At 34.8% G+C, this 144,179-nt stretch overlaps 7 protein-coding genes across 13 annotated transcripts in view; 2 read left to right on the forward strand and 5 right to left on the reverse strand.

The window, feature by feature from the left end:
* Positions 1–3,041: 3,041 nt before the first annotated feature.
* Positions 3,042–15,835, reverse strand: LOC125649978 (protein asteroid homolog 1-like). Of its 2 annotated transcripts, none has more exons than XM_056166774.1 (2): positions 15,751–15,835; positions 3,042–7,575 (listed from the first exon to the last, which is right to left on the reverse strand). In XM_056166774.1, exon 2 carries the CDS (start codon positions 7,554–7,556, stop codon positions 5,703–5,705), a length of 1,854 nt encoding a protein of 617 aa, XP_056022749.1. In that variant the 5' UTR covers positions 7,557–7,575; positions 15,751–15,835; the 3' UTR covers positions 3,042–5,702. The 2 variants fall into 2 exon arrangements, with proteins under 2 accessions (XP_056022749.1, XP_048733849.2); XM_048877892.2 differs by lacking the exon at positions 15,751–15,835 and adding an exon at positions 12,614–12,795.
* Positions 15,836–17,485: 1,650 nt separating this feature from the next.
* LOC125649663 (tyrosine-protein phosphatase non-receptor type 9-like) lies at positions 17,486–78,714 on the forward strand. 2 transcript variants are annotated; one of them, XM_048877352.2, is made up of 13 exons: positions 17,486–17,607; positions 42,252–45,763; positions 49,952–50,098; positions 56,746–56,835; positions 60,652–60,776; positions 62,770–62,875; positions 63,585–63,695; positions 63,981–64,657; positions 66,087–66,247; positions 67,653–67,731; positions 68,729–68,879; positions 74,190–74,397; positions 74,803–78,714. In XM_048877352.2, the coding sequence occupies exons 2-13, from the start codon at positions 45,728–45,730 to the stop codon at positions 75,030–75,032; spliced, it is 2,121 nt and encodes a 706-aa protein (XP_048733309.2). In that variant the 5' UTR covers positions 17,486–17,607; positions 42,252–45,727; the 3' UTR covers positions 75,033–78,714. The 2 variants fall into 2 exon arrangements, with proteins under 2 accessions (XP_048733309.2, XP_048733310.1); XM_048877353.2 differs by lacking the exons at positions 17,486–17,607; positions 42,252–45,763; positions 49,952–50,098 and adding an exon at positions 52,989–53,408.
* Positions 20,266–36,917, reverse strand: LOC125649979 (ubiquitin-conjugating enzyme E2 R2-like). The gene is made up of 5 exons (XM_048877893.2): positions 35,476–36,917; positions 30,983–31,069; positions 25,827–25,924; positions 25,249–25,383; positions 20,266–22,908 (listed from the first exon to the last, which is right to left on the reverse strand). The coding sequence occupies exons 1-5, from the start codon at positions 35,650–35,652 to the stop codon at positions 22,680–22,682; spliced, it is 726 nt and encodes a 241-aa protein (XP_048733850.1). The 5' UTR covers positions 35,653–36,917; the 3' UTR covers positions 20,266–22,679.
* A 2,574-nt stretch (positions 78,715–81,288) lies between the features above and the next one.
* Positions 81,289–93,643, reverse strand: LOC125650443 (DNA polymerase iota-like). Of its 3 annotated transcripts, XM_056166775.1 has the most exons (9): positions 93,312–93,643; positions 90,895–91,011; positions 87,812–87,976; positions 87,095–87,238; positions 86,347–86,586; positions 85,955–86,133; positions 85,633–85,724; positions 82,970–83,103; positions 81,289–82,529 (listed from the first exon to the last, which is right to left on the reverse strand). In XM_056166775.1, the coding sequence occupies exons 1-9, from the start codon at positions 93,433–93,435 to the stop codon at positions 81,520–81,522; spliced, it is 2,205 nt and encodes a 734-aa protein (XP_056022750.1). In that variant the 5' UTR covers positions 93,436–93,643; the 3' UTR covers positions 81,289–81,519. The 3 variants fall into 3 exon arrangements, with proteins under 3 accessions (XP_056022750.1, XP_048734722.2, XP_056022751.1); XM_048878765.2 differs by lacking the exons at positions 87,812–87,976; positions 90,895–91,011; positions 93,312–93,643 and adding an exon at positions 87,622–87,669; XM_056166776.1 differs by lacking the exons at positions 87,812–87,976; positions 90,895–91,011; positions 93,312–93,643 and adding an exon at positions 87,560–87,612.
* Positions 93,644–93,816: 173 nt separating this feature from the next.
* Positions 93,817–116,963, forward strand: LOC125650440 (phosphatidylinositol 3-kinase catalytic subunit type 3-like). The gene is made up of 23 exons (XM_048878751.2): positions 93,817–93,971; positions 95,459–95,647; positions 98,008–98,151; positions 98,328–98,451; positions 98,662–98,844; positions 99,763–99,834; positions 101,285–101,389; positions 101,480–101,572; positions 102,539–102,724; positions 104,836–104,969; positions 105,860–105,968; positions 106,813–106,880; positions 108,195–108,303; positions 108,622–108,738; positions 109,531–109,668; positions 109,903–110,031; positions 111,212–111,281; positions 112,063–112,212; positions 112,331–112,405; positions 112,725–112,893; positions 113,470–113,560; positions 116,474–116,599; positions 116,772–116,963. Exons 1-23 carry the CDS (start codon positions 93,898–93,900, stop codon positions 116,784–116,786), a joined length of 2,670 nt encoding a protein of 889 aa, XP_048734708.2. The 5' UTR covers positions 93,817–93,897; the 3' UTR covers positions 116,787–116,963.
* A 5,992-nt stretch (positions 116,964–122,955) lies between these two features.
* Positions 122,956–124,974, reverse strand: LOC125650447 (E3 ubiquitin-protein ligase TRIM71-like). The gene is made up of 2 exons (XM_048878775.2): positions 124,899–124,974; positions 122,956–124,781 (listed from the first exon to the last, which is right to left on the reverse strand). Exons 1-2 carry the CDS (start codon positions 124,910–124,912, stop codon positions 123,179–123,181), a joined length of 1,617 nt encoding a protein of 538 aa, XP_048734732.1. The 5' UTR covers positions 124,913–124,974; the 3' UTR covers positions 122,956–123,178.
* A 10,263-nt stretch (positions 124,975–135,237) lies between these two features.
* The window catches only part of LOC125649681 (calmodulin-like), a 33,475-nt gene continuing 24,533 nt past the window's right edge, over positions 135,238–144,179 (reverse strand). For all 3 annotated transcript variants that reach the window (XM_056166781.1, XM_048877388.2, XM_048877389.2), the window contains exons 5-6: positions 135,609–135,851; positions 135,238–135,523 (exon numbers count right to left, since the gene is read on the reverse strand). In XM_056166781.1, the coding sequence (XP_056022756.1) occupies positions 135,495–135,523; positions 135,609–135,851 (272 nt within the window). In that variant the 3' untranslated portion in view covers positions 135,238–135,494. The remainder of the gene's footprint in view (positions 135,524–135,608; positions 135,852–144,179) is intronic.

Consider the following 144,179-nt stretch of genomic DNA (forward strand, 5'->3'; position numbering starts at 1 on the left):
CAGGGGTTTCAACAGTCTCGATTGAAGTCAGCATTTCGCAAATTCTATGGTCGTTATAACGATCTAGTCCGTCAATACAACCTATCATTGGGTCAAGTACTGTCTGACGTGTTTCATGACGATTGTTAGGCCGTTCTTTATACACTGATTATGACTACGGATTACTCCATTTACCTGATTAAAACATAGGGCTCACGACGGGTGTGACCGGTAAACAAGGGATACTTACTTCTCTTAGACACCTGATCCCACCTCTGGTACAAATGTCCAAGGGTCCGTGTTTGTCCAACTCTTTATTTTGTATTCCTTGTTGGAGTTAGGAGATTGATCACTGTTATCTTCGCCGTTGATATTGGAAGGAATTGACAACCTTGAGAAAAATTCAAATGTGACGAGACCTGAGGAACATATTGTGCTACATAATGAGTGAATTTGAATACACGGCTGAAATCCAGGGTGCAACATCACTCTAAATGAAATTCTTCTTTGTCCAAATCTATTTTTGCAGTTGTACCAAACACACAAGACAGAAATTGAGAACATTGTCTATACCACCTTCAGCAGTGTAAAAAAAAAAACCAACCAATTTTCACAAGCAGACTTTAGACAGTTTTATCTCGTTCAGCTTTGACTTATGCAGAGTTTGTGATTGATTGTACGGTATATTGTTTAACATGCCTCTCGAGAATCTTTCACTCTAACGGAGACGTCACCATTGCTGGTGAAGGGCTGCAAAGCTTAGGCCTATGCTCGGCGGTCAGTGCCTCTGAGCAGGGACGGCTCTTTAACGTGTCACACCTGTTTTGACACGGGGCCTCGGTTGTTGCGGTCTCATCTGAAGGACCACCCCATTTAGTCGCCTCTTACGACAAGCAGGGGGTACTGAAGTCCTACATGTATTCTAACCCGGATCCTCATGGGATCGAACAGCTTGTGAATACCAAGTCAGAATTCTATGAATTTGTGAAAAAAATAAGTCCTTAATGATGGTCAGTTAAAGTAGTTGTTTATAGATCTTTAAAGATACAATCATCTGACCCAGAAAATGGATGTTGTCAGTAGGAGTCCCAAAATTTGGCATTCAAATAGGGAATATATAAGTAAGACTCTAAAGTGCGATGGTCGCTCCAAAAAGCGATGGTCTGCGCCAAAGTACGATGGTTTGTTAACGTTGCGGACGCCAAAGTGCGATGACCACGTCAAACTCCGATGGTGCGGAGTTCAGTAACGTTTGTGACGTCACGTCATTGTGAAGTCATTCTTAACGTATTTCAAAATGAAACCGAAGAAATGCAACACGGACCGGTAAAGTACATTTGTTGTCGAACTATCTACTTCGCCTAAACATTCTTTAATTTATGATCATTTATTACTTGTGACGTACACGTAATAAAATCCTGGAGATATGCTATAATGCAAAACATTCTATACGATTTCGCGTTGGAAAATGTTGTGTTTAATAACACAACAACTAAATGGTAATGATATAAGTTGAACTTCTTATTTTTTATGCATGTGTTTTGCACTGATATTTTAGTGAAACAATACACGGTTGGTACAGTCTGTACCAAAACACAGTGTCGTTTACAAACCAATGGATTTCGGCGTGTCAGACCATCGCAATTTGGCGCATGAGTATGTACCATCGGACTTTGTCGTGTCACAACATCACATTATGGTGCATTTGTCTCACACCATCGGACTTTGGCGCATGAGTGTGGACCATCGCACTTTGGTGTGTCACACCATCGGAGATTGGCGCAGACCATCGGGGTTTGGCGTGACCATCGCACTTTGGAGTCCCATCGCACTTTGGAGTCTTACATATAAGCCATCCCAAACTACATCTAATTTGATCCAAAATTGCTTTGTGTTGTATGTCAGGAACCTGAAATTGGTATTAAAAAATGGTCGTCCATTTCTACTTCATAATTAGATATTTTATTGAAAGTAGATATTAACGGCAAACTAACAACTCAACTTTACGACAAATTGGATGATTTCAGCTTCTCCATCGTCAACATTCCGTATTTGTGTAGCAATATTCCATTGTCACTTGCATATGGTGTTTATATCTCTCAACTGATTCGATACGCAAGAGCTTGTTCTGCTTATGGTCAGTTTTTAAATCGAGGCAAGCTACTGACAAACAAATTGATGGTCCATGGGGTTTCAACAGTCTCGTTTAAAGTCAGAATTTCACAAATGTTATGATCGTTATAACGATCTAGTATGCCAATACAACCTAGCATTTGGTCAAATGCTACCTGACGTGTTTTATACCGATTATTAGACCGTTCTTGGCACATTGATTTTGACTACGGATAACTCCGTTTACTTGATAAAGATATAGGGCTCACTGTGGGTGTGACCGGTCGACAGTTATAACTTACTCCTCCTAGGCACCTGATCCTACCTCTGGTGTGTCCAGGGGTCCGTGTTTGCCCAGCTATCTATTTAGTATTTCTTTTAGGAGTTATGAGATTGATCACTGTTCGTTCCATTCTTCACCTTTCATTTTAATTTCATTTTGTTCGATAGAAGGGCACACCCTTTCCCAATCTAATTAAAATTAGATCTTCCATCCGCTCCCCGGTTTTCGATACGCGACATATCGAAAACCGGGGAGCGGATGGAAGATCTAATTTTTATTTGATTGTTTAATCCTTTGGAAAAGACTTCCTTGTAGCACTTTGAGTGGAAAAGACAAAGTTACTAAGAAAGAAGCAACTTGACATAAATGCTGTTTTCAATGACAAATCTGAAAACAAACTGGCATTTTATTTTAGACTGAAAAGTGAAGGGATGAATTGTTCAGATGTTTTGAAGAACAACTGCACAAAATCACAACTTTTGCAACTCTGTGTTGCTTAAGGCATCAAAATTGCTAATAAGTATAGCTGGGGTTTCAACCCAAACGAAATGGGTCGTAGACTCCAAAATGACCATGTTTGTTGTAATCCCCGTAACCCCTCCAGACACGTCACTGCTTAAGTTGTGAAACTTCTGCTCCTTCCCAAGAATTATCACAACTCGTGAGAGATCGCATACTGTTTTATTAGGTAGAAAATTAAATACAAGTCTAATGAAATAAAAATACAATAGTTCAAACACCCAAGTTCGAGGAAGTCAGATAGTTACAAACAGATTTTTGTCAGATTTTATCGGAAGTGATGCTTTCCCGGGTTCCCCAGGTAGATATGCATTTGGGAGAGAAAAATATCAAAAGTAAAACTAATGTTCATTAGTGGTGAAAATGTATCGTACATGACTCCAAACACTCGTCTCCATTGATGCTACAAGATGGCAGGTTGACAGATGGATAAGTATCCTAGTCTGTCCAGCCCATCTCCCAGTACTGTATCATAAAAGTCCAATTATTGTCCGATCCTTAGTGGTCAATAATAATGAAGAGATTAATGTAGGGATACCAACAATCTCCGCGAAGTTAATTTTACTACCAAAATTTAAAGTACATTGTAGAATGATCATTTCGATGGACCTTTTTAATTTCAATAAAATGTCAATGAAGTACCGGTATACCGCAGTGACGGCGACATTTTTCCAGAGGCATTATGGGTAATACTCATCTTTTTTCAGCTGATGAAGAGCAAATCACGTGACTCATATGTGTAATCATCGGAGCGAGCTCGTCGCGACGCGAGCTTCGCTCGCTATTAATCATTTTATACATTCTCACACTCTTCCACACTACTAATTCAGCATTATTGGTTGAATACTTCTTATTCTAGGTTACAGATCAAAAATAATTTTCCAGTTTTCCCAAAGTCTTTTAAATTTCAAAACTTCACATGATTTAGTTGCTACAAATTTTTCAACTTTGTATTTGAAAGAAAGATAATGCATCAGCCCAGTAATATCAGGAATTTTGTTTTGTACAATTGAAAATATATTGTTTGGTATACAGAATTATGAAATTAACAACTCTATTACACAAACTGAGAGGCGTTTCACCAAAAATAACATTAGTAACATTAAAACCAATTCTTTTTATGCTAAGATTATTCCAAAGTGATAGAGTATCAGAACAAGATATAAACATATGTTGTATTGTTTCTACATTTTCTTTACTAAATGAACAACAGTCATCTGAAATTATACTGATTTTCTTGATGTAATATTTCGTAGGAAGTAGCGTGTAAAGAATTCGGTACTGCAACCACTGAACTTGGGTATCAATACTTGTTTCAAAACAAACTTTAAACAACTCTTTGACAGAAATATTGCCTTCTAAATGTATAGAGAGAATATCAGTTAGAACATGTCCCCATACCACTGTCTTCACTAATCTAATATTTTGTATCTACATCTTTTACATGCTGTGGATAACGTTTATGGGGATGTAATTGTGAGGACAGAATTCTGTCCTCATAGTGTACTTTCTGTCCTTAAAACTTCTTTTCCTCACTTTACACGTTCTCTCTCTCACGGTCAGTCGACCTGATTATAACAACCAGGTAAAATAAACCATAATACACAATATTCACTTTTAAAACTTCACTCTTTAGAGTCAATAAGGTTTTTAAAGATAAGAAAATCTTCACAATCAAAGATCCATTTAGAATAAATTCTTTGTCACTAATTATATAATAATCAAGTGTCTATAGGCTATTTTGTTACAAAGCACCGAAGAAGGGGAATTCCAATCCACAGGCACCTCCCTCTGGACACGCTAATTTAGTATAAGATAGTGACGTCTCAAAGAAGTATTCTGGAAGGGACGTAAAAGAAATAAAAAGAAGTACATATGAAACATTGGTGGTTTCAATAAGTAATTGAAATTCTGTACCTGTATCTAAAAATATTTTATGTGAGAGTAATATACAGCATCAATGTTAAGTCTGTAAATATTTAATACAAGGTACATGTATAATATATTTATCATTTTTACAAGACATTGCCAAAAACCAACCATTCTGGAATCTTTGAAAACAGACGAAAGCGCTCTACCAAGTTCAACTAGACAATACAACTTGGTTTAAACTTCTGAGATTTTATGTACATCTATCAATGAAATAGTTTTAGATAAAATATTGCATTGAATGATCTTCTTAACTCAAAATCTCAGAACCTAAACCAATCAGTTTTTAAATTGAGCTTTGTGTGTATGAAAGGTATGCTTTCTGAAAAATACCATACCAAAAATGTACAGCATGTGAATTCATTTTATCGTGCATATATGCATTAAGAATTTGGCATAATTGGAGCTGAAACAATCGCACGTTTTGGCATAATCAGGATCTATCACTTCATCTGTGCGTGATAATGGATAAATAGGGATGATCATATTTAAGCGGAACCATAAATTGGTGTTTTTGCTTAACCAAAAATTAAAGGCGCTAAAACATGAATGCCGCGAAAATAAGAACAAATACACAACTGATTATGTCGATTTATGATTTCCAAATCCGTATGGCATAATATAAGGTTTTGAAGATGGTTATACCAATTGTGGGAGAATTGTATCATCGATATATTAATGTTGGATATGCATGTATTTGTGCCATCACCACCAAATAATTGAATATACATGTACATACAAAATGTCTGGAGAATTCATGCCATATAATAACAGAACTGCTCAATTCCTCTTTTACCTTTGAATTGTAAAATCTTTAAGTTGCGATCCAATTTACGATATGAGATTACCTTTTTGGTTTTATTTCAAAGAAGAGTGTGTCCTAAAAATTTTGTATGATGCGTTCATACAAATTAGACAGTGCACTGTCTGCTTCCAGGAGTTCGGAAACATCTATATGGGGTTCCTTTTCAAGGGTTATGCAAAAGTAATGCAGAAATTTGCCAAAGAATAAGTTCTGCATATCAAAACTTGGGAATGGAAATCGCAAAATTGAATTTAAATCATGCGCAGAAATGAGGCATGTCTGAAATTGTGCAAATGCGTGAACTATGTCAAATCTGATTTCACATGGCGAAGGGTTGCAGAATGGATTCAAATTCTTCAAAATTCTTTTCAATATCCCATGAGGTGATTCATACACAGTTTTGTCAATGATGCTTTCTTTTGGTGGTAGATGTGGATTCTGATGTTTGTATTCGATCTTCAGCATTATCCAGCAAACTATCAGCGATGATAAATGGTTCGAGGAGACGTTGGGCGTAGAGTGCTTGTACCAAAACGACGTCATCCCGAGCAAAATTCTCATCTCTGGATCGAAGTCATCAAAAGCATTTTCCATTTGCAAAGCACACTGTAGTACTTTTTGCCTGTCCTCAACACGCATAGTCCCAATCTCATCTAATCCAGGGACAGGTAAATACCCAACTTCCCTACATACGGTTACTGTTTTGCATGCGATATTATCACCGCTGTGTTCAGAAGACGGTATTGCGTGTCTATCATACTCCTCTACTGTGGTTTTTCCACAATCCTTCAGCAAAATGCCATACAGAAGTTGTCTTAGAGGCTCTGAGCATTCATAAGAAGAAGGACTTTCGAAGTGTTCAGGCTGACAAGAGAGAAATATTCTTTGTGATGTTACGATGGTCATAAAAATGCTTGCAATCAGGCATTCTCTGTGATCTTCTAAAAACCATCCTGGTACACGAACCAAACATGGTGGACTTGGTTTATTAAGAGAATATGCATCGACTACGATTTGAAATGCTCTTAGGCTTTCCTGTTGGACTGCTCCAGCCATTTGATCATTTGCTAAAGAGGGTGACTGAATGTGAACTAGCCAGTGTATTATTTTCTTCTGTTCACAATTCGCTGTACGTAAATCGCAATGAACCCTTTGGCCTGTCAAAGAATCCGAAATAGAATTCAAAAATGGTTGAAAATCCTCCTTGTTTGTATAATCATTGCCAAATAAAACAGCAAGGAGTGGGAAAACAGCCATGCCTAATCCAGGAAAGAAGGAAGCGAACTTGTCCACGTGATATAATTTTGACGGTATGAAGCTGGTAACGGGCACGTTTCCTTTGTTTTTTATCTTCAGGTGGTCTATAGGAAGAAATCCCCTGTCGATGCGTACAGCATAAAAGTCGGAGTCTTGGGAAAGTACTGGACAATTTTGTTTATTGGCAATGTTGGCTATCTCTTTGTCCGCCTCAAATTGGCATGTAATGACTTCAATGTCCATGTCTCTCACCACATCCAGAAAAAGGTTATACCCTAGAATGGGGAGATTTTTATAGACAAAGTGAGACATCCCTCTCTCTGAGAAATTTCCAGTTGACATTCTTTGACAATGACTATACAGTCGTTGGAAACGTTCCTCTGCTCTGCGTTTCCTTGTTATCAACTTTCTATCATCTACAGAATGCCCACCATCCATTACAACTATTGGTCGAACTCCACATCTTTTAAGAACCCTGAAAAACTCACGAATATCGTACGCAAATTTGTTGTAGTCGCCACCGTGTAAAAAATCTGAGTCCTTGCTCTTTTGAAACAGGTAGTGTAAAATATTTGGTCCATCTATGACAAGCTCAGTTTGCTGCAACTCGTATCTTGTCAGGAAAAAATCTTCATTTTTCTCAATTAAAGTCTTCAGTCCCTTGATTCCCATGACTCACTAAACTTTAATTCTAAAAATAAAAGTAAAAAAAATAACAAAAGGTGAACAAAAACTGTAACCCCCAAATGATGAATAAAAGAAAAAGAACAATAACATCAATCTTATGAAAAATTAATTCTTTGATCCATCCGCCTTCCTTGATATGATACTGTTTAGATTTGATCCTAAAATCAACAAGTGCTAATTTTAGTATACGTCCAAATATGAAATTTCTTTTAGAACCAACCTGTTTTGTGATGTATACCTTTCAAAGTATTGATGTAAATTTCTCCCACAGATCCTTTATAAACATGTATATATCTATATTGTACATAATTACGCGTCGATCAATGTTCAAATAAGATAAACAAAATTTATCTAATATAGATTAGGATTCTGTACAATATGATTCATCGTCGCTAGCCACGCTTACCGAGTCCGGGAGTACCTAGCCTTGGCTGTATGATCAGCGAAACTAGTCTGGTCCCCCCCCCCCAATTGGTATAGAGTCTTAATAACTACCATTCCAATTCTTTTCAAATTTGGTAAGAAGCATCATTGGGACAAGGGGAACATAAATTTCATGAACCCCGGGGTAGAGGTTCAGACCCCAGGGCGGGGCCAAACTTGTTATATAGTGTTCATGTGTAAAACACTTAAATAACATTTTCTCTAATGCTACTGATACTAAATTGAAAGTAAATAGATATTTAGAAAGGACGCATTGGCTGTTCCGTTTAGCGTAACGAATGAGATTGCAGAAAAAATTCATAACCCGCTTCCGGAAGAAAGCATTTCATTGTTTAGATATGCATGCTATTAGATAGTAGTTTGTTAACACAATGAATGTTTCATATTAAACATATGTTGAATTGAATTCATCAAAATATAAAAGGTGTGACACGATAAAGATCCCTCCCTGCTCAAAGGCCGAAAGCGCTGAGCATAGGCCTAAATTTTGAAGCCCTTCACCGGCAATTGTGACGTCTCAATATTTATTCAGTGAAAAATTCTCGAGCGCAACGTTAAACAATATACAACCAACCAACCTAAGGAATATAATTGAACATTCAAAAACACAATAAGGGGAATACCGGAAGTCCTGTCACAAGCACATGTGCTCTGAGTTGTGAAAACATTCAAATTTCTAAGATTCTTGTTCTAAATTACAATATAAAGATAGATAAATTTTGAAGCATTTAAATCAGCCCTTAATCAATCCCCCATCTCACACACACAGGATGAATTATAACCCCCCCCCTACCTCACACACACACAGGATGAATTATACCCACCCCCACCTCACACACACAGGATGAATTATACCCCCCACCTCACACACACAGGATGAATTATACCCCCCCACCTCACACACACAGGATGAATTATACCCCCCCCCCACCTCACACACACACACAGGATGAATTATAACCCACTCACCCACCCCCACCTCACACACACAGGATGAATTTTACCCCCACCTCACACACACACAGGATGAATTATACCCCACTCACCCACCCCCACCTCACACACACAGGATGAATTATACCCCCCCCCCCACCTCACACACACACAGGATGAATTATACCCCACTCACCCACCCCCACCTCACACACACAGGATGAATTATACCCCACTCACCCACCCCCACCTCACACACACAGGATGAATTATACCCCCCCCACCTCACACACACACACAGGATGAATTATAACCCACTCACCCACCCCCACCTCACACACACAGGATGAATTTTACCCCCACCTCACACACACAGGATGAATTATACCCCACTCACCCACCCCCACCTCACACACACAGGATGAATTATACCCCCCCCCCCACCTCACACACACACAGGATGAATTATACCCCACTCACCCACCCCCACCTCACACACACACAGGATGAATTATACCCACCCCCACCTCACACACACAGGATGAATTATATCCCCCCCCACCTCACACACACAGGATGAATTATACCCCACTCACCCACCCCCACCTCACACACACAGGATGAATTATACCCCACTCACCCACCCCCACCTCACACACACACAGGATGAATTATACCCCAACCTCACACACACACAGGATGAATTATATCCCAACCTCACACACACACAGGATGAATTATATCCCAACCTCACACACACACAGGATGAATTATACCCCCCACCTCACACACACACAGGATGAATTATACCCCAACCTCACACACACACAGGATGAATTATATCCCAACCTCACACACACACAGGATGAATTATATCCCCACCTCACACACACACAGGATGAATTATACCCCCCACCTCACACACACACAGGATGAATTATATCTCAACCTCACACACACACAGGATGAATTATACCCCCCCCCACCTCACACACACACAGGATGAGTTATACCCCCCCTCCCACCTCACACACACACAGGATGAGTTATATCCCCCCCACCTCACACACACAGGATGAATTATACCCCCACCTCACACACACACAGGATGAATTATATCCCCCCACCTCACACACACAGGATGAATTATACCCCCACCTCACACACACACAGGATGAATTATATCCCCCCCACCTCACACACACAGGATGAATTATAACCACCCCCCACCTCACACACACACACAGGATGAATTATACCCCCCCCCCACCTCACACACACAGGATGAATTATACCCCCCCCCCCACCTCACACACACAGGATGAATTATACCCCCCCCCCCCCCCACCTCACACACACAGGATGAATTATATCCCCCCCCACCTCACACACACAGGATGAATTATTACCCCCCCCCCACCTCACACACACACAGGATGAATTATTACCCCCCCCCCACCTCACACACACACAGGATGAATTATTACCCCCCCCCCACCTCACACACACAGGATGAATTATACCCCCCCCCCCTACCTCACACACACACAGGATGAATCCCCCCCACCTCACACACACAGGATGAATTATTACCCCCCCCCCACCTCACACACACACACAGGATGAATTATTACCCCCCCCCCCACCTCACACACACAGGATGAATTATACCCCCCCCTACCTCACACACACACAGGATGAATCCCCCCCACCTCACACACACAGGATGAATTATACCCCCACCTCACACACACAGGATGAATTATACCCCCCCCTACCTCACACACACACAGGATGAATCCCCCCCCCCACCTCACACACACAGGATGAATTATACCCCCACCTCACACACACAGGATGAATTATTACCCCCCCCCCCCACCTCACACACACAGGATGAATTATTACCCCCCCCACCTCACACACACAGGATGAATTATACCCCAACCTCACACACACACAGGATGAATTATACCCCCCCCCCCCCCTACCTCACACACACACACAGGATGAATTATAACCCACTCACCCACCCCCTAACTTCACACACACAGGATGAATTATAACCCCCCCCCTCCCACCTCACACACACACAGGATGAATTATTGAATTATACCCCCCCCCCCCACCTCACACACACAGGATGAATTATAACTGTACTTTTGGTAGACAGGAGTATCCTCTCCTTTAATTTATGTATATTCATCTTTCATTGAATATCAAAAGATGATTTCTTAAGCAATTAGTATTATGATCACTTTAGCTTCCCCTTTCCCCTAGAATTAGTACCCCCGCCCCATGGGTCTTGAATTTCCTATTTACGTAGACAGCTTTATCTTCTTTCTAAATATGTCGTCAACAGAAGTAAAGATTTCTAAACATAATAAGTAAATCGTGTGTGAAAAGAAAGACAAAGGGGGAAAATAGATTCAACAAGTTTTAGATAAGATACTTCCAGTATAAAAATGTGTAAACCTTCATTCTCTTGTTCATAGTTTCATTTATAATCATGTTTACAGTTTATTGCTACAGACCTACAATGCACATTAAATTAAAGATTTTCTAAAATAGAACACATATTTACTATAATATGGCAAAGTTAAATCCCCCACCAAGTTTCAACTGACCTGACCATTAAGGCCATGGATATCATCATAATCAGTATGAACAAAAATAATTGTCACAATACATAAGATTAAAGGAGATTTCTGCTGCGAAAGTAGAGAAGAAGATTTTCTAAGATTTAATATATTTTCACTATACAGCCATATTGGCCTTGCCATAAGTCTAAACCCCTGACTCGGCCAGGGGCAATGCATTTCAAGTGCATGTAGATTTAGGTGCATGTAGCTTAAGGCTTCATGGATATCATAACCATGCTTTCATTTTATGTTCCACTAAAAGATCTAATGCATTTTAACTGTACATGACTATATTGGTCCCATTCTTGGGTCTTAACCTTTGACCTTAGAGCCATGATTTTCACAACTTAGGTAGAGGGCCTCATAACTAGGCATTTAGATTTTCTCATACATACAATGAATGTATGTGGGAAGCAAAAATCTTTTAAAAGCTTTTAAGACATCTCACAATATGACCATATTGGCTCCACCCTAGGGCGTGAATCCCTAACCCACAGGTCAGAAATTTCACAATTTAGGTAGACATGTAGATACCTTCATGGACGTCATAACCATGCATTTAGTTTTTCTCAAATAAGTCCGGAAGTAGAGAAGATTTTGTAGCATTTAACACATCTTTACTATACTTGTATTTGGCTATATTGGTCCCACTCTAGGGACTAAACTCCTGACCAAGGGGCCATGATTTCCTCAATTTTGATAGAGGGCTCAATGAACACCATAACCATGCATTTGGTTTTTCTCCCACATAGAGAAGATGTTTAAGATTTTTTTCAGTTTTGGCCTGGCCCCACCCATGAGACCCTGTGGGAGCTAAGATCATAAATTACACTACAGTATTTACATTCCTCTTAAACTAAAAAAAAAAGCTTCACGCCAAAAATGGTAACAATTGGACTTACAACTTTGAAGAAGTTAAAAATGTTAAATAGTTAATGGTCAACACAGGATGACGGACGAAGACCAACGACGCACATATAGGTCACCTGAGTGACTCGGGTGATCTAAAAACCGTAATGTTACCGTTCTTTACTCAGCAAAAGTCATTCAACCTCCTTTTCCGAGTCAAAGTCAAAAAGCTAATGGTTTTTAGGAAAACTAGATAGTTCAGTTCCCGGTATTTAAAGAGAAAGACTTCCTTCTTCTCGAATAAGACATATTTAAAGACCCACATCATGCACAGGCGATTGTTTCATAAACTTGGCAAGCTATACTATGTAATAACTATAGCTTGTCAAGTTATTGAAACAAGCGCATATGATTTCATGACCGAGCAACCAAGTGTAGCAGGGCCCCTACAGGGCAGTCTGCACTCTATATCAAGGAGAACTCGTTCCCGGGTACGAGTTCTCCAAGAGAAGTCGTACTTATCAATATCTGGGTACGAGTTCGGGAGAAAAACTTTGTCATTTTACCAAATAAAAGTGTGGGAACGAGTTCTCCTGGAGAAAAACTTTGTCATTTTACCAAATAAAAGTGTGGGAAGGAGTTCTCCTGGAGGAACACTTTGTCATTTTATCAATTAAAATTCTGGGTACGAGTTCTCCTAAGGAAAAACTGTAATTTTATCAAATAGATTCTCCTGGAAAAGAACTGTCAGTATATATAGTAATTGAAATTTTGATACGAGTTCATCTAATTAAAAATTGCATCATTTTAGGTATTGAAATCTAATTACAATTTCTCCTTGAAAAAAAAATCTAGTAATTTCATTCATTAGACATAATTTACTATGAACAAACCGTTCAATTGATTAAAAGATATACAATGCTTTACATTTTGCTCGCGAAGCTCAGTGGTCGTAGTTTACATTGTAGACCTTTACATACAACCGCTGACTCCTGGTCAATTCGACCGATAAGCTCTCCAGATGATTCTGTACTAGCAGAAGTTTTACGTTTCTTACACCTCCTCCTCTCGTTAACCATTCTCTATCATTGACGCTTGTCATGGTAAATCTTTTGTTCAGCGCGTCATTTTAATTCCCGGATCTGACACAAACTCCGTATAGTGTCAATTCTCCGGGACTACTTTCTCCTACGTATAATTGAATATACATGTCAAGATGCATTGAATATTCTGTTGGGCAAGTGCTCTGGGGTCTTCCAAAACCTTATTTCATTATACATTTAAAACAGTTGAGGTCCCGTTTTACAAAACAACTTACGACAAAATCCCAATTCTTAAATTGTATTACACAGTTATTATTTTGAATGAAGGAATTAAAACGTTTCTGAAACTTAATTTTCAACATTATTTCTTCACTATTTTACATTGGAGTGAATCATCCTACAATAAACTGGAGAATTCCAAAATGTAAAGTTGGTCGTAAGTCGTAAGTTCTTTTGTAAAATGCACCCCAGACCCCTAAAACATATAATTCTTGCTACGCATATCAAGATGCATTGAGTATTCTGATGGGAAAGTGCCGGGGTCATTCCAACCCCATCATTTTGTTTGATTGTTCAAATATCTTTAAACTGGTTGAGATTCCAACCCTTAAAGCAAATACACATATTCTTGTTGCACAGACACAACGCACCTGCACCTGTATTTGTTTGTCGTTTTCCCGCCCCATTTGCCCCTCAAAGACACAATGCGTCAATCGTCTTCCGGACGATGAATTGATTAATGCATGAAATGTAAGAGGAGTTCTTCTACAGTCTTTTTTTTTTCTTTTCTTTTCAACCCCAAATGGTCCCCAGGGGGGAAAAAAAAATGAAAATTCCGAAACCTTATTGCACGTCTACAGGACACTACCAATCATATTCCACAAGATACTTTGGCTATTGTGTGATAGTTGTACTTAGTTTAATGTTTGGTACTGTCATTCACTTTCAAACATACTGGGCTGTGAGCAGACCTTGCTAACTTTATTTGTGTGGTGTGTTAAAGAAACCGAAGCATCCCTTTCTAATATAATGATTTAATCTGTACAGGTCCAGTGAAAACGGAACTTGGATTAGTTCATGTATACTCTTAGGGGGTCATACTTGTTCTGTTATTCGATTACAATTTGATGTTACAGGGGTCTCAACGTCTCGTTTAAATTAAGCATTTCACAAATTCTATGGTCGTTGTAATGATCTAGTTTGCCAATGTAACCTATCATTTGGTCAAATGCTATCTGACGTGTTTCATACCGATTGTTAGACCGTTTTTTGACACACTGATTCTGACTACGGATTGCTCCGTTTGCCTGGTTGGGCTTACGGCGGGTGTGGTCGGTCGACAGAGAATGATTTAGTTCCTCCTAGGCACCTGGTCCCCCTCTGGTATAGCCATAGGTCCGTGTTTGTCCAACTCCTTATAGGAGTTACGAGATTGATCTCTACCTTTCTTTTTATAAAATGGTACAGGAAAAGTAGTTTGTAAGAGATTCCAAAGGGTGCAACACCAGCATAACTAACTTGAAGGGACATAGACACGGTTGAGCTGAAAATTTTATTTTTCTATTTTTATTGTTTACAATGCTTAACTAACGTATTTTTAATGATCAACCAACATTTGAATATCAGTTGTTGAGTTACAAGTGCGATACAGCACTCACAATTATCTGTTATGTAAACAAAGTTCGTGCCATGTTTTTGTTTACACATAGAAAATAATAGAAAATAACATGTTTAAAACAAAATGAGATGTACCAAACACTAGAAACTATTTAATTGTGTTCAGAATTAACTAGTAAATTGAAAAATCCGCTTTAAATAAACGTTTACTAGTATGGTTAACATATGTAAACAAAAACATGGCACGAGCCTTGTTTACATAACAAAGAATTGTGAAATCTGTATCTCCCATATACCTCGACAACTGACATTCAAATTTTTGCTGACCATTAGAAATGCCTTAGTTAAGTATTGTAAACATTAAAAATGAAAAAATGGAATTCGAAAATTTTCAGCTCAAATCGTATGCCCCTTTAAAAAGTATACGAGTTTGAAAATACATTTCATTTTATAGGAGATGTGCTGACACTAATAGCTTTAAGTAGTATATTATCGAATTCAAATAATCAATTAAACTTTGCTTTATTCACAAGTCATGTGTGCAAGTCATGAGAGGAAGATTTACTAAAAGTAGAATAGTGGAAAAACATAATTTTTATAAGTGTGTAGAGTGATTAATTATTCATCATAAAAGGGTTTTAGCAGCCTCACCTTTATTTCGGAAGCTGCATCCAGTTCCATAAACTAGTATGTACAACTGTAGTTTACTCCAGTTATATTCATTTTTCGTAACATTTCGTTATCAGAGTTATTTACTTTGTCGATAAAATAATGATTAAATATATTTGTATCGTTGCATATGTTCGGGAATGTCTTTTGTATTTGTATTGATTTTCCTTGTGTGTTTTTATTGTTGTTTTAGGGTTGTGTCATTGTTTCCCACTATTAAACGAATCTACAACCTTATCCTTCTTGTGGGTTATCTTTACACTCAAGACCGGTTACAATTGCGTAAAATGTATGAAGTTTCTGGGAAACATTTTTTACATTTGAAAAACACCATTTTTGACCCGCAGGATCGATGATAAAATTCCAAAACCTTCTTGTACATCTACTGGACACCACCTATAATATAGAGTTTGAGGAAGAAGAAAGTGTGGCAGCCAAATTTCGCTGAAATATTCTTTGATCATAGCTCACTTGTACGATATTACCCCGTAGATTTCAAACGATCCATAGTTTGTGAAAGCAGTGCTAGGCGAAGTGCACATGTTTTATTTTTCAAATTTGGATACAAAGAAGGAAACACGCGTAATAAAATTCAACTTCACCTCTCCCGTAGTCTGGGCGACCGTAGGGGCACCAACGAAGACTTCCTAACCAGCTCTCTCCACTCCCGTCTGTCGTCTGCTATTCTGAGGGTGTTGCTCAGCTTCAGGCCTGTCCACTCCCGTCTGTCGTCTGCTATTCTGAGGGTGTTGCTCAGCTTCAGGCCTGTCCACTCCCGTCTGTCGTCTGCTATTCTGAAGGTGTTGCTCAGCTTCAGGCCTGTCCACTCCCGTCTGTCGTCTACTATTCTGAGGGTGTTGCTCAGCTTCAGGCCTGTCCACTCTGGGATGTTGTCCTCCCAGCTCTTCCTCTACCTTCCGTGCCTGCTCTCTCCATGTACCGTGCCTTCCAGGATCATCTTGGCAAGCCCAGATCATCGTGAAACGTGCCCGTACCACTTCAGTTTGCGGGGTTTTTTCCCTGTGGTCAAGAGGTCTTCATAGGGTCCGATAGCTTGCTTGATCTTGTTCCTGACGTTTTTATAAATGTTTCAGGTCAAATTTCTGTTTATTACAATGTGCCGAGTTTGAAATAAGCTTCCAACCTGGACACTGTTTAGTTTGTGAATGGGATTCGCTGTAAATACGACGAATACACGTGCAATACCTGTATTTTAAAAGTCAAGGTTGCTTACGAGAACTTGTATGTTTTTCTGGGTGAAAAGTGTTGACAAAGGCATAATATGGTGTCTTTCACGAAAAACCGTTGTGAACTATATAACCGTTAAACAGTTTGAGTTGATAAGATGTTATGTATTCTAGTAGAATATTGCTATGGTGAATTAATGTTTTCAAGTGCATGTACATATAATTTTGTTGAACTTTATTAATTTTGTTTGTGGTCATAGTCATGTACTGTTGGTTGTAGAAAATAATACCTAGAGTATAAGGGCTTTTAGACTGTAGTAGTTTAGAATATTAAATATTTGATACACTTGTAACATGTAACCGTATATATTTTTCTGATACCCAGAAGAAGGAAAAAAAACACAATTCAATTTTTACGATTTCAAAACTTACGTTTAAACTACATAATAATGTATTGACACTTAAATGTATTAGGTTTGCCCTTAGTATTGGGGAATCCTAGAGGTATTTAAATGGCAAATACGCAATAAGAGTATACATATGGATGGAGGTCAGTTCTACGTCTCGTGTGCTGGCAACGAGCTCCGATTAGGGAAAATTCCCGTTTCGGTGCAAAACCTCTTAATGAGATTCTACAACATATGAGAAATAGGTAAGTGTCTCGCACATGCAAACTTGAGATTTCAAAGCGCAAACTCTACCCAAAATTTCTAGATCCTTTATGGATACTGTTCCTTGGTTCAAAATCATTTTCCAGTTCACTGTTTTATAACGTATTACTGCTGCATATCGAGTTGGATTTAAAAAATTTTAGTAATTACTATGGAATTTACAGTAAATTTAAGTAAAAGTCACAGGAACAAGTTTACAAGGTGTTTGCTTCAAAACTGTTATACTGAATTAAGGAATTCAAGCAATGAAAAGGTAGAAAACTTTGCTATTATTCACCTCGACTTTGCAGTGTAGAATGTCACCATAAAAGCCTGGCTTTCAGTACTTTGATTTAACCGGCCGCCATGACGCCATCAAATGTATATCAAAACATATATAAATACATATCTTTTATAATAAGTATTTTTATTAGTATTAATGTTTCTTAACAAAATGCATTTTGTTTGTTTTTGTCAATGAAAACACCGTTTAAAGTATTGCTTCATCCAATCTGATCTAACAGTCGTTTCGATCAATCTCTACCCAGAGTTGTCGTTCCTTGCACTCACCAGAGCAAGGAACGACAACTCTGGGTAGAGATTGGCAATTTATGTGCCCAAGATATTCGGCATCATCTAAAACAAGGATATATTCAAATATATCCTTGTATACTTTGTTTTTTCACAGATATTTATATAATTTTTTCATGAAATTATGTATGTTTCCCCTTTCTTACATGTAGGTATATGTTTATTAGAAAACTTAAAAGCTCCATCCTCATGTGACTTATCAATACTAATGGTTGAGAGTGGAAAAAACTGTATTATTTTCCACTCAATGTAGTTAATTTAATCAATAACCAAAGAAAATGTGTATGTGGCCACCTTTTTAAAAACTGATTAAGGTGGCTCACTACAATCTTTATGACTCTTTATGACACTTCACGTAACAAGATGGCGATTTAAATGTTTTCTGAAATTATTGTATCAATCTATTGTTTGTCTAACATCGTAGCTCAGTGGTTAAAGCATTGGGCTGGTGAACCATAGATATCGAGTTCAAATCCGCCAGTCTTTTGTTCATAAGTGAATGTGTTGAAATAATTTTTTTGAAAATCATGTTTTTATCCAAATTTGCATATTTTCTGCCTTTTTTGCATATATACTTATTATATATCATCATATCTTTTATGATTAAATCAATTCATACTAATTTGAGAAACTATTTCAGGGAGTAGTGAGCCACCTTAGGCAGATTCCAATTTAGGCCTATTGAACTCATAATCTGATTAGAATCAGATCTTAGATCCACCCCGTTATTGTTATGTCGCTACACAAAGCGACATAAAAACAATGAAGCGGATCAAAGATCTTATTTTAATCAGATTGATTCAACTCATGGCCCTGGAGGGTAAGATGAGGCGACGATAGGGGGATAAAAATTTTACATGGCAATATATCATTCTCTACCCAGAGTTCCGTGCGCTCCTCGCACTACACCTGTCAACGGCTTTTTACAGAAATCTTGTAAAAGTTTCTATTATCCAACATTTATGTTTTGGACTAAATATTTAGTCATGTTATGATATCTTTTTGGTGCAATTAAATTGATGATTACTGTAAATTGTTTAAAATCAGTTTTCTGATCATAAATTAGGAACTACTTCGTAATATGCGTATGAATGTAGGACATACACGTGGTGGAGATTTAAATGTTAACATGGAATCAAAAATAAGAAAGGCTGTAAAAATACGATAAAACTTGTAAAATAAGAGACAAACAGCTAAATGGTAAATATGTACTTATTAAAGTGCCAGTGGCATATGAAAACTTTTAAAGGGAAAGGAAACCGAGAATGATTGTTTATATCATGTGATTATATTGTCATGTGATTCCAAGCGTTGACAGGTGTATGTGAAGCTTCAATCGGAACTCCTCGAATGTCTCGCGCACTCGATTGTGTGAAGCTTGTGTAACGCGCCCTCTGGTGAGAGAATGGGCAATATATATGCTGAAATTCATCTGCATTATTGATACTTATTCTCATTCAAAATTAACATTTTATACAATTGGCGAAATGAAACAGATCATTTGCTGACATTCTTTGATGCTTGCATCAATGTTCCTTGTTGTCGTTGATATACATGTACCAGAAATACTTCATGTATTCATGTGCACTATATACAGTTCTTTTAATGTAATGAGGCGACTCATATACATGCAAATTACATTGTTATAAAAATATCACTGTATGCTACATTTTCAAAAAGCAAGGATCATCTCCCTTTGCGAGCTGACCCAAAATTTAGAAATGTAGAAAAGTGATAACACTTATTGAATCGATGATACAGGTATCACTAAATGGTAATGAATACCAAACGGCACCTCATAATATTAACTTATCAATAATAGAGTTTATAAGTAAAACATCTCTTAATTAAATATTGACTTATTAACATTAAGCTCTACAACAGACTTGAGAAGGGGGAAAAATCATATTGAATGCATACATTTCACACACACCCACCCTTCTTTTTCTTAGGGCTATCATGTTTCAAGAGAAAGAAAATATTAAAGCACATGTGAAATGGCATCTTGCAATCTTAACTTACAAAATATAGGGCATTTTTTTCCATTACCAAATTTAAATAACAATTCAAATGTCTTTAAAATTTATTATCTGAAGATAAAATTGATTTGACAATCACATCAACACAGTAACTTCTTCATTTACACATTTAAATTGCACAGATTTCATTTCGCTTACATTTCCCAAATCTGACAGCGGAATGTGTAAATACAATGTAATGCATAAATATTCACGACATCTTTCATAACTTTTTTAAGTGTATGACAGCATATGAACAACAATTAAGCCAAAAATGGGATGAGGAATTTTGATTTTTATACATTTTGTAATATTTTCCTTACTATTGTCATCCTGAAAACTAAGACTCCATATTATATCATTTTATCCTGTACAGAATGTGACACGAATAACCACAGACGTAACAGGAGTGGAATGCGGCATAATAAAAGTTGGAAAGCTGATGATTAAATGCCAAATATTGATAGAAAAAATGCAGTTTTGTATGTACCTCAATCTAAAAAAAAAGATAAGGTCTAACATCTTGATTTATCAGACAGATGCCAAGTCTTGCACACACTTGTCAACTAAAAACACATTTGAAATCAAACTAGAGCATCTATACAAATAATAGAATTACTATATTCAAACATAAATAAGAACATTTTGCACAATTATGATCATAAAATCCACTTGTATATGAAGAACAACATTTAAATAACACACTTGCAAATCAACATGCACACATGAAATGTATTTGGTTAAGATGAAAAGCTCGAATGACCTCACACTACCTAAACTCAATTACAATACAAAGTATCTGGTTTGTGGAAAAGAAAATTATCTTGTACATTAACTGGTCACAACGAAGGTGACAATTTCCATACCATGGTTGGCTCTGAAAGTAAACTTTTGTTAATTTAATTTCCAATAATTAATACAGAGTTGATATAAATGGGTGATTAAAAACATTAAAATCCATTGTACATGTAATACTATGTTGATGTTTTTATTTGTATTTCTTTCAATTGCTATTGTATTGTAATTACTTGTTCCCAAATGCGCATACTAAAATACTAAAAATGCTCGGAGTATACATGTAGATATCAACAATAAACAAAACTGCAAGATATTGTAAAGGGGGAAATAAACACTGATTGTTACCTGCCACATAAAACATCTTATCGCCGGCATGCTAACAATTGTAATGCTCAAAAGAAAAACACCGACAGAATCTTACATTTGTATACCAAAACTTACTGACCAAATACCTAATGTCAAACAGAACTAAAAACAGTTTGTAGATGGTGCGCATCAGTCTCTATCAAGAAAATAAAACAAGAAACCTTATCAACTGGCAAAAATTACAATTTTTCATTTGTATTTAAGAACTTACTGGTCATACAGTTCATTGACTCCCAGAGGCACAGTGTAAGTTTCTATGATAACCGTATAACACATAGCACTCAACTTATGGTTGGCAAAGAAAAAGTTGCTGAAATATCTCAATAGTTGAAAAGACACATTAATGGAAATTCCTTTCTTTAAGAAAATATAGAAATTCATCCCAAGTTTAATTGCCTGATCTGTTACTTCCTAGGAGCAAACATTTCTTTGCATAGGTATAGAAGAATATGTTTAATGTGTACACCACAGAGCAAGCTGATACATCTTTTGAGAAAGTTGATAATTTACAGAAAAACATACTTTTATAATGACACCATTTCTATTACTATATACATGTACATATACATTTATTTAAGTTGTATTAAAAAAAATGTCTTTATCTTTAACATTAATAACTCCATAGGTGAGATTAAGAATAAATTCAACATTAATCTTGTACATGTAACGTCACTATAATAAATAGAATATAACATTCTTATCAATATAATCTACCACGATAAACAGTGTAGCACCCAGCAACAGTTATGACAAGGTCTAGACGCACCACACCTTATGTAATCTTTAATCATAATAATTGTACTTTTGTATATGTTGCAACTATTTCATTTTCTCATCAGATTGAGTCTAAATGATTTAGAGCTTTTTATTGGCTATTCATCTTGAAAATTCAATAAACAAGTAGTTGAGAGTCTATGGAGATAAACCGTTTAGCACCCTGTAATAGTACAAATCATAAAAATGCACGAACATGTGTATTTAAATACTCATTTTAAATTATTAGCATTACCCATCTGTGTAAGTCACAAGTTAAGATTTTATTTATAACTAAAGAGAGTAAAGTTGAATTATAATGTTTTAGTTAATGCATCTTGAAACCGAACCATGAAGAACAACATTGGAAAGTTCAAATTCTACAAAAACAGAAGGATCACCTCAGTCTTTCAATCACTTTGTCAACCCTTAAATGAATCACAAATTCAATGGGTAATTGCTGTGTTAAACACATAGTCATACTCTCAAAATTTCTGACCAATTACAGTATTTTGCACTATCAAAAATAAAAGATGCATCAACAGGCATCATGATTCTTCACCACCATTTCCAGAATCATCATCATCATCATCATCATCATAATAGTTATCTTCCTCTTCATCATCATCCAAGTCGTAGTCCTCATCATAAAAGTCTGTATCATCTACACTGTTTTGGGAGGTCTGTGGTTTGATTGAAACACAGTACTCCTGTAATGTAGTGGGAACTTTTACTCCATCACGCTCAGCGTCTTCCTTTGTGGCCTGAACTTGTTTTCTGTAAATATGATTTAAAGATTTCAGCCCAACTTATAGGACGGTAAAGTAGAAATGTCAACATTTGGTTTTTAAAATATAAATACATAAAGAGGTAAGATCAAAACAATTTTTTAAAAATCAAAATTTTTGTATTCCTTGAGTATGACTTTACAAATTGATGAAAAAGCTTTTTAATCAAAAAACAAATACATATAGCATTGACATCAATGACATTTGCACACTTTGAATATCATCATAATATTACATGGTCAAGTGTTCTTTTTCTTGAGAAACAAGAGGCGAACAGGCCTTCACGGTCACCCGAGTATCATGGCCCATACAGGGAGTCTTTTGAGCACATGTTTATGACCTTTCAAAATACATATAATTCCTATCCAATGTACAGAAGACGGAAAATGAAAGTTTGAAGCAGATAAACCATTTTAACATTCCCCAATTTTTTTTATACATTTTCATTATGTGGTCATATTGGCCTTGCCTAAGGGCCTGAATCCCTGATCCAGGAGTCATGAATTTTGCAATTTTGGTAGAGACCTTCACAGACATCATAATCATGCATTTAGTTTTTCTCAGATATATACATGATATATGGGAGTAGCGAAGAAGATTTCTAAGATATAATCCATTTTCACTTTATAGTCATATTGGCCCTGCCTTAGGGCCTGAACCCTTGACCCAGGAGCCACAAATTTCACAATTTAGGTAGTGAGCTTCATGAACATCATAAACATGCATTTAGTTTTCAAAAATATATATTGGAGTGGAAAAGATATTCTATGTTTTAATACATTTTCACTTTAATGCTGTATTTTCCCCACCATAGGACCCAAATCTCTGACCCAGGAGCCACAAATTTCACAATTTAGGTAGAAAGCTTCATGGACATCATAATCATGCATTTAGTTTTTCTCAAATATATATATATCATTTTCTCTGATTTAATACATATTCACTATATGGCCATATTGGCCCCTCCCTTGGGCCTGAACCCGACCCAGGGGCAAAAAATGTCACAATTTTAATTGAGGGCTTCATGACATCATAACCATGCATTTAGTTTTTCTCCCACATTTGTGGAAGTAGAGAAGATTTTTGAAAACATGGCCTTTTTAAAAGCATATTTGGTCCCATCCATGAAGCCCCAGGGGTAGTAAGGTAATAAATTTCACTATTCATATTGCTCTTATCCTAGAGATGCTTCACACCAAAAATGGCCTTGTAATTTTTAAGAAGATAAAAAAGTAAAATTGTTAATGGATGAGGCACAACAACTGATGAAGACCAATGGCAACAGATCACTTGAGTGACTCAGGTGACCTAAAAAATCAAACGAAAGTATTATATCATACATTTCAATACGTGAAACATTATCTTGATGATTTAAACACACACTTTTATTTTCATTATAAGAAACTATGGACATTTATTTTAGAAAAAAGTTAAAATTAAATACAGAAAACTTTTTGTATGGGAACTCACTTACTCCTCAGAACAAACTAAAATCATTTTATATATGCGTTTTTAGTACTGCAAATTGAGATAAAAATCTTCATAGATATCATAGCTAAATCAAGTGAATTTGAATTGTCATCTCGGACCCATGCTCCAGAATTTTTGTTTTGATTATCTGTATGTTTTCAAGGATGGAGTAGCAAGGTTTTTGGCAGTAACAAATTTCAATCAAATTCAACTTGTATGCCATTAATTTTGATGGCATGTCACACGTTGCAATATTTGATCTTTTCCATTTGTACTGTATATCTTCTAAATTGTATTGTATAACTTTTCATTAAATTTTGTATTATATATTTTTTGAAAATTGGACAATTCATAGTAGTTTCTGCCGTGCCCCTATGACCCTGGGGATGCAGGAGTCCTGACACTTTCAATTAATATATCCCCTTTATCCGAAAGATGCTTGAAACCAAATTTGAAAAGAATTGGAAATGTAGTTATCAAGAAGACGTTAAAAATGTTCATTTGTTAACACACAACGCATATCACACGGTGGACACACACCTATTGCAATAGGTCAGGTTTACTCATGTGACCTAAGAATTATAGAATGTAAATGGAAAATATACAATACAAATGAAAAATTATACAATACAGGTAGAAAAGATTAAATATTGCAATGTATGACACTCTAGAAATCTATAAGGTCTCTGATTTGGTGATTATCATTTTGAAGATTTAGAATTAATGTCTGAAATAGCTCAAACCTAGCACCCTGTAAACATCTGGTAACTTGTGTAAGTTGTGTTTGTTTTTGAAGAGGGATTTACCCTCCTCAGAGTATAACACAGGAACGTGTGATGTAAAATGAAATCCTCTTTACCTGATTATGTTTTCATACTCTTTGTCTTTTCCTTTGGAATCTTTCCACTTCCTATACATCACTGAAGCATCCACATTGGCAGGGGAAAATGTGTTGGGCTCATTCAACAGAGATATAATACTTAGCAGGATTGTCCTTTAAAAAGTAAGTATGAAATGCTACATGCATGTAATTTCAAATCAACCACAAATTGATCAATTGACCACTCTGATTTTTAATTGGAGCAGTCACAGCTGGAATAAACAGAGAGGGAAGAATCATAAAAAATCATTAAAGAATTTACAATTGATTTCTTAGATATATTAAAGACTCTAAATGGAACCATAAAAACTAAGCAAATAGTCACACAAGAGAGACAATTCAACATATGGTGTCAGTTGGATGGAGAGATAAATTCTACCCAGAGTTGCAATTCTTTGATCTCATTTGTCCTCAGATTTTACAAACTCTTCTAACAGTCCCACATCTAATGAATAGTTTTAAAATGTCACACTTAGTTTTGACCATTACATGTATCTATTGAATTACACAACATCATTTCATAAATCATGCAAGTTCACAGAATATTTTTTCAGTACCTGACATTCTGGGTGGGGTTCCATCTCTCTGAAGGAAGTTCACCACTCTGAGGGTCATCTACAGGGGGGTGCAATATAGATATACATACATCCCCATTCTACAAAAATAGTAATATACTGTCAATTAAAAATAACAAGATGTGTTTGCAAAACACTGATGTCCCTATAAGGCAGCAAAGTTATAGCCAAGATTAAAGTTCTTCTGGTCAAGATGACAAGATTAAAAAAAACTTTCATACCCATGAAAAGGTCTTGTGACAAGGGATACATATGTGAAATATGAAAGCCCTAGCGCAAACTGTTCAAATCAAAAGTTATGGCCAAGGTTAAAAGTTTTGCAAAAGCATGTCAAACACTAAGAAGAAAGATCTTGTCAAAAGGAATATAAATGTGAAGAAATGAATGCCAACTATCATAAACCATTTGAAGTTATGGCCAAAGTTAAAGTTTTTCAAAAGTACGTCAAACCCTAAGATTAAGGTCACATGGTCAAAAATGTTGGTACCCAAAGAAAGGTCTTGTTACATGGAATACACATGTGAAATATGAATGCCCCATTGCCATCCATTCAAAAGTTACGGCCAAGGTTAAAGTTTTTGCAGACAAGTTACAGACCAAATACTGTATGCCCCTGAACCTCCGATTACAGAGGTATTAAAATGCTTGTCATTTCATTCAAACTATCATTCAATTTTCCATTTTACATCCATTTCTTCTGATAGTGTTGATTGAAATGTTTGTCAAACATATGTTCTTTCTCTGGGGAAAATTCAGTTACCATAGTTAGGGTCAATTTTGAAATATAACAAATATTTTTTCTGGCAAAATGTTTTTCCCTATGGATGTCCCAGATGAAATTTCTTAGATAAATGATGTGTCATTCAGAGTGTATAGATAATACTCTGCCTGTTCCGTACAAACACACAAGGACATCCATGTAGTATTTTGCATTTGCAAAAAAAAATCCATAAAAAAAAAATGTAATGTAATAGTCTAAACTTAAAATGTTAAAAAAAACCAAGAAAATAACAAAGGGCCCCCGAGTGTACTTAATGGCCATCTAATCACACCGCAGAAATCTAATATTAGATGAGTTACTGCAGTGCAATAAGAATGTGTGTATTTGCATCTTTCTTAACCTTGAGCACTGTGAGCAAGACTTCAGCTTGTGATCATAAATGACATTCATTTCTTCTTATGTTTCTTCATTACAGAGTATGGCCAGGAAAATAGTTTAAAACTGTCTTTATCAGGGACTAGGGCTGGGTATTGTCTGGAAATTTTGTATAGTGACATACTGCAATAATCTTAAATGTATTGTGATATGTATTGTGATATTTTCATTAAGAATTAAAATGATCTTTTCTTATTAATTAAGTAAGAAAATAATATGACCCCCATCAACCTCAACAATCACTTGACTCTACATTAATTAATTATCAAATTGCATGATAATTGTAAAGTGCAAATAGACTCCCAATGAGGTGGATTTGCATATGCAGCTAAAATTCTATTTATCATTCATTTCAATATTATAACCTCATATCATACTGCCAAAACACTTAATCAATTTACCTGGACCATGGCTAATTGACATTCACATAATGATTATACACTGGTCTTAATCAACCTCTGTACCTAGTATGTACAAAGTCCCACAGAAATGTATTGAACTTTTAATAACAGTGACCTTCACCTTGACCTTGTGGTAAACCATTTAATTCAAAGTCCCACAGAAATGTTCTTAACTTCTTTTTTTCTAACAGTGACCTTCACCTTGTGGTAAACATTTAATTCACTTCTCATTTCAATCGATACTAAATCTATAAAAACCATGGGAAAAGTTTGACTTGCTAGGTTATCACATATGTTTGCAATTGTCCTGGATATTGTCTGAAATTATTTTGACAATTTAGGGTTATAAACAAGTTCAAAAACCTTTTCAGTTAAGTCTATCTCTTTTATTACAAAGAATAGCAAAAAGAAGCAGTTTAAAAAACTGCTTGTCACACCGGAGTCCTAAGCTAATTGTAACTAATTATACCTATGCAGCCAGTCTACCTATGCAGCCAGTCTATAAGCAATGCTCAAAACAATAAAGAGGAATTACTGGTTGATTCTGCATGGTTTCCAATTAAGTCAGTTAAAATCCAAACAAAAAATACATTGCACCTGAATGATATTTTCATTGATTGAAATACTTTTAGTCCCCGATGAGAAGAAACTCCAACAAAAAGAAGCACATGGGCCACATCACTCACCTGAATCACCTTGGCAAATATATAAAGATTTTCCATATATATTCGCATTTAAAACGTTGGTCCCTATTGTGGCCCCAGGGGACTATGATTTTTACAAACTTGAATGTGCACTATGTCAGGATGCTTTCATTAAATGTAAACTTCTTTGGTCCAATGGTTCCTGAGAAGAAGATTTTTCTCTATATAGTAGTATGTAAAACTTTGATCCCCTATTGCAGCCCATGGCACCCTATCCCTGGGGGCCATGGGTTTTACAAATTTGAATCAGTACTATGTCAGGAAGCTACAATGTAAATTTCTCTGGACCAGTGGTTCTCGAGAAAAAAGATTTTAAAAACTTTTCCCTATACATTCGCATGTAAAACTTTTGATTCCCTATTGCAGCCCCACCCTACCCAAGGGGCCATGATTTTAATAAAATTGAATTTGTACTATGTCAGGAAACTTACACACAAATTTGAACTTTTTTGGCTCATTAGTTCCTGAGAAGAGTATTTTAAAAAGATTTTCCCTACATATTCACATGTAAAAATTTGATCCCCTATTGTGGCCCCCACCCTACCCCTGGGTGTCATGGTTTTAACAAACTTGAATCTGCACTATGTCAAATAGCTGCTATGTATATTTGAACTTGTCTGGCCCAGTGCTTCTTGAGAGGAAGATTTAAAGAAAAAAAATTCAAATATATTCGCCTATAAAACTTTGATTCCCTATTGTGGCCTGACCCTACCCCCTATGATTTTAACAAACTTGAATTTGCACTATGTCAAGAATCTGCTGTGTAAATTTGGACTTCTCTGGACCAGTGGTTCTTGAGAAAAAGATTTTTTTAAAATTTCGCTATACATATTCACATGTAAAAATTTGATTACCTATTGTGACCCCATCCTACACCTGGGGCCATAATTTTAACAAACTTGAATCTGCAGTATGTCAGAAAACTTCCATGTAAAGAGGTATAGCGCATTTGCTGACGATACGGCCGACTCAGACATCTAAATGGAAAACACTGGTTTCCAATAATAGACTGGCGTGTTATATTTAAATATAAGGCCAACGTTTTCGATTTTTTGTTAACCAAGATAAATAACTGCTGCAGTTTAGCATTACTGACATTTATATGAGTCATTCTTTACTTAATAAACCATTTCCCTATTTGGAATGATGAACAGTACAATATTTTCATAGACCTGTGCATTCATATTACACAACAACCCTTTTACGTATGGCATTACTTAACTCACTGTTCTGACATGACTGTAGCGCCTTTAATAGATGTCATCAGTTCATTTGCCTTTGGTTGATAATTCGAGTGTTTATCTTTGCTTAAATATCATATGACAGGTAAACAAGCGGAACTACAATGATCTCGGAATAAATTCCCTTTCTTTAAGTCATAACTTGCAAATATTAGAAGTTATGATGAAAACGACTAATATTTGTTATAATATATGTATCACATTTAACCCCCCCCCCCTCTCAAGAAAACGACCCCAAAAAATGAAAAGCAAAATAAAAAAAAAATAGATTGGAAAAATATTGGACTTGAACTCGGGGAATGTATGGTTTAAGTGTAAGATTACCGAGCACCTAAACCACTTTGGCCACCCAGGCTTGTAAGTTTAAAGGTTTAACTTTTGACAGGCTGTTAAATCTCAAGGTAAATTTTGAAAACGATTTTTTCATATTTTATCCATTTTCAACAAGAGGGCCACCTTAAACCAAATTTCCTCAAACGGACTCATATACAGTCATAAGCAGGTAAAACAACTTCAGTGTTTTATTTCTGGTTTAAGGTGGCCTTTTGCAACAGTTTACAATTTTTTATGCCCATTACGTTACATCTACAGTGTACTATATACTCTATATAATCACGGTGATGTTTATGCTTGTCAAATAAATATACTATCAACATATCGATATCTTTATTAAGTAATTTGGGTAAACACAAGTATAAACTGACATTGTATAGCAGAATATTTGTAAAAAATGATATTCAAGAAAAAGGTATTTATGTAGGCGAAATTGCATACCAAGTGCCCTATACCTCTTTGGAACTTTTGTAGCTCAGTGGTTAAGAAGAAGAGTTTTAAATGACCTGACTATTTTTGCATTTTTGTGATTACCTCCCCTTTGAAGGGGCTACACCCTCCACCCAAGGATGATTTGTACCATGTTTGATTGAAAATGGCCTGCTGGTTCTGGAGAAAGATTTCAATATCTTCGCTATTTCACTAATTTATTCCCCTCGGAGTTTGGCCTTGCCCCTCATTTGAACAAACTTGAGTCCCCTTCACCCAAAGATGATTTGTGCCAAGTTTGGTTGAAATTAGCCAAGTGGTTCTGAAGATGAAAATTTGAAAAGTTTACGACAACGACAGTTAGAGGAAAGTTTTAATCTGAAAGCTCAACTCACTTGAGCCTTTGGCTCAGGCGAGCTAAACACCGATCAAACAGTTGCAAATGTCATTATGATATTGCAATAATAAAAGAAAGACGAGGCTATTTTGACAATTCTGTCAGAAGCTAGATAAGGTTCCATAACAGGTCAGTAGCAAAACATATATACTGGTTCCAATAACACAGACAACAGTTATTATCCATATCTAACTATATCTATAAATGACAAAGTGCACATGCATTGCATCTACAGTTGTGACAATATATGAATAGCTAATATCGATCTGCTTTTGTCATTATGCATACTACAGTAAAACACACTTACAGTGTGAAGTACTAGGGACAAACATTAATAGCTTCGCTGTAAGCATGAATTCAAAGTAAGCATGTTTGCTGTTTCATGTTTTACTGTATAGCATGGTTACAGAAATCTTACCTCATACACATTAGGATGCCACATTTTAGATATGAACAGCATGGTTATAGAAATCTTACCTCATACACATTAGGATGCCACATTTTAGATATGAACTTCACACTAGGAGGGTTGTATGGGTAATCTTGAGGAAACTTCATGTGAGCCTGAAAGTACAAATACACACTTAAATAAAACAAAACATCACTAATTTGCATAGACATTTGTAAACATCAATAACATATAAACAACACATATTAGCTGGTCTAGGTAGACATTGTACACAACAATAACATAAGTGTCACAGGCCTGGGTAGATATGGTACACACTAATAATACAAGAGGCTCATGGGCTACAACATTCAACAAAGTCACCTTGGTCCTGTTCTTCTGAAAATAATTTTTAAAAGATTTTTTGATCACTTAAATTTGTTGTCTTGATGAAATTATGGCAAATTTGCTTGGCTGAAAAATTTATTTGATTTCTGCATCAAAAACCTGATTCTGACTTCATGTTGTGTAGCAATACAATTGTATGAATTTGAAAACAAAATTGTGCTTTTTTATCTAGACTCACTGTTTTAAAATATTCAAATGATAATTAAATAAGAAATTAATCTTATAATTCTTTTCTTAATGGCGGTATCGTAGGGAATACTGGACGGAGAATTTTTCATCAATGCGCTATTAATGAAGTTTTCCGTTCCATTTCCCCTATGATATCTCCATCAAGAAAAGAAATATAAGATTCATTTCTAAATAACTCTCTTTACTACCATAAAAAATTTGAACCCCTGTTTTATGACCCCACCCTGCCCCCATGGGGTCATGCCTCAATTAAACTTGAATCATTTAATCACAGGGAGTATTGAGGACCTACTCTAACCCGATCCCCATAGGATTGCAAGCAGAATTACTTTCTACTATAACAAAAATAAAATCTCTCATTATTTGGTCTTAACTGGTACCGGTAATTAATTTAAAATGTGGGCCCGTTGATCAAGTTGTAGGCTCATAAATTTCAAAAGGCAGGGGCCCACATGGCCCCTAAGGTTTCAACTGTTAACTACAACCCTGGAATCCCTATTTAGTCCCATCCCAGCCCCTAGAGCCATGAGTTAATCAAACACGATTCTACACTATAGCAATGCTTGCATATCAATACGACTGATCATGGCCAGTGAATCTTGAGAGGAAGACTTTTAAACATTTTTTTAAAATATTAGAATGTAAAATTCATATCCCCTTTTGTAGACCTACCTTACCTCCCATGACCATGTTTCAAACAAAGAATCTGCACTTCCTGAGGATGATTGCACAGTACTAGTTAATCATGACCCAATTGTTCTTGAAAAGATTTTTTTCAATTTTTTCCCCTTATACAGTAAAACTCGTTAAGTACAAACACTGATAATTAATGAAACTGAGTGAGAGTCTACTTGGTCTTCATGCACCTTTTAAAAAGAAAAAAATTAACTCTTTCATTGTCACAATTAAGAACCTGGGTGATTCAATGTATGTAAATTTAACAAAAGACTCTCAAGCCTGCAGTCACCTGAGTACTAGTTAAAAGTATCACTAGTCCCAAGGGCTAAAAATCTAAAAAAAAAAAAAAAAAATTCCTGTTCTGAATACCGTATGATGGGTTATTTTTGCATGTCACAAATTTTGTGAAAATACCCCAAAACACTATCATTTTCTATTTGCATAGTTCTTTGTTTGCGATTCTCCAAGTTACAAATTAATTGACATTTGACAGCTAGTTTACATAGTGATAACGCCTGACCACTGTTTAAGATAGTTAGTGGTGAGTTTCTACTCACTGATTATTCTTATCTTGTATGAAATGGCACACAATTGTTGTAAATTTTATGCGAATTTAATTGTTTGCGATTAAAAAATAGTCACATAGAAAGCGAAAATTGGATTATCGCAAAAAAAAAAAAACCCCTGTTATATGGTATCTAACCTAAATTCTAATCATCAACAGCATAAAACAAGATGTGTTCTTAAAACTGCAATGCCCTCAAAAGTGCTAATATACTGATGAAAAGCTTTACATAGTATGATATATATATAAACAATGTCACTAATGTATATTATTAAACAATGTCACTAATTTGATCGACCCACCCTACAGTCAAAACCATGGGGGGGGGGGGGGGGGGGGGGGGTTGTATCAGTAGTTTATTATATCTTTCACATTTCAAGCATTCTGTGGGTAAAATATGTCACCTAAATGATAAAATTTGTGACTATGCAAAATTAAGATGCTTTATATTACAAAATGGTTTGTTTGTTTACTAAATAAAGACTTGAGTCTTTGTTTACATAACACAGATTTAAGGCTAACATATTGTTTTTATTCTTGCATTCAGAAGGTCAAAGTCTAGGCTGTCAACATTGAATGAGTTAAATTTTCAATGTTTAACATCAAAAATGAAAAATATTTTTTTCAAAAATTGTGAACCAGTCCCTTTAAAGAAGTCCTACAAATGATAAAGACAATAATCACTATTATTAATTTGGCTCCACCCTGAAACCAAACCCTTACCCCCTAGGATCATGAAATTTACAATTTTGGTAAAGAACTATCTACCCCTAGCTTCTAAATATCCATTTTAGATTTAGTTTCAATAGCATTAAAGCAAATATCATTTACATGTTTTGCATATATACACTTTATATACCAAGTTTGACCCCGCACTGGAGTCAGAACCTCTAACCTGTTGATCATGAAATTTACAATTTTGATAGAGGCCTTTCTGCTCTACATCACTATGTATTTAGTTTTTCCTTAAGATATGCAGTTTTTTTTAAAAAGAGAAAACTTAAAAATTGGTCAATTTTTGGCAGTCTTTGCCCTGCCTCTAAGGCCCCAAGAGTTCTGAAATTTACAATTTATGTCCTCCTTATCCCAAAGATGCTTAATTCATACCAAATTTGAAAAGAATTGGAATCGTAGTTATCAAGAAGTTAAAAACGTTAGATTGTTAACACATAACAGACGCAGACCAATTGAAATAGGTCACCTGAGTGACTCAGGTGACCTAAAAAATTCCCAATCTGAACAAAAAATATGATAAATTTCCCAATCAAAAGGGACTGGGACCCTGTCCCAAAAACTGTAGTGATGAGTCTCTTATAAATATCATTTTCTCCTTCTGCAGTCATCATGAAAAGTCTGACAACCAAGTCTACTAAATTTTACATCAGGCTAAAAATATTGTAATCTAGGTAGTCCACCAGGCTAGTGAATTCGAGTACACTATGTATGTCTTGCTTTAAAGTAAAAATAGTCTGGACAAGCCAATATACAGACATGTTGAACAGATTTCACAATGAACATGAAATAGGAAAAGATTTAGAATATACATGAATATCAAAATGTGTGAATAAAGAGTTTTCTTTTAATTAGTTTTATTGAAACTATATCAAATTTTTTATGGGCTCGTAATTTTTTTTTTTATGGGCTAGTAAAATTTGTTTTATAGGTAGTAGCTCCACGGAATTTGTGGAAACACTGAAAACACCGGGTAATGACCAAAAAGATACTATCATTAAAAAAACCCACCAGGTTGTTAGTTCATATATTCATATATGTACTGTATACATTCCCCAAGTTTCATTTAATTGAATGGTTTAAGGATACTTTAATTTCTATATCTTTATTTTGGTTGTGGTTAACTTAAAGGTGATCAAATAGATTCTACAAGTGTATATCATTTCAGGAAATATATATTCACATTGTAACCTGAAATTAAAGACGATTGCATGAAGTAGCATTCTGTAATCATTTTTCAATAACAATGGTGTTTTTGGTAGTTACCAGGTTTTTCGACATTTCTGCTAGTTTCATGGACCCGCTCGCCGGGCTATAGTAGATAGAAAAACTTTTTCTTAAGACGGCTTCTGCATCACCATTTCATCTTAAATATGAACTTTGAAATTTCGAAAAGTGTACATAACTGAGAAATTTACGAAATATTGAGTTATCTAGCTCCATTCAATCTTCATTGGTTCCCTTAGATCTTCATTTGCATATAGCTCAATGCACCCAGCCTGTGTAAGACAGGGTTTTTGGAGTCATACAGTAGTTTGGTAAGTAGTAACTTGGTATATCCATTAGAAGTTAAAACTGTGCAGAACAAGTTTTGTTTTCCATTAAGAAAGTTTTCTTCAGATTAGCCTTTTTAACTTAATGACGTTAATGTACAAGTACATTATTCATATAAAGTATGACAACACGTCATTTTTAGATTTTGATTTATATAACATTTTTGTAACATGCATTTACACTATTCTTGTGTAATTTAGATTTCATGAAATAAGTCAGTTGTTGTGAATCAAAAAGCAACGCACATATCTTATAGAAACACTTTTGTATACGTAATAAGGATAAAAACAAAAATTACCATACACTTCCTCTGATTCACACTGTACTTATCACTATTTTTAGAAACATCATGATCGTGGTTGCCAACCTTCATTGTTTTCTTTTAACCTAGTATAATCAGCCATGATTCCATGAAAATCATAAAATTTCTACCTAAGCTATCAATGTTTCACCTACCTTGAAGTACCCACCCTCGTACATAGTGCCAGGGGGTCCAAAAATTGCCACTTCCCACTCGAAAAGACTGTCATCATTTATCAAGTTCACACGAAATCCTTCGACTGGTTCTTCACGAATTTTTTTCAGTTCCAGCTGTAGAGCTTTCACTGCCCCACCTATGGGACTCTGTGCCATATCTTTGAGATCAGATCGATGTACTTTATTGATACTCTACTCAATAGGTGACAAAGAAAAGCCAACTTTCCGTTTGTGTTTTCTTTGTGTTTTGGCTGCAGCGCAATATGGCGAACTGTGACGTCACAATATTATTGTCAAGACATAACTTGGAGTGTTGGTAAAATGAGTAAATTTGGTAGCGAGACCGGTGCGGAGCTAATAGGACCGATCGAAATTATCTCCCTTCACATGTATCTAATTGTTATAAAATTTTCAAAATATGCTTTTAGATATAAAATAAATTATCACTGAGAAATTAACTTAAATATTTCCCCAAAACCTGAGATATTGTCGATTGTTGCTTTCGTAGCCACCACATCTATAACGGACATTGGGAAAATCTCCTTAAATAAGCATATAACATTGGGAAATTTCCTTAAATAAGCAACCCCTTCGGCGGTTCTTGTACCGCTTGAAATATGTTATGTGAACGTCACACTTAATTTTTATTCATTGATTTCATAAATTGATGTTAACACGTAGCAGAGACTAGCATAACAAGGACAGTAACTCTGGTGACCGATCCCCCCCCCCCCTCCAAAAAAAATCTGTACACTGTGATAAAAGTTCAACCCAGGCAAGGGAATTCCTGATCTATAATCAACACATCGGAATGAAAACACCAGCATACAGTTTATAATTCATTTATGATAAAGGGCTGATTTATATTGTCATTGATAACAATGACAAAGTGCTATACGGGTAGTATCAAAATTGAAATAAACCGACAAATTTGGAATACCTTGAATTTGAGTATGAACTAACTGAGTAAATTGACAAAAAGGACTCAATAGTATGTGAATAATCAACAAAGAATATGTGACCGAGTCAGAAATGAAAAATATCTAAATATGCCCCTACTGGGCCTCCATAATACCTTTTTAAAAATGATTGGGCCTGATTGAAAATATATAATATATTGAAAATACTAAATAAGTATAACAAATCTCTTAAGTACGGTCTGTGATACTTGGTAAGGGGAACCTAATAAACTGAAAATTACATTATAAAATCTACTAATACCCTATCGAAATATACTGTACATGCATGAATACTTGCTGTTAACCTTGAGGGTTTAAGAACTCCCTAACTACTATCATAACAAAAATCATGCTTATTTCATGCTAGAAACTAATCAGAGCTTCAAAACACCGAGATTTATTCGCTCAGAATAGAGACGAGAAAACTAACCATGCATGAGGTTAGTGTCCATAATGCTAACCGAGTGAGTAACACTCATCAAACACAACCTTATATCCCGGGGCGCGTTTTACAAAAGAACTTAGACTTACGACCAACTTTATATACTGGAATTTTCCAGTTTATTGTACATCATTCACTCCAAATGCAAACATTTTTTTTCTTTAATGTTGAAAATTAAGCCTCAGAAAGGTTTACTTCATTCACTAAAAGAAATAACTGTGTAATACAATTTAAGACTTGCGACTTTGCCGTAAGTTGTTTTGTAAAACGGGCCCCTGAATTCTATTCACTAATTTAAGCCAATCAAAACCAAAGAAACTATCCTGATCAAATCGGGAAACAAACGTTGTTAGAAATGCGTGACAAAAGGATATGATATTATATTTCCTGTTTAATACAAAACAATAAGAAATATAGGCTTATCAACAATATCTAAACATGAAAATACATAAGATAAATGACTGACAGTAAGTAAATGAACTTCAAATGTAAATTAGAAACTGATTTAACAATAAGGGCTTTATTTATGCAATAAACACTCCGATCCTATTAGTGCCGTGTTAAATCAAAGTACTAAAAGTACTGATGGGAGTTTTTGCACCAAATGCTTCTGGGATTAAGAATTATATTCCAAAAATAGGGAAATGCCTTCAAAAGCCATAAAATTATGCATAAACGTATGTTGTCTCTCTATAACAATCAAAGAGCAATTATCTATGTCTGCATACGTATATACACTGGTAAGTTAAACACCTTGTCTGGGTTGTATTTTACTATTCCAACATATTATGTACTTTTAAAATTCCTCATTTTTTGTCAAAATATGTCACTACATTAATATTCTAGCATGAGAACATTCTTGAAAAACTCCACACATAACTTAATTATTGGGTTTATGCCAATTTGTTTTATAGAAATCCTCTTTGAAAAAAATGGGGGGAGGGGGGCGACATGACTTACAACTAAATAATTCACCGTTGCTTAAAGTGCAAGAACTTGTACATAAACCTTAGACATTTACTTTAAATATCTTTCTCTTTAAAATTGTCTATGCTCTTACTTGAAATTTGAAATTCATTAAATTTTACTAGAGCTCTGTGCAAAGGATCTAGGAAAATTTCCACGCACGTATTTTCGTCATCATCGGAACCCACGAGTTTTCTCTCCGTTAAACTCGAATGCAGTTTAACGGAGAGAAAATCCGTGGGTTCCGACGATGGTAACTTCGTAAGCATCAACAACTGACAGTGAAATATTTAGAATTTACTCCATCTATAGTCATATGGCCTTAATTTTGCAAAAGTGAAAAGGTGAAGATAACGAACAGTGATTAATCTCATAACTCCCATAGGGAATACAAATTAGAGAGCTGGGCAAACACAAACCCTGGATATAACAGACGTGGGACCAGGTGCCTAGGAGGAGTAACCATCCCCTGTCTACCGGTCACACCCGACGTGAGCCCTATATCCCGACCAATCAAACGCAGCAATCCGTAGTCAAAACCAGTGTGCCAAGAACGGCCTAACAATCGGTATGAAACACGTCAGACAATATTTGACTCAATGAAGGGTTGTATTGGCAAACTAGAACTCCATAACGACCAAAGAATTTGCCTGCACATATGCTATATGTATGATGACCATTAAATATATTCATATTACAACTTGTTTGGTGGTTGTACATATTTTTGGATCTACAACTGCTATATTTTAGCCTTTTGTGCTTTTTCAACATTGTTAGGTTCAGGGGTTGTTTCCATGGAAACAAACTCATTAACATATATAAAAATTATCATTTTTCAAACAGGCCATACCTTCTTTCTATGATAAAGTGATTTTTAAAAGAATCTAATTAATTTTATGTCAGCATCATATCCCCTTAAACAAGACTGTTGAAACTCTTGTAATATCAATTTGTCAGTAACCTGCCTCGATTTAAAAACTGATCAAACGCAGAACAACTTCTTGCGTATCGAATTGATTGAAATATATGAAGACCACATGCAGGTGATAATGGAATATTGCTACATGAAAGGCGAATATAACGAAAGCACCCCCTGTCGACCGGTCACACCCGCCGTGAGCCATATGCCTTCATCAGATAGACTGAGTTATTCGTAGTAAAAATCAGTGTGCTAAGAACGGCCTAACAATCGGTATGAAACACGTCAAACGGCATTTGACCCAATGAGATGTTGAAAACTCTAGATCATTATATAACGACCATGGAATTTGCGAAATGCTGACTTTGAACGACTGTTGAAACTCTTGCACCATCAACTTGCTTGTCAATAGCCTGTCTCGATTTAAAAACCAATCATACACAGAACAGCCTTTTGCGTATCGAATCAGGTGATAGATATAAACACCATATGAAAATGATAATTGAATATCGCTACATAAATATGGAAAGTTAACAAATTATCCCGTTTGTTACACGGACAATTGCATCGCTTGGGGTCGAATTTACTACTCTTTAATAGTCAATTCGACCCCAAGCGGTGTAATTGCCTGTGGTTTGTCACAAAGTTGAGTTGAATGAAAATGATTATTGTTGATAAATAAAACGCCGATATATCTAAATTTCGAGTTGAAGGTCCAAGCAAGATATTTTTTCTTTTCACGTAGAAGCGTTTGAATAAATTCTGCTTCATGAAAATAAAAAAAAAAACCAGGTCAGCTAAAAAAAAGAGTACGGTATGTTTCATGTAATTAAAGTATGAAGGAAGAAAACAGTCATTTATTATTGTAAGATTCTGCACCAAAAAGTCATTTTAAATCAAAACAAGTTTCACGATAATCAGGCGCGGATCCAGCTTTTTTCGCCAAGGAGATGGTTCCAAAAGGCCTCCAAAAGTCTGGAAACTCATGGATTTCTACCTTTTAACCTCTACTGTAGACAATACGAAATCACTACCTAAATTGCTGAACGTACGCTTCGTAAATAAAAGATACTAAAAAGAACGTTCGATTCGTAACCGGGAGGTTATGAGTTCGAGCCCTGCTCGTGCCATGGGATTGCATTGATATCGACCATATTAATGCACTTTGCAAAAAAGAAATTTTAGCACGGCTTTTTTTTTTTTTGGACTGAGGATAACTCTGTTTACCTGATCAAGATATAGGACTCACGGCGGGTGTGACCGGTCGTCAGGGGAGTCTTACTCCTCCTAGGCACCTGATCTCACCTCTGGTATATCCAGGGGTCCGTGTTTGTTAAACTCTCTCTTTTGCATTGCTTATAAGAGTTATGAGATTGATCACTGTTCGTTATCTCCACCTTTCATAGAGCAGAGACAGAGCTAGCTGGCTGCTTAAGTATTCTCTAATGTCTAATGTTTACTGCCAACTGCTTTTATTCTGTCAGTTTTATGATGAGTTCTGCGCATGTGCAAAGATATAGGTAGTCAATAATGGACATCACAATAAAGAAATATAGCACCGCCTTCAAATTTACCTGATCTGTGAACCCTTGTCAATCAGGAGAAATTAATCTTCAGATTGGATGTTAGAAATTGATGGACATTTAGTTACTAGTCTTTGTGCATACCTTACCTATCTTATCTGGTGATCGAGGCGTCTGTGCAATCTTTTGATGCTTACCGCGTAAACCTTCTTGATATGGAAACGGCTTATGTTTTTTCATATGGAGATAGTCACACAATAATGGTAGTAACTTTTGTATACAATTACATAAATTATAATAATAATAATACCATATTTATATAGCACCCTTTTCATACACTATGTACGCTCAAAGGTGCTTAATATTATAATAGAATATAGTAGGTTATGCTTAGGGATAGGTACGGTTGATAATAATTATTATGGATTGTTGAATGTAATTTTATGCTAAACAGATTGATTATGAGTAAATACATCGTACGTCAATGAAATATTGTTTACACTCCGTCGAAAATTATATTATGGCGTCTACTTACCAGGTACGAAGTCCGTGTACATGCGTTCAGACAAATCGGTGTCAAAAGATTTAAGATGTCTATGAAACGATGTCCAAACTTTTCTGCTGCTGAGACCTCAGCATTGTCTGACGATGTGGAGGAAAGAAAAGATATTTGTTTCAAAACAAAACTATTGTTCCAATACTATGAAGGAAACGTGGGGAAAATGTCACTTCTAAAGTCAACAGATAATGTCCGGTCGGGGGAAGAAACGAAGAAAAGGAGGACACGTCTAAACAGCGAAAGTTGGGAAAAGTTGGCTGTGGGATATTCTAAACGAATATTGAGTTCATCATAAAGATCACATGTCACGGTATACGAAGCTTATCAATGATGTCCACATCCTCCATATAGTCTAATAGATTGCTTTTGTTCATGAAACAACGTTCCCTTCGGAGAAGCTACCTAGCTCTTAGCAAAGCATAGTTCAGTATAGACTTTTAAGACAAGCACCTGGATCTAACAATCTCAAGATTATCTTAAGATATGACAGTTTTGTGAAACAGCTATGATGGATCTTATTACAAATTTTAGTCTTAAGACAGATCTTGGTTGTAAGATAGTTTTGTGAAACTGGCCCCAGGCCTGTGGGTAGCTGCAGAACTGTAGCTCTTCCAAAAAATTATGTCAACAGATTTTTCGGAGAGCTTCAGTTCTGCAGCTAGTCCGTGGGCCTTTGTGTGATGACCGTTATAGCGTTTCCCAAACTTGCCGAAATATCTGAGTTTCATGTAAAGGACCGGTCAACATTTATTGGGGAGTTGGGACCTGTGCAAAATGCGATAGGACAGACATTTTTTGGTTTACATACTGATAGGACTTGACTCCAACTTTTTAAAATAAATGTTCAACACTGATAGGACAGCAATATGTTTTGATACAATGAAGCAAAAATCAAAGTACTGAAAGCACTGAAAATTAGGCGCTATTCTGACTTCATGAATTCTGTCTGTAATGTTAATGAGCAGGAACAACAGGAGAAGAAGTTCATGCATTATTCTTTATCTTCGCACAGCTAAATGATATATTTTCTGAAAGGAGATAATAAATATGGTTAGGAAACAATGCCTTAAAACTTTTCACCATGTTGAAATATAAACTTTATATGACGTAAAACTTGATAAACACAATGGAACCAAAACCTGAAGTTCAGTGATGAAATTTACAATTCTGGTAAAGGACACCTGCTCCTTTTCTAAATCTATTTAATCAGAATTTAGTATCAATAGCATTAAAGACGATGTTATTGAAATGTTTTACACATAAACACTATATACTCAGTTTGGTCCCACCCTGGAGTTAGAACTTCTATCCTCAAAGATCATGAAATTTACAATTTTGGTAATGGTCTCCCTGCTCTACATGACTATGTAATGATTTTTTCTTACAGATGTGATGTTGTAGAGAAGAAGAATATTTTGGGAAATCGGTCAAGTTTTGGTTATGCCTGAAAATTTGAAAACAATTTTAACGGTAGGTTTCGGTTGAAAGTGTTCAATTGTTATCACACGACGGACGCTGATCAATTACAATAGAAATAAATGGAAACTTTCAAGCCTATCATTATTCACAACAACTAATATATAATAAATGACTTACTACTGTGTTCTAGTTTGATAGTGTATGAAACACGTTTTAGAATACAACTAAAATGAAACAAATCAATAGTTTGATACATACATGTCAAACAAGAAAGAGAGAAAAGAACACACAACTGGACAAAAAAGAAAAATACTACACCAAGTAACAAGTGCCACAGATATTCATGTCAAAACATACCAATACCGTGGGGACCCGGGTTAGAATAGGTCCTCAGTATCCCCCCCGGGAGATCCGGGTTAGAATAGGTCCTCAGTACCCCTTGCTTGTCGTAAGAGGCGACTAAATGGGGCGGTCCTTCGGATGAGACCGAAAAAACCGAGGTCCCGTGTCACAGCAGGTGTGGCACGATAAAGATCCCTCCCTGCTCAATAGCCATAAGCGCCGAGCATAGGCCTAAATTTTGCAGCCCTTCACCGGCAATGGTGACGTCTCCATATGAGTGAAATATTCTCTCGAGGGACGTTATACAATATTCAATCAATCAATCAATCAAAACACACCAACGTAATATTGAAGGCCTATATATGAAACACTTTACATCCATTCCATCACCTTACCAGAAATCGACAGGGGATGCTTACTCCTCCTAAGCACGTGATTGTTATATACAGGTAATTACAGTGTATGTACTGGACTCTGTAGTGCAAGTCATACAGATGTATGGAAAGTGAAGATAACGAACAGTGATCAATCTCATAACTCCTATAATGAATACAAAATGGATAGTTGGGCAAACACGGACCCCTGGGATATATAACAATCAAAACATGGAAGTGGAATTATTATTATTAGTTCTTTTTGTAATCAATAATGAAGTTGATTTCAATCCAAAATCGGGTTGGAGAGAAAGTGAATCCATATAAACCAGATAAATACATGTACAATTGAAAGCAAAATTTAGGAAGTTATTTAAAAAAGATGTTAATCATACATGTGGAATATTGATAACTTTAAAGCTGAAAGCTGCTTCATCAACAAGAGTGGAAAGAACTCATTTTGAAATGAAAGTTAGTGCAAGAGAATATATCAAATATAATATAATAAATTAGACTAGCATATAATAATGTGCATGGATTTATATTCAGGTATTTTAGTGATTGTTTCTTGATACGTAAATCTAAAATTAAAACAAAAATCCCCCCCCCCCCCCCCTTAAAAAAAACCTAATAGTTTGTACACACGTACATTAAACTCTGAACTCATCAACAAGTGTGTATTACACGCCTTGTGTAAAAGCTCATATTCATTGCAAAGAAAACTGTCTTGGGTCTGAATGAGACATAATACACATTGCTATTGCTATTGTCTGAATTTTATAAAAAAGATTTTTATAACTTTGGCAAAAAGCACAAGATTCAATGCAAGTGTAGGAGTTCTAATATAAAAAAGAAGTGACTCGATCGCAATAAATATAATATATTTACAACATGTAAATATTATATAAGCTCAATATGAGAATACCAAGCTAGGCACTCAAAAGTTTTCAAACGGTAATGTTCAAACCGTTCTGTTATACGCAACTAAGCTTGATTGGTCCCTTAACACAGAGATTGCGGAATAGGCAGAACCAGTCTAATATTGATAAGTTTGGCTTTTGAAAAAACCTTAGGGAGTCAGCCAGTGAAATTTCCATAATCAAATCAGCTACATTTTAAATGCTGTAAACTCGTATACGGACTATATTTTTATTTGGTATCATTATATTCCAAACGCGGAGAGGGTATCGGTCTCCATAAACTTTAATAAAAATATTCACTACTAATATTGCTCCTGTTAGAAATAATGCTGAGTTACGTGACATTGCCCCTTTGTGACACCGATTCCTGTCCCTCGTTGTCAAAACATAATCGGACACAAGGTCTTTCTCCTTCACGATCGACGCGGATCTTACTGTGTAGTTGTTTTGTTTTTCTATGCCGCACACATTTTTGCTGTGTTGGGCGAAGTTTTTATTGTCTTGGAAGCACAGTCAAAATACAGATGGAAAACTCTGATGACTCTCGTGCATAGCTTAATGACGTGGCTTCTAATTATAGATTGCACCATGCATCTTGACCTCTAACCGCTATGAGAAGGTTACAGTGCAAAAGGCATCTTAGTCCAAACCGGTTTCGTGTACATATTCTTATTATTTTTAAAGGTTTGCAGGAATGAATTTCTTAATAATCACTTTAATTATTACAGACGTAGATTCAAACGGGAATTTTAAAGAAATACCTGCTTCTTGTGCCCCACTTTTCCCCAGAATTCAAAGTTCATTAATTGACTAATAATATGTCTGAACCAGATGACGATAAAAAGGTTTCCGGTTTCTGTCGCTTGTGTTTAGCGCTTAAAATCAATGGTAAATACTTTATCATACATTACAAATGATATTTGCAATGTTTTACCTTCGGTATGTTTACCTATTGAAATAATTAATGTCAACGATGTGCATATATATCACAAAATGTTCGTCTCCTTTAATTTCTCCTGTCAGAGACGAGTAAATGAGTGTCTTTAAATTTAAATCAACTCGTAACCAGATTCTTGGATATGAGTTGACTTTTTTACTCTTTGGGTACGAGTTGACCTATTTGATACGAGTTGACCTGGGTACGAGTCGGTCAGGGTACGAGTTGACTTGACTCCGCATGGATACATGCACATACTATATACTATATATTTAAATTAACTATACATGCACATACTATATATTTACATTAACTATACATGCACATACTATATATTTACATTAACTTCCAGTGCCCATGGTAAATATCAAAATCATAAAAAAACCAGGAAAACGTCTGATATTTCGGACTAGATTCAGTTATGACCATTTTTGCAAATAAAGAAACAATAATCGACAATATCACCAGTGTTTGGGGTCGTATTTTATTACTTTTTACTCAATCTAATTAGAATTATATCCTTTGATTCGCTCACGAATATCGCAACACAACCTTGTTTTCGGATCTAATTTTTTCACTGAAAATTCTTGGCTCGGCAACAATCTCGCGACCCATTTTACCTACACTATATAAACTGGTTTTCGTGTAATAGGGGACTAGTTTAAGGAACCCTTAATGAGTCGTTATAAACTCATTTTATAATAAAGTTAAGCAACTTTGTTTATTTAGGTTTATTTTTTTTTTCTTTCTGTCGAATTTCCTTTGCATTATTTTCGTATTATTAACTGCTGTTAACGTAATCTGATTTTACGACAAGACGGACAAAATCAGATGTGCCACTTCCGGTAGGCACACAGATGAGGAACACAGGATGGATGTTTCTGTTTTGACTGAAGAAGAAAGAAGGGTAAGGTGGAAAATAAATGAAAACAAATTATTGATATTCATTGCTTTAAAACTGTACAAGACATTGTTTAGCTAGACCTAGCAGACGGGCACGATTTGTTGAAGGAATCATAAATTAGCATCATTGATTAGGATTATTTGATTAATACATATTTGTTGTATCTTTGACATAAAGAGAAAATATGAATACAGAATATTTATTGAGAATAACCCTACAAGCGACTGCATACCAGAAAATGATATTTCTGTGATGCTTGAATTATGGGTTATTTGAATATTGTTTTTTGTTCCAGAATGTTGGACTGAACTCGTAAATTCTTAAACATATGCTTGTAAAATAGATAAGAATATCAATGACGTTTGTAGTCTCAAGAGTGACCAAGAAGGCATCGTATATGTAATTCTGGCTACTTTTACTTAGAATGTTAAGCTAACATTTAATTTTGAAAAATTCACCAACTATGAAAGCTAGGTTAATTTCATGGAAGCTGTCCCTCCCTACTTTCACTTTTGATATTCTTCAAGTTCTAAGCATTTCATTTTTGATATCATTCCTAGCCTTTATTTGAATATCAAAATTATTGATTACATATTCTGTGCTCCATACATTTGTATTCTACTGTTGGTGTTTATATACACTGCATTAGTTAGACCGTTGATGGTTTTACATATGCAGTCCGTGAAATGTTCTACTATTGCACTTGAACAGTGAATGAACACAGAGCAAACAGTGTGTGAGTGCTGAATGGTGAGTGAAAAACACGATTGGAGTGCTAACACTGGTGCAAAGTGAATGGTGAATGCAAGATGAACGATTTATTTTGAATATCTCTGATGTTTTCTTAATACATCATAGTTATTTCATACTTGGATAAGGAAAAAGATATTTGTATTGAAGCTATTCATAAATTTTGTGGCGCTGATATCATCTGACAACATTAATAGCTATATATAGCTTTTTTTAATGTTTCCACTTTCATTAAACATTTTTTCAATAGTATTTTGTATTTCCTACATCTACATATTTAAAGAGAAGCCGCTTTTGATACATTTTATTGTCTTCCTCACTGACTATATGTCCACTCTGTCCCTCTTCGACATTCAAAGTTCCACTAAATGCACCTCCTATACAGAAGAGCTCTTATCTCGAAACTGGTGTATTCAATAAGTTTTCTAAGATCTTAAACAACGAATCTTATTAATAATTTATCGCATGAAATATCAAAATCTGGTGTTAAGTCATTTCATGTTGACTTACTGTATTACACCATTTATACATGTATATTCAGATGAACTGTAAAGGATAATATTATTTCAGTCTTTTTTTATCAATTGAATTACCTTAATACCTTTATGTAATAATTTTTTTCTTTTTTAATCAAGAATGCAGCTTGATTATGAGTATCATTTTGTTTCTATCATTATATTGCTGTAGAAAGAAATTTATTTCAATATTGACTTGCTCCTGACTATGTGTCTTGAATTCTGGGTCCAAGCTTTTGAAAAATTCCTTGGCTGTTGACTCAGTAATGATATAAACTGAAATCAGAAACTGTGTTATCTACAGTTTTGAATGTATTTAGTCTAAATGAAACAGTATAAGTATTGAATGTGAGTTTCTTATGAAATACTGGTAATGTATGCACAGAGCTGAGGCACCGCTTTTCAAAGTTCTGAACACTGTTGAAAAAAGAGTTCCCCATAAAAGAATACAACCAAACATGCAAACAAACTTAACATAAAGTGTAAAAAAAAATATATAAAAAAAATACAGTCTGAGCACATATGTTTATATATTATCTATTTTCTAAGGATATTTCATTGAGGGAAATACAAATCATTATTAATGATCACCTGGCAGTTAAATAGAAAAAATATTTCCATATATGAAAAAACAAGTTATCTGATCAACCACGGAACCAGTCTTCTGATATCGATGCTGAGTGGACTTGAGTTTTTCAATTTTCACAGTTGATAATCCACTTTTTAGTTCATAATCATATTTCTGATGTAATATGAATGTTTCCTTTTGCACTTGCAATCCTTTTCATTTTGTCCTCGTCATAAAGATCAACCCTTTCACTTTTGAGTTCCAAAGACTGAATGAATGAGGAACACAGTGAGTAAACGATGAATGCTTTGTGAGTGCGAAGGTTTGGTTAACAGTAAATGCAAAACTGTGAATGGAGAATGCACTGTGAGTGAACGGAAAAATGGTAAGGTAGAACATTTCAGGGACTGTACATATGTAGTTCACTTTGTGAGGGACCCTTTCAGGTTTTAGGGTTGTAATGAAATAAAAACCACCTTTTGTGTCCTATAAGTAGGAGTTCGATTTGACGTACTAATTTTAACATAGGGAATTGATTATAGGGGATGTTCATTCATTTGAACAATATTTTCACCAGGACAGAATTTTCACCTTTATGATAGATGCAGAAGAATTGAGTCGTGTGTTTAGGCTTATAAAAGAGGAAAATTGCTTTATGTGATTTTAATGTAGGGAATGGATACATCCAATGCCATTTTTAGAATTATCATTTCATGAGTATATTGTAATATGGAAAACATGGCAAAAATTTACATTAATTATGCATTAAGATATATATGAAACATTTATTGTCCCCAAATGTACAGTTTTCAAAAATGCATGTATGTACAATATAAGTCAGAGATCATAGTTGTCATTTCCCCCCAAATTGCTTAACTATTGTTAGTCTTATGTGCATATATATGATATACATGTAACTACTATTGTACATGTGCTTGCCCTTTGGTATCAGGCTGTTTCAGTGTGTAAGTCAAGTGTCCTGACATCATACCACAGAAAAATAATGCATGTTAAAGGATATTCTTCATGCAGTTTTTTTCCTAAAACATTTTCAGTGGTTGGTAATAATATGAACTATTCATGACAATATGTACTGATAAGTGCATATTTTTATTCCTACTGGGTATGCATATATATATATATATATATATATATATATATATATATATATATAGGTAAATATCAAATAAAATATGACAATTACAATTACAACGTGTTGTAAAACGTAAGCGCTTTAATTTTTAAAAATAAAAATAAAAATGAAAGCGCTTACGTTTTACAACGTGTTGTCATATTTTAATCTCCCAGTGTAAATATAAAGTTCTACCCTTTACAATTTCAGATAGCTGACAAACATACACCTATTTGTTAATTGAAACCACATACGAAATACAAGGGGATTAAATGTCTATTCATAGTTGATGAATGTAAATTATAATTATTGAATTAATTTATCATTCATTTCTTTGAATATTTTTTGGATTAATCTGAAATAAGTACCAATAATGAATTAAATGAAATGTAAAAATGTGTATTTATCAAGTTTGTCACAGTATTTTCCAACTGATTATAGTGGTTTTTTTTTAATGCTTTAAGGGTATTCCATACATGTTAATATATACGTGTATCAACATAGATATAAACATTGTATGAGTCAACACCATAGCTTGACTTAACAGCTAGGTCTAATTGTGTAATGTAAGCCCAAGGCTGTGACAAAGTATTTTCATTTTCCTAGAAATACAAATTCAGAGAATTTAAAGCCATATGAAAATAGATTATAATTTTTTTGCCATTATCAGCATTATTTCATCATTGATATGTTTAAACTTTCTTGAATTTCAGAAAGCAGGGTTTTATCCAGCATTTAGATGTTACTACCCATTTTATATATATGGGGAATTTTTGAGAATGTAGTCATGAGCTTCCAGGGGATGGGGGACATCCATGGAATATAATATCCACAGATTATAACAGCCATATAAAGTGATTGATTACTCATTTTATCTACATGTATATTGTAAGTCTGACAATTGTAGAAAATGACTTAGAATATTAAAAAAAAAAAGATTTTTGTTGAAAATTCTTATACAATTTGGTGAAGTTTCTACAAATGAAGGGGATTTTTTATCTGTGGAAGGGGAACTATCTGTATGTTGCTAAAGGGGAAAGGTACCTTTTACAGGTAGTAAAAGCAACCTAGATAAATCCCTGGAAAGATCAAATTTCTTTGATCTGTATTTTCTCATTTAAGGTTGCTTTAAATTTTTTGCATCCTAGAGGAAAAGAAGATAAGAAATTCTGTGTTAAAATTTAAAAAATGTTAGTTGATGTCAATATTGATTGATATTTGAACAGAGAGTCGGTGCCTTTCAAGAAAAAGTAAACAGTGTGAGAAGAGATGGCCATGGCAAGGAGCCACTACCATGGAATGTGGCAGTCAAGTTTCTCATGGCCAGAAAGTTTGATTGTCAAAGGGCATTGGAATTGTACATTAATCATGAGGTAAGTACCTTTGAAATATTATGATAAAGGTTTACAAATCATGATCTTTAGATGTTAAAAGTACGGAAAAAATTGAAAGCAGGAAAATTTCATGTAATTCAAGGATCAGGGAAGTAATTCTGTAATTTCTTTTTGGTACAGGGTTAAGAATGAAGAGTGATTAATGAAAGGAAAGATTTCCTGTATGGGAAATTCATGTTGACATGTACAGTGTATATTACTTTGATTTATCACAGTCTCTCCTCCATCATATGAATTATTATATGGCAATTAATTTTTTTATGTCACATTATTCATCTACCCTCAGTCACTCTATATTAGCTCCTCTGTCTGCGATCAGTTAGGCGCTAGGGCTAGCTGGCATAAGAGTCTGCTCTGGTGCTGACACCGTGCTGTATAAATGTGGCATCATATTGTGATGTTTACACCAGTTGCATACAAATTACAATGTTCCATCTAGGGGTGAATCGATATATCGAAATGTACTGGTATACGCCTGTCCAGCGATATACGATATGGTGTTTCGACGATACGATACGATATAATGTCGGGTTTAAAAATAGCCCTTTTAATAGTCGGGATCGAAGTTCATAATTTAAAAATGGCTTCTAACAGGAACACGATTCCTCAGACTTTAATACCCGCTTTTACGTTGTGACATCAGTGATTCCTCAGACTTTAATTCCCGCTTTTACATTGTGACATCAGAGATTCCGCAGACTTTAATACCCGCTTTAATATTGTGACACATCGGAGATTTCTCAGACTTTAATCCCCGCTTTTAGATTGTGACATTGGAGTTTCCTCAGACTTTAATTGTCATTGTATGTTTTGTTCTGAAATAAAAGATATTAAAAACCACTTCATTTTTTTAAATTTTGATATTTTACTTCAGAAAATGCTTAACTACATTGTATATCCAATATATCGGATATCGCATCAGAAAATATTGTATCGTATCGGAAAATCTTGAGCAATACACACCCCTTGTTCCATCACCGAATCAGTGATTGTGACATCATAAGGACATGACATATTCTAAGAAGATTTACTCAGTTGCAATTTCTGCAATAACAGAACTGCTTACAACTTGCAGAAATTTGATTGCCATGCAGAAAGAAATGCATGATAAAGCTGAAGATTGTTATAGAATGGTGTATAATAATTTCATTTATAAACAGGTCTTGTACTCTTTCAATAATTTGAAACATTGAGAAGGATACAAAACAGTATATCCTCTTTAAGTCTATCATATAACAAATTTGTGCATTCTTTAATCCTGTTCTTTGGATACAGTCGGGATATATCTGCTTTATAGTTAGTGTAGATTTGAACTATGATTAGAAATGGAGACTAGGTACAGATACTGAACAATATATTGCTGATCATTTACTATTGGGTGTGAGGTGGAGGATAATAATTATGAAGTTTTACAGTGTGGTACAAGAAAACATTGCTAAATTTTATAATGAAGAAACATTTCATGTTCATTGAGTGGGTTTTAAAACCAACTCTAATATGTTCATGACATGGTCACTGATTATTTTTATTTGAAAATGATTTAATTTTACATGTAACATGTCATTTCTGTGGTTCATTTGACTTTATCAACATTCTTTATATCATATTAACGAAGTTGCCATTTATAGTCCTGCTATATGCCGTCCTAGGAATGACATCACAATATGTTTGGCTGTTCTTTTTCCATTTTGTTGCTGCGGCAATATTGGTCCTCATCATATAAAATTAGATATTTTCTTTAGAATTATTTATCAGATAATATCAATTGTGATTTACTAAATTCAATTATTTGTAATAAAATAGCATAAACTGTCCCAGCTTACTTATTATTTATAATATTATATATCCTATAAAATGATCAATATTTGATTTTATCTCTGAATTCAATAGGGAAAATGGTAATTGATTGGATGTGGTCCCGACTGCTGCATATTCTTTAAACATAAAATCTTGTCACAATAAATCATCTAAGGAATTTATCAGTATCAGTATGGACACTTTCAGAGAAATCTGTTTTTTAGAATTTTCAGGCAATAAGCGGGGTTGGCATTATAATGGGGGCAATATATCAAGGGAGCACTGTATGTGACATTACCTTCAACATCATATAAATTCAATTTTATGTTTATGCATTTAATGTATTATAATAAGCTATTGAAAATTGCATAATCTCGAATTTGGAAATTAATTGGCTTTTAAAAACTAAATCATGAGTATTGAAATGATTTTTTAAAGTAGTAACATTATTGTGAATCTCTTTCTACAGAAATCAAGTATAAATTCATAAGATATATTGAATTATTTATGTGATAAAATGTGTGAGTACTACACTTTATAGTCAACAAACACACATGTACACGTGCACACTTAATGTAATTCACTCAACTTTGTTGCAAGGGAAGTAAACAATCCAAGTACCATGGAATGCGTACATTATTCAATGTGATAAGTCATGATTTCTAAATGCTTCAAAGTACTGTTTTCTAGGAGACACCATCATGTGTTTGGTAGATCTCTGGTGATTGCTACATCTGTCTCTATATTGTACTCATCCCAGTATCGACAATTGTGTCACAGATCAATGTATATTTTTACAGGCTTTTTAATCTTTTCAGGCTGTTTAAGTATAGAATCATTTGGTTTTTATGACATTGGACTGTGGTGTATATGGATTTCATACCATCAAGGAAACTTATTACAGTTTTGTTAATTTCAGTTCTTAAAGCATTATTTGCATAACATCCTGTAGGGATGTTAGAAAAAGTCTTAACTGTATAAAAGTTTTCACAAACAAAAATTGTGTCACTGTTAATGAGTGATACAAATATCAAGTGCTTGAATGTAGTTTTTCCTTCCTTGTAGACAAAGAGTCTTTTCACTTCCTCTCATAGGATTTATGTTAACCAGCGTAGTGCAATTTTCCCCTTTCCATTGAGTTTTATCAAATTCAACAATTATTTAGATATATCGAGACACGGAAAATATATAGGATATAGAGTATACTATGTGCTGATGCGGTTGTGATTGTTATACAAGTGTAAAATGTGCTCTGTGGCTTTCATCATCATTCAAACTGTAGTTAGTGGATTCTTATCATTTTCTGATGAATTAAGCTCATAAAATTAAAAGATTGGGAATCAAACTAATTTCATGTGACATGGCCAAAAACTCTGCTGCACTCGTTCCTCGACATTTGGATTATTTCATCCAGAAAAGTATAGGCGATCTGGATGTATTTGGACTGCGGAATGTGATTGTGTGGTGTGTTAGTTATGAACAAAAACAGGAGGTGGGTATTGCTGAACTGTACATACATTTATGTACAATATACTACTTGTTCATTTCCTTCATTATACACAATTTATAATACAATGTACACCTCAATAAGTGAAGACGGATGATTCTCTTGACTTTTGTTTTTATTTACAAAGATTTGTTTTTATTGTTTACGGAGAATACAAATTATCTAATACTTTTTAGAGCAATTCACTACAAACTAGATCCTTAAAAGTACAAGTTAAATCCCCTCTCCAAAACCCTTCACTGCAGAGGTGAATCCAGAAAAATTCTAAGGAAGCTAGGTGTTAATTACTTAAATTCTGTCCCCAAAAGGAAGATGTTTCACGGTATGGCAAAAAGTCATCTTTTTTAATGGAGATTTTCCAGTCGAAAGACCTTCTAAACTTGTTGAGAAAATGGACACATATAATTCAAAGTTTGAATGAAGGAAAGGACTTGGGTCCTTATCACACTGGTTCTTCTGAAACGAAATTATTAACATCTGTCTCGTCCTGATCACTTGTCATGTAACTGCAGGATACCAGGTTAGAGAAATTCTGAAAATTGTGTTTGTAATCTCCATACCATACTACAGATGGGTAATATCCAGGTAAAGTTGATTATTGTTAATACATGTACTTGATTAGAGAGCAACTAAAATTGTTAAATTCTAATGAATAATACAATTACACAAATGAAAAATCCATATGTCTCCAGCTAATTGTGATAATTAACCAAAAAAATTTAGTCTATGTTTTTAGTGTAGATATTATTGACAATGTATATAAAAGGACAATATATCCGTATTGCAAAAACTTTTTAAAAAATCACTGTCTCACAATTTATTTCTTGGAAAAAAATTCCCCTCAGATACTGATTTTGTTTATACATATACAAGTCCTTCTTTATAACATGTAGTGTTGATAATTAAGTGCCACTAGATTGGGGTAGGATTGTCTACATCAGCCTGTATTTTATTCCTTCCTGAGAATTTTGATTATAAAGATTAAACATGACACAGGAAGTAGTGCTAATAGGTGATTTGAGATTTTACACCACGTTAGTTCATTGCTTTTGTATATACAAGGATGCACAACTTATAATGGGTTGCTCTGTATTCATTATGTTCTTCATATTATAGACTTTTGTTATGTAGTATCGACAAAAAGTTGTTTCAATTTCATTCAGCATGTTGTGCATTTAGTGCTGTTTGATTTATATAAGACTCAATATGAAGGTCCATCCTTATTTACAATGAATGTTTGGACTTAGTCATAAATAATCCCTGATTACAGAGTTTATTTGAGTTCATCCTGTGTAAATTAATATCAGGAAATTAAGCCCATATTGTGTACTTATGTATTTATATTATAAACATTCTAGCTGTGTACCATCTCCAGCTGAACTATATATACTGTAGTTAAAGTACATACTTGCAACATCAGACAATATACAAAACTGATGGACTGTGACTAATAGATATTGTATCTATGATTTGAACTGTTACAATTAGTGAGAAAAAACAGAAACAACTGGAGAGAAAATTATCAACTTAGTAATAAATACTTGCATGTGAAATGATATGATATTATTATAATCATAACATGTTTACTCATAGTTAACTTAATGTTACATATATACACATGTTCTATCATGGCATATGTAAAATAGATAGTTAATGTAATACACCATGCAATGTATTATTCTAGAAACTTTATATAATTATATTGATGGAACCTAAATAAATCCACAAATTATTCAGATTTTTATTTTGTCGTTTAATATATTGAATGACTATGGTTTTGTGATATTCTGAAATGTTAAACAATCATAAATGAAACAGTACCCCTTTATGAAGCATTGCAGTCATGGTTTACAATTTCAACTAAATTAAATGATGAGATGATGACATTCAATAGGTAGTATCATTAGGCAAAGATTGCCATGTGGCATAAAACGCAACTGTAACTTTTAATATATCATTAACAGTTGTAAACACTGTTGTCGATAATTTGAAATAAATTTCATTATATTTGTCAAGATTCATACAGACTAGCATTGTTCATAACCGCATCACATTCATGAGGAAATTGCAATCATCACAATTTGTAAAGATATCATTTGAGGCAAAAACATTGAAAATATAAATATTTGTACATGAACATATTTTGATATATGATTATTCGGAGAACCGTTCCTTAGTCCCCAGTTCATGTATTGACTGACCGGTCCATGTTGCTGACTCGCATGCGTTAATTTGAACCTTATAATGGGGAACATTTTCTTATCATGTATTGACTGACCGGTCCACGTTGCTGACTCACATGTGTTAATTTGAACCTTATAATGGGGAACATTTTCTTATCAAGTTTAAAGCAATACAAACTGTAGGTAATGGTAAATTCTAAAACTGAAAAATATAAGAACAGATAGAATAACATATTTGTGATTGAATATATATAATCTCACTGAATCAGAGTGAATCTGAAGCAATAAACTCGTCAAATCAGCAGAAAATGTCAATTCCTTAATTATATTGTTTTCCTGACAGTGATTCTCCAATGTGCATTAATTGACCTCGGAGGTCATCAATCCGGAAAAATGTGGAAGAGAGGCACTGTGCAATATGTCAGATTTGTAATTTTTAAAATGTATCACATTGGATATTTTTTTACAATCTGGAAAACTATAAATTAATTCTTGTTGATATTTATAATGTACAAATTCTTGTATGCAGATCTGTCAGATTATCATATTATGTACATATGTATATCAATTCCTATCTGTTAGAAGTTCTTACTACAAATTCAAAATGAAAATTTTCTTGAAAAGTAATGATGTAAAAAGAGAAGATTTTTATGCCCCCCTTTGAAAAAGAGGGGGCGTATTGTTTTGCACCTGTCGATCTTGTCCACTCAACATCTTGAGAACCCTTTGCTTGACAGACAACAAACTTGGTACATTGTTACATCTTGAGGAGTGGATGACCCATATTGATTTTTAGGTCACATTGGTCAATCCACTCTGGATATACGAAGATACTGTCCACACAATATCTTGAGAACCCTTTTCTTAATTAACAGACAGCAAACTTGGTACATCATAAGGAGAAGAGGAACCCTATTGATTTTGGGTTCACATAGTGAAAGGTCAAGGATCAAACTGGACATAGGAAGATACTGTCTGTAGTATTTTTGTATTCTTTTCAGGAGTTATGAGATTGATCACTGTTTGTTACCTTCATCTTTGCATCTATTATGCTATAGTTATCTATTTTCCTAACCTTGTAGTCATTAGATGTTATCACAGATTTGTTTTACTAACTTCTGATTGTTGTTGTTGATTAGGAAACAAGAAATCGAGAAGATTTGACCATCATCCAGGCAGCTGATGAACGACTGAAGAGGGAACTCTCCACAGAAAAATTTACTGTTTTGGTAAATTAATGTTTCCTTATTAACACTGTATACAGTAATTGCAAATTTAAAAGAGATTTATTATCTATAGATCAAGGATATACAAAATGTGAGAATTATTGGTGTACATGATATGTGTACATTTATATGTATTGTAAATGTCATTGTGAATTGTTATTTACTGTAAAAGTGGAAAAGTTGACGAGAAGGAAACCCTGACAAAATTGAGACAGATTTTTTTAATAATTCGTCAAAGTTTTATCTCGCAAATTTTCTTATTGCAAACCCTTTAAAATGGCTTACGTTCTTTGAAATTGAAGCTCCATAACACAATTATTGCATTTTAATCTCCATTAATTAAAATGAGGATCATTGGTGTAGATGTATTAATTCTTTAATTTTTCATTGCAAATACCGTATATACTCACTTATGAATCAATTCGCCTATAAGTCGGGTGTATAGTTTTTAGTTTATTTTGGAGGGAATTGCCATTGACCCATTTATAAGCCGGTCTAACTTTTTTCAAGTTCAAATCAATGCTCTAATGTTTTTACCTGTGTTTCAAATAATATTTTGAGAAATGCGCCGATATTTGATATTTTTTCCCAACAAATCAATTTCATATCAATACTCTTATGTATTTATCTGTGTTCCAATAATATTTTGGGATATGACATCGATATTTCACTTTTTATTCTCAACAAATTAACCAGTAACTATTTTGTTTATTTCGTCCATGTTTTTGTTGTTTAAAAAATACTAGGCTACATATTACGCCGTCCAGAAAAATACTAATCTTCTTAGGACACTACTATAAGTCGGACATAGAGTTTTGGACCAAAATTTAACTCCAAAAAATCCGACTTATAGGCGAGTATATACGGTAGATATGTTTAATTGAAACTACCAAGTACATATTCGGTTGTCCTTTTATCCTATTAAATGTAATTACTACCAAGCCAGTTTGATTAGCGGGTTCCCACATCATGCAATTTAATCATATCAACTCATAAGATAATTATTGCCAAACAATCAACACCTTTTTTCTGCATTATTTTGAAGGGGTCACTGTACATCAAACTGTCCTTGACAGCCATTTTGTTCACCTTGTCTATCAAATCTATTTTTCTGGTGGTGAGGTCGATAGGTCTGGTAACCCTGCTTTGGGCCCATCTGATTTCAACCAACACATTACGACTAAAGTAAACTTGAATTACCTACAGTGTGACTATGATTATTTGACATAAGTTAATCAATAACCCATCAGAAAATTGTCAAACTTTTATCTCGTCAATGTTACTGCTTTTACAGTGAAGTAAAATCATTGTGATTGGTGAATTTGTTAGAGAGCCTGCTCAACATCAAAGTTAAGTAGTAGATGTGTAAAAGATTTCCTGCTTCATGTAACAATAAAGTTTCCTGTCTGAGGTGTAAAGTATTAATAGAAATGTCAATATACAGACAACCATGGGGCAGATATGACTGTCTTGCTCATATATATAGAGTTAGAACTTTTTTCCATGTCACATATAGCTTATTTACCTAAGACATTATTTTATACGTGGAGACAGAAATGTCATATTGTAATGCTTTACTTTATAGAGACAGAAATGACATATTGTAATGCTTTACTTTATAGAGACAGAAATGACATATTGTAATGCTTTACTTTATAGAGACAGAAATGTCATATTGTATTGTATTACTTTATAGAGACAGAAATGTCATATTGTAATGCTTTACTTTATTGAGACAGAAATGACATATTGTAATTATGCTTTACTTTATAGAGACAGAAATATCATATTGTAATGCTTTACTTTATAGAGACAGAAATGACATATTGTACTTCTTTACTTTATAGAGACAGAAATGTCATATTGTGTTGTATTACTTTATAGAGACAGAAATGTCATATTGTAATGCTTTACTTTATTGAGACAGAAATGACATATTGTAATTATGCTTTACTTTATAGAGACAGAAATATCATATTGTAATGCTTTACTTTATAGAGACAGAAATGACATATTGTACTTCTTTACTTTATAGAGACAGAAATGTCATATTGTAATGCTTTACTTTATAGAGACAGAAATGTCATATTGCAATGCTTTACTTTATTGAGACAGAAATGTCATATTGTAATGCTTTACTTTATAGAGATAGAAATGTCATATTGTACTTCTTTAGATAAGTTTATTCTAATTTTGAGCCCAGAGGGCATAACAGCAAGACAGCTTAAAAAGAAGGAAATTTCAAAAAAGAAAGTTTACAACATTAACTACAGGTTACATGGACTGCAAACTACATGTGGATGTAGCACGTTGGGGAAACGAGAACATAAATATATTAATTGCAAATCAGGTGTATACACAAGTAAATGGACAATATCAGTATTATACCAACATATGAATAATAAACTATAATGATTTTTGCAGTTTTAAAGCATCACTTCTTTTTCTGAAAGTTTTAACTAAATATTCACTCAATTTGACAATTACTGGTTTGTCTTCATTAATCATCAACCAAGTAAATTTGTCCTTATTTGTTAAATAGATAAAATTTTTGTTGAGCTTGTATATACCATTAAAAAACATATTTCTCTCTTTAACATAGAATGAACAATCAGTGAGGAAATGAAATTCATCTTCTACACCATTAAGGTTACATAATTCACATATTCTTTTTTTCCTTTTTAAAGAAATTTTCTGGTCAGAATTGGTTTTTATAAATTCATATCTTCCTCTTTCAATTCGAAGGTCATGTGCACTAATTCGAAATCTACATAGTTTTTCTTAATTCTAGGGATTCTAAAAATATATAACTTTCCATATTAAAGTTTTCTTTATACGAAAAATATGTTGTGAGTTTTCCTGATTTCTGACCCTCTTCACGTCTTTTTGACCAGTAATGTAAAAATTGTTTCCGTACCTGATTCTTCATTTGTTTTTTGAAAAATGAGAATTTGAGATTCTTACAATTGGGTATTGAAATGCCCATTTTTTTTCTAAAATAACTAATGTTTTTGTACCAACAATTTATATTATATGAATTCAGATTGATATTCTCTGTATAAGCACTGTATAACAAGGATGATTCTGGGCAATTCTCAAGTCTATGCCAATATAGTAAAATACTTTGGATTATAGAGCAGAACATAGGATACATGTATCTACCCAATTCAGAGATTATTGCAATATTAGTACTTCTTTTTATACCGGCACCCAGTAGATGTTTACAAAACTTAATATTCAAGTTTTCTTCCTCCCAATTTTTAAAGATATCATATAAATCTCTGTCTTTTTCCAGCATGCGTGCTGAAAGTGTTCCCCATATCTCGCAGCCATACAAGGCAATGGGTTTTACCATATGGTCAAAAAGATGTAAAAATGTTTTAATTGGTGGATCTATAGATTTGATGTCTTTATGAAGTTTGAATGAGGCCTTAAGAGCTTTATTGTATAGATCAGATTTTGCTTCCTTGAATGAACCACAGGAGGATAATATTACTCCCAGATATTTATATTTGTTAGTACATTCAATACATATGTTACCGAACACAAAGTGTTCTTTAGTAATTAGGTGCCTGCTTTTATTAAAAAATGACTACTTTTGTCTTATTGGTATTAATTTCTAAGCACCAATCGTTGCAATATTTTTCAAGTAAGTTTAGTTTGTTTTATAGTCCATTCTGGTTTTCTGAAAGCAATACAAGATCATCCACATATAGAAGAGAGGTGATTTTCTTTCCAGAAAGATTGACAGAGCCTATGGTTTCTTCATCCAGTAATTTAGAAAAATCGTTCAAAAATATTTAAAAAATTACTTCACAGAGAGGCAGAGACAGAAATGGTGCTGCCATTGCCTTGTTCACTGCTAGAATCCATCAACCTAGTCTCACAAGTCATCAGCTGGTTCTCAAGGCCCTGGTGTATCAGCTAGATGCTGCTTTAGAAAGGTAAAACATGTATAATTATAAAGGTCTGTGAAACATGTGGTTTTCTACAAGGCATGTCATCTAGTAACAGTTTACAGTAATGTCTGATCAGGCAATAGGCCAGAATATTTTCCCTCAGCCCAAAATTATCACCCCACGTGAACCCCCACCCCCCTGCTCTATGGTTTTTTTGTGGAGCCCATGATTAGATCGTGACTTAAGTAATGAGGGGATATTCTATTTTCTGGAGCCCATGGTTATCGCAATTCACCTTTGAATTAGAACGCTTTACCCGATATAGTATTGCGTTGTGTGACGACACAATTGAATGAGACGATTGAACAATTTGAATGACATGTTTGATGTAATACAACAAGAGTTTTCATTGGCCGATTACAGCCCGCCCACTTTCTCGAGCGGATTCAGTGTACATAGCTCTCTGAAAAGATCCACCTCTTATAAAAACCTTCGATTTACGGGTCACAAAAAGCTGCGGACGGTTGAGGCCTGAAATCGGTGTATTCTTGTGTTGCTGTCTCATAAACTCAATATAAAAAAATCTTAACATATTTTCCTACTATATACTTGCGTCCAAACATACCTTCAAATATTCATTAAAGCCACACACCACCCGAAAACTCGCAGTTTCAAATGATTTCGTTTGTTGAGTAGCCATTTTAGGTAGCCGGTCAATTCGAACTCTTGCTATTGGTATCTATTCATAAAATCGGTTGTAAGTTATGTATTCGCTCTTCATTTATTATCAACACGAATAATTAATAGAAATTAAAACATTTTTGTACCAGTTTTTGTAAAGGTAAAATAAGCTCTAGATGAACAAAAATGTTACATAAGGACATTAGATGGAGACCGGCCGGCGCAGCCGCTCATGACAAATGAAAGCCGCATTGCCGTGAGTTTAGCTATCTGAATAATTATCATTTAATAGGACTGGGGTGGTATATTATTTAAACAATTTAGATAAAATATTTGTGGGGTATTAGTACACATCTAGACGCTATTGTGCCAATATGGAAATGAACCGGGATTCGAATTGACTGGCTACCTAACATGGCTACGTCTACGAACGAAATCATCAAAAGCTGTGATCGAGTTTTTGGGTCGTATGGGGCTTTAATAAATATTTGAAGGTATGTTTGGACACAAGTATAGTAGGAAAATATGTTAGGAATTTTTTTTATATTAAATTTATGAGACAACAACACAAGAATACAACTTTTTCTCTTTCTTCCTTTGAAGTTTTTTTTCCATCTAGCATCTGCTGACTACTCCCGTATAAGGGAATTTGGGTGCACTTATACATATGGACCAATGAGAGTTTCTGTTGCATTTCGCAATTGTATTACAAACAGATTCAATTGTGTCATCACACAACGCAATACTATATCGACCAAAGCGTTCTAATTCAAAGGTGAATTGCGATAAATCATGGCTTCAGTAATGGGAGGATTTTCTATTTTGTGAAGCCCATGATTAGATGATGGATTATGAAATGAGGTGATATTTGTGGAGCAAATATTTGAGTGTAACACTCATTTTACTATGACCTTAGTAACTCGTGTTAAATATCTTGACCAATGGATCTGCTGCTAAGTACATTGCACATCAGCTTATAATATATTTTGCTCTTTAGGACAAACTGGTCTAATATTTTTCATTTGTTTAAGTCATATATACACAACTTTCAATTCTGAAGGCATGCTATTTACAGCTATCTAAGGCCACTTGGGATGGATTTGTCTTCAGTCATGACGTATGTCATCTCGGGTTATAATTCCAAGTTTTAAGTGGCAAGACAATTCTTAAATGTAAGTGAAGACTCTTCATGAAGAAAGTAAATCTCTTGCCACCATTAGGACTCATTGGAACCTCGTAAACCTTTTCATCTTAGTCCTGAGACTCCTTGGATAGCATGCCTACGGATGTGTAATGTAAACAGAAGATGACTAGATGAAATACTTTGCACATAACCTGCATGTTCTTCATTTTTCAGTATTGAAACCCAGAGAAATGGTTTGGTATTTATATATGACATGACAGAATCCAAGTATTCCAACTTTGATTATGAGCTGAGTAAAAAAATCCTTAACATGTTAAAGGTGAGTGTCATACATGTATTGCCAAAAATTGACTCTCTGGTAATAAATTCTTCTCATGGGTACCCCATGAGAAATGTAAGAACCAGTACATAAAAAGTGTATTTATGATTTGGCAAAATATAGAAGTATTTTTGTGCCTCTAAGATCTAAGATCGATAGCATATTGTTTTTGTCTGTTTATAACTTCAATTTTCATCATAACTCTTGAAGTAAAAAAGATAGAGATTTCACATTTGAAGAAATGAAAGGTAAAGGTTTAAACTAAATATTAAATTAAACTTCAAGGTCGTGTGTCAAGTTAAAGGTCAAATTTGCCGCAATTGGATTTGACAATGGTTGGGGATATAATGTTTTACAAACATATCTTGTTGTATATTTGGACTACTTGATGTAAATTTGTGATGTGTTAAAAAAAACCCAATGTATGATAATGAATTTAATGAAGAATTGAACACCATTATTATAGAACAAGGACATCCAGTTCTCAGAGCTTAAAGATGTGATTCTCAGGTGACTGTCAAGGCCCGTGGGCCTCTTGTTTAAGTTTCCATATCAGATTGTTTTATATACATGTATATTAAATTGAGTACCTTTCATAATGTTGTGATGTATGAAACATACAGTAACTGCATGATATTGTACTTTCAGACGTTATAAAATATAAGTTGTATAACATGTCTATTAGTAAAGTTAAATCTTAAACTTTCAGGGCGGTTACCCAGCTCGACTTAAGAAAGTTCTCATTGTGACAGCCCCACTGTGGTTTAAGGCACCTTTTAAAATCCTCCGACTTTTTGTGCGAGAAAAATTAAGAGACAGGGTAAGAAAATTGGATTGTCTTGAACTGATCGCCCACATTTCTGAACAATTTATCAAATGAACAGGAAGTTGATATTCACAGTAAACATGTTTGTCAATTTGCAGATAGAATGAAAAACACAAATACAAGAATGTGTATGGACATGAAAATGTCAATTTTAAATGGCAGATGTGTAACTCAGAATATATAGAAATCAAATACTGAATGTACTCCTGGTAGCTGAAACTTTTCTAATATTTAAAGAAAAGCATTGATTTTGATTTATTCAATTTATTTTATTTTTAGGTGTATACAATAAACTTGTCCCAACTTATACAACATATACCTCACGATGCACTTCCTCGACAGTTAGGTGGTGCATCAACCACCAACCACAAGGCATGGTTACAGCTCTGTTCCCAAGTAGCCCTCAAGGAGGAGGCAGACATGAATGCTTACTTTATATCATATAAACGACACACGACAGAAGACGGACAGGAATCTTCTTGTCGCAGTGTATCAACTGACATGTCAGATAATTTACTGAATAGTGACATTGATTCAGAAGAATCTAAAGAAACGGTCAATGAGAAGCAGAACAATGAGGACTTAGAAAAAGAGGATTCAAGTGATGAAAAGGAGGTGACCGAAGAGAAGGACGATTTGTCAAATTCTGCCCCATCCAAACGAAGGCTAGATTCTGTGGGTAATAATGACTCTGTCAAAAGAGCTGCTCAGGAGACAAATAATGAAAACAATTTTGAGGAGGATTCTATTGACAGTCCTCGCAAAAAACGCCCCTCCTCATCCACGTCTTCAATGTCAAACAACACAGTGGAGGAAAGTATACATCTGCCTGAGGAAGAGGGCATGGACTTGGACCAGTTGGTGGAGTATACTCGCAGCATGAGACGGCGTGGGCTGATGGAGGAGTATGCCAGCATAAAAATGGAACCCCCAGCAGGAACTTTCACAATATCTAGGTAAAAAAAATTGTTTTTGATGTTTTTAACTTTATATTTATACCCCCCGAACGAAGTTCCGGGGGGTTAATAGGAATCACTCTGTCTGTCTGTCTGTCTGTCTGTGCAGATTCGTGTCCGGGCCATAACTTCTTTGTTCTTTGACTTAGGCATACCATATTTGGCACACAGGTGGATCACCATGAGACGATGCGTCGAGTACCTTCATGACCTCTATATGACCTTGACCTCAAGGTCAAAATTCAAGGTTTTTTACAATGGATTTGTGTCCGGGCCATAACTTCTTTGTTCTTTGACATAGGCATACCATATTTGACACATGAGTGTATCACCATGAGACGATGTGTCGGGTACCTTCATGACCTCCATATGACCTTGACCTCAAGGTCAAAATTAAAGGTTTTTACAATGGATTCTTGTCAGGGCCATGACTTCTTTGTTCTTTAACATTGGCATACCATATTTGACACATAAGTGTATTACCATAATACGATGTGTCGGGTACCTTCATGACCTCTATATGACCTTGAACTTTGACCTCAAGGTCAAAATTGATTACAGGGGTTTGATATAGTCATACCATAAGACATGGGTGTATCAACATGAAACTATGTGTCATGTACATTCATGACCTCTTTATGGTCAAAATTATAGGTTTATGCCATGGATTTGTGTTCGGACTATATCTTCCATTTTCTTCTACAAAGGCATACCATATTTTTACATTCAGGAAATAGGTAATTTATACCTATTAACAACACCCTTTTGGAGATTGGGGTAAGCGGGGGGTATTCTTAGTGAGCATTGCTCACAGTACCTCTTGTTCATTCTACCCTATGCATGTATTTTTAGGTACATGTACTTTGTTGAATGAGGTCATATAGTGTAGAAAAATGGGCAATTTAGACTTTATTGATTTAATTAAAATAATTTGTATTCCAGGAAATAGATATCATTTTCTCTCATATCTATGTTTGTAATATACAAATATCCTACAATAGAAACGTATGAGAGATATTTCTATCTTTCATATCATGTGACATAATTCACAGGAACCAGTGATTTTGTATGTAATAATTATAATAGTTCTTTCTGATCAAGTAATTTCAATATTTATTCCATTGATTCTCTACAAAAATATTCCTCATCAACGCATATGACTAGGAATATTTGACAGTTTTTTGTGGATCAGTGGAATAAATATTGAAATTACTTGATCAGAAAGAACTTTTTGGTAGGTGATGATAAAAGCAGAATTTAAGAGTTATTTTGAATCGTCGTTATATTAGATGTAAGGGGTTACAATTGTCAATTTTTTAAAAGATTTAATAGGGTATTCTGAATATTTGTCATTTTAAAAGAAAGAAGACATGTAATTCTTCTGTGAATAGTCATCTGTTGCTTGTCATATGTTGGTGTTTATTTTCAGGGCAAAATACAATCTTCCAAAAAACCGCTATTCTGATGTTCTATGTTTGGACCACTCCAGAGTGAGATTAGCCATACAGAACAATGACCCCAATTCAGATTACATTAATGCTAACTTTGTTGATGGTTACATGCACAAAAATGCTTACATATCAACTCAAGGTAAGAATTATAATTAACTCTCTCTCTCTCTCTCTCTCTCTCTCTCTCTCTCTCTCTCTCTCTCTCAGTGGACGTGTATAAAATACCACTCTATATTTCCTGTTGAAATACATTACAAGCTTTGTGGTTAAATTCAACAACAAAAACACCCCCCCCCCCAAAAAAAAAACAACAAAAAACCAGGGACTTAGCATGGTACAGACAGAGTTCTGTGTAATATAGAACTATGGCTCTATGTAATTATACTTACAGGTGACTCTCGATGGCTCGAACCTTGATCTCTCGAAGTTCTCGGTCTCTCGAAGTGAAATTATGGTCCCGATTTTTCTCTCTATATAACAAAGCAAATTTACTATCGATCTCTCGAAGTGAAGTTGGGTCCCATAAAACACATTTCATCGTTTTCCACTCTCGATCTCTCGAAGTGCCCACCGTTACCCAAGCGTGTAATAATTTCCGCTTGGGCCTTACCTAGATTTTGTTGAATGCCGGAGGGGTAATTGGGTGTTTATATAGTTGAAACATCGCTGGTGCTTCTTTGTGGAGGTGACACACTTTAGTATGTAATTGGCTAATTGGTCAGTTTACACCTTGCGCTGGGGTTTTGAGTCGTGATGATTAAAATTATATATAATCCGACTGTGAATAAAATCTATAATTTGTTTTGACGTGACGATGAGAGAGCAAGTTTTATACATGATTTAGAGATCTACAGACCGTTAAATCTCTCGAGTTTGATGTTTATGTGTAAAGTTACTCTAAAACATTGTTTTACTCATTCGTTAGAATTTTCGTTTTGGGTAAAGCGTTTAGTTTGCGATAGTAAAGCGTCATCGGAACTTGGTTTTATATGCCTATCTAAGCATGATTAAAGAACAAATAAATACATAAACTTTGAAATGTTTTTATCAATGCAAAATATTTTTTTTATTTTGATATCAAAGTACCTGACGAATATGATGGAGATATCATATGATCTTGTTGGTATACATTTCCAGTTACTGTAAAATCTGAACCATACCAGTGGACCTTCAATTTCCAAATTTCGAACTCTCGATTTCTCGAAGTTTTATCCCTTGAAATCGAGAGTCACCTGTATATAGAACTGGTCAAATCCAGGCTAAGACTACTGCATGGGCTCCATCGCTTTCATACACATAATTGCATGTACGGATTAAGCAGTAAATTTCAAAGTATATTTTTTTTGAAAGCTGTGTATTGAGAAAATTTAAAATGCCGGATAAATATTTAAGCAGTTATTTTTTGACATCCATTGTACAGTTTTTAGCACAATAAATGCCAAAATATTATCATTCAATGTCTAAGTAAAGTTAAGTATTTACCGAACTACTTGGATATTTCAAGAATTTTATAGGATTTCAAATTTACAATTTTTTAATGACAGGTCCATTACCAAAAACCTTTGGAGATTTCTGGAGAATGATGTGGGAAAACCAGGTGATGGTCATTGTTATGACTACAAGGTAAGTGGCTACAAAGATTTTTCTCAGGCACTTGAAAATGTGGCATTCTTTGATTTGCAAGTTTCAAATTGATTACAAGGCTTAATTGTTATACATGTAATGCATACTGTAAACATTCTAGGTCACCTGATTCAAACAGTTTACCCATTGCTATTGGTCTGCACCCGTAGTCATGCATTAACAATTTAACATTTTTAACTTCTTGATAACTTCCTTTCCAATTCTTTTTAAATTTGATATGAAGCATCTTTGGGACAAGGGGACATAATTTGTAAATTTCAGGACTCTTGCACCCCCAGGGCTTTAGGGGCAGGGCAAAATGGACAATAATTGACCAATATTAAAAATATTCTTCTCTACAATTGCAAATCTGTAAGAAAAATTAAATGCAAATCATGGAGAGCAGAGATGCCTCCACTGAAATTGTAAATTTCATGATCCAGATAGTAAATTGGCATATGGTGTTTATGTGTAAAACATTTAGATAGCATATTCTTTATAGCTTTAAAATAGTGATACTAATTTGAAAATGAATGGATAGTCAGAAGCAGCATGTAGCCATAATGATTATAGTGATTTTAAAATGTCTATATCATTTGAAAATCTTCAATTTTGTTGATCATTGTACTATATAAAATCTAAATGCATGAGGAAAAGCAGAAAGAGATGTACCATTTTTCTTAGATTTCTTGTATATGCATATCCCATGAATTTCAAACCACAATGAAATGTACATGAAGTGAAGTGAAATTTTTGTGCCCTCTTCCCCCCCACCCCCTTAACTAACACTCAGGTGACCAATAAAGCCTATGGGCTTCTTATTTGCATAATATGGTCTTAAACTTTGAAAAGAAAGAAAAAGAAAGATGCAACTTATTTTAGCTGCAAAACTGTAGCTCTCTTGAGAAAAATAGGATAAGATTTAGTTTTGCAGCTTAATCATGCTTATTCCAAATTGATAAAAATACTTGAAGTTAATGCATATGTTGACCTCCAGGGCAGTGGAACGAGGCCGTGCAAAGTGTGGTCAGTACTGGCCCCCTGACGAGGACGGAGAGGAACAATTTGAGGACTTCCTGGTAATTAACACTCGTATGGAGGTTTATCAGGACTATAACATAACTTGGCTGTTCCTACTCAACACAAAGGTAAATAATTCAATAATCATCGTCACTGTCAAATATTTACATTCACTGGGTGTACTCTGCTTCTAGTGAAATCCATTACTATGAAGACACGTTTTGTTTCAATCTAGTTTACTTAGATCCGGATTTTTAGTGCTGTCTGTATGCATGTAAATATATACATTCCTGGAACTCTTCAACTTACTTCTTGGTATTGTTAATTAATTGTTGGAAAATATGTTTTCTGGTTTTATTTTTTACCTTTTTTATACGCCCGTCTTAAGACGGGACGTATTATGGTATGGTGTTCATGTCCGTCCGTCTGTCCGTCCGTCTGTTAGCTTTTTCGTGTCCGACCCGTAACTTAAATACTACAAGGCCTAGAATCATCAAACTTTGTCTGTAGATACATCTGGGGTAGAAGGTGTGTCGCACATTAAAACCAGGTCACTGTGACTTTTCATTAAGAAGATATCCGTCTGTCCGTCCGTCTGTTAGCTTTTTCGTGTCCGACCCGTAACTTAAATACTACAAGGCCTAGAATCATCAAACTTTGTCTGTAGATACATCTGGGGTAGAAGGTGTGTCGCACATTAAAACCAGGTCACTGTGACTTTTCATTAAGAAGATATCTGTCTGTCCGTCCGTCTGTTAGCTTTTTCGTGTCCGACCCGTAACTTAAATACTACAAGGCCTAGAATCATCAAACTTTGTCTGTAGATACATCTGGGGTAGAAGGTGTGTCGCACATTAAAACCAGGTCACTGTGACTTTTCATTAAGAAGATATGGCCATATATGGCAAAAACTTGTCCGGCTCATAACTTGAAAACTATTAGACCTAGAATCACCAAAATTGGTCAACTAATGCATCTTAGGTAGAAGGTGTGTCGCATCCTACTTTAAGGTCACTGTGACATTTAATTAAGGTGATATAAAAAAAAATGTTTTAATGGGTACAATCTATACTGTTAACAATATGTGACGGGCGTATCATGTGCCGTGGCGGTGCACTTTATTCAGAACAAGTGTGATAAATAATGCTTATGACAGATTATTCTATTTTATATGGAAATAATCTCGTTAAATCGACTGAATGTTCTGGTGTCGTCTGTTGGACATGGGTCATATACAATTTTAGTACAAGTTGACCGTACTCATTATTCCAACATTTTTTCAGTACGACTTATCTACAGCGATTTTAAAAGCTGTTTCTGTTTAGGTGGCAGGGGACAGTTTCTTTGGTTCTGAAACATGTGGATGGGGGGTATACATCAAAGTCAGATTATGACAGACTAATGAAAAATCATATTTCCCTTTTATGTCAATACTTGTATTTCATATTGGTGTAGTTAATAAATTATGACCCTAAATTACATGTAATCTATAAATACTGGTGCTGGTGCACAAAACATGCTCTGAGCAGGTTCCCCTTTTTTGCTTTGATTTTTTCTCATTTGGGCTAATCCGCACCACCCCCACACCATCACAGTACCAAACAATCAAGAACCCGATCTGTCCTTCTCAAAAATCTACCTTTCATATGGGGCCATCCACCTTCCCTCTCAGCTGCAGACCTTTTGCTGGACCATGCATGTTTTCACTGGAATTTCTTCAGCAACTGACCACATGTCTTAGTTTCGTATTTGCACCCATCTATATGCTAGGAATCATGGTGACACCTACATGTTGTACATCAACATTTTTATTAAGCACTCTGCTACATTTGACATGTATCCTGAAATTATTTTACACATATTTACACATGTAATATCACTTCAAATATGGGGTATTTCCATTTTTGTTTTAAAACGTTGACCGGGCCTATAGTGTGAAACTGTCCCCTGCTACCTTATGACAACCAGCTACATCCCTCATTGCATGTGTTATCAAAATGGTGTAGTTCTAGATTGAGGTCACTCAATATGTACAGCTTTGGTGCCCACACCACCTCTCCTAATGTCTAGAGAACCCTTTGCTTGTCAGACATCAAACTTGGTACACTGGTACATCTTTAGAAGATGACCCCTATTGATTTTGAGGTCACATGGTCAAAGGTCAGGGGTCAAACTGGACATGGGAATATACTGTCTGTTCAATATCTGGGTAACCCTTTGCTTGACAGACATCAAACTTGGTACACTGGTACATCTTAAGGAGTAGATGACCCATATTGATTTTGAAGTCACGTGGTCAAAGGTCAAGGGTTAAACTGGACAAGTAATATATTGTCTCCTATATTTTAAGAATCATTTGCTTGATTGACACCAAACTTGGTACACTGGTACAGCATTAGGAGTACCTGACCCTATTGATTTTTAGGTCACATGGTCAATCTACTCTGAACATAGGAAGATATTGTCTGCTCATTATTATACCCCCCGCAACAAGTTGTGGGGGGGGGTGGGGGGGGGGGGGGGGGTGGTATACTGGAATCAGGTTGTCCGTCTGTCTGTCCGTCCGTCCGTCTGTAGACGCAATGGTTTCCGGACTCTAAAGCATTATCCTTTCCACCTACCGTCACCATATCATATATATGGACTACCCATGGGATGAAGATGTTCCCTATCGATTTTGGGGTCAAAAGGTCAAAGGTCACGTGCACTGGACATTGAAGTAGCAATATGGATTCCGGGCTCTAAAGCTTTATCCTTTCCACCTACAGTCACCATATCATACGTATGGACTACCCATGGGATGAAGATGTTCCCTATCGATTTTGGGGTCAAAAGGTCAAAGGTCACGCGCACTGGATATCAAAGTAGCAATATGGTTTCCGGGCTCTAAAGCGTTATCCTTTCCACCTACAGTCACCATATCATACATATGGACTACCCATGGGATGAAGATGTTCCCTATTGATTTTGGGGTCAAAAGGTCAAAGGTCAAGCGCACTGGACATCGAAGTAGCAATATGGTTTCCGGGCTCTAAAGCGTTATCCTTTCCACCTACAGTCACCATATCATACGTATGGATTACCCATGGGATGAAGATGTTCCCTATTGATTTTGGGGTCAAAAGGTCAAAGGTCACGTGCACTGGACATTGAAGTAGCAATATGGATTCCGGGCTCTAAAGCGTTATCCTTTCCACCTACAGTCACCATATCATACATATGGACTACCCATGGGATGAAGATGTTCCCTATCGATTTTGGGGTCAAAAGGTCAAAGGTCACGCGCACTGGATATCGAAGTAGCAATATGGTTTCCGGGCTCTAAAGCGTTATCCTTTCCACCTACAGTCACCATATCATACATATGGACTACCCATGGGATGAAGATGTTCCCTATTGATTTTGGGGTCAAAAGGTCAAAGGTCAAGCGCACTGGACATCGAAGTAGCAATATGGTTTCCGGGCTCTAAAGCGTTATCCTTTCCACCTACAGTCACCATATCATACGTATGGATTACCCATGGGATGAAGATGTTCCCTATTGATTTTGGGGTCAAAAGGTCAAAGGTCACGTGCACTGGACATTGAAGTAGCAATATGGATTCCAGGCTCTAAAGCTTTATCCTTTCCACCTACAGTCACCATATCATACATATGGACTACCCATGGGATGAAGATGTTCCCTATCGATTTTGGGGTCAAAAGGTCAAAGGTCACGCGCACTGGACATCGAAGTAGCAATATGGTTCGGTTTGTCATGCCATTTGTTTTTTACACTCAGAAAAGAGGTATTACCAACACCCTTTGGGAGATTGGGGTAAGCGGGGGGTATTCTTAGTGAGCATTGCTCACAGTACCTCTTGTTTTGAAATGGTTTGGCACTACTATCAATTAAATGATACATGTGTATAACCCTTTTCAATTTTGCACCATGGGGGGCATATATGTTTTACAAACATTTCTTGTTACATATTCATTCATGTTTTAAAATGAAGTCAGCCATTATGACAATGTAGCATACATACCTCCTTGATATGATCCTTAGTCTTATTATTTGTACATCATAGAAAATTATTCCAGGTTAGCTATGGCTTCGCTATGAAGGAGGTTTCAGTTGAATTTTGAAGAAAGTAAGCAACTTTTTACGTATAACAGAAAGTCTTGGAAATGTACACATCAGGAAATCAGCAATCATTTTACTGTTTTGTGGAAGAAGTCCATAAAAGCAGTGGACAGTGGGTGATATTTTGACTGCAAAGGATGAAATTCTTGTCAACCCTGTTCCATTTAATTATGACTCACCTGCCTGGAAACAGCCATGCATGGAGCTAAATAGTGACACTAGACCAGGTTTTTAAATAACTTGGAACATACTGTGTTGTATGTGTATTGTTTTAAAATGAAGTCTTCTTATTGATAAAACTATTTCATCATGTAAGAAGATTTGAAATTAACTTTTTATGAGATCTTAAAAGTTTTACATCATTGTAAATATAATTGTACATGTAAGTAAAGGAAAAATAACTCTTACATATACAAGAATAGTAACTCTTTCAGCTTGTTTCTCAATCTTTTATAATGCATTGTATATCAACTTATTTCTGAATAAAATATTGTTGAAACGAAACTAGAAATTAAAGACTTTGGCAAATGACAAGTGGGCATAACTCATTGTCAATAATTTCAATATATTTCTGGGCATTTATATTTCCATTTTATTTTACTACTGTCAATGTCCCAGGATCATTCAAGCATATACAGTTCACCACTCACATAGATTCAGTTTGTAAATCTATTGCTTTGAAATTACATCTTTTGTTTAAGAATTAACAAATTTCTAACTCTCCCTACCAGAAAACATTTTAACAATGCATATATATTACCAAGTATTTTAAAATATTGTGCAACAGTATGGGGGAGTGCTCATTTTTCACATTTAAGCTGCGTATTAAACCTCCAGAAGCAAGCAGTGATGACAATACTTGATGCGATCTATGATGCATCATTATTTGTATAACTTGCCTGGTTGTTTGATTATATTCGAACAAGTACAATATCACAAAAATGTGTTATTATACAAAAGTTTTACTACAATGAGTACCAGCTATCCCAATGATTTATTCATTTATCACTCATCTCGAATGTGATTTTACTTAATTTGAAAACTGATTAATCAATAATCATTAAACTTGACCATGTATCAATTCATGTAATGTACATTAGACATTTTAGCTATAATTATATGGACTCATCAAAATTTACATGGACTTGTCAAACTTTTATGGGATGCTACCTTTTCAAATGACTTCAAAACTTTATATTTTGAGAAAATCCTACAGAGAAGGCTACTGATATTATTAACTGGAAAAAAAAGGATGTTTTTCACAAAACAGTAGAGTAATGTAAAATAAGAAAAGAATATCTAATTTGCATTCCAGAGCAATGAATCTCGACAGATCTACCACCTTCAGTTTACCTCCTGGCCAGACTATGGGACTCCAAGCTCCGCTGCAGCTTTCTTGGATTTCCTGTTCAAAGTTCGAGCATGTCAAGAGGAGGCAGTGAGCTCCCTTGGATCCAGCTGGCAGGGTCACCATTTGGGCCCTCCCATTCTTGTGCACTGTAGTGCTGGCATTGGTAGAACAGGTAAATATTTTTTTGAAATATATGATTGTATGTATGTGTATTGCTTTGCACACACCGTATATAAAATATTTTAGAAATGATTCTCGGGATTTAGTCTACTGAATTTTATCTTTATTTGGTATACTCTGATTTTATTTTTATTTTGTTACAAATGATGCACAAAGAGCTAGTACATGTTTATGTTAAATAGGCAATATCATATGATTTTCTGCTTTCTGATAGTCATTTGTGATATTGGCCCTTTAAAGTGTCAATATCTTGTACAGAATGAGAGATGTCTGCTTTCCTGCTGTCTGATTGAATGATACATGTACATCGTTGATATAATGTGGATATTTTCCTCCACAATCACGATAGTGACACACAACATCTATAACTACATACACGTGTATAATTTCATCGTAGGTACGTTTATTACCACCGATATTAGCCTGCGCAGACTGGATCATATACAGACAGTGAATATAAGAGACACGGTTCGTCGCATCAGATCACAGCGAGCCTTCAGTATACAAATGCCAGATCAATATGTGTTCTGTCACTTTGCACTCATTGAACACGGCATGCGAGAAGGCGTTGTCGGAGATGTCGATTGGACTGGGTTTGATGACAGTGATAGTGACATGAGTGATTGAGGGCATTAGGTTTCCTATGACACTTCAGATGGTACATTGAATGTTGTGTTATATGTCATATGGTTCTGAATTTTGTATATGTCAAATGATCTGAAGTGCCATATGGTGCAGTTTTGTTATACCTATACATTGAACATGTTCAGAATTAATTACATACTTTATGTATTTATATCATTTGTATTAGTATACCGTATATTTTTTTTTATTGTAGTATGTTTGTAATAAATTTCATAGACATATTCCCATGTTTAGGACTGTAACAACATTTAGATTATTATTTTTGTATTATTCTTTTGTGTAAATCATGATTATTTTTAAAGAATCATTCACTAGTCCTTCAGTAATAACACCATTGTATGTTTCTTTTAATTTACATGATTAATTAATTTATAAAACACATCATCATATTGTTTACATTTTAAAGGTGCCAATTTTCTTAATATTTGTCATGACATTCATTACCTAGATCTGATGCCACTACAGTTAGTTTTGGGATGGACACAGTATTTTACAGGATATGTTTCGGAATAAGAATTTAACATCAAGCCCTTCACACACTATCAATATAAAATTAGAGTTGTTGTTCATATTTTATGAAGCTTTCGTGTGAACATTGTATCTTCATTAAAGTTAAATGTTTATGGCTGTGTGTAGAGTTTTATTTTTTGGCACATAAAAAGTATTGATACATTGTTATTTTCTGAATTATACTAGCACCAAATGCTTATGGAAGAAAATAAATAATTATACATAAGCTTACATCATATTTTATTCATACATTTATGTACATGTATTGGTCATCATAACATTTATTTATTAACAATAAAAGTGAATTACAATTGTACATGTATAGTAATTTCTTACGAAATCAAGAACCTCAGAATTCTCTCATCCTAAAAATTAAATGTGTGTGTTGATTTTACTATTACTGTGGAGTCATTTTAATTCATGGGGGCTAATGTTCGTGGGTTGCTGGTTCTCGGGGACGTAATTTCATGAGTAAGCGATACAATGCACTAGGAGAGATAACGCTACTGGGTGTAAAGAAATGTTCGAGGACACGTAAATTTGTGTGTAAGAGTGACCCACGGAATCCATGAACATCAACCCCCCCCACGAACAATGATGATTCCACGGTATAGGCGATGGCAACAAAGAGACGTTATAGGTAGAAAAATCCAGATAATTCCATATAAAGGGTTTCTGTTGAAGGAAAAGTAGTGATATGTAATATTCATTGCACATTAAAATAATAAATTTCATCAGAAGACCATCATAAATGTTATCTAATACGATTTTCAAAGAAATTGACACTAATTGTTTGCCAGTACACTGAAAATAATTTTTTTTGCAATATATTATCATTAGATCTGTGATTGTGTGATGTATTTAATAGGCAAGTGAATATGGTACTTGTATCAGGCTACTGTTCATTTTCTAGGTATTGTTCCATTTCAGTGTACTTGGGAGAGGGGATGTCACAATTATTTTAACACTCCACTAACTTTATATAAAAATATAAACCAAATGACATCAACAATAAAAAAAAAAAAAGCCACCCTCTTCCCCCATGGATTAATTTAAGTTCGACAAACCTATTATGTACATTTGTTAGTTTTTAAATTTGCAACATATAATTCAAATCAAACCAATCTATCAAGGACATATATTTTTTTTGTCCACAGTAAATCATAAACGTGTTGTTTCCTCCCCCCACCATTTGATGTCAATATGTCGTTTTTCCCCACCGTATCGTAGATGTGTTGTTTTTTGGGGCGGTTTTCTTAAATCCAGAATTTATGGTAATTACATGTAATAAATACAAACTTGCAAATGAAATTGTATAGATATATGTTTATCTTCAATTTTCTTTGATGATTACATGTATATCTGTTTGTGTCCATGACTTTTTTTCTCTGTTGAAATATTGAAGCAGAAAAAATGTTGTAATTTGGCTGAATTCATATCAGTTTTGACTTACACGAGCTATAGGCTCAACTGAACTTTTCTTACCAAAATTTCATTGTAATTTGTGAGAAGGTATGCATGTTACATTATGTACATTATATTGTACATATATATACTTTTTACTGTATATTCATAGTTAACTTTTCAAATTTTTTACTATTCTCCAGAACCACTTTCAACCAAACCTGGCACAGAATATCCTTAGGTGAAGGGGATACAAGTTATCATTAAAATGAAGGCTCATTTCTTCTTCCAAGGGGAAATAATTAAGAAAATTGGAAAAAACAGAGTGTGATTAAATAAATCTCGACAAAAACCTATGCAAGCATCCTCACATAGTGTAGATTCATAGTTCACACCATGACCCGAGGGGCTACAATAAGTTTTTAAAAATTTGAATTTACATGGGAATTTACAGAGGAACATTGTTTCAAAATTATTTTCTCCAGAACTATATACAAATTATCATGCAATTATTCTTTATAGTGTAGATTCAATTTCTTCATATGACAACTCCTAGACCCAGGATGTCTGGGACTAGACAGTAGGAGTTTGCAGTTGTTTATAAAAATATTCTTTCAAAATCTTCTGCTCAAGAACCTGAAGACCACAATTTGTCAATTTCAAATTAATGTGCAATCATCTTATACGATCTTCATACCTTGACCCCCGGTGCACTTACAGTAGGGGTTTGAAATTTAGATGCTTATTGGGTAAATGCAACTGCTAAAGTGAAGGATGTGGCCATGGATTTCTTGCTTTAATTATTGAAAATCATATTGAGAGAATTGATGTCTTTATAACAATTTTTAAATTAACTTTATATTTGAATTGAGTTTCCCTTTTTTAAAATGAATTGGAAATATATAATTTTTGTATGAATTTTCATATCAATTGTTACAATTTTTTTTTTAATCTTGATTCTTTGAAATTCCATGCAGTGGATGATCTCTTTCAGGAAATCCACATCTTATTTTTTCCCCCTATCTCATAATGGAAAAGGATGTCAGGCCTCTTATAATAAGTAAACATTTTGACATTTGCAAGCAACAATCAGTAAATACGATAAAACGTTCAATGAATAGGCATGAATAAATGTCCTTTCCACGTTTCTCAGAATCTAGATGAAATTTATCGTGTACGTTTACACAAGTAGGGAAATGTTTCTTGGTATTTACACTGTCGTGCCCTGTGTGGCTGTAAAAGATAAAATTTACATTCCAACACCTGTTAATCAATGATTTGTTTGGTTTTATTCATTATGTAATAAATTGCAATCAATATTGATATGTATTGTTTTCCCTGAAATTGTGACGAGAAACCAGTTTAGCAATTTGATAAAGGGGCACAAATGCACATCAGCAGTAGGGAATACTGCAATGTTTATTTTATTTTAAAGCGTTTTTAAACTGTTGCAATTACTTAAATAAATGTAGTTTATGCCTTCAGTGACCATTTATGAAATAAATGTTATGCTTTTAAAATTGTATGCATCAAATGTATATGTGAATAAATTTTCTTTTTATACAGAATTGGTTAATTACGGGCCAGTAGCAAGTGTTGTGTTGTTCAGAGGCTGGGGTGTTGTCATGATTTACATTTTGTGTGTAATGTTTGAACATTTCCAGGCAGTTATGTACCTTGTTTATTCATTAATTGATATGTGTGTCAATATTGTCATCTCATAATATATTAATAAAGTTGCAAAAAGTAGTGTTCTGTTGAGTGTGATTGTGGAAGTTATTTTCTTGTTTAAGTAACCTTATTGACAAGGTCACCATGAAGAGAGAATAGTGTAAGGCATATTTTGTTAATGTCAGTTGTATCAAATTGACATTTTTATGCCCTGCCGTGGATAATGGGAAGGGTCATGTATAAGTGTAATGATTTATACATGTACACTGTGTTTGCTGGTCACGTTTCCCATGCATATAATTAAAAAACATATTCTTCCATCAGGATTTTGAATTTTTGAGATAAAATTATCTTAATTTAGTGGGATAAGTTGAGAACAGTTTAGACTTTTAATGTTCTTTTAAAAATTGCTCTATGGGTTGGTCTTGTGAACAATCTAATTAAATCAGAACTCTTAGATCCACGCTGTGTACTCTGCGTAAGAAGATCTGACATAACCCGACTAGGGGTCATGTTCATTTGAACTTTGTTAGCCAATCAACACGTCGCCTATGAAGTCGTCGGTGTTCACAATTCAAGGAAAATGGCTGCGATTGTTTGGTTTAAAAGAAAACGCATAACAGCTAGATGCAACGTCACAATGCACCGTTTACGTCGACTGGCATTATATTCCTCGCTTTAATTAAGTAAACCATCTTGAAAACTATTCAAATCGTACCCATTCCTATTCATACATGTACATAAATCGCATTTCACAATTAATTTAATTTGGGTGTATTTTACATCGTACGATTTGTTGTTTAAATGAATGGAATACATTAGGCATTGATGCGAAAGTTTAGAATTCCTTATGTGAGAATAAACTATCTTATAGTGTGGAATATACTTCGTGGGATAAAGATTACTGCAACTTATTTACGAATTGCCGGGAACTGCCTAAATAATATAATTGTTTGTATGGCGCAATCTGACTGGCTGATAGTTCTTATGAATATTCCAAGCGAAAGGTCATGCTGACATGACCCCTATGGGGTTTCGTCAGATCCTTTTGTAGCGATTGTGAGCATATCTTAGGATCTGATTTTAATTAGATTGGTCTTATGAAATGCACCACAGGGATTGATGGAACATTAAAAAGCTTTATGAAAACAAGATATGATTATAATCTGCTGATTATAAAGTCTCCCAAAGGAAGAACTGGCTTATTTAAGTTATCTTTATAATACAAGTACTAGTTAGTGTGTACATCAGTTTGTGTAGGACCAATCAATAATTGGTGAAGATCCCATGTCTCTATCAGTCCTTGGATCCTTGCTCTGAAGTTAAACAAGTTTTTTTTATGACCAAGGTCATAGGTAAAGGCTATTGGAGTAACAATAACTATACTAGTTTATAGACTCCATTAACCAATCATCACTGTTCGAGATCCCATATTCTCAGTTAAAGTTCTGAAGTTATATTGTATGAAAGGTTTCAAGAAAAATGTTACGGTCACTGGAATCACTTGACCTTATACTAGTCTGTAGGCATCTTCATCCAATCATAATTGTTGAAGATCCCATGTCTCTTTCACTACAGGTTCTGAGGATACAGGTTTTTATGATCAAAGGTCGGTCAAGGTCACTTGACCTCAATACTAGTGTGCGAGTTTCATCATCCAATCATTATTGATGAAGATCCCATGTCTCTGACAGTCAAGGTTTGAAAGTTTGACCAATTCTTTGATGAAGGTCATTTGACCTTGCCAGTTTGTACTGTAGGTCTCATCATTCAGTATCATTGTAAAAGTTGTAGATTCCATGTCTTGATCAGTCAAGGTTCTGAAGTCATACCACTAGGAATTATCAAGGTCAGAGATATGTTTAAGAATAGAGTCTGTTGGAAACTATCTAATTGTATAAATAATTTTCAAAAATTGTATATATGGTTCATGTGACAAGTCAAATGGTTGCTACAGGCAAAGTGAAATGGCAGTTTGATATGAAATTTGGCGACCGTTTTCTGTGATACACAGGTGGCCGCCATATAGAGTTCCTTTATACTTCATAAATGAAATTTCATCAGGAGGAAGTAAAATGACAGCATGAGACAGGTGACCACTGAATTCTAAAAGGTGACTGTTATAGCAAGTTTGACTGTGTGTTACAAATTGTATATCTGTACAGTACATGTAGAAGTAATGTGTACATATATTAATATTCATTAATCAATTGGTTAATGAAAACACGGTTCTGCATGGTCCACTTTACTATGATGACTTGCAGTTTTATGTATGATTTATTCAAATTCACCAAATACACGGTAACATACCAACATACATTAGTAAAGTAATTCTGGTAATTACCTGGTACATATATCAGTCAAAGCCTTTGTGCAATCATCTAATTACGTTGTACTCGCAGAAATACATATCTAAATATTGCGACATCATCAATGTATGTACATACTGTAAGTTTGCTTCTTGTAAGCTGTAAATGACATAGTTCATGACCATATGCCAAAGCGTATATTGTCTAGAAATGTCAATTCCCAAAAGCAACTACTGCAATATCAGCAAGTAACAAAATTAATTACAGAATTGTCAACTGCTTATATATTTTATCAGAGTAATTGCTTTCAATGATAGCATGAAATTTCTTAACAAAAATACAAATCTAGTAATCGTATTTATTCAGAAAACATTTAACATGAATACTTTGATCAGTATATAAAATCACTTTCAAACCAATAAAATCACTTTCAAACCAAACAATCATATAGGTATTACCTATAAATGTTAAACCCAAATAAGGCCGCAGTGTTTTAAGCTGGTTGTAAACATAAAACTCTAAGACAGTCATTTGAGTTATTCCCCTTGAAATCTTCTATTCCCAGTCCAGCTTTTCTACTTGCTCCTTTTAAAGAAACTTAGAAGATTTCCTGATTTAGAAGTTTTTGCATCTTTAGTTTGATATCTACCACTACTTTTCACTTGTTTAACATAAGCCCATTCTGCTTTGTTTTTTTCCTCCTTTAAGAGCTCTCTTTGAATGTCTGCAGGCAAGCTCAAGAAAACTTCTCTGTCATACCCTGCTGGAACAAATGAAGACTCAGTTGCCTCTGTCACTTTAACACTAGATTTGAAGTCAGTGGAATCACTTTTACACAACCTGCTTTCTTCTGACTTCTCATTCAAAGTTTCAGTGTTGCACCTTTTTTCTTCAGGAGAATCCCTTTGAAAAGTTGCATTAATGTCATCCTTCAGACTACAAGTTTTCTGTTCCACAGCAATATCAGCACTCAATTTTAAATCAGAATTGGCCTGGAATATTTCTTTCTGGATGTCTGGTGGAAGCTGAGAGAAAACTTCTGAATCAATGTGATTAGAATTCAGAATCTGAGGTGATTCTCTGGTAGTCCTCTTAAATCTCTTGCTGAAAAAGCCAGACTGTGAAGACAAAGATTTTCGTTTGTTTGATGAACAACTTGCATTGTCATTTTCATTCACAGGGCAAACAGATGTGACTGTATTTTGTGAAGAATGAGTTTTCATCAGACATGCGCTATTGGCTTTTCTTGAGTCACAGCTTATCAGATTGGTGTACGAGTTGCATGTGGTTGCATGGCCAGAAGATGAGCAGTTTTCCCGTGTTTGATTGAAGGACTGAATCTCTGGACATACATCTGATCTATCAAGACTGTCGTGTCTGTTGCTGTCACTGCTCAAATACACTTCACTGTTTCTATCCTTTTTGGGAGAAAAGAAATGACTGATAGAGTTTTTGTTTCTTTCTGTGAGATTACAGAATGCTATGTTGATAAGAGTTAGATGAAAAGGCTTCTTGACATCCACCAGTTTGTTGAAGAGAAGCATCACAATACCTTGCATTTTATCACAGGGTTGTTCTTGGTTTTCTGGAAAAAAAACCACAGCAGTTTTCTATCAAATGTAAATTTTAGTCAACTTGAGCAGCTTAGATAAAGATTCTGAATTAATCAACATTCTTATATACATTAATCACAGTTGATGACAATAATAAGCCACTATAAAAGACTGTAGCAGTATTATATTATCTAGTACAGAATCATTAATCATCAACTCAGATTGGACTTTTGCTTGATTTCACCATGACAACCTACAAATTTTGTATTACATTTTGGTCTTTATTTAACCTTTAATACAAGAAGAAACAAATTTAAAGTACATGTATGTCTGGAATGGATATATTACATGTGTGTGTGTGTGTGTATATATATATCTATATATACACACCTTAAATTAGTCAATTTAGAGATATGACTGGGAATATTACATGTGTGTGTGTGTGTGTGTGTGTGTGTGTAAACACACAAACCTTTAGTCAATTTAGAGATGATATGACTGGGAATATTACATTGCTTGGATTCCCTGTTAGTGTACTTGTTTTCTGCGCTCAGCCTGCGAATGGTCAGTCTAACTGTTCCTGCAATGCGCCCATCTTCTACAAGCCTACACAAAGTTAGCATACATAAACATGAAAAACCTGAGGATAACAAACAGTGATTAATCTCATTAATCCTATAAAGAATACAAAATTAAGAGCATGACAAACAAGGATCGCTGGAAACACCAGAGGTGGAATTAAGTGCCTAGGAGGAGTAAGCATCACCTGTCAACCGGTCACACCCGCCGTGAGCCCTTTATCTTGATCAGGTAAACAGAGTAACCCAGTGAAAACCAGTATGCAAAGAACAGTCTGACAATTGGTATGAAACACGTCAGACAGCATTCGACTTAATGAAAGGTTGTCGTTGCAAATAAGATAATTATAATGACATTAGAATTTGTGAACTGCTGATCTTAAATGAGACTGATGAAACCCATATTACATCAACTTATGTCAGTAGTCTGCCTCTGTTTAAGAAGAGTACCGCAATTGGTACATGTGTACAACATACGCCCGTCAGATAGTGCAATTCAACCTGTAAGCACATTATGCACTCTTAATTGATATTGCACACATTCTGAATAGAAAGGCCTTAAAGTAGGTCATGGTGAACCAATCTATCTGACATGTGAACTGTATCCATGAGGAGAAAAGTCCAGGAAACTTTTTTACCTACTTTTATTCCTAAAGTAGGTCACAGTGCACAGTCAAGTTGAAATGTGACCTGTGTATGTATTTCACTGAGAGGGAGGTTGTGACAAATTCCAGGGCAATACCTGTATCCATAATAAAAAAAAATCCTGGAAAACTGTTTAACCTACTTTTACCCCTAAAGTAAGTCATGGTACACCAATCCAGCTGAAATGCAAACTGAATTTGTATTCCTCCGAAAGGAAACTTGTGATTAAATTCAGGGCAACATCTGTATATGAAACGAAAAAAAGTTCGGAAAACTGCTTGACCTACTTTTACTCCTAAAGTAGGTCATGGTGCACCATTCCAGCTGAAATGAAAAAATTGAACTTCTATTTGTCTGAGGAGAAGCTTTGACTAAATTTCAGGGCAATATCTGTATTTGTAACAAGAAAAAGTCCAGAAAACTGACCTACTTTTGGCCCTAATTCAGGTTACAGTGCACCAATCCAGCTGAAATACAAACTCACTCCTATGCTTCTTGAGGAAGAAATTGTGACCAAATTTCAACACTGTACATGCATCCGTTACAGAAAAAAGTCAGGAATACATAACCTTGGACTGACACAAGGAAAAACCAATCCAGCTGAAATGCAAACTGAACTGGTATTCATCCGAGGGGAAGCTTGTGACTAAATTTCAGGGCAATATCTGTATCAATAATGCAATAAAGTCTGGAAAACTGTTTGATCTACTTTTAGCCCTAAAGTAGGTCACTGACCAATCCAGCTAAAATGCAAACTGAACTTGTATTCCTTTGAGAGTAAGCTTGTGACTAAATTTCAGGGCAATATCTGTATTGTAACAAAAAAGGTCTCACTTTTATGCTTCTTGAGGGAGAAGGTGTAACAAATTAAATTTAAAAGCTGTACATATATCCATTACAGAAAAAAGTCTGGAAAACATGACCACGGACAGCGCCAGACAGACAGAAGGATGGATGAATGCATGGACAGTGCCATAATAGAATATGTCCCATCTGATGACGAGCGCATAAAAATTGATCATATGCAAAACATGTTCTTGAGTAATGAATCAGTTGAGAGACATCATATGCAAAAGATATTAGAATATTTCTACATCAATATGGGAAGTTGATGATGGAGAAGCTGAAGTCGAGTCATTAGTTTGTTGTTTATTCATATATGAATTTACAAGATACAGTCAACTCTCGATAAACCGCCACCTTTTGTTCTTATGAAATTATGGCATTATAACGAATTTGGCGATGAATTGAATTACCGCCATCTTGAAGAAATAGAGTTACCGTTCTTTTATATGTAAGAGTTATCTTTTGTCCTTACTTGCATAAACCACATAAACAATGATTTGCAATATCCTGATAGGTACATTTTGGATGATGTTCTTGGTACGTAATGATTTGCTTTTTTTCATCGGAATTTTAACAGGACCCTCTTTCGTGGCGAAATCATAGCTAAATTGAAATGTGTTTCTATGATGTATAAACAACTTGACTACAGTTCATCTCCAGTAATTTTCTTGTTTATTCAATACAGCAATTACTGGGATCCTTCTGTCCAGGTGTACGCCGGAGATCGATAATGACCAATTTACTGCTTCACTGACCACGTGCACCTATGGCGGTTTATCGAGATAATTAACACAGTGAAATAGACTTTTGTAATGAAAACACTGTGGCAAATGGCGATAGCGAATTTGGCGTTTTAACGAGAGTTTTAAGTAACAGGAAAAATGTTCCTAGAAAAATGCGGCGTTATAACGAAAATGGCGATGAATTGAGTGGCGATAATTCGAGAGTTACCTGTACATGTATAACAATGTCATGTAAATTGATCATCTCTTCTTAAATTTGGCAATTCTCAGAGATATGTGTAACTCCAGACTGTAAGAATAAGCTCACAGTATATATACCATACCTAGTCATTAAACTCCTCAATAATTCCTTCACTTTCTGACTGGCTTCTTTAACAGAGCAGCAATTTTTGAAGGAATCTTCATCACTTAAAGTCTGTAAAAATAAAGAAGAAATACCCAGATTTACACAAATCAACAAAGACTGCAAACTGAAGTTCTGAACTGGAATCTGGGAAACTTGCAATTGAACATCTCATTATTAAATCATATTTAAATCTCCCTCCTTGGAAATTGGTTACATATTCCTGTACATAAATATGCTGAAATATTCCAGCCTCAAGGGAGTTAATTTATCTCTCAAGTATCTTCTGACCAGGTTTGCACCTGTGGTTTGCTGTAAGGAATGATGGGAGTGTCATCTATCCCTTGGCTCAGCTGTTTGATAGTGGCAGCCATACTGTCTCCTAGTTCTTTCCTCAGATCCTCTAGAGGGCACTGTTGTAGGTCTGTCATGGTGACCACACCAAATTCAGAAAGTCTCTTAGCAGTGGCTGAACCAACACCTAATACATACAGTACATGTATTTAAATGTTGCAATGTAAACCATATATTGATATCACAGGGACATAGTCACATACATGTATGTAGAAAACATTGCTGTTAAATTTGATTGTCGATCATCAACTGAAAATAATAAAATGTTGCAAACTACTACATGTATATCATCATACTAATATTTTGCTAGTGTACAAAAATATTGAGACAAGTAAGACACCTGGAATACTTCTTGCTTTTGGAAGTTTAGCCATGAAAGTTTCAACATGATGTGAAAAAAGTGATGTCTGTTGATTTGGCTTGTGTTGTTCTCCAGCAAGTTTAGCTAACAGTTTGTTGTGTGCAATACCAGCACAGCAGGTCACCCCAACTTCTTTGTGCAATGCTGCACGAATCTCTTCTGCGATGTGGGAACCAATCAAAATCCTCTCGTAGCAACCACAGGGACAAATGTCTTCCACTGTAAAAATAAAATAAAAACTTCTTAATTACATTTCTTATTTATCTATGATTAAATCAAATGAGCTTTATCAAATGCTACATATTTAATTTGTTAGGCCAATTCAACTTAATAGATTATCATCCAAGGTCATCAAGAAGTATGGGGCAGGTGGGATGATTTTATTTTTGAATTTTTATTTTCTGAGAAAAATATTAAAGTCAAACGAGTTTTTTTTTCCAACAGATGCGCATCATTTAATGCCAGATGGATATCAATCTATGTTATTTTCACATACGAATTCCAGGTTAAGCTTTAATTTCAAACAGAAATATACCTAACTTCTTCAAGATTTACGCCTGTAAGAACATGAGAAATTAAGAAAACCATAAAGATCTATTTTCTTCACGTGGCCTTTCATGTTGCTACACCGGAAATGTAAACAAGAAGCGTAAATACCTATCAATTAAGTTGAATTGGCCTTATATAGATGTATGGAAAAACACATGGACATATATACATTTTGTACCTAGGTCTCCATCTGTGTCTCCAAATATATGACCAGCAACTTTTGAAGGAAAATCTGTTCTTTGTTCCACCAAATCTGTTACATCTAAATAATTTTCATCCATTCCAAGTCTCTCTACATATGGTGTGTACTTAAGTAGAAATTCTATAAGTAGAATATTTAAAATCAGCTGAAACAAGCTTGACAATTCTGTGGATTGTACGATCATGAGCAGTTTTCATAATACTGCAGTTAACTTCATACAGTTTGGAAGATGTTATTTAAAAAGGCTGTTAGAACTGCATCTCCAGAATTCAACAGTTTCCCATTATCATCAGTGCAGCTGACAGCCTGTCACACTGGTATTACCAGGTTATTTCAAAATATGTGCATACATGTAGTAGATTCATCGTATATTCATGAAACATTTAATATACAGCCATATATCAATTTATACAAAAATGGTACACGTCCACTAGAACTTGCCTGATATCTTATAAGACATTTCTCTGTAATTAGTCAGATCCTCTCCCCTGACTAGAACTTACCTGATATCTTATAAGACATTTCTCTGTAATTAGTCAGATCCTCTCCACTAACTATAGAACTTGCCTGATATCTTATAAGACATTTCTCTGTAATTAGTCAGATCCTCTCCACTAACTATAGAACTTACCTGATATCTTATAAGACATTTCTCTGTAATTAGTCAGATCCTCTCCACTAACCAGAACTTACCTGATATCTTATAAGACATTTCTCTGTAATTAGTCAGATCCTCTCCACTAACTAGAACTAGCTGAGGGCATTTCTCCTTTGCATCCTTTAAGTACATGAGCTTAGTCACACCAAACTTCCTGGCAATGTAATTACATGTCACTACTATGTTCTTCTGTTGTATTCCTGTCAAATGAATATTCAAGTACTTAGAAATATAATTTCTTTTTTTAAAATTTAGTGTTACTTACTGCAAAATAGCAAACATTCAAAGTACATGCAAAAGCATAACTCATCGATGTTAGGGTTATGAAAACTGTTCACATCACTACTTGATGGAAAAAGTACCAAGTATCATTTTTTTGCTGATGAATGCTGATAATTACTTATATCAATCTGTTGGGTACTGTTAAGTTCTGATAAGTACTGTTATTGCTCTGTTGGATACTGTTAAGTTCTGATAATTATTGTTATTGTTCTGTTGGGTACTGTTAAGTTCTGATAATTACTGTTATTGTTCTGTTGGGTACTAGCTGTTAAGTTCTGATAATTACTGTTACTGTTCTGTTGGGTACTGTTAAGTTCTGATAATTACTGTTATTGTTCTGCTGGGTACTGTTAAGTTCTGATAATTACTGTTACTGTTCTGTTGGGTACTGTTAAGTTCTGATAATTACTGTTACTGTTCTGCTGGGTACTGTTAAGTTCTGATAATTACTGTTATTGTTCTGTTGGGTACTAGCTGTTAAGTTCTGATAATTACTGTTATAGTTCTGCTGGGTACTGTTAAGTTCTGATAATTACTGTTATTGCTCTGTTGGGTACTGTTAAGTTCTGATAATTACTGATATTGTTCTGTTGGGTACTGTTAAGTTCTGATAATTACTGCTATTGTTATGTTGGGTACAATTCTGATAATTACTGTTATTGCTCTGATGGGTACTGTTAAGGTCTAATAATTACCGATATTGTTCTGTTGGGTACTGTTAAGTTCTGATAATTACTGTTATTGTTCTGTTGGGTACTGTTAAGTTTTGATAATTACTGTTACTGTTCTGCTGGGTACTGTTAAGTTCTGATAATTACTGATATTGTTCTGTTGGGTACTGTTAAGATCTGATAATTACTGATATTGTTATGTTGGGTACAATTCTGATAATTACTGTTATTGCTCTGATGGGTACTGTTAAGGTCTAATAATTACCGATATTGTTCTGTTGGGTACTGTTAAGTTCTGATAATTACTGTTATTGTTCTGTTGGGTACTAGCTGTTAAGTTCTGATAATTACTGTTACTGTTCTGTTGGGTACTGTTAAGTTTTGATAATTACTGTTACTGTTCTGCTGGGTACTGTTAAGTTCTGATAATTACTGATATTGTTCTGTTGGGTACTGTTAAGATCTGATAATTACTGATATTGTTATGTTGGGTACAATTCTGATAATTACTGTTATTGCTCTGATGGGTACTGTTAAGGTCTAATAATTACCAATATTGTTCTGTTGGGTACTGTTAAGTTCTGATAATTACTGTTATTGTTCTGTTGGGTACTAGCTGTTAAGTTCTGATAATTACTGCTATAGTTCTGCTGGGTACTGTTAAGTTCTGATAATTACTGTTATTGCTCTGTTGGGTACTGTTAAATTCTGATAATTACTGATATTGTTCTGTTGGGTACTGTTAAGATCTGATAATTACTGCTATTGTTCTGTTGGATAATGTTAAGTTCTGAAAATTATTGTTATTGTTCTGCTGGGTACTGTTAAGTTCTGATAATTACTGTTACTGTTCTGTTGGGTACTGTTAAGTTCTGATAATTACTGTTATTGTTCTATTGGGTACTAGCTGTTAAGTTCTGATAATTACTGTTACTGTTCTGTTGGGTACTGTTAAGTTCTGATAATTACTGTTACTGTTCTGTTGGGTACTGTTAAGTTCTGATAATTACTGATACGTTTTCTGTTGGTACTGATGATTTCTGTTGGTGCTGAGAAATACTGATATTTACTGTTATTGTGCTGTAGGTTCTGACATTAACTGATAAGTGCTGAGGAAAGTACTGTTAATACTGAGAAGTGCTGTTAAATGCTGTGGTTAATTATTGAGGTCTTGCAGGAGGTACAAAAATGGACTGTGGGGGGAAAATAAACATGATTTAATAGGTGGTGTTTAAAATTTTTCTTCTTCATAATTTGCATATTGTTTTTCAGCATATTGAAGCACTTACAACATACCATATAATACTATCATGAGAAAACCTGGTTTTGAATATTTTTATTCAATTCTACTTCCTTGACTACTTGTTATCAAAATTCTTGTAATTCAAGTTTTAAAAAAAAAGACACATTCAGTACTTTTTCTGTCGATCAGAGCTTGTAGCTATTTACTAATTGATGTAAATTTTACACATACAAATTTTACTCATAGTGTGTAAATGTAATTTTTGTGATGAATTCACATGCACTAGCAAACTGCACATATGTGTAAAACAACAATATGGAATGTAAGATTTCTCGAATCAAAATGGTGGTGTAATATTATCAACTACATATGATGACTAACAATCCTACAAAATTTGAATAAAATCCAGAGGAGTTGTATTCACAAAGTCAAGTGGGGTGCACCAGTATTTACATGTCTCCTTTCACTTTGTGATGGGGGACCAAAAAAAAAAGAAGGAGGAAAAACAAGAGGTACTGTGAGCAATGCTCACTAAGAATACCCCCCGCTTACCCCAATCTCCTAAAGGCTGTTGGTAATAGGTAAAACTTCAGTATTATGATCCAAAAGGTATCTAGGAACACAGCATCTCCATGCGATGAAAAAAGCCATTAAAGAATTTAAATGGAAACCATATTGCTACTTCGATGTCCAGTGCGCATGACCTTTGACCTTTTGACCCCAAAATCAATAGGGAACATCTTCATCCCATGGGTAGTCCATATGTATGATATGGTGACTGTAGGTGGAAAGGATAATGCTTTAGAGCCGGGAAACCATTGCATCTACAGACGGACGGACGGACAGACAGACGGACAACCCGATTCCAGTATACCCCCCCCCCCCCCAACTTGTTGCGGGGAGTATAATAACAAATATTTACCCAAAGGTTTGTCTCTCAGTGTGGGATTCCTGATCATTTCCACTTGCGCATAAAAACAATCCACATCAATGTGGATAACGGTCCTTCTGTGGAGAGGCTGTGCATCAGTTATTTGATCTGGAAAGATGAACAATTTTCATAGGGATATATGCATAGCCAACAGTCCTACTAAACCACACCCTCATACAACCTCGGGTGAAATATACATCTCATACAACCTCAGGTGCTCTTACAAATTCAGGTGAAATATACAACCTCATACAATCTCAGGTGAAAAATACATTTCCTGAGTAAAAATTACCAACATGTAGACATTGGGGTTTTCATGCTGTGATGTATTTGGGGTTGTCAATGAGTAACTGGTTAAAGTAACACTAGCCATCATTTTGGTGTCGAAAATTTCTGTTGCAAAATTGTGATTTACTATTTCAATGACAGAAAAAATAAGGTTTATAAGGATGTAGGAAATAAGTGGCAGTCGGATAAGTTCAATCGCTGGTGGCCAGTTACATTGTAGCTCAGTTGATTGAGCTTCTGACTAAAGATTCAGGGGGCCCGATTTTAAATCCCAGTCTGGTCCGTTGCATTTTCTCCCTTCCTGTTACTGTATTATATCATAATAATTGGATATATATAAAGTAGTGTTGTTTTTATTTATCCAATTTTTTGTTTAAATTTCCTCTTGATTGTTATCTCTTGATCCCAACCTAATATTGGGTGATATTTTGACCCTTATCTAGTTAAATCCTTGATTTTTCCTCACAATTGTGTTCCATTCTGAAAATTTATTTTTTACACTTTGCATTATCTAGCAGAATTTGCCATCTGATCTATACTCAAATCATATAAATGTGAGATATCATGACTTCCTGTCTTACAGCAGAACAACCAATGGTATATAAGACCAAGACCAAAATATTCTTTGTTCCAATTCGTAATCCATAATTTGACCTATGGTTAAAAAATAAGTAGAAATGATTTACTCTGATTAAAAGTTGTTATTTCACATTTTGTTGAAAGTCTTAAACATTTTTTATTTTTTGCATCTATTTAATATTAAACCATAGGTCAAATTATTATTTAAAAGTTTATATGAATGACCTGATTGAACTTATAGCTACAATTTACATTTCTATACAGATGTGCAAATTGACAAAGTTTGTTGATTCTAGGACTCATATCTACATCCTAAAACGACCATATCATTTTAATTCACAATGACCTTGATTTAGGGTCTGTCACACACCTTCTTCTTAAGGTGATGAACTGACCAAGTTTGATGATTCTAGACCAAATAATTGTCCAGTTCCGAGTTGGACAGGGTTTTGCCATATTTGGTCATATTATCTTAATCAAAGGTCACAGTGACCTAACTTTAAAGTGCGACCCACTCTCTACGTAAGATTTGATTGATTCATTGATTGTATATTGTTTAACTTCGAGAATTTTTCATTCATATGGAGACCTGACCATGCTGGTGAGGGGCTGCAAAATTAAGGCCTATGCTCGGGCTTACGGTCTTTGAGGAAGTTTGAGAAGAGAGTGATCATTATCGTGCCACACCTGCTGTGACGTCTTGGGGCCTTGGTTTCAGCAGTCTCTTCTGAAGGACCGCCCCATTTAGTCGCCTCTTACAACAAGCAAGAGGGTATTGAGGACCTATTCTAATTAACCCAGATCCTCACGGGAATGTATCAGCTGAAAAAGTTTGATGATTGTAGGTCTCATTGTATTCGAGTTAATATGAGCCGGACATGAAGTGGAATAGACTGATGGACATGATCAGTACCATCGAGTTAATATGAGCCGGACATGAAGTGGAAATTAGACTGATGGACATGATCAGTACCATCGAGTTAATATGAGCCAGACTTGAAGTGGAAATTAGACTGATGGACACGATCAGTACCATCGAGTTAATATGAGCCGGACATGAAGTGGAATAGACTGATGGACAAGATCAGTACTATTATATGTCCCATCTAAAGACGGGCGTAAAAAAATCCAGAATTTATTTCTTTTTGCATTCGAGTTTCTCTGATTTACATTTTCACTACTTACATGTATGATCTTCAAAATTTGTGAAAAGTATTTGCAATGTATATAGACCTGTATTGAAAGCGTATCAAAACGAAGATTTCAAATCAAATGTTTTTTAAAATGAAATAAAATGTTTCACCTACCTACCCTATCTAATTTTTTGGGGGAGTGAAATAGGAAACATACATATAATTAATTTTGGTCTACAGCAACATACAAATTCATTGGTAATGTGTTCTATTTATCAACTGAGGCCATACTTTAGATTTAAGTTTAGTGAGACTCATATACCACAGGTGTTTCAGAAAAGATAAAATTTACAACTTAATTAATTACCGACACCTCGTACTGATATCATTCTATTTACAGTAGCCTACCTCTCTCCTTTGAACCCTTTTGTTGATTCCATCTAGAAATCTGCGTGCTTGCCTGAGTAAAACCTGCTATAGGTCTGCTCCAGGACTCGTCTTCCTCCTCAACACAGTCTTCCAGTTCCATCATCTGTACACTGGCGAGGTGGGCCAACGGTCAATTGGTCAATACGGAACACGAAATAGTCGGATATACTAGGATAGATTTTAATAGATATACTACAGAAAAAACACTCGACTGTCACTGTCACCATTTACATATTAATATTGCTACAATAAATTAAAATCAGTAGACCTAGGCCTAGTGGAATTTTCCCTCGGTTTCCATTATCAGATTTGAATTTTGAGCCCGATGAAAAGTAATGCATAAAAAAAAATATTTGATCAATGTAGCACTATCATAATTATATAAGAATGAATCTATATATTTATCTTAAGATAAATACTGTTTAACTCTGATGTTTAAGGAGTTTATGAAGATTGACCACGAAGGATACGAATCAATCAACGTAAAACTTGTTTAAACAATTGTAGTCAGAAATGCCTCAGCAAGAGTTTTGTAGATCAGGGGAAAAAAAATGAACTATTCAGTATGATGGGGGAGATGAATGATAGATTTTACTATGTGTATAGTTGCGACCTCGATGTAAACTTGCAGATAAAAATGTAAGTAAAACACCATTACAGTACTTGAAAGGGTAGTGTTTAAGGGACATGGACGCGACGCGATTTAAGCCTTGTTTACATAACAAAGAATTGTGAGTGCTGTACATCTCACTTGTAACTCAACAACTGATACTCAAAATTTTGGGTGGCCATAAGAAATACTTTAATTAAGCATTGTAAATAATAAAAATGGAAAAATAAAAGTTGAAAATGTTCATCTCAAATCGTACTGTCCATGCTCCTTTAACAGTTTTAATACTATACACTCCTACCAAATCTATGATACAAAACAGTTACAATGTGAAACCTGACATAAATGATGTACGAAAGTTTAGGCATCATAATGATTAATGTTAGGTTTTTAAATGTAACTAGATTTGTTATCAAGTTTTTAAAGTGTATGGAGAATTTAAGCAAAGTAGTGTACGATGATTAAAGATTGTCTTATAGTTATACCAACTGAATCACTACATTTCCATTTTTAGTGATTGTGATTTAGGCAAGTCAACCAGGTAATGGATTGCAACGATTGAATTTTGATAATTTTCTTGCATGCCTTATGCAATCAGAAGTTATTTAAAGTACATGTAGCAGTTGCTGAAAAATCAATAGCAGTGGGCACTCTTGGTTTGTGTCTACATCATTCATTGTACACCTGGTGTACACCTAACGATCAAGTGTAAAGTGTAGTGTATTCAATACAGACGTTCAGCAGCTGAGGAGATCCTCATTGGAGAATTAATGATTTTAATACAAATAAAGTACAAAATTTATGATTACCTGGCAACCTTTATCTTGTTTTAAATCAATGGAGAATGGATTAAATATGATTAATCATCATTAAAGTACTGACACATGTGATGTCCTTATGGGTATTTTACAAATGTATCTTCTTGACTCGTGAAAATTTAGTGGAACTCATCACAAATGTTTTGGGGACTTGACATTTTCTGAAACCAAATTTGAATCCAGCTGGCATAAAGTAGTAAAACAAGTGGATATTGTGACACTTGAATCTATGCATGTGTGTTTAATATACTAGTATATCATTATTTCTTTTTAGTATGAATGCAAAGTGAAACTACTGAGCCATGCAATACCTGTGTACAATAGTTTAAAAATGGAACCGGTATACCTTCACTTACATGTACTTATATGGCAAGGTCTTTGATAACGAGGCCTAAATCTAGGAAAGCCATACTTAAGACACATCTTAGTATTAAGATAGTTTCTTGAACATACATCTACCTGCAGGACTTGTCTTTACTGAAAGTTACAGAAAACCCTGTAACAGTATAAGGGCTGGGATTTTATGCATTTGAGCCAGCTAGAATATACAAACAAATTTCATTGAAATGAGTCAATATACTTATATATCCCATCTTCTTGAGACAGTTGATTATATTTTTGCTTATATGCAATTAGGTAGCTTTATATTAACATGTGTAACAAAATATTAATGTGTAGCATATCGATGAAATATTCAGAGGGACACTTGAAGGAGAGAGACAGCGACCAGACTACAAGGATCTCCTGAATGATCCCATGCTGAAGTTTTCCGGGGTGTATGGAGATGGATGTTCAGATTTATTTGTCACCTGCCAGGTGTATGCTGATGGCCACCCTCTGTCTCTGTCCATGAGCACATCTTACAAGGCATTCAGCACCAGGTGGAAGTAAGTTCATTGTCTGTGCATAATTAGGGATCATACTGATGTTTTGTGTCTAATATTCCTTGATATTTTAAGGTGGCTCACTACACCTGAAATAGTTTCTCAAATCAGTATGAATTGATCTAATCATAAATTATATGGTGATATATAATAGGTATATATTCCAAAAAGGCAGAAAATATGCAAATTTGGATAAAAACATGATTTTCAAAAAAATTTATTTCAACACATATGAACAAAAGACTGGGGGATTTGAACTCGAGATCTGCGGTTTACCAGCCCAATGCTTTAACCACTGAGCTACGGTGATAGACAAACAAGTTGATGGATACAAATAACTTCACAAAACATTTAAATTGCCATCTTGTGACATAGTGTCATAAAGAGTATAATCTTTAGTGTAGTGAGCTACCTTAAGGAAGTCAGCTCCTCAGCTTTTGAGCATAACTGTACACTCAGGATGCTATAACTGTGTAGGTACTGGTTCAATACTATAATTCATTGGTTCAAATGCATTATACATTTATTACTTAAACCTATCCTGTTGAAAACTTTTATGATGATTCATATATTGAAAGAGTTTGGAAAGGACTACATTTTGTGGCAGAAGGATTGTTTAATCAAAGAGTTCTAAGGCTGCACAATTTTACAGTTCATGTTTGATCTAATGTATTGTCACTACATATATTTATACCTGCAGACGCATATATTTCAATTTTGTAATTCATAATACAAGTAGTAGAGACTTGGAACTATAATCATGATAATTTTTGTTGTAAATTCATTAATTTGGTTGATATATTTTTCCAACCAGAATACCGGTTTTTTTTTAAACGTCTATATATTAATTTACCTGTCATTGAAATTTGTATGTCATTGAAAATTTAGTATTTTGGTCAATAATCTTTAAAAAATTGACCTATCCCTCACTTTTTATAAAGTTCTATTAAATTTTAACAAACTGTAGCTCAACAACAAGCACTCTGACCCTAATTTTTCTTTTTAATTTCACATTCCCTGTCAATGTAGAAATCAAAAACATACTTCCAAAGAAAATATGAAAGCTACAAAAGTCAGATGCAAACATCTGTGAGACAGATTTTACATATAGACACAGGGAGAATCCATGGTCATACATGATCTTATAAGATTCTTTTAAATTAAGCACCATCCCCAGGTGTCTTTTGCACATTTGTTACCAGATTAAATATATACTATATTGACAATTACCATTCTGCATGGGATACAGGGAGAATCCTGTTAAATACTATATTAAGAGATTCTTAAGCAATGTCCCCAGGTGTCCTTTGCAGTTTTGTGACCAAATAATTTTAAAATTATCACATACATGTACATGTATAATGTGCTTTGGCAATGGTATACATGTATTGCACTACATCTAGTCATGTTCTAATCTCCTTTTATTGTTGATTTCCCTCCACTTATAATCAATCAGAATTGTATATTGCGTGAACAAAACTTTGTTATACATGTACCATATGTTTTATACACTTTCTGTACATGCATGATGACCTTTGTATATGTCTCTAATCATTAATGTTCTTTTATGTTATTGCCCCTTGTGGTCCATAATTGGTCAATAAATCATATCATATTATATGCATGTACATTCATGTAGACTTTCATTAAAATTAAAATGTTACCATACTAGTTTCAGAGGTTGCTAGAATGATTAAGTACATTCAAAAGTAATATAAATTTACAAAATGATATCATTTTTTTGTCAAAGAGTGTTTTTAAAACAACCCCAAATCTCTCAATTATAAAAGTTAGATAGTAGTCCATTTAGCTTTGGGTATAGTTGTTAAGCAAAGGTCATGCAATGTACCATCATCTACTAAGTTTGAAGTATGATGTCACAAAAACGATGGGTTTTTATATTTATCTCAAAGTATATAGCAAATAGAGTATTATCAGTGGAATTTCCAATATCTGATATGTGCACATGAGTTCACTATCACAGTTTCGAAGTGTAATTTGTAAAACAGTACAAATAATGTTATATTTTAAAAATACATGTCTGATGTGGACGTATAATTTTTAAAGCTGTACTATCAGAAAACTATGATATTGTGCAATTATTTGGAGTTCTAATTCCATGAAATTATCCATGATTATAATGCAAGAATTAAAATGCTATGACTAGTACAATGTGTAGAGTATTCATTTTATTCATTTCGTATTGCTTATAGGAGTTATGAGATTGATTGCTGTTCGCTATCTTCGCCTTTCCTTCATTATGCACATAGCATTTAGTTTATTTTGTAGTGAATCTACTGACTTAACACTTGTAGTATTTTCATGTATTTACAATCCTGACACTTTTTGTTCCTTACTTTCAGTTGGAATGAATGGCTAACACTTCCAGTTAAGTACAGTGACCTGCCTAGGAATGCCGTTCTGTGTCTGACAATACAGGACATTTATGGAACAAATAAGTCAATCCCCGTTGGCAGCACAACCATTCCCCTATTTGGTAAAAGAGGGTATGTAAACTTTGAAACTGAGGCTAGAATTAGAAAGTTGTGATTTACCTAATTAGCTCTTACATGTTTACATTGGCAGATTTGTTTTGCCTTTGACATATTATTTAGTATGAGTTGATGGGAGATCAGGGATGAATATAAAACAATGACCACAATGTTACAACTTTGCTTTGTAGAACATACAGGCAAGGCATGCATGACTTGAAGGTGTGGACAAACACCCTCCCGGACCCAAACGTGAATTCTGCCACCCCAGGGAAAATAAAAGACAATAAGGACCAAATGAGCAAACTAGCCAAGGTACTGTAATAATGACACTGATGACCAAATTACAGTAAGAGTGGGACACTCCCAGAAAAGGGGAGTTACAGAAAACTATAACCAAAGCACATACAGATTTTGTCTCGCCATTAAAATCTTTGTTTGTCTTCACAATAATTTGTTATTTTACATCAGTGTTCATTCAACATGTGCATGTGTTTTGATATTTATAAAAATTGAATTCGGCAGCTGAGCAAGAAACACAGAGATGGGCACATGTTAAAAGTGGATTGGCTGGACAGACTAACATTCCGTGAGATTGAAATGATCAACGAAAAACAGAAGAGGGACTCCAAGTTCATGTACCTGATGATTGAGTTTCCCTTCATACATTATGATGATGTGGAGTACACGGTTGTCTATTTTGAGAAGGTAGTGAAAAATGGAAAGCAATCTTTACAATTGTCTGAATGCCTTGCTACTGTTTATGAGAATCAGATATTATAAAAGCAAATTAGGTAGGAAATAGAAATTTGACCAGAAATATTTTTTCTCACGGAATAGTATAAATACAAGTATAATGTCGTTACAGGGCTCTGTATATTTCTAATGGAGAAACCCACCCACCCATATATCACCATTCAGTTTAGCATAGAACTAGGTTCACTATCATTAGTATAATTTGGCTCACATTCGGTGCTGATTTTAAACTACATAATTGTAAGAAGTTTAAATTGCACAATTGTAGAAGCTTTCATATAAAACTTGTAGTTAAATAGGGGAGATTTACAAAACTAATTAGGGCCCCATTATGTTCAAATTAAGAAGACCTCTTTCAATTTTCAAATGTATCAGTTTGTCGTTATTGATCATGGGACTTAAAATTTTATTCATATTACTTTCTATGGCATTTGAAATCTTTAGGTCCAGAAAAAATTGAGGATGGATGTAACTACCATCCATTGTGGGCAATGCATGGTGCCTATGATTTTCAGGCATGATACGGTCTGAAAATGCTACATTTTGGTCAATTTTCCAGGAAAGTGTACAAAATCTTCAACGTAATGGCATCATATCCAAGATAGGAATCTCTTTCAGAAGTTATATTTTTAAAATTAATTTATGACTTTTTCAACATACTGAATTTCAAAGAAAAAAAAGAATGTTTAAATTTCAGGGCCAGAGATGGTTCATATTACACCTTGTCCTTTAGCTTATGTACATGTTTTTCAGTCATTTAGTTTATATGATAAACTACATGTATATTTAAAGGTGTAAATGAATTTTTGACTACATACATAAATTTTAATAACATTTTAGAACTTAGGATATTTTTTATGTGCTTTACAGGATGGAGATGAACCATTTGTTTTCAAAACAATAGCGGAACTAGTCCAAGTCCCCGACCCTGAAATTGACATGGTAATAAATATTATTGTTATCACACTGTGAATAATGATACACATTCAGGTTTAGAATTGTGTTATATTCAAATGATATGTAAAACCATCTCGATAAAAAGTTCTGTCAGGTTTTTAGTTGAATCAACAAACAGATATATGGATGCCTAAATGTTGGACAGCTCTCAGTATTCGCTATGAAAAGGGAAGCTAGCCCTGATCAATATATAACTACACTTTAATTGGCTTGTATTTATATGAATATGACTCAATTGTATATTTGGGAATAGTATTGTTAATCATTGTTTTACATGTATCATGATGCTTTCATATTACTGTTATCTGTTCTAGTGATCAGAAATTATTCCTGCTGTATGAAAAACTGAGACATGTACACCTGTATCAGTCATTGTGTACAATGATAACATCATTTTGTGTACGATACAAACATAAAGCTTCAATGGGTGTGGCTATTTACCATCAGTTTTAACAGGACCCAAGTTAAATCAAAACATGAACATCTTTTCAGTCTTTGTGTATCAGAACAAGAAATCTTCAGATCATGTTGTACATAATACAATGACTCACTGCTACATGGACACTGAAATAGGTACACTGATTGTTTAATTTAAAGCTTTGCTCATGGGGAATGGATTTGAATCTAACATGAACAATTTTACCATGGTTTTCATGAATGTCAAAGATTGCCACATCCAGTTATTGGGAGATGAACTCAAAACAATAGGATGGTTTATTGATGCAATACAAACCAAAAAATGAATTTGCTGAAACTATTGATATTTGTTTACAATCCAAATGAATCAATATCTCACAAAGGGTAGAGGTCGAGGGTCAAACGAAGAAGGTTGTAAAAATTTTAGCTCTTGAGAAAGTTAACTTATGTCTTCGAGAGATTCTGTTCATTGTCTGTTCTTCTGATTTTTGTCTGTTTGACCCATATGATATTGTATATAATTAATATGTTTCATGTACCTCATGTACTATTCCATGGTTTGAGTGAATTAACTGAACTGAACAAATTCTCTGACATGATCAATACATGTACTACTAAATTTCCGGGGGAAAGGCATGGAACAAATGCCTCAAACAACCATTTGCTGAAATGATGACCTAATTATTTGTGTCTCCTTATAGGGAAATACACATAGATGTAAATATCCTCATGGTGAAATAGAAATAATTGCCTTGTAATTAATTGCATTTGATGGGAAATAACCCCCCCCCCCCCTTCCTTCCTCACCACTTCCTTGATCTTTGAATTATATTTGAAAATTTAAAAAGCTTTACTTTTCTTGCTTTTAGTATTCAATTATAATAAAGTATAGGCATTATTTTTGTAATTGCTTAAGCCACCAGGCTTTGGATGAGGTACAACTGTTTATTTGAGGGGCTTATAATGTCAATATGACTTGTTACTTTATAACATTCAACATTGTTACACTATTTTCCAGGAAAATCTAGTGGAAAGTAAGCACCATAAATTGGCCAGAAGTCTGAGAAGTGGCCCAACAGATCGGGACATGAAGCCTGATGCCAAAACCAGGGATCTGCTCAATGCAAGTGTAACCCTCCTTGTTAAGGATTAATTCCCCTAGGATATTGATATGAAACATGCTGTTGAAATAAAGGTGGTTGTGTATTTTTAGGAAATTGTCCGGTATCCACCCACAAAATCTCTCACATCAGAGGAGGAAGATTTGGTATGGAAGTTCCGGTTCTATCTGTGTAACCAGAAAAAGGTGGGTTTCTTAAGTAATTGTTTGTAGTCCCTCCATCTAGAAACAATCGTTTGTAGTCCCTCCATTTAGAAACAATCGTCTGTAGTTCCCCCATCTAGAAACAATCATGTGTAGTTCTTCCTCTCATTAGAAGCAATCATGCATGTATGTAGTCCTTCCAACTAGCACCAACCATGTGTAGTCCCTTCATATAGAATCATTCATGTGTAGTCCCTTCATCTCAAATCATTCATGTGTAGTCCCTTCATATAGAATCATTCATGTATAGTCCTTCCACTCGCTAGAAGCAACCAGATATTCAAGTCATTTTTCAATAAAGTATTTGGGTACTCATTAAATCTATATTAAAATGAAACACCCATCTGTATGGATTGTTTGTAACTGCGTGTTTCTCAGTCCTTGAAGTTAAAATGGAATGTTTAGTCAGTAAAGATAAAGGCTAATACATATGTAAATGTGTTGTTTTTTTGACATTGAAAATGGCACCATTTGCTAGTATGGAAGTAACTTCTCTTATTTCTTTGTTTTAAATACTTCTGAACTTTGGAGGAGGAGGATGGTGGCGTGTTGTTCACAGACAGTAAAAAGACACCCTGAATTTATGATCAACAAAATAAACAACTTTATTTTTCAAAATGTTATTACCGTAAATATTTTTCAATTTAATTCCAAGTATTTTGCCTAAGTATACTAGTAAGTCCTTTTAAACACATGATAGACTGGTCAATTGCCCTTGGCGATCAATGTTGTGAAGATTGAATATCAATATATTTCAATTTCAAAACATGTATAAACAAACACCAAGTGCATGATTAACAGTCCGTAATTGTATAAAACATTATGTTTAGTACTGTACAAACTTTTTACATAATTATGAAGTCAGTACCCCATCTTGTTCTTTCTGTGTAATTTGTTTTATAAGTCTGTCAGTTGTGGGCAGATAACAAAGAAAAACATGTATTTCAGGCTCTGACAAAGTTTCTAAAGTGTGTGAACTGGAAACTCCCTCAGGAGTCTCGTCAGGGAATTGAGCTGTTAACCCGCTGGAGCCCCATGGATGTGGAGGATGCATTGGAGCTCCTGTCTCCTACCTTCTCTCACCCTACAGTCAGGAAGTATTCTGTCTCCAGACTCAGGCAGGCTGACGATCAGGTATTCTTCACTGGGACGACACAGAAAAGTGGATAGTTTTCTTCTACAAAGAATTTGTTTGAATACTTGATGTTTTATTCCAATCGATTTTAAATCTTTAGAGCTGTTGTAATATATTTAAGAAATAAATTTAATTTTTTGAAAATAGATGAGGCTATGAACTGTGATGCTTCACGCTGGCATACATCATGAAGTGCATAAGCTCTTCTTAAAAAGTATGCAGTCATGAAGTGTTGCAGTTCATACCCTCACATCAAAATTGAAATTTATTTTTTATATTCACATTCTACTTTCATTTTTGTTGGTTTCTCCCAACCGTAAAAATAGACATACAGGTAAACTTCGATATCTCGAACTTGTTAGGACCGCATAAAAACTTCGAGATATCCGAGGATTTGAGAAATCGAAGTTAATGAGTTTGACACCAATACTGTGCAATGTTTTATGCTGCATACATGTTCTATTTGACAGGTAAATAAACACACCTTAAGCGGTAAAAGTTTTAGTTCGAAGTTAGGGATTTTTTAAATATGTTTGCATTTACATTGTATATATTGTACATGTATATCTATTACTTTATTTGATACTGCAGCACTTACATTTTAGGAATGTCGGTCGTTTTTCATAGCAATAATCAGTTATCACGTTCAGTTCAGTATTTCTGATACCCAGATTTGTGTTACACTCTGTAAATGATAAACCGATCACTGTAATAATGACGAAGACGGAAACGGGAAATATCGCTGCATTGGATTTTCAACTTCTGGAACTTTGATTCGATTGTATGGACTTTAAGTGTCCTTTTTACACCACTGCCAGATAATCCAACTATCCACTGAGTCGGATACCTGGTCCTTTGTTACATGTACTGTATATACTCGCCTATAAGTTGGATTTTTGGGAGTTAAATTTTGGTCCAAAACTCTATGTCCGACGTATAGGAGTGTCCTAAGAAGATTAGTATTTTTCTGGACAGCGTAATGTATAACCTAGTATTTTTTAAACAACAAAAACATGGACGAAATAAACAAAATAGTAACTGTTTAATTTGTTGAAAATAAAAAGTTGGATATAGATGTCATATCCCAAAATATTATTGGAATACAGATAAATACATATTAAAGAGTATTGATAGGAAATTGATTTGTTGGGGGAAAATATCAAATATGAGCGCATTTCTCAAAAAGTTATTTGTAACACAGGTAAAAACATTAGAGCATTGATTTGAAATTGTCAACCGATTCTTGAAAACAGTTAGGTCGACTTAAAAACGAGTCAATGGCAATTCCCTCCAAAATAACCTAAAAACTAGACAACCGACTTATAGGCGAGTATATATGGTTGATTGCTTATCAAACAAGATGTATACTTAAGATTTTGAATTTTGGTTCTGATATTTATACTAAAAAACGTAAGGTCTTTAATTATTTAATTCCTTGATTTTCATATCACTTTTTATTTTGACTTGTAATAGCATGAGTAAATGTGTAGGCCTATTACAACAAAATTAAAATTCCTATTTCAGTACTCGTCCCCAAGCTGCTTGTTTAATTATCGTGTCATCTTATGTATAAGTGTGCATTTCATTATCACCTCCAAACACCCAGTGAGCATACTTAAAGCTCCCAAATCAACAGCTTGGGGCTATAAGGTGTGATTATCGGCAATGGTTCCACGAAGCTCATGCTAGACCTAAAAGAAACGTCCAACAGACCATAAAATTAGCATAACTGGATGATTGTGTACTTCAGGTGTAAATTTAATGGAGCAAGAAACTTCTTGGACTTCGAGATAACGCATGTGTTTTTAGCACTTGGGACCTAAATTTACTTTGAGATAAGCCAGGTATTCGAGATTTCAATGTTTGAGATACCAAGTTTTTTTAAAATGATGAATATAGTAAAACTGGCCTCACTTCGAAACATCCGTGGTATTGGACATATCAGTGTTCAAGATACCAAAGTTTACCTGTACTATAGTTATTGAGATGCATACATAACTTTGTGATGTATATTTCCTAGGATTAAAACTGTGTGATGTTTATTTCCTAGAATTAAGACTGTGTGATGTTTATTTCCTAGAATTAAGACTGTGTGATGTTTATTTCTCAGGATCTCTTGCTGTATTTGCTGCAGTTGGTACAGGCTTTGAAGTACGAAGACTTTGATGAGATAATGAGCCACAACGACAGTGTATCAGAAAGGAAAGATTCTCTGCATGAATTGGCTGTTACAGATAAAAGCAGGTACAATACTTTAGTTTGTAAATCTCCATCACAAATACTTAAATACATACAGTACTTATTATCCCCCTGCAAATCATTGTGAGAGGGGATTTAGTAACATGACCGTTCATGTGTGGGTGAGTATGTGTGTGAGTATGTGTGTAACACTGAGCTTGTAGACACTCTACAAGCTACATTTTGCTCAATTGAATCGATACTTCACATGTAGCTTTGTTATCAAAAGAATCCTATTGATTTGGGGTTTGAAAGTCATCACACACACACACTATGTGCTTTAGTGATTCTGGTTACGAACAGCATACACGATATATGTAGGTCTGTTTCAAGTGGAATACAAACTAAACTTGTTCGTGTGACAAATCTCAGGATACTGCTTCCAACCTATCATCCAGATGCTGCAAATGACCTCAGTCATTTTTGTGTTTCTTGAATCTTTTCTCAGCTGATTACACGTGGTATATCAACTTAACTTGTCCATTGCTACAGATCCTCCATTTTGTCCCCATCTTATTACAAATTTGATACAAAGGTGATTAGAAGGTGTGTCGTGATGCTCGCTCAAAACGTAAATTTAGAATACTTCAAGAACGTAAAGTTAACTTTGTAATTATGGAAGTTTGTTATGAACAATAATTTTGTAAAGTGTATATTGTAGATTAGAAATCAAACTTGTGTTCAAATATACAGTTTTCCAAAACAGTCAATTTGGGATGTGCCCAACTGGGGCTTACGTATAAATGCAGTTTGGAAAATGAAGAGAAAAAAAGGGATTATTGTTGCAATGTAACAAAGAATACTTACAATGGCCTAACTTGTATTTGTTCATTCCAATCCAGTCATTTATAATATTGTTATGGTAAATGTACATTTTTAAATTTTGTGATATTTAGAACTACCAGTGGTCTTTCTCATGCATCTTCCAATGAGTCCATCATTGATGCCTTAGGTAGATCATCGCCATCTCAGCTGGAGAGTCCGGAGTCCAAACTGGAGAGAGAGGTCAGTTGATTTTTTTTCAGAATCAATCACTGTCTTTTCTCTTGTTGATGTAGTTCTGTTACCTTTCAAGTAAAGTTATAGGACTAAGATACATGTACATTGTTATTCTGACCACTTCAGCTTTTTATAAGACTAATTTATATTACATGTACTTTACAATTATCATTTGAGATAGAAATGGATGTGGAATAACTTCTGACAGTTAAAGTGGAATGTATTTTCTCCAAATTTGATTAGCACAGTAAAATATGATTGAATTTTTTAATTGAAAATTTCAGCATTTAAAACAATTTCTGTCCTTGATGGTCTATTTTGTATTATTATTATATGTATGGCATATTACTAAATTTTAGAACAATGCAGGGTACATGTATATGTGCTGTATTTAAGATTTATGTACTGTGTTTTAAAGATCTGGAGCATGTTATAGATATAGATTTATTCGGGTTAAAAATCTATGTATGACACAAGGTGATAAAAGAAGCATTATAACTGACAAGAACAATGAAATATAAATACATGTATCTGTATCCAGTATGATCTTAAATATTTTTCGAAGACTAGAAGTTCAAATTGAATAAATACAATGATTATCATTGTATCTTTGCATTGATTTGCACCCAAGGATAACCCATGGAAGCACAAGTGCTTATTTTCAATGGGTTCCTTTATTTCTAAAGGGGTTTATCTATGCTTAAGTTAAACTGAATTACTTGGCTAAAAATTTTTAATATCACTGCATCCTTGATGTTTCAACATCCGAATATTGTAGAATAGTACTATTTGAACATTAGATATGCTTGCAGGTAGAATTTCTCATTTCACATGCGTCATCATTTTTCAGATGGATTTAACCAGCTTTCTGATCTCCAGGGCGTGTAACAATTCCTCTCTTGCCAATTATTTATACTGGTATGAATTTCCATTGTTTATGTGTACATGTACTTGATATCGTAAGAAATTGAGCTTTTCTTGTCGCATCTTTTTACTGTTTTACCAGTGATTAAGATACCTTCAAACGTCATCTAAAAGTTTAATATTAACATTCACTGAATCTTTTCTCTGTTATTTCTTTTGAAATTGATGTTGGTTTTCATCATAGACTATGAATACATCTTTGTTGCAAACTAGTTTGATCTGGATTTTTAGTACCACCTGTCCACATAATCATTACCAAATATAAAGCGTCATCAAGGTCAAAGGGTGTATTGGCTGTTCCATTTAAAGGAACGAAATGGTCTACGATATGATAATTATTTTTATGCTTAAATCTAGTTTATAATTATTTAAAAATTACATAAAAATTTAATATAAACAATAAAATGTCTTTCTTTGTTATTTTATTGAGTGATGGAGGTAGCAATCATTGCAGAAAAAATTTACATAACCTGCTTAATCGGGTTATGAATTTTTTCTGCGATGCTAGCAGCCTTGATCACCTGATTAAACAACAAAGAAAAACATTTTATTGTTTATATTCATTTGTATGTGTGCATGATAAATGTAAAAGCATTGAAACAATGATTCTTTGAATAAGTATTATGTCAACAACCTATAACAGTGTAACAAGTATATAGAAAATGAATGAAGTGGTCAATTTTGAACTGTTGTTCACTAGGGAAATGTTTTCCACAGCTGTCGCTCATAATAATAGTGAGATATTTTATGTGGAATAACAATGATTAATGCATTAGTTTAGTTGTGGGTGATGCATGTGTTCTATATTTGTTAAAGCCAAAATGCTTTGGAGATGTTAGTCTTCTGCTTGTTTTTGCTAAAAATGTGGGGAAATCCTCATGTGTATGACATTTTTAGTAGTCATGCTTTAGAGCTTTAAATATGTAATCATTTCCAGCTTTGAGGTACTGTAGAAGAGATCAATTTTTCCTTCTTTTACAAGTTTTTTGAAAATACAGTGAAAAAGGAGGAAAAATAGAAGTGAGATTGCACCTCCTTCTTTATTCATTCAGTTTTTGTCCTTACTAATACTGCTGTCTCCAAATTCTCTTACAAAATTAAATTGAATGTCAGATAATTTATGTATTGTATATACCAGTGTTAAATAGTGACTGTAGACTGTGGTGTTTTAGAGAAAGATCAGAGAGGTCCCAAAAAGGCTCTGTTTGCTTCACGATCTCATTCAATATTGCACATGTATTGAATAAAATGATTATGTAACCTCGTTTACAGGTACATGTATTGTAGATAATGTTATGATACTTCTAGGTATTTATCTGTGGAATGTGTAGATCCTAATGGCCTAGATATAAAAGATTCGAAGGTGACCAAAATGTACCAGCACGTCTTGAAGAGATTCTCTCAAGCACTGTTCAAGGTAAATTCAAAATATTGGAACACAGTAATGAGATGGAGGATTATGCTGAAATGTTGAAACATCCTTTTGTAAAAGAAACCATGTACAAAATGATAGGCACAATGGATCTAACTGATAATGAAAATGGTACTCAAAAACTTTTCTAAGAGCTGATATTGGAAACTTTTGCCCTTATACTTAATCATTAAACTGACAATCTTACACTGCTGCTTAACAAAACACCTGTCAGCTCATGAAAACTGTAGTCCATCTTCGTGCACAGAATTGAGTACTTACATAGAGTGAATGACTTTTGAATAGTACTTTTTCTGTCCTTAGGACAGTACTGAGTCCAGGCAGAGGCGGTCTATGATTGCTCGGCAGCAGACGTTCATAGATAGACAGGTGGATCTAGTCAAATCTGTGATGAGAGAAAGTGGTAACAGAAAGAAAAAGGTAAGTTTACAGTGTAATTATCAAATATCCAAAGGTACATTGTATATACTGTCAGAGATTAGATATAAAAAGGTAAATGTATATTGTATATACTGTCAGTCATTGAATATAAAAAGGTAAATGTACATTGTATATACTGTCAGTCATTAGATATAAAAGGTAAATGTATATTGTATATACTGTCAGTCATTGAATATAAAAAGGTAAATGTACATTGTATATACTGTCAGTCATTAGATATAAAAAGGTAAATGTATATTGTATATATGTCAGTCATTGAATATAAAAAGGTAAATGTATATTGTATATACTGCCAGTCATTGAATATAAAAAGGTAAATGTATATTGTTTATACTGTCAGTCATTGAATATAAAAAGGTAAAATGAATGTATATTGTATATACTGCCAGTCATTGAATATACAAAGGTAAATGTATATTGTATATATGTCAGTCATTAGATATGAAAAGGTTATTGTAGATTGTATATACGGTCAGTTATTTAATATAAAAAAGTAAATGTTAGAGTTGGCAAATACATGTATAAGGTTAGTTTACAATGTAACTCCTAAATTTACATATAAGAAGGTAAGTGCACACTGTCAGTCTTTAAAATACACATGTAGTTTGCAGCTTTAACTTGGAAATAAGAAATGCATGTTTCTTACATATCGTATTTTATTCAATTTGAAGTTTTCTTTGAAAAGGTACAATTCTCTGATTTCTTCTGTTACACTCAGTGAACTTACCAATGGCACAGAAGAAGATAGATTTTGAATTGATTTACTTACAGATAGAGAGGTTACAGGCCTTGTTACATGATGCGGAGGCATGTAAGTTTGACTTCTCTAATTTCGAGCCACTGCCACTACCACTAGATCCAGACATCAAGGTGTGTGGAATTGTAGCAGAAAAGGCAACACTTTTTAAGGTAGGTGAATTAATTAACAATGACTCCCCCCCCCCCCCCCATTCAAGCTTTGAATTTTATAATAGTGGTGATCTTTTTTTTATGTACATGTAAAGTAGTGTCAGAATAAAGTAGTGTCCTATATGAATAATTGTAAACAAAATGTTATACATATAAAGAGAATTGCATTACATATACCATCAGGTACCTTTCTCTTGAATGACTTGTTGAAGATATACAATTTTTTCTTTGTAGAGCAATTTAATGCCCTGTAAATTTGTCTTCAAACTGGTGGATGGTGGAGAATATACAGTGATGTTTAAACATGGAGATGACTTGAGGCAGGATAACCTCATTCTGCAGATCATCACATTGATGAATAAGGTAATTTAGTTGGGTTTTTTTAAATGAATTTGAAAAAAGATGATGGCAGCCTTCAGGGTTGGTTATGTGAGACCTTGTTTGAACAAGAAGTCTAGTTTATATTTTAATGTTATTACCAGGTGTGATGGCTATAAAACATTATTACAGTACTTGCAGTCAGTATTTTTCAAAGTATTCAGTGCCAATACTTGCAGGGAGCACGTTTTAGTGTAAATGGGGTGTAGCGGTTTTAGATAGATATCATAAACTGTATACTGTGGTGGAGTGGATGGAGATGTAAATTCTGAGAGATTCTGAACTCATGAATATTTTAAATGCTAGCAATATTTCCTGGTTTTAGATTTATTAGTACATGTAGTACTGTGTCCATTGCTTAGAGAAATAATAGAATAGAAAACACTGATCCTCAGAATAAAGCTCACAAAAAACACTGATCTTACAGAATAAAGCTCACAAGAAACACTGATCTTTCAGAATAAAGCTCACAAAAAACACTGATCTTACAGAATAAAGCTCACAGAAAACACTGATCTTACAGAATAAAGCTCACAAAAAACACTGATCTTACAGAATAAAGCTCACAAAAAACACTGATTTTACAGAATAAAGCTCACAGAAAACACTGATCTTACAAAATAAAGCTCACAAAAAACACTGATCTTACAGAATAAAGCTCACAGAAAACACTGATCTTCAGAATAAAGCTCACAAAAAACACTGATCTTACAGAATAAAGATCACAAGAAACACTGATCTTACAGAATAAAGCTCACAAGAAACACTGATCTTACAGAATAAAGCTCACAAAAAACACTGATCTTACAGAATAAAGCTCACAAAAAACACTGATCTTACAGAATAAAGCTCACAAAAAACACTGATCTTACAAAATAAAGCTCACAAAAAACACTGATCTTACAGAATAAAGCTCACAGAAGCACAGACTCTTCTCTAGTACATACCAAACAATTACAACTTGCTTTCAGTTTTATTCAAGGAAATATTGCAAGGTACATGAATTCACACATCTAAATGTCTATTTCCACCTAATGTCTGGACTTCAAAATTGTAAAGCTGCATTTTGTTTTTAAATTGCAACATAGGAGTAACTGACCCAAAGTATGTGTTAGAGGATGGATTGATAGTGAATATTAATTTGTTTGCATTACTTATTTTACAGTTGTTAATGAGAGACAATTTGGATTTGAAGTTGACTCCATATAAAGTTCTTGCAACCAGCTGTAAGCATGGTGAGTAGGAATATATTGTAAGACAAGAACTCAAAGTTAATAAACTTGTACATTTACTAAATAGCTATCAGCACCAAGTACTGTTGGGTTGTTAAAGAAAAATATTTACATGTATTAAACAAGTACTAATTTAGCAAAATTGTTGATCAGTGTCAACTCACGAGGACATAAAATCACAAGACTTTAGTGCTATGATGTACTCGGACGTTCTTACTTGTATATTATACAGGTATGTGTATATGTAAATTTCTATGAATAATCGATAAATGAAGAGAAAAAAAATTCCAGAGACTTTTGATTTTGCTAGAGAGGTTTCTTGCAAATTGACATGAATATCAATTAGACTTGCAATATACATGTGTAACATGGTATATGCAAGTACATGTGCTGCATAAAGATTGACAGGTGTGCAGTAGGTGTAAATACACCCATTATTATGATCTGATCGACAGGTGTGCAGTAGGTGTAATTACACCCATTATTATGATCTGATCGACAGGTTTGCAGTAGGTGTAAATACACCCATTATTATGATCTGATCGACAGGTGTGCAGTAGGTGTAAATACACCCATTATTATGATCTGATTGACAGGTGTGCAGTAGGTGTAAATACACCCATTATTATGATCTGATCGACAGGTGTGCAGTAGGTGTAAATACACCCATTATTATGATCTGATCGACAGGTGTGCAGTAGGTGTAAATACACCCATTATTATGATCTGATTGACAGGTGTGCAGTAGGTGTAATTACACCCATTATTATGATCTGATTAACAGGTTTTGTTCAGTTCGTGGAGTCAGTGGCTGTGGCCGAGGTTCTAAATCAGTACACAGGGATACAGAATTTCTTCAGAACCCATGCTCCGTGTGAAAACACACCCTATGGGTTTCAGCCCGAAGTCATGGACAATTTTGTGAAGAGTTGTGGTAAGCACTCCTGCAGACAGTTCCACATTCATCTAGACTATATGAGCTGTAAAGCAAGTCACACAGTGGTACAAATTCTCCATGTTATTGGGGTACATGTTTGTTTTTATAATTTTAGCTGGGTACTGTGTGATAACGTACCTGTTAGGAGTTGGAGATCGCCATTTTGACAATTTGTTGCTGACTAAAACAGGTAATATAAGCAGCTGTACCTTATTTACCTTCATCATTTAAACTGTACTCTCATTGAACAGATGTATAAACTACTGACCAGGTGTGAAACCTCAAAAGCAAAAGGATATTTTGAATATTACATATATGTATTAATCCAGTTGTGATAGCTTTAAAAAAAACAACTGCCATTGCACTGATTATTGAGACATTACATCATTACCTTGTTTCATAGGAATTTGGGTGGAACCTTGTCACACCCCACTAGTAGTTTTCAGGATTTCCGCTTCATGGAAGAGTATGCTAAATGTCATTAAGATACAGTTTTATGTCTGTTTCAGGAAAGTTATTCCATGTAGACTTTGGCTATATACTAGGACGAGACCCCAAGCTTCTTCCTCCTCTGATGAAACTGACAACAGAAATGATTGATGGGATGGGCGGTTCTAACTCGGAACATTTTCATGATTTCAAAAAACTCTGCTACACAGCTTTCCTTGCAATTCGAAGGTACATTTTTAAAAATACATGATGTGTGTTGCTTTAGGCAAACCAGTCACTGTAATGAGCTATTATGCACCTGTTTATATTATCTCCCAGCAATGTTGCATTAATTAACTTGCACAGTTGTAAGAGGATAGTGCCCTTGTTATTCCATTTTTACAGAATACTATATTGCTTTTGAGTGGTGCTCATTTGATAATTATTGTCTTAGTGTCAGTCCTATGCATCACAATTTCTAAACTTGAAGGGGGGGGACTCTACGCCAGCATGCCAGCATAGTGTATTTTGAAAATTTGAAATTACATAATTTTGCAATTCTGTGTCTTGCATAATTGTGTGCCAACATTTCTGATGAAATCAATAACTAAATATTGAGGGGAAAAAATAAAGTTATTGGGTTTGAGAAACACTGATGATTAATTTTCTTGTATTGGAGACATTATGATACAATTATACAGTTATTGGCTGTGTTACACTAACATGTGCAGTCTTGTCAGACATTTGATTAAGTTTAACTAATAATCATTGAAAATATGGTGAGCATATAGTACTGAGAAGATATAAAATTTAAAAAAATTGCAGGTCTTCCAACTTGATTTTGAACCTGTTCTCATTGATGGTTAGTGCCAACATTCCAGATATCGCAATCGAGCCAGACAAGACTGTCAAAAAGGTGAGATATTGTGTTACTGAGACATTATATAACTGAGACATTACATAACCGAGATATTGTGTTACTGAGACATTACATAACTGAAATATTGTGTTACTGAGATATTACATAACTGAAATATTGTGTTACTGAGATATTACATAACTGAAATATTGTGTTACTGAGATATTACATAACTGAAATATTGTGTTACTGAGATATTACATAACTGAAATATTGTGTTACTGAGATATTACATAACTGAAATATTGTGTTACTGAGATATTACATAACTGAGACTTTACTAGACATTACAGGGCTGAGATATTACAGGACTGAGACATTACAGGACTGAGACATCACATTACTGAGACATTACATTACTGAGACATCACATTACTGAGACATCACATTACTGAGACATTACAGGACTGAGACATCACATTACTGAGACATTACAGGACTGAGACATCACATTACTGAGACATCACATTACTGAGACATTACAGGACTGAGACATCACATTACTGAGACATTACAGGACTGAGACATCACATTACTGAGACATCACATTACTGAGACATCACATTACTGAGACATCACATTACTGAGACATTACAGGACTGAGACATCACATTACTGAGACATTACAGGACTGAGACATCACATTACTGAGACATCACATTACTGAGACATCACATTACTGAGACATTACAGGACTGAGACATCACATTACTGAGACATTACAGGACTGAGACATCACATTACTGAGACATCACATTACTGAGACATCACATTACTGAGACATCACATTACTGAGACATCACATTACTGAGACATCACATTACTGAGACATTACAGGACTGAGACATCACATTACTGAGACATTACAGGACTGAGACATCACATTACTGAGACATCACATTACTGAGACATCACATTACTGAGACATCACATTACTGAGACATCACATTACTGAGACATTACAGGACTGAGACATCACATTACTGAGACATTACAGGACTGAGACATCACATTACTGAGACATCACATTACTGAGACATCACATTACTGAGACATTACAGGACTGAGACATCACATTACTGAGACATTACAGGACTGAGACATCACATTACTGAGACATCACATTACTGAGACATCACATTACTGAGACATTACAGGACTGAGACATCACATTACTGAGACATTACAGGACTGAGACATCACATTACTGAGACATCACATTACTGAGACATCACATTACTGAGACATCACATTACTGAGACATTACAGGACTGAGACATCACATTACTGAGACATTACATTACTGAGACATTACAGTACAGAGATATTACATTACTGAGACATTACATTACTGAGACATTACATTACTGAGACATTACAGTACAGAGACATTACATTACTGAGACATTACATTACTGAGACATTACATTACTGAGACATTACATTACTGAGACATTACATTACTGAGACATTACAGTACAGAGACATTACATTACTGAGACATTACATTACTGAGACATTACAGGACTGAGACATTACATTACTGAGACATCACATTACTGAGACATTACAGTACTGAGCTATTACATTACCGAGACGTTATGTTACATTACTGAGACATTACATTACTGAGACATTACAGTACAGAGACATCACAGTATGGATATATTACATTATAATGATATCACAGCACTGAAACATTACATTACTGATATATCATAGTGATATATTACACTGATATTATTTTACTGATATATTGTATAATATAGGGTTATTGAACTTATATTGGTGAATATTGGCACGAGTTGGCTGTTAAAATGTACGAGCTTGCGAGTGCATTTTGACAGCCAACGAGTGCCAATATTCACCAATATAAGTTCAATAACCCTTTTATTATATAACTAAAGTATTTAGTTGTTAAATTATATCCCTTTTCACTCAAAATACTCCAGAAGAGACGAGAATTCATCAATATTGGCATCTAAGGTAAAAGTGTGCAGTATCAGCATGCATTTCTTAACTGTTCAATATCAACCCGTCATTGATGCATGAAGCAAATTGATTTTTTGAATGGGAACATCATAATTTATGTACCGTGAAACATTTTGTTTTAAGTTAATAAAATGAATATTAAATACCGGCTCTGTCAGATTAGGAGGACCGTCATCTGCCATTTTGGCTTGTTTACGTCGTTACGGTAAGGTCAATATTGAACGCTCATACTTGGAATGTTTCGGGTGCACACAATTTACGCAGTGCAAAGTTAGCATTCAATAAATTCTTAGGATATTGAACGCTAACATTCTCTAGATTTTACGCAGATTTTATAATAGACTATTTATTAGCTATATAACAAAGGGAAATATTCACTTTTTTATTTTCACCCTTTTCGCCTTTATTATCAGTGGCAGAATTTAGACTGGGCAAAACTATTTTCTCTCTCTCTTAACTCAACTGTGTTTAGGCAAAGTTAAAATGGGAAGGTTTGTCAGCAAGTGTAGATAGGCAAAAACTAACCCTGTATACAATATCACATGGTACTGGGATATTGCATTACTGATACATTATTACAGCCTGAAGTCAAAGATACAGGGTTCTACAGTAATCGATGGTCTGGCCATATTTACGGGTTGTCATAAGAAAATGAACAAGGGAATTTAAGCAATTTCCATTATTATCTTCCTTTAAAAGTACATCATTTTAATTTCTAGACATTTTTGAAATCTAATTAAGGTTGACAAAAAAGGTATCCATCACTAAATTTTCATTTTAGCATATTTGTATCTGTTGGTAAGTGTTTAAGCTTTTTGTTGTAAGTCATGCCAGGCACTTGGAAAATGAAAGGGAAGGTACTCGTAACTCTGATTCAGGATCAGAAGAAATGATCAATATTGTGTTCTGCTCATTCAGGTACAAGACAAGTTTGTGCTCCACCTGACTGATGAAGAGGCGGTACAGTACATGCAGAATGTGATTGATGGCAGCGTCTCAGCCATGATGCCAATCCTGGTAGAAAGGTTCCATACCATAGCACAGGTAAAAAGAAAAGAGGAATTATACTTTCAGTTTCAATATTAAGTATCAATTTTTGCAGTGTTTCATATGAAGTAAATAAAAGGAAGAGAAATAATGAAAATTACAAAATTAATTTGAATTAAAAGGAAGTGTGTCTGAAGTAGGTTATGATAAATTATTTTAATTGTTTCAGAAATGGAGGAAATAAAGATGTTAAACTGTGGACAGGACATGTGTGATGAGGGGAGTGCAATATCTTGTTGATATCTTTTCATTTTCTTGCAAACTTTGTGGTACAAACCTTGAAATTTTGCGGTTATGAATGACTTGATAAAATGTTTTTGACAAATTTATTTTGAAAATTGGAATAAAAGAATTTCCTATATCTAATACTTTTGTTTTACATGGAAGCAAGAATATTTTGTCGCCAATGCATCACAATGGTTAGGGACGAGTTCTGTTTTGCCATGAGTTGCAATGCAACACCAGTTCAATTATTCTTTGAGATGGGCCATTTTTAACTTCTATTCTTTGAGATGGGCCATTCTTAACTTCTATTCTTTGAGATGGCCATTCTTAACATCTATTCTTTGAGATGGGCCATTCTTAACTTCTATTCTTTGAGATGGCCATTCTTAACATCTATTCTTTGAGATTGACCATCCTTAACTATCTATTTCTTTGAGACAGGCCATTCTTAACTATCTATTCTTTTAGATTGGTCCCGCAGATGTAACTATATAAACTTTTACGGTGATGATAACATCATTGTGTAGTGAAGCATCGTGATATCATTGCGAATTGTTGTCAAATAAACACTTTTTAAAACTCATTTCTGATTTCAAATTTATGTCAAGATGAAAGATCAAAATAATCAGGAAATGAAATATTGCACATGTGTCATGGGGTTTAGGATGTTTTCAATGAAAGTAAATGTTCTGTGATCTCATAATTATGGGAATTTAGCATCTGTTTGACATCAGTTTTGTCCCTAGTTTGAACCTAGTGTCTGTGGCCTTCAAAGATTTATTTAAGTTCATAAAATTTTATATACTGTACCTATTTAATATGTATCAAAACTTGAAAGGGTTATAACAATATATTATAACCTTGCATTGTTCTGAGAACTGCACTCATAATATGTACTTTTTAAGCAAAATCACCGTGTCCATTTCATGTTGATAATTATTATAATGGTGTAAATTTGATCATTTTTAGTTCACCTGAGCCGAAGGCTCAAGTGAGCTTTTCTGATCAGAATTTGTCGGCATCGGCGTCGTAAACTTTTCTTCTCAAGAACCACTTGGCCAATTTCAACCAAACTTGCCACAAAGCATCCTTGGGTGAAGGGCTTTCAAATTTGTTCAAATGAAGGGCCATGTCCCTTTCAAAGGGGAGATAATCACAAAAATGCAAAAATAGGGTGGGGTCATTTAAAAATCTTCTGATGAAGAACCACTGGGCCAGAAAAGCTGAAATTTACATGAAAGCTTCCTGATATAGTGCAGATTCAAGTTTGTTCAAATCACTTGGCCATTTCTAATTAACTCCCAGAGATAAGATCATTGGTGGTCTTATTTGTGTAAAAGCTGTGTAGTTTGTTCCTACAAAACTGTGTCAGAAGTGTTTCAATTATCAAATACTGATGTCTGAACTGGACACGTGACTGTCCTTTGTTTTATCTTCTGAAGATGCATCAGAAATGGCGGAATGTTGTGGGCCCCCTTCCAGGTATCTGGCTAGCTGCACGCATGGCAGATCTCCATTTTTTCCGATCAGGAAGGTCGGCAGTAGAGAGCTTCCATTCTTTTCGATCTTTTTTCGTCAGCTTTCTCCACGAAATCATTGGCCGACCAACTCTACGCCTACCAGGAACTTGTATATTGAAAGCACACTTGACTGCACTGCTGGATCTGACAACGTGGTCATACATGTACCAGCGGAGTCTTCTTAATTCCTCTTAATATGAGGTCGAGGTCATCAAGACCAAGCCGCCCCAGCAATTCAATTGTACCTACAGTGGCCATATCTTCTGGCTTGATGTTGCAGATCTGTCTGATCATGGCCCTGTCATTGTGCTGTAGGCGTTGGAGTGACCGTTGTTTATAAGCACCGATTTAAACCCAAATGATTGTGGATAAAACAGGTGAATTAATATAGGACCTGACGTACATGTGTGCGGTAATTAAATAATGCTTTTACAAGATGGACAAAATTTTTCAAAAGTCAAACCACACAACTTTAAAGCCCTTTCATTTCTAGAGAATGAACGGAAAGGGGCAAGAAAATATGTATGTGTTGTAATTATTTGGTATCCTATTATCCAGATATACCATTATATTTATTAGAAACCTACACTTTATTGAAGCGCTGGATCGATTTTAGGGTAAGAGTGGTTTCGGCGGTATTTGGATCAGGGATCCACCTTAATCTCGGCTGAGATTCAGCTAGGTTGGACAGTTGGACTGACGCCTTCATCATTGAAGGTGCGAGTCTCAAGTATCCAGCCGAGCCGAATCTCAGCAGAGATAGGGTCCACAGGTAAATTATTTGCTACGTGTTTCAGCTTTAATCAAATCACGATATTCCTGCAAGTAATTACCGTATGCAACAGTATTAAATAAATAATAAATTTGATGACATGTCTGGATGATAGGGTGCTAAGTTATTACAACACAACAGTTTTGTAAATGTTCCAGATTCCTTTTTGTCAATATATTCAGAAGTTGAGGATATAAGAAGTGAGAGATATGTTACTTTTATATGACTCTACGTCTGTCCACGATTGTTTCCAAGTACATTAACGGTTTGTTGTGTTCAGGTTCAGTTTGTATGGAGCGCCAAATTAACATAAACTCATATAATTTGATTAAAGATCTCTTCAAATAATTATATCTTCAATTCTGAATTATTGCGTGCATTAATTGAATTGATGATAGCATTAATTCTTCAGCTGAATTGATACGCGCTTTGATTGAATTAATGATCTCTTCAAATGAATTAATGATATCAACGATTGAATTGATGCGCGCTACAATTCAATTGAAGAGAGCAATAATTGATATAATGAAATTAAACCAATTGATGAGAGCAATAATTGAATTTTTAGAGAGAGAGAACAATTATACAATTAAAGATATCTTCAATTCAACAGATCCACAATTTAATTAATGATCTCTTTAATTGAATTGTTGCTCTCTTTAAAAGAATTGATGGTGCATTAATTCCTTATACAAAAGCATTGTAAATAATTAAAGATATCTTCAATTGAATTAAAGAGATCAAGAAATTATTTATACCGAGCTCTAAATCAATTATTGCGAGCAATATTTCTACGAAATTGATGCTCTCCTCAAATGAATTGAGAACAATAATTGAATTAATGCGCGCATCAAATCTATTATTGCTCTGATTAATTCAATTGATGCTCACATCAATGAATTGAAGAGAGCATTATAATTGAATTAATGCGCGCATCAAATCAATTATTGCTCTCATTAATTCAATATAAGAATAATACCATATTTATATAGCACCCTTTTCATACACAATGTACGCTCAAATGTGCGCATTAATACACGTATCAACACTTCACCGCGAGTTACGTCCCTTTGCGGGGTCAGCCAAAGGTCAGTCGGTGAAAAACCAAGTTTTCCTTCTTTACCTTACCAAATGTAAGATGTTATTAATTTGAATTTTAGCCAATTACCAAGCTTTCATACAAGTTAATGAGTTGCCCCAATCTGGGGCATATTGTAGTTGACTGCAATTGATGGAAAAATAACAGATGTCAAAGCTACAGATAGGAAAATTACAAAGGCCAACGTAGGGAAATACGATTTTTATCCGGGAGATGGCGGACAAGGGACGTAACTTTCGCGAAGTGTTGATACGTGTATACGCAAGATCGTAAATACCGAGTTAGCGGAACTCTAATGTAAAGAAGTCCGGAAAAGCGTGTCGATCTTGGGCATTTTTTGTTTATTCAAAACAATGACATCGGAAGACGATTTAACCTCCATGTGCTTTCCATAATTAAAAGCATTTTTATATGAAAGGTGTGTAAAAACGTCTGGATACAGGAAAAATGAACTTCTGAATTTAGCTCGCGAAGCTATAGATATATTTTGACGCAAGCTCTTCTCAGCTTTGGGAATTTCCTGGCTGACAGCAGTGGGGAAAAAAATCAACCACATTTCCATTAAAATCTATCAGTTGTGGATATTTCTGCATATTATGTTTCTTTCTTGAATCATTACTACAGTCTACTGCAATGCAATGATAGTACACCATTGTTAAAATCGGGTGAATCGATCACGATAAAAGTTGCAGAACTGGTATTATTTACCAACATGCCCAAATTCTCGAATACTCTGGGTCTCGCGAGACTTTGAAAGGGGAAAGTAAAATTTAAAACCAAGACGGAAAAAGTAGTCGCGATCTTGCGTATTCAATTGATGAGAGCAATAATTGAATTGAAGCGTGCATTAATTCATTTGATGAGAGCAATAATTGATTTAATGCGCGAATTAATTCAATTAAAGAGAGCAATAATTGAATTGATGATATCTTCAATTATTTGAGTTTATGATAATTTGGCGCTCCATAAGTTTGAAGATATATAAACTTTCATTTCAATGGACATTTACTTAAATATTGTCGAAATAAATATATTTCCCTTTAGAATAAAGATACACTATACTAGACAGTATTTAATAATATCGAGGCAAATGAGCAGAAAAGACAAAAAAAAAACCAAAAAAAAAACCAAAAAAAACCCAAAAAAAACAACAACAACAACAACAACAACAACAAAAAAACAACAAAAAAACTGCAAGCCAAGTTCAAACTTTACGAGGGCTGTTCAATATGTAATGTGTATTGTACCACTGCGCAATAACGCTTTGTACGATTTCGTGGATGACGATACTCTTGAATAGCTCTGTTCAATACCTTTCCAACGGTATAAACACGAGCCTTCAGCTCCACATAGTTTTAAACTTAAAGTCATTTCAATAGAGCCAGTCGTTGACCACTGTTGTAAAATTGGTTTGGGAAACGGATTGAGAATATTGAAGAAATTGGAGCTTATGTAAAAATTTGCGCAAAACTCGGTCATTCGGTAATGCGGATTTTTACTGAATTGGGGGAAGTTTATGGGTCTGATAAGGTATCTTATGAGACAGTGCGTAGGTGGAGAAAGAAATTTCTGACTGGCACAGAGTCCGTCAAAGATGCAGCAAAATCTGGCCGACCTGTGACTGTAACAGGCAAGGCAAATGTCTCAAAAGTCAGGGAAATAATTGAAAGTGATGGCAGATATACGATTTGTGATATTGCCCAAAGCTGTTGGAATATCGCTATCGCGGATGCGTTGCATTTTGAAGCGTATTTTGAAAGTACGAAAGATTTCTGCCAGATGGATACCGCATATATTGACAGATGACCAAAAAACGGGTAAGAGTACAAACAATTGCTCAAAATATTTCCCAAATTCAATAAAAGATAATTTGCAAACATTGTTACTGGTGACGAAACATGGGTTTACTATTTCGAACCAGTAAGAAACATTGGAAATAAAATATGGTTAACTAAACACGGTATATGGCCTGTAGTTGCCAAAAGAACCATAAGCACAAAGGCGATTCTTTATTGCATATTCTTCTCATGTGATGGTATAGCCGTGCAAATTCCGGTGCCGAAGGGCAAAAGTGTGATCTGTCCATCTGTGTCTTTGTTTGCAAGAACTATAACTTTTGAATGGATGGTGATAGGGCTTAAAAATTATAACTTACGAACTTTAACCTTGGTCATAACTTTTGAATGGTTGATGATAGGGCTTTCATATTTCACTTTTGTATTCCTTTAGAAGAAAAAAAACCTTTCTTCATGTAGCAACATTTTTGACTTTCGAAAAAAAAAGAATCTTGGCTATATCCTTTGAACCGGTTATTGCTAGGGGGTTTCATATTTCATACATAACAAGAATATGACCGAAAGGATCTAAATTTTTCACGTTTCTTTGTTTAAACTTATGATTTATACAACAGTAATCGCAGACATGGTCACATGGGACCACTTACATTAAACCATATAACCTTTGACACGAAAATGATGTCATGATCATCGAGAAAACACTTTTTATTTCTATTGATACCTTACAATTTATGAACTTGAGTATCTCCAATACTATTAAAGGTAATCAGATGGGTTTTTCGACTTCTGGTACTTTGACCTTGAGATTGAGGTCACGGCCACATTAGGTTTTAATGCTTTTTTGGTTCTTCATATGAATTCAATCTCATCGAGTTTGACTTCGAGGTCAACCATGAACGTCATCTTTTCTTTATAAGACACCGCATAACAATTAAGATTACTAGATACATTTGTCATTTACTGCAAAAAGAAAGGTTTGTAAGCAATATGTATTTTTCTCTTGTTTGAATGAATGTAACGTTTTGCAGCTTTAACCAATTGAAGGATATAGCTGTATGTTATGTTCATCTCTTTTCCATTTTGATATTTGGTCTGTATCAGTTTGTCAAAATGCGTACTTCCGGTTCATTCTATAATTTTTCAAAACTTCATCAAATCACTATTCTATCCAAGGTATTTAATCTCCTTCACTTTCCCACTTCCTGTTTCAGTCAAGAAGAGGCTGTTATATTTGTCTATGCATAATCCCCAAGGATCCTTCAGGCCTCTGTTTATAAAACAAAGAAAGTGTCCTTTTTCATTTAAGATATGTATGCAGTGATTATCAGTGTCTGCTATCAGAATATTTTTCAAACTATCTGTTGCAATGCCAGCTGGTGTAAATGGCTGGTTTTTTGTAGAAGAGGATGGATGACCAGTGTATCTAAATAAAAGTTTTCCACCATGATTAACCACCACAATAGCATTAGCAAGGCAATCAGCCACACAGATATCTAGATTTCTGTTCTCTGTGATATATTTATTTTCATCACCAGCTGAATACAGAGGCTCGCCCTCATGGTACTGAATAGTTTGTTTTTCTATGGAATTGGTGTAGCGGACAACCTTTGCTTCACTCAAATCGTTACTGCACATGGAAATCAGAAGGTCCCTGGAGATGGTGGTGCACAGGTTGAGTGGTGTCCAGTCCTGCAAATGGATCATTTCTTCTGTTCGTCCATATTTCACCAGATTTACGGTTCCTTGCTGGCCCTCGAGATACACCAGGTCTCCATTACTGGTCACGGTTATGTCCTGTGGTTGTTCCCCTGAGAGGCTGGGTACAGTCTTTAGAAGTACACCTTGCATGTTGAAACACCTCATTTCATTGGTTTGTCCACTGGTCCAGACTTCTTCTTCACCTATTGCTGAGACGTTGTAAAGGCCATTGCAACCAGTTTCGATTATTGTGGTTATGTCTGGCTCTTCCAGCATTTGTTTGGAGGTTTCCTCTGCTGTGAAGGAGTTTGAAGACAGCGTGCCGAATAGTTTATCAAATTGTTCCACATTTAATTTTGCTGGACTGAAGTGTGGTAATATTAGCATGGGGAAAACTTCAGTAAACTCTGTGTCCCCAAGTCCGTATTGCATTGTCGAGAAAACATCAACCGAATCACACGCGTCCAAAGTTTTATCCAATGTACTCTGTAAAGAAGAATGCAACTCCTCTATTCTATTCAAGTCTTTTTTCAGGATCTCTAGATGTCCAGTTTTCATCTTATGTATTTCAATTTTTAATCGTTTCGTCACGTTATCAACTAGTCGGTGGATAGCTGTCCCTTGTTCAGTCACAGACACAGACAATTGTTCATATTCAGCATCTAATATATCTATGAAGCTTTTTATCTCAGCTACAGAATTTCTATATGTAAACAGCTGATTTTTCATTTTATTGGCATCCTCTTCAATAGCACTTTTTTTGGAATTATAAATCTCACAAAGCAGAGAAAAAGTATGGCCTTTATGTTTCCCAGAAATGCACTTTGCGCAAACAAGCGAGTTGCATTCCTCGCATTGGTTTTCACAAATCCAGTTATCATGTTCGAGGCATTTTGGGTAGATGAGAGCAGATTTGCGTTGACTAAACAGAACTATTAGGTGTTTTAATGGATCGTCTGATATATGTTTTCCGATGCAAATTTGGCAAAGGTTGACCTGACACGAACTGCAGAAAAGAACCACTTCCTTGTCACAAAATTTACAACGCAGAATATCTTGAGTGCTGTATCTGTAGAAAAAAGAATTACATGTACATATTCATACAATAAGAAAGCAAGCACAACATTATGCAATCGATATTTTCAAGAGAAAATATAAAATCTGAGAATGATAAAGGTTTACCCACCTTAACTCTTCCATGTTTATCTCCGATATGTAAATGTGTCATAGTGCATTTAAAACTTCACTTGCAGGGTATCGCTGCATGATTTTTATTTAACCTATCAGATTTCAGAACGCCCATGAACATGTTTAAAGGCACTGTTACGTAATATAGGTTATTTTAAAAAGATTTAAAAGAACCATTTACACACAACTTAATATTGAAAAACTAATGTTTTTGAAATAATTGCAGAAGTTTTAAATTAATTGTATCTTGCATTTTCCGAAAACATTATTGCATGGGTTCAATTTTGTTAATAGGTCTGTGCCAATGAAATAGTTGGTTTTTTTTTTAATTATATAGTTTATTAAAAATGAAGCCCATGGGAGGAGCCATTCACCTCAACTACTTTAATCTTTCCAGTTGCGGATACATAAATTCCGAAAGGTCGGGGACACATGTGAAAGTCTAGTATTAGCCAAAATATTCAGCCATTTTGGGTGCCAAATCGAGAGTTTTCATCTGACAGTAATGTCTTGTAAATTTGCGGCGAAAAATCCGTCACTGCTTTCCATGTAAAACAAGTTATCTTCTCTTAGGCCGACCTTAAGTTCAGGGGTCACGGCGTGAACAACCATGAATCTTTTCTACGTGAGGGTGCTGGTATCATAATTTTAAAAACTGTAACTTTCTTGAGAAAATTGTCAACGTGTATTCAGATGCATTCAAACTTCAAGCCCTTATCATGGCCCTATGTGACGGTACATGCTGTCGTCAGGTTCATGTAGTACATACCCTCAATCATTGATTGATTGATTAAATGTTGTTTAATGTTCCTCTCGAGAATCTTTCACTCATATGGAGATGTCACCACTGCCGGTGAAGGGCTGCAAAATTTAGACCTATGCTCGGCGCTTACAGCCTTTGAGCAGGGAGGGATCTTTATCGTTTCACACCTGCTGTGACACGGGGCCTCGGTTTTAGCGGCCTCATCCGAAGAACCGCCCCATTTAGTCGCCTCGTACGATAAGCAAGGGGTACTGAGGACCTATTCTAACCCGGATCCTCACGGGACCTCTCAATCATGGTACATACTATCGTTCGTTAGGACATATTGTCACCGAAGCCATTCACAATATGTGTCGTTACCACCTCCTACCGTCAATTTAACACTGTACGTATTGTTGTCGGAGACAATATGTACACGATGACAATATGTACCGACACATTTATTAAATATACATGTCAAAATTTATTTTGATTTGTTATGAAAGATTCCATTGGTCAAGTTTTACCCGGTATCGTGTTGAAAATAAGCTAGACGTTCCGGATGCTCAACAAATAAACAAATAAACACGAGGTACATGTAAAGTTCAATAGAATCTATATATAGTATTATCAGTAAACATTAGTTATGAAAAAGATAATCGAACCATGGTTTAAACCAATGAAATCCTTTGTAACAAACCCAGATAAACCACATCCCTAAAACACAATGCAAATGACAAATTATACAATACAAATGGAAAATATACAAATAAAAAATTATACAATATAAATGGAAAAGATCTAATAGCATAAAGTGTACACATGTACATATCGTCGCCGATGACAATATTTGTCGGACAGCATGTATCATCATATCTTTAAATATTTTTTGAAAATAATGATGTAGATAACAATGTACTACCGATATGGACCGGCTCATATATCATAACCGCGGGAAATCTCCTCGTGCTGCCGGAAGTCGCTCCTCTGCAATTCGGGGAATAAACATGTCGTACTGGGGAAGACTCCCCAGAATAATCCCCAGATACTACAGTATCAAAGGAAGCGAAAGCTGGTAAAGGTATTGATAACTAATAAACGGGATATTTTACTCCATTGTTGTCACGTCTATTTATTATCATCTTTGATCAAGGCACATTTACAACATGTTGGTCTGAGGAAATTATTTCCCCATCATTTAAGAAAGGACATGCTTACGACACTGATAACTCTAGAGGCATAAATCTAGTGAGTTGTTATGCAAACATATTTACCTCTGTTTTAAATAATAGATTCTTAAAATGGTCTGACGAGAATAATGTTGTGTCAGATGCTCAATTTGGTTTGAAACTAGGTTTTGGCACATGTACAGATGCCATATTTGCGTTGCAAAGTGTCATTAGTAAACCGTTATCATGTAAAAATAAGTTATATTGTAGTTTTCTTGATAATCAAATGGCTTTCGATAATGTTAATGAAAGGTGAAGATAACGAACAGTGATCAATTTCATAACTCCTATAAGTAATACAAAATAGAAAGTTGAGCAAACACAGATCCCTGGATATACCAGAGGTGGGGTCAGGTGCCTAGGAGGAGTTAACATCCCCTGTCGACCGATCACATCCGCCGTGAGCCCTATATCTTGGTCAGGTAAACGGAGTTATTCGTAGTCAAAATCAGTGTGCCAAGAACGGCGTAACAATCGGTATGAAACACGTCAGACAACATTTGACCTCGAGATAGGTTATATTGGCAAAGTAGATCGTTATAATGAAAATAGAATTTGCGAAATGCTGACTTTAAACTAGACTGTTGAAACCCCTGCACCATCAACTTGTTTGTCAGTAGCCTGCCTTGATTTAAAAACTGATCATACGCAGAACAAGCTCTTGTGTATCGAATCAGTTGAGAGATATAAACACCATATGCAGGTGATAATGGAATATTGCTACATAAATATGGGAAGTTGACGATGGAGAAGCTGAAATCATCCCGTTTGTCATAAAATTGAGTTGTAAAATTGCCTTTAATATCTATTTTCAATAAGATATCTAAGTATGAAACAGAACTGGACGATTCTGTGGCACGATAAAGATCCTTTCCTGCTCAAAACATAGGCCTAAATTTTACAGCCCTTCACCTGCAGTGATGACGTCTTCATATGAGCGAAACATTCTCAATGTCAAATCAAATCTCACGTAGAAGCTTTTGAATAAATTCTGCTTCATAAGAATATAAAAACAGGTCAGATAACAAAGGAGCACAATTCATCCCCATGGGAATTCCAACAGACTATTGGAAGACCTGATCACCAAAGACTAGGAAGATATTTTCAATGAGGAACTCCAGCATATTTTTTATTTCAACTTCAGAGTACTTGTGCGTGGAATCAGAGTTGTGTTTAACAAAGTAACTTTTTGGATGAATGAATATTTCCGTTTTCCATTCTTGTTGAAGAAGCAACTGTCTATGATGTCAAAAATGATGTCTTTAATCTATCGTGAGGAATGGTCGTGTAAAGTGTTGAAAAGTCATACGTTTTGATATTGTTGATTTGAGAAAAGTTTTTGCGATTTCGAATTTACTAAAAGTTCTTTAGAATTTTTTTTAAATCCACATTTGATTTACACCATTTAGAACTGGTATATGTAGTGGCACAGTACGTTTGAAGTTTCTCGTTCACAGCTGTTAATGTTTTCTGAGGAACAAAGATGTAGGGCTTGGAAGGACATTTACTGGATCCAGCAATGTATCTTTGTAAGGGTTTTTATAAAGTTTAGGAATCCAGTATAGGCACGATAACTCATATCAATCCGACCCATAGACTAGGATATTAAATGAGTCTAAAACTGAAGCATGGTTTTGAAGAATTTCATCTTTTGAAAGGGCAGTTGGAGTATAAGTACGATTACCAAAAGTGGAATTAATGCCAAGTTTGTTTAAAATGCAGTTGTAATAATGAGCCTTACAAACAAAGACAATAATGATACAAGCTTTGTCAGCTGGAACCAAAACATATTCCTCATGTAACCTATCTAATTCTTTTATCACTTCTGGTTTACTAAACGCAGAAGTATAGATGGTACGTACTTTTGTTTTGATGTGTCTAATGCGGGATTTTGATTTTCCTCTTATACTTTTAATCTTTAAATTATATCGTTGTGGCATCACAGGTACACTACCCACAATTGTGAAATCATTATTATATAGTAACTTAAATTTCTTGTGCAAGATTTCAATCCGAATTATCGAACTTATGGACAAATGGGTTAATGCAAGGAGATTGATTGTCTCTCTTTTTGTTCTCCCTATAGAACTACATTCATGTGAATGATTTTGAGGAGCATTTATTATGAAATTGATTTAAAAAAAAACATAGTATTGTTTTTGCCATTGTCAACTTACCCGAAGGAAATCCACGTATCCGAATGGGCGATCACGTTACCCTCTCACATTCAACCACTGTTGATCCCGAGAATCGAACTCGGGTCGCAGCGGTGACCGAGTATTATTTTAATGTTGATACGCAATGTTCAATTTTTGATACTTATGTACACAGTATTCTTTCATATGCATGTGAAATTTGGGGTTTTCATAAAGCACCGGACATTGAAAAGGTGCATCTTTCTTTTTGTAAAAAAGTGTTAGGAGTAAACAAAAGAACCAACAATAGTATGGTATATTGTGAACTTGGCAGATTTCCACTTTACATTAGAAGAAAATTTAGAATTTTTAAATTCTGGTTAAAAATTAAAACCACGAATAACTGTATTTTGAAAGATTGTTATGAAAATATGATTGCAAACAATGACAGCTGGATTGTTAATGTGAAACATGATCTGTCAAGCATTGGTTTAGAATATTTGTTTGAAAAGTCGTGTGTGAATCAGCTTAAAGATTATAAAATAATAGAATTCAGAATATTGGATAATTACAAACAAAACCTAATGTCGTCTCTTTCAAGTTCACCAAAAAGTGTTCTTTATCAACATTTAATAGATAACTTTTGTTTACAATCATATCTCAAAAGACCAATCAACTTAAAAGGGAAAAAAATTATCATTAAATTCAGAACGTCTTCACATTCTTTGAATATTGAAAAAGGCAGGCACAATAATGTTTTAAGGACTGCGAGGCTTTGTAAATTATGTGATTATAATGATATAGAAGATGAGTTTCATTTTATCCTGAAATGTCCATTTTACAAAGATTTGAGAAAGAAATATATTAAGAGTTTTTATTACACAAAACCAAGTGTCTTTAAATTAGTTAAGCTCCTTAGTGTAGACAATACCAGAGAACTCAATAACTTGGGAAAATTCTTAGTTCAAGCTGTGAAAATACGAAATTGTAGCATTGTAAATCAATAATATAGTTATACTATTTTTCTAATAACATGTGCATCTCATAATGCGATTACATTTATATTATTTTTATTTGTAATTTCTTCTCCTCCTATCTTCTCCTGTCCACTCACCTGTTGTTTATCTTATACAATTTGATATATTGTGTATACAAATGTACATGTACTAGATGTATTCCGATGAGTTGTATAACTCAAGGACAATAAAGAATTGAATTGAGTGCGTTAATCACTACGCTACTCGGATACCCCAAACATTAAATTTGCTAACGGTCTGGTCCTGGATTTGTGGTTGTTAGGCATTACCCTACAGGTCCGATTTCAGGTACAAGTCCTGATTCACACGACAAAATACAACTTACATGAAAATAAATGCACGTTGATAATTTGGCTCACAAGAATATCATGACCTCAGTCATTACATATATAAGCACCAATGAATACTAGTATATTTATACAATAAGGAAAACTGCATGATGTAGGGAGTTTTATGATCTCAAGATTGATCATATCAAGTGCCAATTCATTTGAAATCATATTTCATTAACAAAAATCTATTAAATTAGCACACCTGAAGAGTGATTAGTTTTGCCCTCTACCAAAAGAAATTAACAAAAAAATTCTTTTGAGAAAGGACTGTAATTAAGGAAAAAGATTAAATAATAAAATAAACACTCCCTATGTAATATATGGGGAACAATACCTGCATTCTGCTAAGAAGGTAAGCCAGTGTCACTAAAGACTGTGGTATAGCTCACATGAACTTTGACATTCTACATCACATACTCGATACAGGGGTTTCATAACAGCCTCTTCAGCGCTAATGTTTGAAGACAGGGCAGAACGAATGTCAGGGGGGGGGGGGGGGGGGGGGCACTAGGTCTTTCATTTCCTGCTTTCAGTTGGGCGCTGTAGGGATGCTACATAGTGGCTACAGGAGGTTGGGGACAGTTTTCGAGTCCCTATTTCCACTCTCTCAAGTGTCCATTGATTGGATCAGATGTCTGCAATACTCAGATGTGTTGTGTTGCCTGTCTGAACTTTTGACATTTTCCGTATCTCTTAGGTCATAAATGGTGGAATGACTGCCCCTGTAGTTGTAAGCTTTGAAGACAAAGCGGAAGGAACTCTGCCTACCTTGCCCTGATGTTCCCTCAACCTGTGAGACCTTTATGTAACTGGTTCTACTGTATGCTGAATTTACATGTTATTGCATCATTTTGACCAAGCTTAACATTAGCCAATGGTTAAAGCTAAGATGTTCAGCAACACTCGTGTCATGAGTACATTATGCAATAGACAGGCTGGATCTTCCTCTTAATTTAGCCAAACCTTTCTCTTCTTTTACACTTAATTTGCAATAAAACAGTTACCATTTGCAGTAACTCCAAGTATGTTTTCAGGCAGACCTGTACAGAAGTTGATCAAGCCTCCGAGTTCGGTAATTATTTGTAATTTGCTTTTTAGTTTTTCAGTCTACGTTGTATTCATTCGTATATGCAGCAAACAATTTTTGTTTGTTATGCATATTAAGTGTCAAGCCAAAACTTGTAGTGGTATGATGCACAAGGGTCGATATCATATAATGTTTTACTCGACATGACTATGGCGTGTAAAACGTTGCAATATATGTACAAATCTTGATTTATATGCGAAAATCTTGATTTGTATTCAATAATCATGTTATTCATATGCGAAATTTTTGATTTATATTCGATAATTTTGACATCTATTTGAGAAAATCTTGATTTATATTTGCAAATCTTGATGTATATTCGATAATCTTGATATTTAAATATGTGAAAAGTTTGACGTATAATCGATAATCTTGATATTTATATGCGAAAATTTTTATTCATATGGGATGATAGTGATTTATATTCGATAGTATTGTTATTTATATTCGATAAATTGTGATTTACATTCGATAATCTTGTTCAATTTATCGCATATAAATAACAAGATTATTGAATATGAATCAAGATTTATCGAAGATAAATAACAATACTATCGAATATAAATCAAGATTTATCGAGGATAAATAACAAGATTATCGAACATAAATCAAGATTTGTACAATATTGCAACGTTTTACACGCCATACATGCCCCCCCCCCCCCCACCCCATTATTCTTCATCATTTCCTTAAATGCTGTCTGTTCTGTGTCCGCTTTTCTCAGTCGTGTCTTCTTACAATCTATGTTTAGATTTACATTATCCTTTTCATTTCCATCGTTGACACTAGCTCTGGAGTAGATTTGCACACAACTCTAAAATATGTATTACACCCCACCCCACCCCTTTACACCATGCAATATCTATTTTATTTTTCATTTCTCCTCTCATTGTTTTGTTGTTTTCAGATGATAAAGTTTAATCTTTAATGCTATATGTAAAGTTTAATTTCAGCTTATTGTGTGCTTTTCTCTTACAAACAACATCGATAATAGCTTGATTCGCCATTTGATATTCAAGTTTCCTCCCGGTAGGAATTTTGATATGGTTTTGAGAAATGCAGCGGTATTTGTCGTATGAATCAGGTCTTACATCTGAATTTGGATCCATAGGTTACTACCTAGTACCTACCAACCACTCATCCAGGACCAGACCGTTATCATATATAATATCCGGGTGGCGTACTGGTTAATGCACCCACTCACCGCTGCGACCCAAGTTCAATCCTCGGAATCAACAGTGGTTGTATGTAAGAGGATAATGTGATCACCCATTCGGACACGGGGGTTTCCTCTGGCGAAGTTTACAATGGAGAAGCTGAAGTCATCCCAACTGCCTTAAAGTTGAGTTGTTAGTTTGCCGTAACGTCTATGTTCAGTAAAATATCCAAATATTTGGAATCGACACATGCTTTTAAGTAAGTTGTTAATAGATAAAACGTTTTCGATGTATCTAAATGTCAAGTTGAAAACCATAGCAAGATATTTTTTCTCATATAGAATACTAGTACATTCTTCCCCATGGAAAAACAATTACATAAACCCAGGTCAGCTAATAAAAGAGCACAATCCGTGCCGGGCTGCCCATTCAAATTCCATCAGACTGTTAGCAGATCTGATCACCAAAGATTACGAATATACTATGATGCATCAGTGAGAATCTCAAGCATTTTCAGGTCACCCGAGCTACTCAGTAACGGTTACCTAGTATTGGTATTGGTCTGCGTCCGTCGTCATTGCGTCGTTCATTGTCCGTCGTGCGTTAACAATTGAACATTTTTTACTTCTTGTAAACTGTCCTTCCAATACTTTTCAAATGGTATGAGGTATCTGTGGAAGAAGGGGTATAAATTGTAAATTTTATGACTCCTGCACCCCCAGGGCCCCGCTAAGGGTGAGGCAAACACTACCAAAATTTGGTTGATTTTCAAACATTTTCTCTACAACCACACATGGCAGAAAAACTAAATGCATAATTATGTAGAGCAGGACGGTGTTTACCAAAATTGTAAATTTCATGATCCCCAGGGTAGAGGTTCGAACTCCAGGGTGGGGACAACTTGGCATATAGTGTTTATGTGTAAAACATTTAGATGAATAATGCTATTGATATTATATTGAATCTAAAATGGATGTATAAAATGAGCAGGTAGTCCTTTACCAAAATTGTAAATTTCATATGACCCCAGGGGTACAGGTTTTGGTACCAGGGTGGGGACAAAATGGTTACAGTGATTAAATGAATTGTCTTTATCATTTGAAAGATTTCTTCTTTAAATTTGCTGATACTAAATGCATATTTAGGAAAAGTAGAAAGGGATGTACCAAAGTTGTGAATTTTGCAACCCCAGGGGTAGAGGTTCCGCGTCAAGGGCTGGGCCAATATGGCCATATACAATGTACTGTTAATTTCTATTACATTTGATAAATTTCTGCAATAAGTTTATTGACACTAGATAGAAGTAAAAGTCCTCCGCCAAAATTGTAAATTTCAGGACCCTGGAAGTAAGGGTTCTGACTCGAGCAGTTCCAAAGTAGTCATATAGTATCAATATAACGATCATGTGTATTATATCATGTATAGTCTTTCATCAATATGGACATTTTCGGGGGAATTTGTGTTTTAAGAACGCATCTTGTCTTATACTGCTACTAAATATTAGAACGTAGAACAGGAAAATCATCATAAATGTCGAAGTCTTTGGGGGATACCTTTATCTAATACTCAGGTGACCGATAACGAACGCCACGACTGACCATTCGTAGCTGATTGCGGAAGTTTTCTGGAATTTCAGGTTTTGATACGAGATGATGCGAGTTAATCCGTTCTTATACGAATTGTTGTGCTTTGATCCCATTAGGTCACGATAGATACAGTTCTGTTGTCACGATGTGTCACGATCTGAACACACGTTCAGATACGATCTGATGAGATTGTCCTCATCGAGTTCACAATTGGACCTCGATCTTATACGATCATCACGATCCGAATTCCCGATTTTGGACGATCATGTACGTGCAGATACGTTCGTATACGTTACGATACGCTGATCACGAACCGATGCGCTATGTTGTGATAGGATACGATTGTGATCGCGATGTCTTTCATGATCAGAATCGAAGATGATCACTTTTTGAGTTACGATTGGATTCCGACGGGTATATATACAGCCTGATTGGCCATTGACTTCATTAGAAAGTGAACAACACAACCCACAACCACTATAAAACTTGGCGGAAGTTGAAGTTGATGACAACGTGGCATTTGCAGTATTACTGTTTGCTTATATCATAACCATCGAGACAGATCGTGGGACATCGGAACAAAGCGTGGTGTTTACCTTGCAAAAGATTGACTGGTGTCATCACGATTTGGGAACACGATTAGATGCGCTATGTTGAGCTTTGTTACGATCTGATGCCATTATAACGAATGAAAATTAATCGTGTTAATCGTAGAAAAATTCTTGACAGTCAAATTTTTTCTACGATCAACACGATTGTCACGACTGATGCCAACATTAGGTAAGATTTGATACAATCACCACGATTAAGATCACGATTTTGATCGTGCCGCGAATCGCGATAGTGGGAACATAGGCCTCCTGTTAATATGGTACCTGTGCATAGATTCAGAGTGGTGTTTAACAAAGGAATATTTGCATGTATCGTGTTCAGTACAGAGTGTACATGTATATTACATCAAGTATTATACGTTGCGGGTACGGAAATAATTACCAACACTTAACTAAACGCGCGAATTATTGACATATATGCTATATATAGCGTATTTTATTATGTTAAGGCTTTTATTATGTTAAGTAACTTCATGATCTATTGTATAATATGCGCATTAAAATCATCTAAACTGGAGAATTTCAATATTTACTGTAAAAGTGTTAAACATATGAAAAACACAAGTAGATGTAGTGTATAATTTGAACGCAAGTACTGCCAAGTAGTGCGTGTCTCTTATTGTCTCGTTTTTTAGAGCACGTGTGGAATATTTCGATAATCACGCCCAACATTTTTCTTCAGCTGTTTGCCATCATCTGTAAGAATTCTAAAACAAAAAGAAAGGATGTCATTACTTTCATGTTGAATTAACATTATGGTAAACCAAAATAAATAAATACTGTCATTATTACCATTGAAATTAATTTCGCCGTCGCCATCCTGATCGGCGTTCTGGAACATTTTCTGAAGTTCTCTGTCTGTCAGACTCTGTCCTAGATTGCTCATCACCTGGCGGAGCTCAGACACGCTGATCACACCGTCGCCATTCTTGTCAAAAACTTTAAAAGCTTCTAACATGTCCGCCATCGGGTTGTACTCGGAGCAATGCTTCCCAAGAAGTTCAGTAAATTGTGTCATACTCACCATCTTTTTATCTGTAAAACATACCTCTAAGATGTAAATTTCAGTTGACATGTATTGTGTAGCTATGTTGTGAACAAGACTACAAAACTACATAGCCTTTTTTACGAGTTGTGACACACTATCCATTGCATGACTTTTATTGTCCTGCCTTATATAAATCTTATTTGGAGAAAATACATTGGTAATGTAATAACGAATATCGGTATAACCACATTAGATAGAATAATCTGTGTCTTGGGACAGGCCCTCACCATTGATAGAATGCCAACCATATACCCGTAACGTAGCAGAAAATTGAAGAATCGCTCCGAAACGATTTTAAAATCATCAAATATTAAAACACGTAAATTTTAAAGTTAAATTTGAATACATCTAACCTCATTGACAGTTCGTAAGTTAAATTCCTTAACACTGTAAAATATTGTAAACTGAACACTTTAATTTGAACTATCAGTTTACTCTATTCAAATTAACTGCCATGTTATTGGGAACTGATATCGGAACACCTTGTTGTTGATTAGATAATACGGGAATTTCGAGATACGGATCCACTCTGACTTTTATCGCGTTGAACGTACAGAAAAGTTGATTTGTAGGGCATGGCAGACTATAGACTAAATTCTGACTACCGGCAAGAACACAAGACTAACTATATAGAATTATGTTATGTAAATGACGATTAAGCTAGGCAACCACACAAGAGATAAATGCCGTGCAGCCATTAGGTAATCAGTTACTTCTCACGACATCACGTGTTAGTCAGTGACGGAATTGACAAGTTACAGAGAAACGAAACAGAGAATTTTTATTTTCTCGAAAAAGAAGAAACATTAATTTAACACTATCTAATCAACTGCTCCTTCAGTAGTGACATAATTTCTTACAGTGCTCATAAGGGAATACTTTGTTTAAAACTCGATGAAGTAAATGTCTAGTTAGTTATGAGACATCGATCTATAACTACCCTACGCTTCCGTTTCATTCCAATATTAGACATTTATTTCTTATTTTCATATTCTATTCTTTTATAGACAATGTTTTCCCAAACATGTGTCAAATTGATTAACCCACTTGCACCGTATTACAATACTTTTGCAGTGTTTTCATCAAGAACTGTGGGTGATCGTACTGTGGGCAAATGTTATACAGTTATTAATTGTTTTATACATGTACATACTCCACATTAATTACATATCTTATACACTTGTACGTATATTGGAATGATGGCTCATATAGACTAAGCCTGCTGCCCAATGCCATCAATTTATTGTATAAATATTGATTAAATTATATTAAGTAACTGTAACAATTGAAAGGTTTGTTGCTGACGTAACACTATTTAGCAGTACAGCTGTACCAGTAAAGACATTGTACGTGTATATCGGTAAGTCTATATCTAAGACGTTATTGATTATTCATGAAGAAATTTCCCACGTGACTCAATAAACAGTCGAGCCCAGTTGACCAGTAGTGCAGAGTAATTTTCAAAGATTGAGTACTAAAGAATGCACACAAGAATAGATACAATATATAAATCACGCAGTCATCATATACATGAATTGTAGATTTATGTAAGTTGAATATAGTAAACGGTTTACTATTTAATTTTTTTTTTTTTTACAGCGGCTGACAAAAAATTGTCTCTGATGGAATTGTGTGCAGTAGAGTTTAATTTTGCAGTGGAATATCTGAATTTCATTATAATTATGTATACGACTAACAAAAGTCTAGCAAACGGAGTTGAGGTTGGTAATTAAAAGCTACCATTCCCGAAGTCATCCACGAGGGAGTCGTATTTTAGAAGAATCTGGCGAACAAAGTTTAATCCATAATTTCCGCGTATCACTTGATCCTTTGTAAACAACACTTAGATCTGAATATGCATATTGATATTTACATTTATTGGTTCCACGGGAAGTCTCCCCGTCCGTAATGGCAGGGCCCAATCTATTCACGATCTCATCTACTATACACATATATATCCCGATACCGGGGTGTATCAATCTGACTAAAGTACAGATCTCTCTCTCTCTCTCTCTCTCTCTCTCTCTCTCTCTCTCTCTATATATATATATATATAATATAGGCCTGTACTTTAGTCAGATTGGGGGTGTATTTAGAAGGCATAGTATAATATAATATCAGCCATCAAGTATTTGATCAGGTATTTCTTCTTCTCATGAAAAATGAGCACCGTATCGCTTTGGTTATGAGAAAATATTCACATTCCCAATGTCTATTACTTTGATATCCTTACCGATTGTAATGAAAGCAATTTCTTCATGTATGTGACACATTTGCATTTGCATTATGAACAATGCTCGTACGGACCTTGGTAAATATAGAATGTCTATTTAACGATTGTGAAATCCAACATAAATGAAAGTCAATGCGCTTTTTAAAGCATGCCAGCAGTTCATATCCTCAAGATCCCGAGGGTGTCCGGGTTAGAATAGGTCCTTAGTACCCCTTACTTGTCGTAAAATGCGACTAAATGGGGCGGTCCTTCGGATGAGACCGCAAAACTCGAGGTCCCGTGTCACAGCAGGTGTGGCACGATAAAGATCCCTCCCTGCTCAAAGGCCATAAGCGCCGAGCATAGGTCTAAATCTTGCAGCCCTTCACCGGCAACGGTGATGCCCCCATATGGTTGAAATATTCCCAAGAGGGACGTTTAACAGTATACAATCAATCAATCACTAGGCTGCAGCTAAGCCATAAATTCCCATGATTCTTAAAAATGTGCACTCCTGCAGATGAGACTAAAATGAGCTTTCACAAGACGTTATATTGTCCCATATGTATGGCAAGCCCTTTTACTATTTATTCGAAAAATAAGATATCTCTTTGAATTAAAGAGATATCTCTTATTTTAAAGAGATATCTCTTTATTAATCCAAATGTTAAGCTATACAAGTATTTAGTTTAAAAATTAACTGCCAGAAGTCCTCACTATTTAGGATTGGAGTGTTGCGGTTACTAAGTCTCCTGTTAGTTAAAAAATGATAAATCAGACAAAAGATGTTTAACTTGTTGACTAAATAAGATCATGAATTATTATTGTTTTATACATATCACACTCCTTGTTGTTAGTACACACATACACGGTATTATGTGTAAATACGTGTACATGTGCGTTAATGACGTTTTGCCACCGGGGGGGGGGGGGGATAAACCACGTGTGTTTTTTTCATTCTCTACCCATAGGTTAGGTGTCACTGCTCGCTAACACCCCTGTCATTGCCAAAATTTCGAAATTCTTGTAAAATGCCTTGTAAATTCTTATACTAACGTTTAACTAAATTCGATTAATCAATTTATAATGCAAAATTTAAAGATAAAGTTGTTTTATCGCTTGTAAACAATTCCCAAATTGTCGATTTTAATCAAAATGGACCCCCCCCCCCCCCCCTGATTTTTACCGTTATCTTATCTACATTAATCATTCTAATTCTTAAATTCTGTTCTGTTTCGTTTTCCGTTCCGCGTATTAGCAACACCTTGATGGCTGCAATCCCGTGGGAAGATTTTGCTTTTTACCGCATGTGAAATGTATACATGTACAGGTAGCAAAAAACAAAGACAATAAATTGATGAAATATGCGAGCTAGACTAGATGTCGCCTCTCGGCAACTTGACAATGTTACCCCAACCACCTCTTCAACCTTTCCCGCCATTTGTACACTAGAAGTACTTTGCTTGGTTAAAAAATAGGGTTACATCATTTCACTGACAATGCAACAGGGATAAGTCATTATAATCACCGGGGGCGGGGGGGGGGGGGGGGGGGGGGGGGGGACGGGATCTAAAGAGATATCTCTTTATATTAAAGAAATATCTCTTTTTGAAAATTTAAAGAGATATCTCTCTAACTTAAAGAGATATCTCTTTTTACATCGATAGAGAGATATCTCTTTACGCTAGAGAGATATCTCTTTCTCTCTGAGAGATATCTCTCTAGCTTTGAGAGATATCTCTCTAGCTTTGAGAGATATCTCTCTAGCTTTGAGAGATATCTCTCTAAGAGAAAGAGATATCTCCCAAGCGTAAAGAGATATCTCTCTAACTTACAGATATATCTCTTTAACCAATAAAGATATCTCTCTTATTTAAAGAGATATCTTATTTTATGAATAGATAGTAAAAGGGCTTGCCATACATACATGTATGGGTTACAGAGATGTAATCATAAAGAATAAAGTGGCGAATCCAGAGAAGGGGTTCCGGGGGGTTGGACCCACCTTTTCGTCAGCAAAGTTTGCTAAAAGGGCAAAAATAACACATTTTGGTGGTGGAACCTCCTTTGAAAACCAAAATTAATGGTAGGACCCCCTCTTCCGCTTTCAAAGAGTTCTTGGATTCGCCCCTGTTACGTGATCAACCTACGATATGAGAGACAATATCGTATTAGCTGTTAAGAATTCATGCCAAATTATATTTGTTTCAGACTGTCCAGGATTGTTCGACGAAAAAAAAAATGGGTGGGGGGGGGCTAATTTTAGGAATAAAATAAGATAATTTAGGGCTAAAATTGGGGACAATTTGGGCAGTTTTAGACATTAGAATGGACTTACCTTCGCAAATTTGACAATAAAAAAACTCACAAAAGATACTTTAAGTGCAGGAAAGGCGTCTTCCAGGATTCCATAGTTTCAGCTCTCATTGGCTATAACCTGAATTATACAGGATAATGAAATTATCTTTTCTATTGAGAGAACTTGATTCTGAAAAGAAATCCTTTAGCTATATACCCTAAGAACAATCAGTGTTTAATTTATATGACCTCCTCTTCTAACCGCACATTTCTGTTTTTTATTAAACCTTTTCATTGTACATTAAAATCTTGCAATGAAAATTGAGTTTTCTACTTGTAAACATGTTAAGGAGGTATGCTACACCAGAGAAATTTGATGTAGATGAAAAGTGGAGGATATGTACAACAATATTTTGAAGTTGAAAATTTTCAAATTTACTTCATTTTGTCAAAAATACAGTTTTAGTAGAAGGTAATCTGAAAAAGATTTAAAACCCCTGCTGGACTCGAACCTGTGACATACAGTTCAGCAATCGGTATTCTAACCTACTGAGCTACTCGGCTAGGTATTTTAAATAGAAAAGGAAAAGTCAAATATTGCTGATAGCGATTTTTTTCATCCATTTTTCTAAAGGAAGTCAGCCATTATGACGATGTAAAGTACTACCTTAAACATTGACTATGAAGTGTATATAGCAAGCAGGCATTTGCACAATTTTACTCAACAGCAAAATTATCAAGTAACCCCCCCCCCCCCCCCCAAAAAAAACAACCCCACAAAACGGTGTCTACTGGAAATGTTGAATGTATTTACACATGTAATTGTATATAAGTGAAACAGCACCAACTTTTCCATATTCATATAAATATTGTGAGATAAATCTACAATAATTGTGTCATTGGCTGGGATAAGACTTCATTTCTAGTCGTCTCTATTTTGCAATTATGTAACGCAAATTTTATGATACTGTATCATATGTATTTGCATAATTTTATCCCAGCCTTTACTTTGTTTCAAGAATAAATGACCAAACCTCACTCCAAATTTCATGTTATCTATACGTTTAATTGATAGAAGAATGCAAAATAAGCTGTGTAAAAGTCAGTTTGTATAGAATTTCATCTCATAGGAAAATGCAAAAACAAGCTGCGTCAAAGTCAGATACCTCGAGTTTTTCAAATAGTTGTAGATATGAATAATAGCTTTACTTTAGCTCCTTAAAGGTAAAAAGGAAATACTTCTCTTTATATATCCAAATATGTGCACTGCACGCTACACTTTCAGTGAATTTGAGAATTTCAAAAGCATGAACTTTTCCCTTAGATAATCTTTATTGAGAAATATTGCTTGCTATTTATATACCTTGATAGTCACATCTTTGTCACAATGTCACAACCAATAAACAAGCTTGATACATGGAACCACTGGTCAACTGCCTTTCACTGCATAATCTGAATAAGATCTGCAAACTACATCAAGACACATTTAGAATGAACGCATTAGCTAGAGTAGAAATATATGCTATCAATTTGAAATAAATAAACGCATAGCACTAATCTTACGCTGAATCTTTTCAAATACTTTTTTCACACACTTTTTGGGGGTCTAGAATGAATCGCTTGATTACTAATTGTTACATCGAACACAATTGTTTACTGGATAGATATTCTATAGAATTTGAGGACAATTAAACGTGTTTTAATTTTTAAAAATCCTAAAATCGGTCTCCGTAACTTTCGATTAAAACATTTTTGTTATGCAATCCTTTGTCTTTTTAGGCTTTTACATAGAAGAAAGTCCACTTGTAGTGAAAAGGTTACCTGTAGGTGTCCAATAAGTTGACAATTGCTGTCCATTATTTTTAAGAACGGGCAGATACTGTCCGTTCTTAAAATTAAAATCCACATATGACGTCATTCTTTTGTTCGAACACTCCATTATTTTTCAGGAATGGAGTGTTCGGAAAGTAGGTCAACCTTTATACAAGTAGATATAAATGCATGCAACAAAAGAATGAAAAACGTAAGGCATGATTAAAATGCACAAAGTTTAGTTTTTATTAAGGTGGATTTTAAGTGGGTCAATGTACTCGTATCACTCCACGGTTTTGAGTCCACTCACGCTCCCTCATATGATGATGGAGGGAATCGAATAGAAGCACCCGTGGGTAACCGACGATACTGGGCCCCTTGCTACAACCAAACTTTGTGCATTTTAATCATGTCTTACGTTTTTAAGGAATGGAGCGATACTCGTACATTAACCCTTACATAATGGACAGTAATTGTCAACTTATTAACCGACGGTGTTAGGTAAACCCAATAACTTATTAGACATCTACAGGTAGGCTGAAAATAAGAGAAAGACAATACATTTGTCAAAGAGATACAAATTTAATTTTAAGTTCCCTACAAGTAAGAATCAACACAGATATCTGAAAAATCACTGAAACAGTTAAAAACGATATTTTCCTTTAGTAGAATTCTCTGCTTCAACCCGAAAGATTCACAATTTTTTAATTCCATTGGTCATTACTATATCGCATCAAATCTTAAATTTGAAAGACATGGTTTCCATACTGTATTTGAATTTCGCTGGATTCAGAGGCACATTCCGAAATTTCTTCACAATGCTTTTTTATGTTTTCTTTATTAGCATATCCTAATTCTGAATTATTATTTTCGCTTTCATGAATGCTTTCATTTCACGAGATAGGTGTATTGGGTTCTTTTGGTTGGCGTTAGTTATTTCCTCATCCAAATATTCGAAAACACAATGCTTTTCAGATCAAACTTTCTCACTCTCCATATCCAGAATATTTGCAATATTTTCACTAAAATCCTTAAATTTTGACTGTGCAATGAAAATGCTCTCCCCATCAGAGGAAGACATGTTGATATGGCTTAGTACCAAAGAAAGAGTGAATATAAAACCTGCAGTAGAAGACAACTCACCTGACACTGTTCAATAAGTGAAAAAAAGAAACAAAATTCTACACAAGACTGGTTATATTGTCAGACTATTCAAAATAACGTTATTCATAATTATCATTGTGAATGGGTTTACCTGAGACTGTCCATTCTTAGAACAAAAGATGTCATGTTTTAAGTAGGATATAAGCCTCAAACTGCCCTACGGGCCTCGATCAGTTCTTTCTCTCACAGAATGGACAGTTTGAGGCTTATATCCTTTACTTATTGTAAGTCTCCAACACACGTGATTCAGGTTCTTAATATTTGATTGCATACCGCTTTTTGAGAAATGCTGCGTCTGAATGATGCTCGACGCGATTGGATGACTGGAAGCAGGTATGTCACAATTTGCAGTAGCAGGAGATATCAATGTTGCACAAAGCATGGTTCAACAAATGATCGTCATAGAGCAGGTAGACCACGCGTGACGTCAGCAGCATAAGATCTCTTTATCCGATTGCTTCACCTTCGCCAACGATTCACAACATCGTCATCTACAGCATCTGTCATCATTCAGAACTATCTGACTGTTCGATAGAACCTGATGGTGGCATTGTTCAGACTCCTCAACATTCGCCGGAACCGACTTCAAAGGTCTCAGACTCAGACCACGGCAACGTTGGCGGACAGTTTAGTTCAGCGATGAATCTCAATTTTTACTGCAGAGGTCTGATTAAAGACTCAGATCTTTCTCTCTCTCTCTCTCAGCGTAAGATATCAACATGAAAATATAGCTATATAGCTCTCTGGTACCAGAGAGAGAGAGAGAGAGAGAGAGAGAGAGAGAGAGCTGATAAAAAAGTGAAGAGTGAGGACTATCTTTAACCATTAG

Source organism: Ostrea edulis, chromosome 5, assembly GCF_947568905.1.
Source record: "Ostrea edulis chromosome 5, xbOstEdul1.1, whole genome shotgun sequence".
NCBI classification, from domain to species: domain Eukaryota; kingdom Metazoa; phylum Mollusca; class Bivalvia; order Ostreida; family Ostreidae; genus Ostrea; species Ostrea edulis.

Coding starts and splice junctions, on each gene's coding strand:
- LOC125649978 (XM_056166774.1), bottom strand. CDS start 7,556: ATGGGAATCAAGGGACTGAAGACTTTAATTGAGAAAAATGAAGATTTT.
- LOC125649979 (XM_048877893.2), bottom strand. CDS start 35,652: ATGGCACAGAGTCCCATAGGTGGGGCAGTGAAAGCTCTACAGCTGGAA. Junction 25,384..25,826: donor AACCCCACCCAGAATGTCAG/GTACTGAAAAAA, acceptor TACTTTTTAAAG/GACAATCCTGCTAAGTATTA. Junction 22,909..25,248: donor GAGTATGAAAACATAATCAG/GTAAAGAGGATT, acceptor TCATATTTACAG/AAAACAAGTTCAGGCCACAA.
- LOC125649663 (XM_048877352.2), top strand. CDS start 45,728: ATGGATGTTTCTGTTTTGACTGAAGAAGAAAGAAGG. Junction 62,876..63,584: donor AAATCCTTAACATGTTAAAG/GTGAGTGTCATA, acceptor TTAAACTTTCAG/GGCGGTTACCCAGCTCGACT. Junction 66,248..67,652: donor TGCTTACATATCAACTCAAG/GTAAGAATTATA, acceptor TTTTAATGACAG/GTCCATTACCAAAAACCTTT.
- LOC125650443 (XM_056166775.1), bottom strand. CDS start 93,435: ATGATGGAACTGGAAGACTGTGTTGAGGAGGAAGACGAGTCCTGGAGC. Junction 91,012..93,311: donor AAAGGGTTCAAAGGAGAGAG/GTAGGCTACTGT, acceptor TCATCTTTCCAG/ATCAAATAACTGATGCACAG. Junction 85,725..85,954: donor TTCCTTACAGCAAACCACAG/GTGCAAACCTGG, acceptor TTATTTTTACAG/ACTTTAAGTGATGAAGATTC.
- LOC125650440 (XM_048878751.2), top strand. CDS start 93,898: ATGATGGGGGAGATGAATGATAGATTTTACTATGTGTATAGTTGCGAC. Junction 102,725..104,835: donor TCAGGCAGGCTGACGATCAG/GTATTCTTCACT, acceptor TTTATTTCTCAG/GATCTCTTGCTGTATTTGCT. Junction 110,032..111,211: donor TCATCACATTGATGAATAAG/GTAATTTAGTTG, acceptor CTTATTTTACAG/TTGTTAATGAGAGACAATTT.